The 144,179-nt window shown below is 37.1% G+C and overlaps 1 protein-coding gene across 1 annotated transcript; it reads left to right on the top strand.

Moving 5' to 3' along the window:
- Positions 1 to 52,780: 52,780 nt before the first annotated feature.
- On the top strand, positions 52,781 to 105,610 carry LOC132300849 (uncharacterized). The gene is made up of 14 exons (XM_059798104.1): positions 52,781 to 53,029; positions 53,200 to 53,327; positions 65,227 to 65,370; positions 67,280 to 67,410; positions 69,122 to 69,352; positions 69,842 to 70,020; positions 71,861 to 71,961; positions 92,950 to 93,123; positions 93,619 to 93,674; positions 93,764 to 93,821; positions 104,640 to 104,760; positions 104,840 to 104,950; positions 105,047 to 105,201; positions 105,284 to 105,610. The coding sequence occupies exons 1-13, from the start codon at positions 53,020 to 53,022 to the stop codon at positions 105,163 to 105,165; spliced, it is 1,563 nt and encodes a 520-aa protein (XP_059654087.1). The 5' UTR covers positions 52,781 to 53,019; the 3' UTR covers positions 105,166 to 105,201; positions 105,284 to 105,610.
- Positions 105,611 to 144,179: the final 38,569 nt, after the last annotated feature.

Raw genomic sequence — 144,179 nt, 5'->3', positions numbered from 1 at the left:
GGGTGTGGATGAAAAGATTCTTCAGAAACATTGATGTTTCTTGGGGTGTTTTTAATAAATATCTTTTAGAGATATTCTGATTAGGGGTTTTTAAGAAAATATCTTTTAGAAGATATTTTCATTCTAGCCAGTTTTGCAGTTACCCTTTCTTGGAGGGGCCATTGTGCAATTAACAAAAGTTATTGCAAAATGCCTCATTTTGAGCCTAGATCCTCGTACGGGATTCATTTTCACTTTTCGTCGAATCGTGTACTCTTAGAATTTCCTTCAGGACGTTTTCCCCAGTTTTAGGATTTTCGGCCTCAGTTAATGCCGAACTTGTTTGGGGCCATTGTGTAATTAACAAAAGTTATTACAAAATGCCTCATTTTGAGCCTAGATCCTCGTACGGGATTCATTTCACTTTTCATCGAGTCATGTACTCTTAGAATTTTCTTCTAGACGTTTTCCCCAGTTTTAAGGTTTTTGACTCCGATTAGCGCCGAACTTGTTCGGGGCATATATTCTTGCATGGGTCTCAATTTTTGACACCGTTTCTTCCCTTGTTCATTTTTTTTCATTTCGGTTCTCATTCGTTCATGGTGTTTTACCGTTTGAGCACATCTACGCAAATTTCACTTTTTTTGGACCCGTTCGGGACACTTTTAGGATTTTTCTATAAATAGGGGGTTAGTAAATGAAAAATCAAAATTTTCTCATCTCTTTCCCCTCTTAGCCGGCAACCATGGCAGTCCAAGGGGCTGCCACCTTCTTTCTTCTCTTTCTGGCTACTTCCCTCTTGAATTTTGCCGTAATGCCTTAGCGTTTATCATAGGTCTCGGCAAGGCAGTCATTTCCCCCTTATTAGAAATCGGTTTCGACCATTTTTGAGTTCAGGTTTTGAGTTCGGGTTTGGATTTTCATGGTGCCTCAAAGGTGATTGTTGCTTCCCTCATTATCCCCGACAAAACCCCGAAGTATCGTCGAATTCGGAACAGTTTCCTTTAGCTGGCTTTTGAGATTTTCATCTTAAATTGAGGTAGGGGATGTCTTAGGCTTATATAATTGTTGTATTGATTGTTTTATAAGCTTATACAACTTGTATGCATGCCTATGTATTTTATCTAGAATTTAATTTAATTATTTTCTTTGTATAGGATTTAATTCTCATGGTTGTATATAGCTTGGAATTAAATTGTGGCATGCTATTAAATTAGGTCTTGATATGTTTATTAACATATATTAAATTGGGAGTAATTGAATAAGTATTGAACTTTTTATTTAATCTTTCACTTGTATGAAAATTGAATTCACATGGTTGTAACTTGCATGGAATCAACTTGTAATGTTATATTAAAATAGGCCTTGGTATGTACTTTAACCTATGTTAATTTGAGAGCAATTGAAGTTGTTTTAAAATCTAGAGAAAATTAATTAATTAGATTAATTAATTTTATTTTAAGTATTCTACTCACTTAATTGGATTTTTAACATGATATTGTTGATAAGCTTGGTATGTTCTATCATATATATTAAATAGAGAATATTTGGATAAGTTTTGAGAACTTTATTTATTTATTTTCTTGGCATTGAGTTTAATTTACCTAGTTGTAATTAGAGTAGAATTAGCTTGTAATATGATTTTAAAGTAAGCCTTGATATGTTCATTAACATACCTTGAATTAAGAATATTTGAATAAGCCTTGAATACTTTATTTCATTATTTTCTTGTATAATTTTAATTCACCTAGTGATGCCTAATGTAGAATTAACTTGTAACATGAAATTAAAATAGGCCTTGATATGACCTTCGACATATATGATTTGTAAAATTTTTTGAATTACTTTGTAATCTTGAGAATTTAATTATTTAAATTAATTAAATTCTCTTTTATGCTTCCATTGAGGTAATTATGCATTGATGTTGAATTCTTGCCTAATTTATAATTTGGAACTTGTTATATGATTACATGATAGTATTCCATGAGTTGAAGTTATGAATTAACTTGTTAGTATACACATTTACTTATATGACATTTAATATGCCACTGTAACTTGAATGCCTAGAGCATCTTTAGTGTGTATTCCATGACTTGGTTATGCATGGTAATTGATTTTGTGCATTGTGTATATGTGATATACTTGTTGCACAACTTGATATTTTTTTTGGAAAGCTTGTATGGATATTGAAATGTGTTACGGCTAGGGCATGGCTCTAGTATGGGGGATGAGAGTTCCCTCTATAACATATAGTGCACCCTGGGTGGTACTTTGATGGCTAGTAATCCAAAAACACCAATATAACGGTTTTATTTCGGGTTTAGTGCGCACTAGGTAGTACCTTGCGGGCTAGTAACCCAGAATCACTTGTTTGGTCATTGAGACCTTATGTCCTTTGTCTTTCCGCCATTGGTTGCTTTCGCATTCAATTCCTAGTTATAATCGTGGATTACTTTTAACTTGTGCTTTGGTGCATGATGTCTCATTATTGCTTAGTATACTTGGATTTGTATACTTGTACGCTTTATATATCAAAAATGCTTAGTATACTTGGATTTGTATACTTGTATGCCATGTATGTCAACATTGCTTATATTGCCCAAGGATTGACTCTAGAGGGGGGGTGAATAGAGTCAATGGCCAATTTTCACAATTTATAGATTTTCAATTTCCAATCAACCACTTAAGCAATTATGTAATATTTAAGATATGAAAGTAAACAATTAATAGCACAATTGTAAAAGAGATAAGGGAAGAGAAATTGCAAACAATGACTCGGTGATTTTAGCGAGGTTCGGAAAATCCTACTCCTCAGCTTAAGAGCCCTCTTGAGACTTCCCAATCCACTATGGCTTCTCCTTACGGGTGGAGAGCAAACCTTTACATGAAGCAAGCCCTTGCTTCTCTTTCTTGCTAGAAGAACACCCTTTTTCTAGGCTTCTTTTGGGTCACACCAACCCTTACAAGTTTGTAGATAAGTTTGTAGTTGAAGTACAAGATTGAATCTCTCTCAAGATAGATATACAAATGTAAGCTCACAAGACTATAATATATATGAATATCAATGAAGCTCAAACTCTATGAATGATATGAATGAGAGAAGATGATATAAGTGAAGAATAAATGCTCTTATGAACTCAATAGGATCTCTCAAGTATAGAATAAAGCAAAAGCTCTTTGAATCTCTTAAGTATAATATATGAATGAATAAAAGAGATAAAGAGAAAAAATGAGAACAAAATCTCTCTTTGATGCCTAATGAGGTCTCTCAAGTGTTGGCTCTCTTGCATACCCAAAATATCCTTCCATTGTGTATTTATAGGCCCTTGGAAGAATATAGCAGTTTGGGGGCAATATGGTAAATTCCCATGAAGTCAGATGGTCAAAATAGCCGTTGGGAAGCTTCTGCCCATTCATCTAAACGGTTACAAGGCTTAAACTACTCGAGTAGATGAGATTCAGATCTCATCTAACCGGTTACAAATTGTTATCTAACTGGTTACTTGAATGCAAATGATTGAAGACATTATTCTGGCTTAGTTCAACTAAACGGTTACAAGCTTTGTCCTAACCGGTTACAAGATGTGATTGTTTAGGATATGCTCTCTATTTCGTTCATCTACCTAGTTAGAGGATGTTTCCTAACCGGTTAGAAGATGGTTTTCACAAGATGTGTATTCTATCCAAGTGAAGGTAAACGGTTACATAGGTTCTCATAATCGGTTATGAGTGGTCTGCATTCATCTACTCGGTTAGAGGAATTTTCCTAACCGGTTATATAGTCATCAGATTTTGGGGACAGTGTTCCAGATAGTTTAACAGGACAGTTTTTCTGCTGGACTTCTGCATACACCTTATTTTCATTGAAAACATTTAAGTTTACAATGTAAATAAGAAAGTACCCCCCATTTGGATTCAATAAAAAATATAAGAAAATTGAAATCCAACTAAATAAAAATGTAGAAATTCAGTTTTAGTACAAATTTGGATTTTTGACAGTTTTGGTAAAGATGAATCCTCATGTAGACCAATGTAGAATGGATAAAAAAATCCCATAAAATCATACTTAGCCCAAAAGACAGTTTTTCATCAGGCAGATATTGGGTCCTAAAGTCCGTTACCAAGTCATTGTAATGAAGGCTTTATAGATGAGCAAATATGTTCTAAGCCTTAGCATTTACTTCCTAGAAACCAAAGTGAATCATGTAATTGATGTGCATGGTCTTAACATTTCTAGCACAAGTGATGAGTTCTTTCAAAGCTTAAGCAAGCTTGAACTAACTCATTCTTTAGCAATGACTTCATGTGCAAATATATATGTATGAAGTGCATAGTCTATTGCAAAAGAATATAGGAACATGTGAATGATAATGATGATATGCATGATCCTATAGAGATGAGCTTCAAATAGATTTATAAATACCTTGACATTGAATCCTAAACACTCACCAACCTATCTACCCCTTTCTTCATGCTTTGTCCATGATCGTTTAAGCTTTGAGGTACTTTTGCTTTCTTCGTTTCTTTAAGTTGTTTGCTTTCTCATTATAGTCCAAGCTATCTTTGGATAGACTTTGCATTTGGCTCCTTGCAACTTCAACTCTTCTTTGTATTAATTTCTTTCATTGATGTGATCTTGAATAATGGAATACTTGGAATGATCTTTATAGCTTCATTGAGGTCATTCTTTGAATGTGAATAATCTATATAACTCTCAATGTAAACATTAGTCCTTAAACACCATTAATGGTTTGTTATCATCAAAACATCTAGATTATAATTGGATAAAATCCTTAAAGTCAACAGCTTAGTATACTTAGGAATGTATATTTGTATATATGTTGCACTTTCATTTCAATATTGCTTAGCGTACTTAATATGTACACTTGTATATTGATGATCTACTTTCTAGATAACCTGGTATACATGTGTCTCGTATACTTGTCTTAAGTGCATTTCAACATTGATTGTATACTTGTGTACGTATACTCGTATATTAAATATCTTGTTGCATGTACCGCATGCTTCTATGTTGTTTAAATTGCATGAATGATGTAGTTTATGCTAGAAATGCTTTAAGATAGCTCGATGCTCCTTGAGTCTCACCTTGTGTGATGGCCCTGGTTTTTCAAGCTAGTGTATCTAGTGATAAACCGAAGTTTAACCAGATAATGAATCTGAAATGCGGAAGTGAAAACATAAACATGGTCTTTAGGGATATACAACATCCCTAGGATGCCAAAGTGACCTTCCATGAGGCCACGGAACTCCACGAGAATTGACGCGGAATAAAAGATCAGAAAAAGACCGAAAAAAGCCCCCAAGGGAAAAATAGTCATTTTACACGGAAGCAACATCACTAGGAATGTACATCATTCCCAAGACACATCCGTGACTTCTTCATGGGAAGTCACGGAACTTAAAAGAAAGCATAGCGGAAGCAAAACAAGAAGGAAAACTGAACAAGTTTAGCCCCAAGGGCAAAATTGTAATTTTATAGAAATATCCAAGTGTAACCGAGTACACCAATCGATAGACAATGAAAATTAATCAAGTTAGACTCAAAAATCGCTTAATTCGGAATCCGGACGAAGAAGATATGGCCTAATAACGAAAAACGGACAATTAAAGTCCTAGGGGCAAACTAGTAATTTTCTAGAAAGTGTACACCGTTGGATAGACGAAGAAAAATAAGTCAAGTTGGGCACAAAACTTGCCAAAAATGGAGTCCGAATGAAGGAGATACACTCATTTGAAAATTGGATGTCAAATAGGCAAAGGGGGCACAAGGCAGCCCCCTTCATGCGCCCGCGCGCATGGGCACCGCACGCGCAAGAGAAGCCTTACACGTGCACAAGGGAAATGCGTGTGCGCCAAGACAGCGCCACAAGCACATGGACTGTGCGCGCGAGAGCAAGGGAGCGCCGCGAGCACACGCTGGGCGCACACAAGGCTGACAGCAGCCCAAAAAGCTGCTGTGTGATTTTTTTTTTTTCTGAAATTCCAAAACTGAGAGCTAATTTGGAGGCCTAAATGAATTTTTTTACAAAAACACACAGAAGAAACCCGTCTTAAAATCAAGTTTTCTACCCGACTATGTTGAAAGAAAAATTTAAAACGCGCTGTGAAATGCCCAGAATGCCCCTGGATCAGTTTAAGTTAAAAACGTTTAAAGTACAACTTTGCACCAAGTGCTCATTTGACCCTAAATGCATTTCTAGGCTAAAATGATTATGCATGCAAATGTATTTAGTGATTTTAAGTGCGCGGGAATAAGCCCGATGCAAAATTTAACCTATTAAAAATCAAAAATGCCTAAAAATGGACTTTAAAATGAAAATTTGAAACTTAAAATTACAAAATGGTTTCAAATGACCGTTTGGCCCTTGGCCACACTTCATGTATGATTGAAAAGACCCTATGGAAGTGTTAAAACTCACTTCCCACCACCCATGCAAATGTAGTGACGTTAAAGCATGGTATTTTTCTATTTTTCAACAATAAATCTTGAAAGTAAAATTACTTAGAATACAAAATAAATATCATTGGCACATGGTCTCATCTTGTACATGTCGAATACATTATAAAGGTGTACTTATGTATACATTACATATTTAGAACCAAATATACAAGTTTTGACATATAGGGCTACAAATAACATTTCATGCTAATAGTTACATGAATTACAAACTTAAGTATACAAATCACCCAAGGCAAATGCAAAGCTCCAAATCTTGAATCATATACCTGAAAAATGTCTCCACTACATGGGTGAGTAACATAAAGCTACTCGTAGGAGATGAGCATGCAAAGACCTAACGTTTTACTGTTCATTAAATTGATATAAATCAATGCATACTGTCATGCCACCTAGCGTCTATGTCAAAGGTGAGACTCAGGGAGCATCCTAAGCTACCTTAGAGCATTTCTAACATAAATCACATCATTCAAGCAATTTAACAACATAGGAGCATATAGTGTAATGCAACAAGACATAGGTATTCAAAGTTATCAACTTGGAACCTAAAATGCGAAAACAACTGAAATGGTTCATACCACCTAACGTCTATATTCCAAATGAGTCTAAGGAATCATCCTAGGCTACATTGAACAATTAAAACACAAATTACAATTTCAATGCAATTTAACAAACATTGGAACTTCCAATATAACACAACAAAATATAGATTATCAAACTTATCCATTTGAAACCTAAAGTGCGTAAAATATTATAATTTAGCATCATTAGAACATGCGGAAACAACAAGTTATCACAATTTAGTGCCGTTAACTTGTAATCAAAAACGAAATAAACAAAGGTGAATACTCAAATATTAATCAGATTAGACCAACATGGGGCTACTTTAAGGCTACTAACCCATGGGCAACCTACCCTACATGCGCACTAGAATCATAGGAGGACCTCTCATCCCCCGTACTAGAACCATGTCCTAACCGTAGCCAAACATTTTATATCCCAAGTTTCCAAAAATCAAGAAGTTGTGCAACCACATATATATATCATCATATATATACTAGATAAAAGCTATCTACCATGCACAATTCATTTTTAGAAACGCACAACACATGCTCTAAGTCCACAACTACTATGGCAAGAAAAATGTCAAATCGTTAATGTGCAATTCGTTACACGCTATGACAATATTATCTAATATTGAAAACATAATCTCATGCTTATAACACAAGCTCGGAATCATGATTTAAACATATAATTAACGTCAAATACATGATTAAATCATTAAGACAATAGAATCAGAAATTAATTAAATAAACTAATTAATTTCTTTAGATTCCAAATCTCATCCAAATAATCCCTAATTAACATATGTTAAACAACATAGCATGGTCATTACATACCGACTCAGAAACTTAATTAGGTTATTGGAACAATTAAATAAGATTTTAAAACTTATCCAAATGCTCTCAAATTAAGATATATTAAGGAACATATCAAGGCTTAGTTCAATATCACATTACAAGTTACTTCTATGCAAGATACAACCATGAGAATTAAACGTTCATTCAAGAAAATAATTAAATAAAAGTTTCAAAACCTATTCAAATATTCTCAATTTAATAATTGTGAAAGAAAATAGCATGTTTATCAACAATATCAAGTTAAAAATTCAATTACATGAATAGAACACTTAAAATAAAATTAATTAATCTAGTTAATTAATTTTCTCTAGATTTTAAAACAACTCCAAATATTCTCAAATTCACATATGTTAAAGAACATACCAAAGATAAATTTAATATCACATTACAAGTTGATTCCATGCTAGTTACAACCTTGTGAATTAAATTTTTATACAAGTGAAAGATTAAAAAAAAGTTTCAATACTTATTCTGTGACGACCCTGGTTTTTTAGGCCAGCGTGTCTTGTGATGAACCGAAGATTGACCCGATAACGGATCCAATAAGCGAAAGCAAACACAGAAAACAAGACTCTAAGAAGTCAAAGTGACCTTCCATGAGGTCGTGGAACTCAATGAAAACTGATGCGGAAGCAAAAGGTCAAAAATATGACAAATAAGTCCCAAGGGGCAAAATAGTTATTTTTTAAAAATGTGGATTCGGGTGCCACCGAGTACACCGCTGGAAAGACAGCAAAAAATTAACAAATCTAGACTCAAGAATCATTTGATTCAGAATCCGGATGAAGAAGATATGAAACTTCAAAGTTTCATAAAAACCAACTTTCGGGTTTCAAAACAGTGCGGCAAGGGTAATTGACAAGGAGTAAAATGGTCTTTTTAGATAAAATTGGATGCAACTGAGCATACCGATAGATAAACTAGGAAAAAATTAATAAATTTAGACTCAACAATCACTTAATTCGGAGTCCGGATGAAGAAGATATGAAACGTCAAAGTTTCAAAAAAACCAACCTTTGAGTTTAAAATTAGTGCGGCAAGGGTACTTTACAAAGGGTAAAATAGTCTTTTCAGATAGAATTGGATGCAACCGTGAATACTGTTTGATAGATAAGCAAAAACTAATAAACTTAGACTCAAAAATCACTTGATTTGGAGTCGGGATGAAGAAGATATGAAGACTCAAAGTTTCAAAAAAATTAGACTTATTTTCCAGGTAAGAAATCTGGGCAGGAATAGTGTTTTAACAGCAAGCACCAATTAAATTTTTTTCCAGAACCGAAGCTAAAAACGGACCCTTAAATGTGTTTTTCTGAAAAAACACGAAGAAGAAACCCCCCTTAAAATCACGTTTTCTACCCAACTATGCAAAACAAACCAAAAAAAATGCAATGTAAAGTCCCTAAAATGCCCCTTGAACAGCCTAGGTCAAGATGGACCCAAAAAGCCGCTACAAGCATTTTTTTCCAGAAACAACCAGAACAGAGAGTAAAAACGGGCTATTAGATGAATTTTTCTGGAAAAACACAAACAAGAAACCCTTATCAAAATTGAGTTTTCTACATGACTCACGAGAGAATTCAAAAAAAATGCAACGTAGAATGTCCGAAATGCCCCTCCATGAAATCTGGTCATGGAGGTCCAAAAAGCTGCTAAAAAAAAAACAGAAAGCTGAACTTTGCGATCGATTTCCGGCACCAAGACGACATTTTCTGGAAAAACACGAAAAAGAAAACCTCCCCTAAAATTATGTTTTCTATTCAACCATGTTGAAAGAAAGAAATAAAACTGAATTAAAAAGTCTAGAATGCCCCTAGATCAGAATATGCAACAAAAACGCAAAATTAAATCATAGGAGGCTCAAAACACAAACGATGAGGTTTTGCCTGGAAACGACTATGCACGCAAACGTAACTTACCTATTTAGACATGCTACAATGGTCCATGGCTTAAAAATATAGCCGATGCAAAATCCGACCCCCCAACAGGCAAAAAGGCAAAAATAGACTTGGAATGGAAAACATGGAATCCAAAAATGTAAAATGGAGTCAAATGACCGTTTGGCCCTTGGCCACACTTCATACAAGATTAATAAGACCCTATGAAAGAATGAAAATGGAATTCCCACACCCGATGCAACCATGGTGAAGCAATGACTTGCGATTTTTCAAGGTTTTCATAATATTTCATGAAGTTAAAAAGTTGTATAGAATACAATACACATGCCATTGGCCTCCGGCCTCATCTCATACATGTCAAATACATTGAAAGGAGTGCACTTATGTACACATTACATACATGGGATCAAAGAATTCAAATTTTACATATAAGTCTACAAAATGACATTTCCTGCTAACATTTGCATGAAATGGAAACTTGAAAGCTACACGACATCCAAGGAATGCTAGGCATCATGAACCAAGTCTTCGTACCTGAAATATGCCCCAGTATCGTAGGGGTGAGTAACATAAAGCTACTCATAGGAGATGAGCATGCATCGACCTAGCATTTTACAAATTTATCACCTTAAGGTGAAACATGTTAAAGGGGCTCATGCCACCTAACGTCTATGTCCAAGTGAGACTCGGGGAGCATCCTAAGCTACCTTAGAGTCTAAGCAACAAGAATCATGATATACATACGTGTATGAAACGAATCATAGTGGGGATAATCCAAAAAACACAACAAAAAGAATGCTTGAGCATAGATTAACATGAATTGCATTTTCAATACAATTGAACTAGGTCTAGAGTAATCCATACAACATGACAAAAATATATTTGAATACAAGTTAACAAGAATCACATTATCCATGCAATTCAACAACAAAAGAGCATGTTATACAATGCAACAAGGTTTAAGTTCTCAAAGCCATCAACTTAGAATCTAAAACACAAAATAACAGTAGTGGTTCATGCCACCTAACGTCTATGTTATAAATGAATCAATAGGATCAATCCTAAGCTTTATTAGAACGTCAAAACACGATTTTCAATATCGATGCAATTTAACCAACATTGGAACTTCCAATACAATGCATAAAGCACAATTTCGCAAAGTTAACATCCTGTAACTTAAAATGGAACGACAAATAAGAAACAACAAGTTACAACATCATCTAGTTATCAACTTGAAAATGAAATGCGAAATCAAACAAAGTGGATACTCGGACGTCACACCGGATCAGACCGACAACATAGTTACTTTAGGGTTACTAGCCCATGGTAGCCTCCCTATGTGCGCACTAGATTATATAGAGGGACTATCCCCCGTACTAGAAGCACGTCCTAGCCATAGTCAAACGACGACATCCCCAAATTTCCAAAATCAACAAGTTGTGCAACAATGCATATATCAACAAGAATATGCAAGATAATCAACTATCTACCCAGCACAACCAAATTTGGAAACCTATACAATACATGCTCTAAATCCACAACTAATATGCTAAGATGAATGTCGAATCTTCAGTGTGCGATTCGTTACACGCTATGCATGAATGATGTTAAATATGAAGTGTGCAAATCATTACGCAAGATAACAATATATTCAATATTGAAAACATAAGCTCATGAGTTTAAATACAACAACAAGGTAGAACTTTAATTAAATCATGCTAATTTAAATCTCAAGGTTCTAAAACAACTTCTAATAGTCCCAAATTAATATATACTAGTAAACAAGTCATGGCCAATACAAATATCAAGTTAAAACCTTAATTAAGCTAATGGGAATACAAAATAGATTTTAATTAATTCTTTTAATTAAAATCTCTTGATTTTCAAATTTAACCAAATGCTCTCAAATTAACCTATGTTGGAAAACATGCCAATAACTAATTTAATATCACATTATAAGTTTATTTCATTCAATTTAAGACCATGTGAATTAAACTTTCACTAAAGTTAAATATAAATTAAAAGTTGCAATTCTCATGCAATTAATCCCAATTTAATATATGTGAACAACTATACCTAAGCTTAATTTTCTAGCATGCCACAATACAATTCCAAGTTGTATATCACCATGAGGATTAAATCTTAAACATGGAATTTAATTAAATAAAAGGTTTCAAAACCTAACCGAATATTCTAAATCAAATATATGTGAAGCTATATGGCATGTAAATCAAGAATATCAAGTCGGAATTCAAATAGAGTGAATAGTGCACTCGGGGCAAATTAATTAATAATTATTAACTTTCAAAACACCTCCAATCACTTTCAAATTCAACTATGTTGGAGAGCATGCTAAGGCCTAATTTAATATGCTAACACATATTGATTTTAAGCTAGTTAAGGCCATGTGAATTAATCTTTCACCTAAGATAAATATTAAATAAAATCTTTAATACTTGTTCAAATTCCCTCAATTTAATATATGTCAATGACCATATTATAGAGTATTATATTACCATGCTACATGTTTAAAACAAGTCATAAGCAACCGGGAAAATCAAATCCAATACAAGAAAATTAAATAATAAAATCTCTAGATTTCATATTTAAGCATGCAATCAAGTTGTATAAGCATCAATAGCATGTTATATAACAAGAATTAAACCTATAACACCTCCTACCTCAATTTGAGATGAAAACCTCAAAGGCCCACTGAAAAAAAAGTGTTCCGAATCCGCCAAAACCGAAGGGTTTTGTCAGGGACAACACGATCTATATGAATCCCCAAGAAGCCCCATGAAAATCCAAACTTGGCCTCAAACCCAAACTCAAAACTTGGCCAAAAATGGTTTCTAATAAGGGGTAATGGTAGAGCACGACGAGGCGAACAACAAATGCTAAGGCCGAAGGATTTCTACCAAGGAAATCAAGTGGAGGAGAAGACAGAGTGACGGCAGCCCCTTGGGCTCCTATATCTGCCAGCCAAGAGGAGGAAGAAGGTCTGAAAATCTGATTTTAAAAATTAGGGCAACATATTTATAGAAATTTCAAAAAGTGCCTCGAAAGGGCCCCGCCGGGTCCGAAAAAGTGAATTTTGAGCAAACGCTCTCAAACGGCAAAACTCCATGAATAAAAAAGATTTAAAATAAGAAAATATGAATAATGGAAGAAACGGTGTCAAAAACTGAGTCCCGACCAAAAAGTTATGCCCCGAACAAGTTCGGCGGCAACCGGGTCCAAAAACTCTGAAACTGGAGAAAAATGACCAGAAGGAAATTTTATGAATTTACGAGTCAACAAAAAGTGAAAATAAATCCCGTACGAGGATCAAGGCTCCAGACAAGACATTTTTGTAATAACTTTCGTTAATTGCACAATGGCCCCTATAAAAAGAGTTAACTGCAAAATTGCCCCAGAATGAAAATGTCTTCCAAAAGATATTTTCTTAGATGCCCCTGAAATAAAATATCTTCAAAAGATATTTACGAAAAACACCACAAGAAATGAAAAAGATTCTGAAGAATTGTGCATCTATGCCCCTGTGGACACCGAGAGCAACCACAGTACTTTCTTGCAAAAGTAAAGATACGTATTTCGAGGAAACCACTCAAGATAAAGGCACGTGAAGTCAAAAACCAACTTCGAGCATGAGAAGTGAGGTTGTGCCAAAAACTGACAAACGGAGATAAGACGAAATAGGGAAAATGACAGAATAGGGAAAAGATGAAATAACGCATAGTGTCCGAAAAACGAAAAATGCGAAAATGACTCGGTACTCAAAGGAAGTTGTCAATTCACATGAAAGAGTCTCAGAGACCAATTCTGAGCACTCAAGATGACACTAAGCGACACGAAACAGAGCTTAGAAAAGAAAATTAAACGAAAAAAATTCATTCATAAAATTTTAGGAAAAAGGAAAAGAAGGCAAATGACCGGGTCGTTACATATTCAAATACTCCCCGATTCCAATCGCAATAGAACGATTTCGTGTATGATATCTCTACGTAAAGATGATGTCGAATCCACAGGGAGATGAGATTAGTATTTAGTTTTTATTTTAGTCCTAATGGTTTGTAGGTAACTGGTTGCAAAATTTGTTGGTTGTCACGATTAAAAACGAACTAAAATTAAAGCAAAATATTAAACTAGAGTAAAGTAAACAATCAGAGAGAGAGATCTTAGGGCTTTGACTTTACCATAATCATTATAATATGGTTAATTGTACTAACTCTGAGGATTTAACAATTATGTTTTTTAAATGAATTGAACTCAATAACATTCGTTCAATTCGGGTTTTAAAGAAAAATGTTTTACAAAATTCAATTAACTATAACCTATCTGCGGTTAGGGTGGACTATCCACCTACCTACTCTAACTACTTTAACTACTTTGCAAACAATCCACCTTAAGCATAGACTATGAAAGTATTCTTTTATAAAAAACATTGGAACACCATTATATGACCTCTATTCTCATGTCCGGCAGGGCTCCGCCAAATACCGTACAATAAGATAAGTTGAGAATAGAAAACAAACAATTATATCTAAGACAAGGTAATAACAGCTTGTAATCTATTAAAGCATGAAAACCAATTGAGTTGTCTAAATTGCTCATAGTCATATAATCAAGAAGACATAATATATTAAAATAATCCCAGAGTTAAAACAGTCAAACCATAAACTAGATTGGGTTACATCAGTGTCCTAAGAGAGGAATTAGTTACTCATGACGATGTCAGATATCATCTGTGTTGGAGTTGTCTCCATCGTCACGGACGACACTTGTCTTCTCAAGATCTTCACCTTCTAAGGTTGTGGAAATCTTAAAAGCCACCACAGTATCAGCCTTCTGAATCACATGGCAAAAAGGACTTGGAATTTTGGACCCCTTCTATCAAGGCTTAAGCCTTCTTTTATAGAAGAAAATAAGGATTTGGTGGGCTTTTAGGTCTTCTGGCCCATCTGGAATAAGATACGGCTTAAAAAGGAAGCAATCCCGTAACTTAATCTGACTTGTCATGGAAGGCTCAAGCTTTAGGAACAAAGGCTCAAGCTTTAAGGTTCAACGCTCAAGCTTAAGGAACAAGGCTCGAGCTTCTCTGGATTGATGCTCGAGCTTCAAGAATTGGTACTCGATCTTCACTTTGACACTTAGCCAAATTTCTTCAATTATTTTCCGAAGCATCTTTTTTTTTCAACACTTAGAATATTCTTGGGATTGAAATCTTTTAACATTGCTTGATCAAAGCTTCATGGGCTCGAGCACTAGGTACTATGCTCGAGCATATGGTTCTCAAGGCTCGAGCTTCAATGGATGGTGCTCGATCCTTGGGTTGAGGCACGAGGTCTGGGAGCTTGGAAATCAACTCTTCAAATTCTGACGCCTTGTGCTTGAGCTTAAGGATCAAGGCTCGAACACCCTGTAGTCAGACTCGAGTACCCTTTGTTTAGGCTCGAGCCTGAAGGTACAAGGCTCAAGCATTAATGCCTTATTGATTTTTGTCTTCTTTTCCTTGTAAGGCTTGAGCTTTAGGACTTAGGCTCAAGCTTTGGATATTAAACTCCTCCAAACTTCACTATTAAAGCTCTCAGCATGCTTTGGATGATCGGCAACGACTCTGCAATCTTCGATATCATCATAAAGTCCCAGTTTTAACCATTTTTCTGGGAAAGTACCTACAAACATACATTAATCATAAATCAGTTTAAAACAGGATAGATATATCACTTTAGGCTGCAACATATGTCTATTTAGGGGTGCGAATATATAAATATTCAGCGCTCATCACACCCCCAAACTTACATATTGCTAGTCCCTTAGCAATACAGAACAAATAAGCCGCTTTCATGGGAATCACGATTGCATTTAGTCTACGCAACAAGCCTTTAAACCGCTAGATTACCCCTAGCGGACGAGTTGTAGTCTCGTAAGGGTTTTCAGTGAAGATACCCACAAACTTCTCAAATCAGTGCCTTAATTACACAGTAAGCTTATTCAAGCCTGTTTTCAAATCATATTATCCCCGCAATTTATTAATAAATCAAATATAGCAAATACAACCAATCATGTAATCAGGAAAACTTTCAACTTCTAATTTCAATTTAACAACCATCATCCCCATATATCAGTTTAATCAGTCATTCAATAATCTTAATCTCCAGAACACTTTTTGAAAGTGACCCTACAATTCAACATATGGCTTACTATCCATACTTGCATTTATTCCTATCTATTCCTTAATTCACAGGCAAACTTTTCAAATTCCAACTTCCAAGGCATTTATTGTTTTTTTTTCAAGGTATGCATTTTTTTCAAAAAGGATTCTATGTAATGTTCAGGTCTATTAAGCTTTCTAAATCACCCTTGTAACAAACTTTCAGTCAATGACTCCCAGACCATATGGTCTTAGGGCATTAAGTGATAAAGCACCCCTCAGGACTTAATTGTTCAAGTAATTTAGGTAACCTAAACTCCTTATGTAACAAGCTTTCAGCCAACGACTCCCAGACCAGATGGTCTTAGGGTATTAGGTTCAGAACACACCCCAAAGGACTTAATCACTCAAGCAATCTAAGTATAAACCTGAACTTGATCCTTTTCTACTTTTTTTCTTCTTCTTTTTTTCATTTATTTAATTCACTTTGCTCAAGAATTTTTTTTTCTTTTATTACATCCATACCAAACTTTTCTATTTTTTTAGCTTTTTTTTTTATTTTTTATGCCTTGGTTATCAAAATCATCAAATCCATATGCTCATCTTAGTTTAACTCAAAACAAAACAAGATTTCTAGTATTCGCCCCACAGAATTCATGCAAGTGTGAATATGTGCAAAGTATAGTATTCCAGGGATTAATTTCATTAAACAAAGATCATCCTAACGGAGTGGACCACATGCCACCAATTAATTTCAAAATTTTCAAGAATCCCTTTTCATAATATTTTAGCATACAAACCATATCTAACCAATATCAGAAAGCAAACGGAGTATATAACAATCAACAGACTCAAACTCATGTTATTAGCATCAAATATCATATCCTTGCTATGCAATTTTCAAATTTTCAAAATTCAGTCTCAAACTACCTTACCCCCAAACTTATTTTGCACATTGTCCTTAATGTATGAGAATAAAAGAGAAATTAGAAAGATATTACCAGAAACGTAAACTAGAAAATATAAACGACACTAAAACTCAGAAGGGAAACATCACCCCCAAACTTAATCTGTAGCATCTGGCAAAATCAACCAACTCAAAACATATCAGAGTATCAAGCATAGGTAGTAATAAGAGAGAAATATCACGATTAACTCAAATATCAACACAACGAAATAATAGTCAGAAAGCATGTAGATATATATCAGCAAGATGAGTATAATACTTTTCAAAATAATAGACTTAGGGCAGATATACATCATAATGAAATAAATACATCAAAAGACTGCCCTAGTCAACAAAAGTAACTATAGAAAATTAGAAAATATAGAAAAGCCTAAAAAGCTAATCTATATGTGGAGGAGGCAAATTAGTAGAGGTAGAAGGGGCAGACGGGGTGCGGCGTATAAGCTCCTCCATAATGCTCTGCTACGCAGTCAACATTTATCTCAGTACTATCTGGCCGTCCTATAGCTCAGCCACCCTGGCCTGTGAAGCTCTAATCTCAGCCTGAAAGGAACTCTCAGGCTGAGCTACAGGAACTGGCCTCCTCCTCGGCGGGGCCTGGCTATCAGAAACATCCATCTCGTCCTCTGTAACCTTGTCATCTACCCTCCTAGCAGCAACTGCTATGTATCCCTCATCACCAAACTCTACTGCATCACAACTTGGAAGAACTTTATAAGGGATGTATGTCATTCTTGTGCTAGAGGTCGGAGTATTTAATTTCCTGATTTTAAAGACTTTCTAAACCAAAGGCTCGAGCCTAAAGGATGTAAGCTCGAGCCTGCCACCACAAATCACAGAGTTAATGATGATGAAAGGCTCAAGCTTGAGGCACTGATGCTCGAGCCTTTAGTAGCTGATGCTCAAGCACCAAAGTACAGGCTCAAACATTGAGACATATTTTTGAATTTTTATTTTCTTTTTCTATTTTATTGAAACCTAAACTAATCTAAACCTAAATGAAGACTAAAATAAACCTAAAACCTAGAAAATAAAATAATTAAATCAAAAACTAAAATAACGAAATAAAAATAAAAATAAACTACGGTACAACATACAAATGCTAATTTTAACATCGATAGCTCGACAGCATGCTAAGTTTAACGTCAATAGCTTGACAAAAACTTGACCTCTCTAGTCCAAGTAAATAAGATCATGAAGTTCTACTGACTCCACTATGCCTCTCTGCACACTACCCTCTATGTAGGGCTTTAGTCTCTGTCCATTGACCTTAGACAGTTATGCAGTCTTGCAATCTTGTATCTTAATTGCACCATAAGATGTAACAGAAATAACCATATATGGACCTTCCTAACGTAACTTCAGTTTACCAGGAAAAAGTTTCAATCGTGTGTTAAACAACCAAACTTTTTTCCCAGGCTCAAAAGTCTTACGCAAAATATGTTTGTCATGAAATGCCTTACTCTTTGATTTATAAACTTTAGCACTCTCATAAGCATCATTACGTAATTCTTCGAGCTCTGTTAGTTGAAACTTCCTGTTACATCTAGCAGAGTTCATATCAAAATTGAGTTTTTTTATGGCCTAGAAAGCTCTGTGTTCTAATTCTACAAGAAGATGACACATATCACCATAAACGAGACAGTAAGGTGACATACCAATCGGAGTCTTATAAGTTGTTCGGTAAGCCCACAAAGCATCATTCAGTCTTAAAGACCAATCTTTACGATCTGGCTTAACCGTTTTCTCAATAATTCTCTTAATTTCACGATTGGATAATTCAACTTGGCCACTTGTTTGGGAATGATAAGGAGAAGTAACTTTATAAGTGACGGAGTATCTTTATACCAAAGTACGAAAATACCTATTACAGAAGTGAGCACCTCCATCGCTAATAATAGCTCGTGGCATACCAAACCGGCTAAAAATGTTTGTTTGAATGAACTCAATCACGACTGCATGATCGGCAGTTTTAGTAGCTACTGCTTTAACCCATTTAGATACATAATCAACAACCACAAGAATGTATTCATTTTTATTGGACTGAATAAAAGGACCCATGAAATCAATACCCCAAACATCAAAAACCTTAATAATTAAGATTGGAGTTAAAAGCATCATATTTCGTCTAGAAAATTGATCTTAACTGTTGACATCTAAGGCATGACCTACAGAACAAATACCCATCTCAAAAGAGTGATGGCTAAAAGAAACCGCATTGAAGAATTTTAGGTGCAGTTTTCTTTGCACCGAAATGACCTCCGCAAGTTAAACTATGACAGAAGGTCAGAATACTATGAATTTCACTCTCAGGAACACATCTACGAATGATTTGATCAACACAATATTTGAAGAGTTGGGGATCTTCCCAATAGTATATCTTTATCTAAGAGAATAATCGATCTTTTTCCTACTTTGACGAAGACAAAGGAATTCTGCCTATTTCGAGGTAATTCACAATATCAACAAACTAAGGCAAATCCAAATGAGAAACCCCAAATAGTTGTTCATCCGGAAAGGAATCACAAACTGGAAGTGAAGTTAAGGTATTTGCAATCAAAATTCTAGAAAGATGGTCAGCTACCACATTCTCTGACCCTTTCTTATCCTGGATTTCGTAATCAAACTCTTGAAGCAAGAGGATCCATCGAATCAATTGGGGTTTGGTTTCCTTTTTGGAAAGAAGATGCTTCAAAGCAGAATGATCAGAGCAGACTATGACTTTAAAACCCAACAGATATGATCTGAATTTGTCCAAAGCAAAGATAACTGCAAGTAACTCTTTTTCAGTAGTGGTATAATTCAATTGTGCCTCTGAAAGACTTTTACTCGTAGTAGATAACATAAGGAAGCTTATCTACTCATTATCCTAAGACAGTACCCATAGCATAATTAGATGCGTCACACATAATCTCAAATGGAAGAGCCCAATTTGGAGGATTCATGATAGGAGTTGAAGAAAGAAGAGGGCGAAGCTTGTGGAAAGCTTCTAGGCAAGACTCATCAAAGACAAAAGAAACGTCCTTTGCAAGTAGATTACACAAACGATGAGAAATTTTGCTGAAATCTTTAATGAAGAGTCAATAAAACCCGGCGTGCCCAAGAAATGATCGCACTCCCCTTACGGAGGTAAGAGGAGGCAATTTAGAGATCAAATCTACTTTAGCTCTATCAACTTCAATACCTCTCTCTGAAATGATATGTCCTAAAATGATCCCTTCTTGAACCATAAAATGGCTCTTTTCCCAACTAAGAATAAGATTGGTTTCCTTAAAACGCTAGAGTACTAGGGACAGATTTTGAAGACAGTTCTCGAATATGGATCCAAAAATAGAGAAGTCATCCATAAAGACTTCGAGAAACTTTTCAACCATATCCAAAAAGATAAACATCATACACCTCTAGAATGTTGCTGGCACATTATACAATCTGAAAGGCATCCGTCTATATGCAAATGTACAGAATGGATAAGTGAAAGTAGTTTTCTCTTGATCCTTAGGATCAATGGCCACTTGATTATAGCCAGAATATCCGTCTAAAAAGAAATAATACCTCTAGCCAGCCAATCGCTCTAGAATCTGATCAATGAATGGAAGTGAAAAATGATCATTTCTAGTAGCGGAGTTGAGTTTCTGGTAATCAATACACACATGGCATCCAGTGGTGGTGCGTTGTGGAACTAATTCTCCCTCAAAATTCTCAACTACTATAATACCTGTCTTTTTGGGTACTACCTGAGTAGGACTCACCCACTTACTATCTGAGATGGGGTAGATTATTCTCGCATCTAACAACTTCACAACTTCCTTCAAAACTACATCCTTTATATTGGGATTCAATCTTCATTGGAACTCCTGAGATGTTCGGGAATCCTCCTCCAAATGAATCTGATGCATGCAAATGGTGGGACTAATCCCTTTTAAATCAGCCACACTTTACCCAATAGCCTCTTTATTTTGCTAAAGAACTTTTAAGAGACTACTTTCTTGGGAACTTGTAAGGTTGGAAACAATAATCACCGGGAGGGTGTCATTTAAACCTAACAAAGCATACTTGAGCTTATCTGGAAGTGGCTTAAGCTCAAGCTTAGGTGGAGACTCTAAAGAAAGAATAGGCGGAATACTAGAAATTAGTGGAAGAGGCTCTAATCTAGATTTCCATAGAGGAAAATCTGTGATAGGAGTAAAGTTAAGCAAAGAATTCACTTCAGCTATTGAAGATTCAATATCGAAATCTTCATAATTGAAGTGACTCTGACAAGCCTCTAAAGGATCCTTGGATAAAATAGTTGGGAGTGATTCCTCTACCAACTCATCAATAACATCAAGGAAGAAGCATTCACTATCATCGTGGGGATGATGAATAGCATTAAAGATGTTTAACTTGACTTTCATATTTCCAATAGATAAATCCATGGCTCTAGTCCTACAGTTAATGCAAGCATTTGTTCTGGCTAGAAAAGGACGTCCAAGAATAACTGGAATATACTTTTTGGAATCGTGGACCGGTTCTGTATCGAGTACTAAGAAATCAACCAAAAAGAAGAACTTGTCCACTTTTATGAGTACATCTTCAACAATACCTCGTAGTTGTCTGACAAAATAGTCAGCAAGTTGTAGAACAACCGACATAGGTTTTAACTCACCCAGACCTAACTTCTCATACACCGAGTAAAGAATAAGATTAACACTTGCTCCAAGATCAAGAAGTGCTCGCTCTATCACATTGTTTCTAATGATGCATGAAATTGTAGGAGCACCAGGATCTTTAACCTTAAGAGGAGTGTTGTACCTAAGAATTGCACTGACATGCTCAGTGAGACAAAATTTCTTAGGAAATTGGCTTTTAGATTTTCTTTTTAGAGTGCACAAGTCCTTTAAAAATTTGAAATAGGCGGGAATTTGTTTTATAGCATCAAGTAGAGGAAGATTGATTTTGACCTGTTCAAAGACCTCCATCATATCTTGAATTTTCTCCCCTTGTTTACCAAAGTGGGAGGGTTCCTTGAGACGTTTAGGATAAGGTACTTTTGGCTCATAAGCTGTCTCGGGAATAGGAGCAGATGAAGAAGTGACTCCACCTTCAACTCCTATGGTGGATTGTGGAATAGAACTTGAGGAAACATCCTTAGGATGTGGATTATGGATGATAGGAACAATGGGAATCCTAAGCCTCTCTTTTTCTTCTTATCCTTTTTTAACTTGATTGTCAACCAGTTTACCACTCCTCAATGTAGTGATAGCCTAAACTTGCTCATGATTTATACCTGAGGAATTGGTTTCATCAATTATGTAAGTCTGCCCTTTCGGGTTGGCTATTGACTGACTATGTAACTTTTCATCCTCTCTCGAGATAGAGTACTCGCTATTTACCCAACTTGTGCCTCTAACTTTGTTATGGCTTGAGAATGAGAATTAAGAAGTTGGGTATTGGCTTTAATATTAACAAAAGCATTGAGTACTTAATCCTTAAACCCAGGCGAGTACCTAGAGGGTGATGGAGGATTAGGAGTTTAAGTGGGTTGATTCCTAAACTGAAATGGATGGTAAATACCAGATTGGTTGAAAGAATTATTTTGTGGCATAGGATTGGATGAATTTTGATACTGCCCCTAAGATTGAGGAGCAGTGATTCCTTAACTTTGGTTACGCCACGACAGATTAGGATGATCTCTCCAACAAGGATTATATGTAGAAGAATATGGATTGTATGCTAGTCTAGAGAATGCAGCATTCACTTACTCCTGTGGGATCTCAAATGATTGTCTCATCATAGGGCAAGTGTCAGCAAAATGGGAAGGATTAGCACAGATTGAACAAAATTCCTATGACATGACAATTTGTGGACTAGTAACAAGAGCAAAGCCAGATGATAGAATTTGATCAAACCTACGGTTCAAGGCTTCTATTTGAGTAGCTAACCCACTAGATATGTCTACCTCAAAGACTTTTTCAACTTTATGCATTCTAGGTAAAGACCTAGACCTAGAGGAAGATGCATGTTGCGTTAAATTTTCACTTAGGGCCTCAAACAGTTCCCGAACGTCAGATGGACTCTTACGCAGAAAAGTTCCATTACTAGAAACATCAACCATGTTTCTATAAGAATCAGAGAGACTATCATAGAAAATCTGAATCAAGTGCCATTGTGCAATATCATAGTGTGGACACTTTCTTAGAAGATCATTATATCTCTCCTAAGCATCATGGAATTATTCTCCCGAGATTTGGGAAAACGCCATGATTTCTCTTCTCATTTGACAAGTTTTACCTATTGTGTAGTACTTCTTTAAGAACTCTTGTTGCAAATCTCCCATGTAGATATGGAATTTGGAGGAAGGAATTGCAACCAAGTTCTTGCTTTGTCCTTAAGAGAAAATTGGAAAAGTCGCATCCTGAATGAATCATTAGTAAAAGTGGTCAACTTGGTAGTTGAATACAATTCCAAAAATACATCCAAGTGCGTATAGGGATCCTCTATTGCATACCCATGGAAGGTAGGAAACAGTTGGATCATAGTAGGCTTGATCTCAAAATGGGTTGCATCAGCATCCGGGAATACAAAGCACGAAGGAGAAGTGTATGTGGTAGGAATAAAATGGTCCCTCAATTGTTGTTGTGGAGGGATAGGTGAAACCCGTCATCCATTACCATTACCATTACCATTGCCATTACCTGGTGCATTATGAATAACAGCCATGTTTTTAGAGGAACTTCCTATATTATTTAAATGCTTTTTAAGTTTTCTTAACTGACTAAGAGTTCTCTCTATTTCAGGATCATGCACTAAAGGTTTTGACCTAGTTTGGCGAGTTAACATGCTTTCATTACACAAATCCTAAATAGTGACAAAAATAAAATTTCTAAGCAACAAGAAAAACAATAAAAACTCACAAAAGGTTTAATAAATCGAAGCTTTTTATCACTTAGGCGTCTTTGTCCTCACTGCTACTTCTTTGTACTTGAAAAGAAAAAGAAATAAGGTGAGATATCAAAAAGTCCAAAAACTGGTAAACCAAAATAAACTAATTAAAAACTAAACTAAAACAAATCTCCCCGGCAACGGTGCCAAAAATTGATTCCAATCGCAATAGAACGATTCCGTGTAGGATAGCTCTACGTAAAGAGGATGTCAAACCCACAGGGAGATAAGATTAGTATTTAGTTTTTACTTTAGTCCTAATGGTTTATAGGTAACTGGTTGCAAAATTTGTTGGATGTCACGATTAAAAATGAACTAAAATTAAAGCAAAATATTAAACTAGAGTAAAGTAAACAATCAGAGAGAGAAATCTTAAGGCTTTGACTTCACCACAATCATCATAATATGGTTAATTGTACCAACTCTGGGGATTTAACAATTATGTTTTTCAAATGAATTGAACTCAATAACATTCATTTAATTTAGGTTTTAAAGAAAAATATTTTACAAAATTCAGTTAACTATAACCTATCTACAGTTAGCGTAGACTATCCACATACCTACTCTAACTACTTTAACTACTTTGCAAATAATCTACCTTTCCTAAGCATAGACTATGAAAACATTCTTTTATAAAAAACATTGGAACACCATTATATGACCTTTATTCTCATGTCTGGCAAAGCTCTGCCAGATACCGTACAATAAGATAGGTTGAGAATAGAAAATAAACAATTATATCTAAGACAAGGTAATAACAGTTTATAATCTATTCAAGCATGAAAACCAATTGAGTTGTCTCAATTGCTCATAGTCATATAATCAAGAAAACATAATATATTAAAATAATTTCAATCTTAAAATAGTCAAACCATAATACTAGATTGGGTTACATCAGTGCCCTAAGAGAGGAATTAGCTACTCATAATGATGTCGGATATCACCTATGTTAGAGTTGTCTCCATCGTCACGGATGGCATTTCTCTTCTCAAGATCTTCACTTTCTAAGGTTGTAATGACCCGGTCATTTTCCTTCCTTTCCTTTTTCTCAGATTTTCACAGATATTTTTTTTTCCGTTGATTTTTTCCTTTCTGAGTTCGATTTCTCGTCACTTAGTGTCGTCTTGACTGCACCGGAATGATTTCCAAGACTCATTTCCTTGGACTGACAACTTCCTTTGAGGACAGCGTCATTTCCTCATTTTCATTTTTCTGACACTATTCACTTTTCATCATTTTCCTTATTTTGTCTTTTCCCCATTTGTCACCTTGTTGGCACAACCTCACTTTTTGTGTTCGGAGTTGGTTTTTGACTTCACATGTCTTCATTCTAAGTGGTTTGCACGAAATATGTATCTTTACTTTTGCAGTAAAGTACTCTGGTTGCTCATGGTGTCCATAGGGGCATGGATGCACAGTTCTTTAGAAACATTTCCTTTTCTTGGGGTGTTTTTCATAAATATCTTTTGAAGATATTTTATTTCAGGGGTTTCTAAGAAAATATTTTGGGAAGATATTTTTATTCTGGGTCATTAGTGCAGTTTTCACTTTTTGGAGGAGCCATTGTGCAATTAATGAAAGTTATTGCAAAATGCCTTATTTTAAGCCTGGATACTCATACGGGATTCATTTTCACTTTTTGTCGAGCCGTGTACTCTTAGAATTTCCTTCTAGTCATTTTTCTCTAGTTTCTAGCATCGGTTGCCGCTGAACTTGTTCGGGGCATATCTCTCTGCTCGGGACTCAGTTTTTGACGTCGTTTCTTCCGTTGTTCATCTTTTCTCATTTTGGTTTTTTTTTCGTTCATAGTGTTCTACCTATAGTAAAAAGTCGTAGTGCCTTCACGTTTTATATTTGTCTTGACTACGCGCATCTTTCCCCCTTATTATAATCCGTTTTTGGCCATTTCTTGAGTTCGGGTTTAAGGTCAAGTTGTGATTTTGATGGGGCTTCCTTGGGATTCTTGTTCACCATATTGTCCCAGACAAAACCTAGAAGTTTCGTCGGATTCAGAGCGGTTTCATTTTGGTGGGGATTTGAGCTTTTATCTCAAATGGAGATAGGGGGTGTTATAGTTTCAATTTCTTGTTGTCTTGCATGCTATTAATACTTATACAACTTGTATACATGCTTTTGTTCATAATCTAGAAATTTAATTTAATTATTTCTTTGTATAAGATTTAATTTATATGATTGTCTATAGCTTGGAATCAAATTGTGGCATGCTATTAAATTAGGCCATGATATGTTTATTATCATATATTAAATTGAGGACATTTGAAAAAGTATTGAGACTTTTATTTAATATTTTCTTTGGTGAAAGTTTAATTCGCATGGTCGTATGTAACATGAAATTGACTTGTAATGTAATATTAAATTAGGCCTTAGTATGTTCTTTAACATATGTAAATTTGGGAATATTTTGAATTGATTTAAAATCTAGAAGAAATTTCATTTTTAAGTGTTGTAGTCACTTAATTGAATTTTTAACTTGATATTGTTGATAACCATGCTATGTCCCTTAATATATATTAAATTGAGTCTATTTGGAAATCATTCGAAATCTAGAGAATTTAATTATTTTTATTGAATTAAATTTTATCTAATTGTTCCATGGATTTAATCATGTTTTAGAAGTTGTTTCTATGTTACGATCATGGATTTGGACTTGTTGCGTATTCACTTGATTATGTTTTAAGTATTGAAGAACATTGTTATTAAATTTGTATTCATGAGAACATGCTTCTAATATGAATATGTTGTTGACTTGTGATTTCATAGCATTATGAATATGGAATACTTTTTGTGCACTATAGAAAGTTAAATTGCTAATTTGTTAGTATGTAGTGGTAATATGAGATTCTTGTGGATTATTGGTATTATTAGGCTTGTAAACTTCTTGCTACAATGTCGTAGAATTAATGTTTAAAGTTGGCCATGGAAGCATGATTTAATGTTATTAAGTAGATGATATTGTTTTGTACATTATATCATAGTAAAGACTTGACATTATATATGCCATTTTAGAATTGAAACTCTAAGGCATGGATTGTGTGGCTTCAACTTACTTGTGCATGGAAGGTGGTTTCGTGCATTAATTAAGTATGTATAAGTTTTTAACTTATTTGTTGATTTTGGAGTCACTTGGGACATTGTTACTGTGATATGGCTAGAGTTTGGCTCTAGTGCGGGAGGTATGAGTTCTCCACAATTGAGATAGTGCGCACTAGGGTGGTCTTCCCAGTGGGTTAATGCCCGAAATAACCATTTTGATCTTGGTTTAGTCCGAGACGTGATGTCCAAGTCTTTCACTATTTGATTTCACATTCAATTCCAAGTTGACAACCAATGTTTAATTGTGACTTGTGGTTTTGGTTATTGGCGATTTAATGTTGTTAAGTACATTTATGCATTATGATTTTGAATAAATCACATCATGTTTTCAATGTTGTTAAGTACATTTGTGTTCTATGATTTTTGATGAATCATTGTAAATTTTGATGTTGTCAAGTACATTATGTTGTATTATTCAAATGTAGCTTAGGAATGATCCTATAGATTCATTTGGAACATAGACGTTAGGTGGCATGACCAGCTTTTGTCGTTTTCGTATTTTAGATTTCAAGTTGATAACTTTGAGAATCTATATCTTGTTGCTTTGTATAGCATGCTTTTATATTGTTTGAATTGCATGAAGGATGTGATTTATGCTAGTAATGATCTAAGATAGCTTAGGATGCCCCCTAAGTCTCACCTTAGACATAGACGTTAGGTGGCATAACCCTTTTAAATTGTTTCAAGTAAATGTAAAAATTTGTAAGAAATCGAGTCGATACATGCTAATTCCCTACGAGTAAACTTGTTTACTCACCCCGAAGTTACTTGGGGTATTGTTCAGGTACAGGATTCAAGATTCGAAGATTTGCACTTGCCTTGGGTGGTTTGGAGATTTGAAGTTTCCGTAAATGCATTCCTGTTCACATGCAAGTGTTAGCATGTTTAAGTTTTACATTTGATGTTGAAATACTTAGTTAAGTTCAATTATGTCATTTTTGCCTTATGATATGTAAAGTGTACTTAGATACACTATTTGGAACCTATTTGATATGTATGACTTGAGGCCGAAGGCCACAAACTTTAAAGTTCAAGTGTATGCTTCTAAATTCCAAGTCTTGCCTTTAAAATGTAAATTTTCCTAACTTTGAGGTTTGATATGTGAATTGGAGTAAATGTTATGTAATGAGGCCATGGGCCATTGTAACACATTTAAGTATGTAAAGTACATTTGTTGGCATGCTTACATAGCTTAAAATCATGTTTTTAAACCAATTTCATGTTGGGGTTTGAGGCTTGGGTGAAACCTCAACATTTCTTGTGCATAACAGGTCATTTAGCAGCTTTTCTAGTCATTTCGGTCGTCCGAAATGCTAGTTTGGTCGACCGATGGCTTTAGGAAACTTCAATGAACAGTAAAACACTCATTCTAGTAGCCATTTTCACCGTTTGTGCCCAGTTCGGTCAACCGAAACAACCTCCCTTCAACAATATGTTTTTAGGAGAGTTTTCCCCCAGTTTGGTCATCCGAAACTCCAGTTTGGTCGACCAAAATAGCCCTCTTTCTGCTGCTTCTTCAGTTTTGTTTCAGCACTGTTGTTCCGACTTCAATTGGTCATAACTCCTTCATTTTTAATCCAAATAGGGTAATTCTTTAGCCTAAATTCATGGATTTTGAGTCAGCTTTCCAATGGTACCAATGCCATTCTTAGATTGAAATCACAGTGGGAGATATTCATGTTTTAGTGAGGTAGTGTCAGTTTTCGCTTTAACTAGGAAAATGGTGTTTTTGTGGGATTCTTGGCCAAAGTTCTTGGAACCTCTTGGAATGTTGTAAAATGACTAGGTTAGGTTGTATTCACCTTGTTTGACTTATTTAGAGTCAAGATTCTCTTTTTATTTGTGAATTGGCCATTTTGCCCCTTGGTTAACAGATTTTGCCCGTTTTAACCTTTATTTTCGCTTTTGCTTTCTTTGAGTCCCGTAACTTCATGGAAGGTCACATTGGTGTCTTGGGAATGATTTTTTATCTCTATAGACTTTGGTTTTACCTTTTGCTTCTGTATTTCATATCCGTTATCGGATCAAATTTCAGTTCATCACTGACGCACCAGGTTGAAAAATTTTAGCCGTCACAAGTGGTATCAGAGCGCCTAGGTTTGAATACCTTGGACGACGGCTTTTGGGTTCATTTCATGCTTTTGTTGAATTATTTTGATTTGTTCACATGCTTTTTGATAACATGTTTACGTGCCTTTTGATAACATACTTGGTGTAATGACATGTTTTCTGTACTTATGTGCTTATGTGTTTAAAAGCATCCTAGTTGATACATGCTTATGTGTTTAAGTACCTAGAAGTTTTCATTATCTATTTAGCATGTTGTATATGTTTATCTCCTTATTCATGAATGTATGTTGCGTACATTGACGTGCTATTTATTTGATGCATTCACTGAACGAGTTGCATTCGATCATAATAACTTGTGTTATTATTGATCTCATTTCCTTTTCACGCATATAGTGCCACATTCTTGACTCATGGAGAGTCTTCTTGTTAGGGCTCAGGTGAGCGTAGTGTTGTAGTCTCCGTCTGGCGAGATGAGACGTAGGCCACGGAGGCACCATTTCGTCTCATTTTCTTTTATCTTTTCGTGATGTAGTCATGGTGGTGTTGGAGGTGTCGATGTCATCTCTTAGGACTTCATGGTGGTCTTGACGTCACTGACGTCATTGAGGTCTCTGTTTCTAGCCTCATGGGACGATGAGTCTGGACTGACTCAAATCCTTCCTTAGGGAGTTGGGAAGTTACCTTTTGAGCCTCAAGGTGAGCTTCTCGTGTCTTGCCTTCTTAGGGTGATGGTTTCAGGATTTGGAGGGGTGTGTTGACCTAGGATCTTCTTGTGTTGCCTTGGACAGCTCTTACAAGCTACGGTTGGGATGTGAACGGTTTCGTGAAATTAATTATGTTGGTGCAGTTAATTACTCTTCCTTGCCTTTGGAGACTTGAGGCGTTGTGTTAGGGTTCTGGTAGAATCCTGTAGAGTTCCTATCAAACTCGTTGGCATCTTGGATTAGGGGTTTTCTTGTTGTTGTCTCGTAACGGTTAGCATTGGGGCTATCCATTTTGTTGTTGTCTTGTTTCTTGTGGTGTTGGGATTCCATTGGGGTATGAGCTGGTCTTGGGAAAGACTTGATGATATTATGTTTAGGAGACCTTGGTGGTCATTTAGGGGATGGTTCCTTTCCTCGTAATGAGAGATTGGATTCATCCAAGTTCTCGGTTGTACGTTTTCTGCGTGGTGTCTTTTGAGAGGCATTCCATTCATTTCTGTTAATTTTACGAACTTGTCATTTATATGATAACTTTTACATATTCATGAGCCCCATTGTTTTCGGGCATGCATTAGAAACATGTTTAGGATGTATGACTATGTGGTAGTTGTATGAGGATGTATATGATGCGTTTGTTATACAATATATGTTTACCATGTTTGTGCCATTGGTGGTGTATAGCTTGTCGCTATTTGTTTAACCTCTATGTGATAGGTGGTTTATTTGGTTTACCTTATGTGTATTGTGTGCTTAGTACTAAGGTATTCTTTGGTTTATGTCATTTCATTTTGTGAGTATGCACTATGTAAGTATTTGGTTTATACTGTTTCATCTTTCCTGCACTTATGTTGGGGTTTTGTGACCTTGGTTATCTGGATTGTCAGGAATGAGCTACATAATAGACTTGTGTTTCGAGACCTTAGTTGTTCACTATAGGGATTTTGACTGAGCATTTTGTCTTTTGTATGTAGCCATACGATAAGTCTACTTTAGATTTGTGCTTAGGTTTTTAGTTTTGTGGGTTCGATCCATTGGCTTGAGGGCACAGACTTGTCAGGCTGTGGATTCGGGATTGGATGTGGGGGTCATTGTTACTCCAGCGTTAGGGATCTAAGGCCTTAAGCGTAACGGTGCCAATAACATTATTGTTAAAGTTTTGGGATTAGGTACCCCAACTCTCGCAGATGCCTAGTTCCCGTAGTGCTTTTGGTAATGATCATTTTCGACATTGATGTCAGTTGTATCGAAAAGTTTCTTCCTGGTTGATCTGTTAAGGGCATGTTATGAACTAGTGCCTTATACTGTCATGCTACCTTACTGACGAGTAAGTGTGGGCGGGTTTTAGCCATTGTTCTTACTGCCATATCATTCTTAGCCATCTGTCTTGATTTGACTTATCATTATTTTGGGGATTCTCTCGGTAATTGACCTTGGGTTAATATGCCGATTCATTTAGGGAGTGTCACTCAATTCTTGATTTTTTGTGTTCCTTCAAAAAACCTTCAGGCTTTTGAAGTTGTTTTTTCGCACCTTATAGTGTGTCCTTTGGTTTGATCTTGCTTCGATCTTGTTCTGTTCTCCTTTGTCTGTTCCTGATTTCGGGGACGAAATCTCTTTACGGAGGGTAGGTTGTAATGACCCGGTCATTTTCCTTCATTTCCTTTTTCTAAGATTTTCACGAATATTTTTTTTCCGTCAATCTTTTCCTTTCTGAGTTTGGTTTCTCGTCACTTAGTGTCGTCTTGAGTGCACCGGAATGATTTCCGAGATTCTTTTCCTTGGATTAACAACTTCCTTTGAGGACCGCTTCATTTCCACATTTTCATTTTTCGGACACTATTCACTTTTCGTCCTTTTCCCTATTTTGTCTTTTCCCTATTTGTCACCTTGTTGGCACAACCTCACTTTTTGTGTTCGGACTTGGTTTTTGACTTCGCATATCTTCATTCTAAGTGGTTTGCACAAAATACGTATCTTTACTTTTGCAGTAAAGTACTTTGGTTACTCCTGGTGTCCATAGGGGCATGGATGCACAGTTCTTCAGAAACATTTCCCTTTCTTGGGGAGTTTTTCGTAAATATCTTTTGAAGATATTTTATTTCAGGGGTTTCTAAGAAAATATTTTGGGAAGATATTTTCATTTTGGGTCATTAGTGTAGTTTTCACTTTTTGGAGGGGCCATTGTGCAATTAATGAAAGTTATTACAAAATGCCTTGTTTTGAGCCTGGATCCTCGTATGGGATTCATTTTCACTTTTTGTCGAGCCGTGTACTCTTAGAATTTCCTTCTGGTCGTTTTTCTTCAGTTTCAGGGTTTCTGGCCCAGGTCGCCGCCGAACTTGTTCGAGCATATCTCTCTGCTCGGGACTCGATTTTTGATGCCGTTTCTTCCGTTGTTCATCTTTTCTCATTTTGGTTCTTTTTTGTTCACAGTGTTTTGCTGTTTGAGCGCGTCTACTCAAATTTCACTTTTCCAGACCTAGCAGGGCTCGTTTAGGACACTTTTAGGATTTTTCTATAAATAGGAGGTGAAAGAAGAAAAATCAGATTTTCTCCATCTCTTTCCCCTCTCTTGGCCAGCCAAGGGGCTGCCACCCTTCTCTCTTCTTTTTGGGCCACTCCCCTTTAGTAAAAAGTCGTAGTGCCTTCAAGTTTTATGTTTATCTTGACTATGCGCATCTTTTCCCCTTATTAGAATCCGTTTTTGGCCATTTCTTGAGTTCAGGTTTGAGGTCAAATTGTGATTTTGATGGGGCTTCCTTGGGATTCTTGTTCACCGGGTTGTCCCCGACAAAACCTAGAAGTTTCGTCGAATTCGGAGCGGTTTCATTTTGGTGGGGATTTGAGATTTCATCTCAAATAGAGGTAGGGGGTATTATAGTTTCAATTTCTTGTTGTCTTGCATGCTATTAATACTTATACAACTTGTATGCATGCTTTTGTTCATAATTTAGAAATTTAATTTAATTATTTCTTTGTATAAGATTTAATTTATATGATTGTCTATAACTTGGAATCAAATTGCGGCATGCTATTGAATTAGGTCATCATATGCTTATTATCATATATTAAATTAAGGACATTTGAATAAGTATTGAGACTTTTATTTAATATTTTTCTTTGATGAAAGTTTAATTCACATGGTCGTATCTAGCATGAAATTGACTTGTAATGTGATATTAAATTAGGCCTTAATATGTTCTTTAACATATGTAAATTTGGGAATATTTGGAATTGATTTAAAATCTAGAAGAAATTAATTAAGTAATTTCATTTTAAGTGTTGTAGTCACTTAATTGGATTTTTAACTTAATATTGTTGATAACCATGCTATGTCCCTTAATATATATTATATTGAGGCTATTTGAAAATTATTCAAAATCTATAGAATTTAATTATTTTTATTTAATTAAATTCTATCTAATTGTTTCATGAATTTAATCATATTTTAGAAGTTGTTTCTATGTTACGATCATAGATTTGGACTTGTTGCGTAGCCACTTGATTATGTTTTAAGTATTGAAGAACATTGTTGTTAAATTTGTATTCATAAGAACATGCTTCTAATATGAATATATTGTTGACTTGTGATTTCATAGCATTATGAATATGGAATGCTTATTATACACTATTGGAAGTTAAATTGCTAACTTATTACTATGTAGTGGTTATATGGGATTCTTGTGGATTATTGGTATCATTAGCCTTGTAAACTTCTTGCTACAATGTCATAGAATTAATGTTTAAAGTTGGCCATGGAAGCATGATTTAATGTTGTTAAGTAGGTGATATTGTTTTGTACATTGTATCATAGTAAAAACTTGATATTATATATGTCATTTTAGAATTGAAACTCTAAGGTATGGATTATGTGGTTTCAACTTACTTGTGCATGGAAGGTGGTTTCGTGCATTAATTAAGTATGTATAAGTTTTGAACTTATTTGTTGATTTGGAGTCACTTGGGATATTGTTACTGTGACATGGCTAGAGTTTGGCTCTAGTGCGGGAGGTATGAGTTCTCCCCAATTGAGATAGAGCGCACTAGGGTGGTCTTCCTAGCGGGTTAATGCCCAGAATAACCATTTTGATCTTGGTTTAGTCCAAGACGTGAATAAGTTTTCTACTATTTGATTTCGCATTCAATTCCAAGTTGACAACCAATGTTTAATTGTGGCTTATGGTTTTGGTTATTGGTGATTTAATGTTGTTAAGTACATTTATGCACTATGATTTTGAATGAATCACATCATGCTTTTAATGTTGTTCAGTACATTCGTGCTCTATGATTTTTGATGAATCATTGTAAACTTTGATGTTGTCAAGTACATTATGTTGTATTATTCAAATGTAGCTTAGGAATGATCTTATAGATTCATTTGGAACATAGACGTTAGGTGGCATGACCCACTTTTGTCGTTTTCGTATTTTAGATTTCAAGTTGATAACTTTGAAAATGTATATCTTGTTGCTTTGTATAGCATGTTTTTATGTTGTTTGAATTGAATGAAGGATGTGATTTATGCTAGTAATGATCTAAGATAGCTTAAAATGCTCCCTAAGTCTCACCTTAGACATAGACTTTAAATGGCATGACCCTTTTGAATTATTTCAAGTAAATGTAAAAATTTGTAAGAAATCGAGTCGATGCATGCTCATTCCCTACAAGTAAACTTATTTACTCACCCCGAAGTTACTTGGGGTATTGTTCAAGTACATGATTCAAGATTCGGAGATTTGCACTTGCCTTGGGTGGTTTGGAGATTTGAAGTTTCCGTAAATGCATTCTTGTTCACATACAAGTGTTAGCATGTTTAAGTTTTACATTTGATGTTGAAACACTTAGTTAGGTTCAATTATGTCATTTTTGCCTTATGATATGTAAAGTGTACTTGGATACACTATTTGGAACCTATTTTATATGTATGACTTGAGGTCGAAGGCCACAAACTTTAAAGTTCAAGTGTATGCTTCTAAATTCCAAGTCTTGCCTTTGAAATGTAAATTTTCCTAACTTTGAGGTTTGGTATGTGAATTGGAGTAAATGTTATGTAATGAGGCCATGGGCCATTGTAACACATTTAAGTATGTATAGTACATTTGTTGGCAAGCTTACATAGCTTAAAATCATGTTTTTGGACCAATTTCATGTTAGGGTTTGAGGCTTGGGTGAAGCCTCAACATTTCTTGTGCATAACAGGTCATTTAGCAGATTTTTTAGTCATTTCGATCGTCCGAAATGCTAGTTCGGTCGACCGATGGCTTTAGGAAACTTCAATGAACAGTAAAACACTCATTCCAGTAACCATTTTCATCGTTTGTGACCAGTTTGGTCGACTGAAACTCTATTTTGGTCTACCGAAAGAACCTCCCTTCAAAAATATGCTTTCAGGAGGGTTTTTGCCCAGTTTGGTTGTCCAAAACTCGAGTTTGGTTGACTAAAATAGCCCTCTTTCAGCTACTTCTTTAGTTTTGTTTAAGCACTATTATTCTGACTTCAATCAATCATAACTCCTTCATTTTTAATCCAAATGGGGTGATTCTTAAGCCTAAATTCATGGATTTTGAATCCGCTTTCCAATGGTACCAATTCCATTCTCAGATTCATATCATAATGGGAGTTATTCATGTTTCAGTTTTGTAGTGTCGGTTTTCGCTTTAACCGAGAAAGGGCATTTTTGTGGGATTCTTGGTCACTGTTCTTGGAACCTCTTGGAATGTTGTAAAATGACTAGGTTAGGTTGTATTCACCTTGTTTGACTTGTTTAGAGTCAAGATTCTCTTTTTAGTTGTGAATTGACCATTTTGCCCCTGGGTTAACAGATTTTGCCCGTTTTGACCTTTGTTTTTGTTTTTGCTTTCTTTGAGTTCCGTGACTTCATGGAAGGTCACATTGGTGTCTTAGGGATGATTTTTATCTCTATAAACTTTGGTTTTATCTTTTGCTTCCGCATTTCGGATCCATTATCAGATCAACTTTCGGTTCATCACTAACGCACCAGGTTGAAACTTGGGCTGTCACAAAGGTTGTGGAAACCCTAAAAGCCGCCACAGTATTAGCCTTCTGAATCACATGACAAAAGGACTTGGAATTTTGGATCCCTTCTTTCAAGGCTTAAGCCTTCTTTTATAGAAGAAAATAAGGATTTGGTGGGCTTTTAGGTCTTCTGACCCATCTGGAATGAGATATGGCTTGAAAAGGAAGCAATCCTATAACTTAATCTGACATGTCATGGAAGGCTTAAGCTTTAGGAACAAAGGCTCGAGCTTTAAAGTTCAAGGCTCGAGCTTAAAGAACAAGGCTCGAGCTTCTCTGGATTGATGCTCGAGCTTCAAGAATTGGTACTCAATCTTCACTTTGACACTTAGCCAAATTTCTTCAATTACTTTCTGAAGCGTCTTTTTCTTCAACACTTAGAATATTCTTAGGATTGAAATCTTTTAACATTGATCGATCAAAGCTTCATAGGCTCGAGCATTAGGTACCATGCTCGAGCATTTGGTTTTCAAGGCTCGAGATTCAATAAATGGTGCTCGATCCTTGGGTTGAGGCCCGAGGTCTGGGAGCTTGGAAATCAACTCTTAAAATTCCAACACCTTGTGATCGAGCTTAAGGGTCAAAGCTCGATCACCCTATGGTCAGGCTCGAGCACCCTTTGTTCAAGCTCGAGCCTGAAAGTACAAGGCTCAAGCATTAATGCCTTGTTGATTTCTATCTTCTTTGGTTTGTAAGGCTCAAGTTTCATGGCTTGAGCTTTGGATATTAAACTCCTCCAAACTTCACCATTAAAGCTCTCAGCTTGCTCTGAATGACCAGCAATGACTTTCTAAGCTTCGATATCATCATAAAGTCCCAGTTTTAACCATTTTTCTGGGAAAATGCCTACAAACACACATTAGTCATAAATCAGTCTAAAATAGAATAGATATATCACTTTAGGCTGCAACATATGTCTATTTAGGGTCTCGAATATGCAAATATTCAGCGCTCATCACTCCTAATTTAATATATATTAATGAATATATCAAGGCCTAATTCAATAGCACACCATAATTTAATTCCAAGCTATATACAATTATGAGAATTAAATCTTATACAAAGAAAATAATTAAATTAAATTCTAGATAAAATACTTAGGCATGTATACAAGTTGTACAAGCTTAGAAAACCATCAATACAACAATTATATAGACCTAAAACATCCCCTACCTCCATTTGAGATGAAATCTCAAATCCCACCGAAAGGAAACCGCTTCGAATCCAACGATACTTCAAAGTTATGTCGGGGACTACGAGGGAAGCAACTATCACCTTTGAGGTACCACCAAAATCCAAACCCGAATTCAAAAATGGTCGAAACCGGTTTCTAATAAGGGGGAAAGTACCCCCTTGCCAAGGCCTACGATAAATGCTAAGGCACTACGGCAAAATTCAAAAGGGAAGTAGTCAAAGAAAGAAGAAAGAATGTGGCAGCCCCTTGGACTGCCATGGTAACTAGCCAAGAGGGGAAAGAGATGAGAAATGTTGACTTTTCATTTTAAGTCCCCCTATTTATAGAAAAACCCTAAAAGTGCCCCGAATGGGCCCCACCAGGTCCGAAAAAATGGAAACTGCATAGATGCGCTCAAACGGTAAAACACCGTGAATGAAAAAGAACTTAAATGAGTGAAAAAAAAAAAAGAAAAAAAAAAAAAGAAAGAAAGAACAACTGAAGAAACGGCGTCAAAAACTAGGTCCCGTGCAAAAAGATATACCCCGAACAAGTTCAGCGGCAACCGGGGCCGAAAATCCTAAAACTGGGGAAAATGACCGGGAGAAAATTCTAAGAGTTTACAACTCGACAAAATGCGAAACTGAATTCCGTACGAGGATCCACGCTTAAAATGAGGCACTTTGCAATAACTTTCGTTAATTACACAATGGCCCTCCAAGAAAGGATAACTGCGAAACTGGCCCAGAATGCTTAAAAACCCCTAATCAAAATATCTCCAAAAGATATTTATAAAAAACACCCCAAAAAACATCAATGTTTCTGAAGAATCCTTTCATCCATGCCCCTGCGGGAAAAAGGAACAACCGGCGGGCTTTTCTCCAAAAGTAAAGCTACGCGTTTCGAGGAAATCAACTGGAATGAAAACTTATGAAGTCAAAACTCAACTCCAAACACGGAAAGTGAGGATATGCCATCAAAGTGAAAAATGGAGAAAAGACAAAAAGTGAATAGTGTTCAAAAAAATGAAAATGTGAAAATGACTCGGTCCATAAAGGAAGTTGTTAATCTAAAGGAAAGAGTCTCGAAAACCATTCTCAAGCACTTAAGACGACACTAAGCGATGAGAAACCAAACTTGGAAAAGAAAATTCAATGGAAAAAAAAATTATCCGTAAAATTTCAGAAAAAGGAAAGGAAAGAAAATGACAAGGTCATTACAACCTTCCCTCCTTAACGAAATTTCGTCCCCGAAATTAGGAACATCACTGGAAGAACCGAACACGGACCGAACACAAGGTCACACTGAGGAAGGGATCATAAAACACTAAAGGACAACTCTAGAAGCCTCAAGATCCAACTAAAGGAATGCAAAACAACGAACCAAAGGACAACATCTCATACTAATCAGCATGTCAACTCAATGCCAACCACCAAGAGAATCCCAAGATAACGAAATGTCAAAACATGACAAAAGAAAAGAGCGACATAGCTAGGGGTGCACAAAAGAACCGGAACCCTTTTTTCCGATTCTCACGGTTCCGGTTCCGGTTCCAGTTCTGAATTTAGGAACCATTGAAATACGATTCCAGTCTGTGGGAACCGATAAGAACCAGAACCGTATATATATATATATATATATTATATTTAATTATAGAAAGTAACTATACTAACTTAATAGGCTAAAAACGTAACCAAATAGTACTCTAAGTCTCTAAACACAGTAAACACTGATCAGGCAGCCACATGGTCCTAAGCTAACCACAAAAGAAAAAGTGAAAAACTTAAATAAAACATTACTTTTTCAGTTTTTGCCCTAAGCTTCAGACTTCAGTCATAGCCTCTAGCCTCCTCTCATCACCTAAACCCTCGCCGCCTCTAAGTCCTCTCATTAGCCATCACCCTCGCCTCCTCTCATCAGCCCTCGCCCTTGCCATCCCCTTCTCTTCAAATCTTCAGATCAAGTCTCATCTCAAGCTTCAGACTTCAGATCAAGCTTGATATATATTTTTCTTTTTATAAGTCTTTCTTGTACACCTAGAGTAACTTCTGCGGCTAGCTACACATCACTGTTTGGTGTGTGTTTGGATCATATAAAAACCAAACATATTTCAACCACTACATGAATAGTTTTCCCAATGAGATTGAGGAAAAAATCTTAAGCTTGATATAAGTCTCATCTCAAGCTTCAGACTTTAGTCCTCGCCTACATCTTCAAATCTTCATCCTCACTAGTCACTCCCCATCTTCTCTTCAGATCTTCATTAACAGTCGGTTCCATGGAACCAAACCGGTATTCATGATTCGGTTCCGGTTCGGTTCTAGTTCGGTTCCACCCTATACAGTTCTGGTTCTGGTTCCGATTCCATTTTTAAGGAACCGTTGTGAACGGTTCCGGTTCCTACCGGAACCATGTGCACCCCTAGACATAGTAATACTAATAGCAACTAGAACCCACCCACGACATACTCAAATGTGTGGTAGCAATGACAGTGCTTAGTGCCCGCCCACACTTACTCGTCAGTAAGGTAGCATTGACGACAACTAGCACTCGCCTACAACACATAACTTTATATGGTAGCATGACAGTATAAGGCACTAGTTCATAACCTACCCTGGACCAGGTCAACCGTGAAAAACTTATCGATATAAATGACATTAATGTTAAAAATGATCATTACTAAAACTACTACGGGAACCAAGCATTTTGTGAGAGTTGGGGTAGCTAATCCCAAAACTCTGACAACAATGTCCTAAGCATTGCAACGCTTAAGGCCTTAAATCCTTAGTGTAAGTAGAGCCAGCAACTAATACATTAGAAAACATCCTTATCAACAACCTCCAGTCACGAATCCAAAGCCTGACAAGTCTATACCCTCAAGCCAATGGATTGGACTCCACGAAACCGAAAAACACTATCTCAAACCAGACCTATCCTAGGGTTACAAATGGAAACAAAGTGCTAGATCAAAATCCCTATCATGGATAACTAAGTCCTCAAAATAGAAGTCAACCACGTACCTCACTCATGACAATCCCGACAACCAAGGTCACAAAACCCCAACATAAGTGCAGAAAAATGAAACAGTACAACCGGCTACTCACATAGCACATACTCGTAAAATTAAATTGCATAAATTAAATAATACCTTAGTACTAAGCATACAGTACACATAAGGTAAATGAAACATGCCACCTATCACATAAGGGTCAAATAAATAGCGACACGCTATACACCACCAACGGCATCAGTATGCAAAACGGATACAGTAAATGAAAATGCACCATCTACATCCTCATACAACTACCACATAGTCATATATCCTAAACATGTTTCTAAGGCATGCCCGAAAACAATGGGCTCATAAACATGAAAAAGGGATCATACAGATGGCAAGTTTGTAAAATCAAAAGAAATTAAATGGAATGCCTCTCAAAAGACACCTCGCAGAAAACATATAACCGAACCTGGATGAGTATAACCTCTCACTACGAGGAAAGGAATCATTCTCCAAATGACCACTAAGGTCCTTGAAACATAGGGTCAGCAAGTCCTTCCGAAGACCAACTCATACCCAAATGGAATCCTGACACCAGACGAAACAAGACAATAACATAATGGATAACCCCAATGCCAACCATTATGAGATGACAACAAGAAGAACACCCCTTAAGGTGCCAATGAGTTCTATAGGAACTCTAAAGGATTCTACCGGAACCCTAACACAAAGCCACAAGTCTCCAAAGATAAGGGAGAGTAATTAATTACACGAACGCAATTAATTACATGAAACCATTCACATCCCAACAGTAGCTCGTAAAAGCTGTCCGAGGCAACACTAGAAGGATCCTAGGTCAACATACCTATCCAAATCCTAAAACCATCGCCCTAAAAAGGCAAGACACGAGAACCTCGCCACTGAGCCTCACAAGGCAACTTCCCAATTCCCATAGGAAGGACTTGAGTTTGTCCTAACTTATCGTCCTATGATGCTAGAAACAAAGACCTCAATGATGTCATCACATCAAGGTCACCACAAAACCCCAAGAGATGGTACCAACACCTCAGATGCCTCATGGCCATGTCATGAAGCTACGGAAGAAGGAAGGGATGAAATGGTGCCCCCACAGCCCACGTCTCATTCCACCAGACAAAAACTGCAACTCAATGCTTACCCTATCCCTGACAAGAAGATTCTCCACAAGTCAAGACCATGACGCTATACGCGTGAAAGGATGAAACGACGTCGATAATAACATGAGTTATCATAATCAAAAGCAACTCACTTAGTGAATGCATAAAACAGGTACCATATCAATGTATGCAACATATAGTCATCCTAAAGCAGGTAAACATATACAACATGCTAAAATAACCAAGCATATATAACATGCTAATGTAAACAAGCATATACCATATGCTAAGGTAAACAAGCATATATCATATGCTAAAACGGTTAAAGTAAGCTTCCAAACAAATTGCCACATAAGCAAACAGATATGTTATCAAATCAAAACATTTTATCAAGAAGCATCTGTCATATCAAAGCAAGTAGCAAAAACATGATATGTACCCAAAACCTGTCATCCAAGGTATTTGAACCAAGGAGCTCTGATACCACCTGTGACGACCCTGATTTTTCAAGCCAGTGCGTCTTGTGATGAACCGAAGTTTGACCCGATAACGGTTCCAAAATACAAAAGCGAAAACATAAATAAGGTATTTATGGATATACAACATCCCTAGGACACCAAAGTGACCTTCCATGAGGCCACGAAACTCCACGAGAACCGACGCAGAATAAAAGATTAGAAAAAAGACCGAAAGAAGCCCCTAAGGGAAAAATAGTCATTTTACATGGAAGCAACATCACTAGGAATGTACATTATTCCCAAGACACATCCGTGACTTCCTATGAAGTCACGGAACTCAAAAGAAAGCATAGCGGAAGCAAAACAAGAAGGAAAATCGGACAAGTTTAGCCCAAGGGAAAACTGGTAATATTCCAAAAATATCCAAGTGTAACCGAGTACACCAATGGATAGACAATGAAAAATTAATCAAGTTAGACTCAAAAATTGCTTGATTCGGAATTCGGACGAAGAAAATATGGCCTAACGACGAAAAACAGACAATTAAAGCCCTAGGGGGAAACTGGTAATTTTCCAGAAAGATTCAAGTGTAACCAAGTACACCGTTACATAGACGACGAAAAATCAGTCAAGTTAGGCTCAAAATCGCCAAAAACAGAGTCCAGATGAAGGAGAAACACTCATTTGAAAATTGGATGTCGAAAAGGCAAAGGGGGCACAAGGCAGCCCCCTTCATGCGCGCGTGCGCATAGGCACCGTGCGCGCGAGGGAAACACGCGCACGCCAAGATAGCGCTGATATGGATACTTAGATATCGATTAGATCAGACTGACACGGGGCTATTTTAGGACTACTAACCCATGGGCATCCTACCCTACGTGCGTATTAGATTCATAGGAGGAACTCTCATCCCCCGTACTAGAACCATGTCCTAACCATAGTCAAACATTTGATATCCCAAGTTTCCAAAAATCAAGAAGTTGTGCAACCACATATATATATCATCATATATATACTAGATAAAAGCTATCTACCATGCACAATTCATTTTTGGAAACATACAACACATACTCTAAGTCCACAACTACTATAACATGAAAAATGTCGAATCTTCAGTATGCGATTTGTTACACGCTATGACAATATTATCTAATATTGAAAACGTAATCTTATGCTTATAACACAAGCTCGGAATCATGATTTAAATATATAATTAACGTTAAATACATGATTAAATCATTAATACAATAGAATTGGAAATTAATTAAATAAACTAATTAATTTCTTTAGATTTCAAATCTCATCCAAATAATCCCTAATTAACATATGTTAAACAACATAACATGGTCATTACATATACCGACTCAAAAACTTAATTAGGTCATTGGAACAATTAAATTAATTTTAATTTATTTAATTAAAATCTCTAGATTTTAAAACTTATCCAAATGCTCTCAAATTAAGATACATAAAGGAACATATAAAGGCTTAGTTCAATATCACATTACAAGTTACTTCTATGCAAGATACAACCATGAGAATTAAACTTTTATTCAAGAAAAAAATTAAATAAAAGTTTTAAAACCTATTCAAATGTTCTCAATTTAATAATTGTGAAAGAAAATATCATGCTCATCAACAATATCAAGTTAGAAATTCAATTACATGAATAAAACACTTAAAATAAAATTAATTAATCTAATTAATTAATTTTCTCTAGATTTTAAAACAATTCCAAATATTCTCAAATTCACATATGTTAAAGAGCATACCAAGGCCTAATTTAATATCACATTACAAGTTGATTTCATACTAGTTACAACCTTGTGAATTAAATTTTCATACAAATGAAAGATTAAATAAAAGTTTCAATACTTATTCAAGTACTCCCAATTTAATATATGTTAATGAACATATCAAGGACTAATTTAATAGCATGCCACAATTTAATTCCAAGCTATATACAACCATGAGAATTAAATCTTATACAAGAAAATAATTAAATTAAATTCTAGATAAAATACTTAGGCATGCATACAAGTTGTATAAGCTTAGAAAACCATCAATATAACAATTATATAAACCTAAAGCATCCCCTACCTCCATTTGAGATGAAATGTCAAATCCTACCAAAAGGAAACCGCTCCAAATTTGATGATACTTCAAGGTTATGTCGAGGACTACGAGGGAAGCAACTATCACCTTTGAGGTACCACCAAAATCCAAACCCGAACTCAAAATCTGAACTAAAAAATGGTCAAAACCGATTTCTAATAAGGGGGAAAGGACCGTCTCATCAAGGCCTATAATAAACGCTAAGGTACTATGGGCAAAATTCAAGAAGGAAGTAGCCGAAAAAAGAAGAAAGAATGTGGCAGTCCCTTGGGCTACCATGGCTGCCGGCCAAGAGGGGAAAGAGATGAGAAGTGTTGACTTTTCATTTTAAGTGTCTCTATTTATAGAAAAACCCTAAAAGTGCCGCGAGCGGGACTTGCCGGGTTTGAAAAAGTGAAAACTGCGCAGACGCGCTCAAACGGTAAAATACCATGAACGAAAAAGAACCAAAATAAGAAAAAAAGAACAATAGAAGAAATGACGTTGAAAACCTAGTCCTGTGCAAAAAGATATGCCCCGAACAAGTTCGACGGCAACCGGGGCCGAAAACCCAAAAAATGGAGAAAATGACCGGGAGGAAATTCTAAGAGTTCACAACTTGATGAAATGTGAAAATGAATCCCATACGAGGATCCAGGCTCAAAATTAGGTACTTTGCAATAACTTTTGTTAATTGCACAATGGCCCCTCCAAGAAAGGATAACAGCTAAACTGACCCAGAATGAAATATCTTCCAAAAGATATTTTCTTAAAAATCCCTAATCAAAATATCTCCAAAAGATATTTACGAAAAGCACCCCAAGAAACATCAATGTTTTTGAAGAATCCTTTCATCCACGCCTTGTGGGAAAAAGGAACAACGAACGAGCTTCTCTCCAAAAGTAAAACTGCGCGTTTCGAGAAAATCAACTGGAATGAAAACTTGTGAAGTCAAAACTTAACTCTGAACATGGAAAGTAAGGTTATGCCATCAAAATGACAAACGGAGAAAAGACAAAAAGTGAATAGTGTCCAAAAAATGAAAATGTGGAAATGATTCGGTTCTTAAAGGAAGTTGTCAATCCAAATGAAAGAGTCTCAAAAACCATTCCCGAGCATTCGAGACGATACTAAGCGATGAGAAACTAAACTCGGAAAAGAAAATTCAATGCAAAAAAATTTATCCGTAAAATTTCAAAAAAAGGAAAGGAAGGAAAATAACAGAGTCATTACACCTTGGACATAGACGCTAGGTGGCATGGACCATATGTATTGATTTATATCAATTTAATGAACTTGTAAAAAGTTAGGTCTATGCATGCTCATTCTCTATAAGTAATACTGGTTACTCACCCCTCGCTGAATGCGACCTATTTTAGGCAAGAAGACGTGGTTTCGGGATGCACAATATCCCTTGGATGCTTTGTAGACGTGAAGTATTTAATTCATACAAATGTTAGCATGAAATGTAATTTTTGATTCAAAATGTCAAAACTTGTATATTTGGTTCTAAATATGTAATGAGCACTTAGGTGTGCCATTTGGGATATATTTGACATGTATGTAATGAAGGCATGGGCTAAAGACATTTTATTTGCATTCTAAGTACTTTTATTTATAAGTGATTTTATTGAAAAATAGAAAAAAATGGCATGTATTAACTTCACTACATTTGCATGGGTGGTGGGAAGTGAGTTTTAGCACTTCCATAGGGTCTCTTCATTTATGTTTGAAGTGTGGAAAAGGGCCAAATGGTCTTTTGAAACCATTTTATAATTTTAAATTTCAAAATTTCTTTTAAAAGTCCATTTTAGGCAAAATTGAGTCTTGATAGGTCGAATTTTGCATTAGGCATTTATGGGGCCCACAGACCATTCCCGTATGCTTAAAATCATTAAATATGTTTGCATGTATAATCGTTTTAACCTAGAATAGCATTTAGGGTCAAATGAGCATTTTGTGTAAAGTTGTATTTTCATTGTTTTTGACCTAAACTGATCTAGGGGCATACTGGGTATTTCACAGCGTATTTTAAAATTTTCTTTTGACATGGTCAGGTAGAAAACTTAATTTTAAGGGGGGTTTCTTCTTTGTATTTTTGTAAAAAAATTCGTTTAAGGGTCCAAATTTAGCCTCATTTTTGGAAAATCAGAAAAAAATGGGCTTCAGCACTTTTGCTGTCAAGCCATGTGCCGCGCGCACAGCGCGCTCACGCGCATCACATGCGCACGCGACACAATTCAGCCACATGCGCGGCGTGCATCTTGCGCGCGCACGCACGGCAAGCTCCACTTTGCGTGCACGGTGCGCATCACATGCGCACGCGCCACACACCAACGTGCATGCATGGGCATGCTGGCCTGATGCCTTTAGCCGACGTGACGCCGTTTCTTCTTCGAGTCCGTTCTCCCTCGTTCGGACTCCGAATGAGATGAATTTTTTTTTTTTAAATTTATTAATTTTTCACCATCGATCCAATAGTGTGCTCGGTAGCACCCAAATCTTTCTGAAAAATTACCAATTTTCCCTTGGGTTTAAACTTGTTTGGTTTTCTTCCTAAATTGCTTTCCGCTATGCTTTCTTTTAAGTTCCATGACTTCATGGGGAGTCACGGATGTATCTTGGGAATGACGTACATTTCTAGAGACGTTGCTTCCGTGTGAAAAGACTATTTTGCCCTTGGGGGCTTCTTTGGTCTTTTTCTGACCTTTTTCTTCTGCGTTGGTTCTCGTGGAGTTCCATGGCCTCATGGAAGGTCATTTTGGCGTCTTAGAGATGCGTTGCATCTCTAGGGACTTGGTTTCTATTTTCTCTTTCACATTCGGATTCGTTATCGGGTTAAACTTCGGTTCATCACAGGATGCGCTGGCTTGAAAACCAGGACCTTCACAGATGACCTAGCACACCACAATCCAATGTTAGGTAACGATTTCATAAATCAATAGGCCCTATCCATAAAATTAGGCCTAGCCTTTGTCACATTAAGTTCACATCTTTCCTTTAAGTGATTTCATATAGTCAACTTAGAGTTCCTGCATTCATCGGAGGTAGTGTTTAGAAACATGTGAGAGAAGGTGCAAAACCCCAGGCGCGACAACTGCAAAATTACAACTTTGCCCATTTCTTGATCATTGCTAAAAGTTGTGCTATGAACTTGGCTCCAGGTGTACCCCAAGGTTTTGGAATGTTTCGAACACAATGGTGATGTCAATTTTATAATCCTACCATTCGATTTTTTTATTTTCTTAATTTGCCAAAACTAGTGTTATTTAGAGAATATGTTAAAAAATAAAGTGTATCAGCGTTAGTAGGACTTTCTCAGAATGCCCCTAAAAATGGGTAGGGACAAAATGGAATGACTGCAATGACTTCGTACAAACCCTTATTAGCTAAGATTTAGAATAATGACATTGTGCGACTTTTAATCAAATTAGACACATCGCTAACGACTTGTCCTCCCCGAAAAAATTTATTATTTAAACATTGTTGAATCAACATAATGTGCCAAAGACTAAAATTGATCATATATATTTGTTCATTTAGAATCGGGTTCTTCTACTTCATTTTTATTTACTTATTTTATTTATTTATCTCATTTTTTATTCCCTTCCATCATTTCTTAAGGCCCGTAGGTTTGATTACGTAGAATTTGACTCATTTTCTCATTAAGCCAAAGGTATGAAATAAATCAGGTTGATTTTACCATGTGAAATCATTCCTTTTTCCTCTTTATCTATCCCTATCTCATAGATACACTGTTTGAATCAATAGAGAACAATTTTTTTTGTATGAATACTTCATCGGCATTTAAAGAATACTCTAACTTTATCGTTGGTGTGATCCTCACGGATTTATGCATACTCTCTCATATTTTTTTGGATTGAATTTAATACCATCAGTCAAGACCTCGCTCATGCTGTGTAAGACCATCTGCACTAGCCTTTCCAGATTTTGGCTCTCTAAAAATTCCACTTCAACTGTAACGGCCCAAGTTTTTCAACCCGGTGCGCCAGTGATGAACCGAAAGATGACCCGATAATGGATCCGAAGTGTGGAAGCAAAAGACAAAACAACGGTCTCTAGAGATACAACATGGCTTTAAGACACCATTATGACCCTTAACGAGGTCACGGAACCCAAAGGAATCAAATAGGGAAGCAACGTTTCAAAAACGAACAAGAATGAATCTAGGGGAAAAATCATCATTTCCAGCTTAAAAGTGGGTGCCACCGAGCACACCATTGGAAAGACAACGAAAAATCAGTGAACTTAGACTCAAAAATTGCTTGATTTGGAGTCCGGATGAAGAAGATATGGCTAACGGAAGAGGAAAAGGCAAAACGGTCAAAAAATGTCAACCCAAGAACATCTAACCGGTTAGGAGACCTTCCTAACCGGTTAGGAGGCCAAAAATCTTGCCAAAAACACTGCCCATGCACATGTAACCGGTTACGAAACCCCTCGTAACCGTTTACATGTGAAGAGGGCAGTAAAGTGCAACCCAAAAATCTGGCAGCAAGGGTTTTTCCGGGAAAAATGAAAATTTGAGGGTCTAGATGACATTTTCTGGAAAAACTCAAAGAAGAAACCCTCCTCAAAATTGAGTTTTCTACATGATTCTTGAGGAAAATCGAAAAATATGCAATGTGAAATGCCCAAAATGCCCTCCCAAGAAAACTGGTCCAGAGGGTCCAAAAAGCTGCTAAATTTAAAAACTGAAAGCTGAACTTCAGATGTGATTTCCGATGCCAAGATGGCATTTTCTGGAAAAACACAAAAAAGAAATCCCCCCTAAAATCATATTTTCTATTCAACCATGTGAAGAACGGAATTTATTTCCCAAAAAAAATTTCCAAAATACCCTTAGGTCAGAAAATGCAACAAAAGTGTAAAATGAGTCCGTAGGAGGCTCATTTCACCAAAGAAGAAGCTTTGCCCGGAAACGACCATGCACGTAAACGTAACTTACCTAGTAAGATGTGCTACAATGGTCCATGGCCCAAAAATATGGCCGATACAAAATATGACCCCCCAACGGCCAAAATGCCAAAAATGTAATTTGGAATGAAAACTTGGAATTCAAAATTATGAAATGGTTTCAAAATACCATTTGACCCTTGGCCACACTTCATACATGATTAATGAGACCCTATGGAAGAATCAAAATAGAATTCCCACACCCAATGCAAACATGGTGAAGCAAAAACTCAATATTTTTCAATACTTTCTTAATATTCCATGAAGTCAAAATTTACATAGGATACAAATTACATGTCATTGGCCTCCGGCCTCATCTCATACATATCAAATACATTGTAAGGAGTGTACTCATGTATACATTACATATAAGGAATCAAATGTACATATGTTGACATATAAGACTACAATTGGCATTCCAAGCCAACCTTCACCAAAAATGGAAGTCTCCAAGTCCGCAAACCATCCAAGCATAATGAAGACCTCAACTTTAATTTTTGTACCTAAAATATGCCCCAGTATCGTAGGGGTGAGTAACATAAAGCTACTCGTAGGAAATGAGCATACATCGACCTACGTTTTACAAGTTTGTATGATTTAATTATAGTGGTTCATTCCACCTAACGTCTATGTCAAAGGTGAAACTCAAGGAGTATCCTAGCTACCTAAGATCATTTCTAGCATCAATCACTTCATCCATGCAATTTTAGCAACATAGGTTCATGCTTACACAAAGCAACAACATAGGAGTATGCTTACACAAAGCAACAACATAGGAGCATGCTTCCACAAGCAACAACATATAGATTCTCAAGGTTAACAACTTAAAGTCTAAAATGCAACATCAACTAAATATAACAATTTAGCATAATTAGAATATCTAATACCACACATCAAGACATAGATTCTCTAGGTTATCAACTAGAAATCTAAAAGTGTGAAATCAACTAAATATATCAATTTAGTATGGATGTACTTAACAACATCAAAATCGCAAATAGCCAAAATCACAAGTTAACAAGGTAAACATGATTGTCAACTTGGAATTGAATGCGAAAACAAACAGTAGAAAACTTGGACATCACGCTCGGAATTCTGCCGAGACCTCAATGGTTATTCCGGGCACTAATCCGCAGGGAAGATCACCCTAAGTGTGTACTATCTCGATGACTTAGAGGACTCACGTCCCCGTACTAGAGCCAAACCTTAGCCATCTCAACTCAACAATGTTCCAAGATTCCAAAATAAGCCAAATAAGTTCATAACTTATGTATATTACTACTACATAGTAATAAGTTAGCAATATAACTCTCAATTGTGCATAATAAGCATTTCATATCCATAATGCTACGAAATCACAAACCAACAATATATTCATATTAGAAACATACCCTTATGAATATAAACTTAATAACAATGCTCTTCAATGCATATAACACAATCTAGTGAATACATCATGAGTCTAAATCCATGCTCTTAAAATGAGAAACAATTTCTAAAACATGATTAGATCCATAGATAAACAAAATAGAATTTAATTACATCAAAATAATTAAACTCTCTAGATTTCAAATCATTTCCAATTGGCGCCAATTTAATATATGTTAATAAACATATCATGGTCATTGCATATATTCACACACAAGCTTAATTAGGCCCATAAAACCACCAAAATAAATTTTAATTAATTCCCTTAATTAAAGTCTCTAGATTTCCAAACTCAACCAAATGCTCTCAAATTAAAGTATGTTAACAAACATGCCAAAACTTAATTTAGAAGCATAATACAACTCAATTCCATGCAAGGTATGACCATGAACTTAAATATTTCACAAAAGATAAATCTTAATTAAAAAGAGTAATTCTTATTTAATTAATTCCAATTTAATATATGTTAACCAACATATTAAAACAAGAGTTTCTACCATGCCACAATTCAAAACCAAGTTTCTCATCATCATGAAAATTAAATCTTATACAAAGAATTAAATATTTTAAATTTCCTAGATTTGATACAAGGCATACATTTAGGTTGTATAAACATGGAAAACACACAATACAACACATATAAAATCCTAAAACATTCCCTACCCCATTTGAGATGAAATCTCAAATCCCCACCAAAATAAATCGGCTCCGAATCCGATGAAACTCCTAGGTTTTATCGGGGACAACGCCACGAACATGAATCCCAAGGAAGCCCCATCAAAAACACAACTTGACTTCAAACCCGAACTCAAGAAATGGCCAAAACGAGATTCCAATCAGTTGGAATCGTAGGCCTCGCCGAGGAGAACAATAAACACAAAGGTATCACCACTTTTTAATAAAGGGAAGAAGTCCAAAAGAGGAGAGAGAAGATGGCAGCCATGGATGGAGCTTGGGCCAGCCATGAGAGAGGAGAGAGAGAAAATCTTATTTTTCTTTCTAAGACCTCATATTTATAGAAAAACTCAAAAAGTGCCTCGAATAGGCCCCACCAGGTTCGGAAAAGCGGAATTTGAGCAGACGCGCTCAAATGGCAAAACTCTGTGAACAAAAAAGATTCCAAATGAGAAAATATGAATAACGGAAGAAACGACGTCGAAAACCGAGTCCCGAGCAGAGAGTTATGCCCAAAACAAATTTGGCGCAAACCGGGGCCAGAAATCCTGAAACTGGAAAACATCATGCAGGAGGAAATTCTAAGAGTCCATGACTCGACGAAATGTGAAAATGAATCCCGTACGAGGATCCAGGCTCAAAATAAGGCATTGAGCAATAACTTTCATTAATTGTACAATGACCCCTCTAAAAAGTGAAAACTGCGAAACTGTCCCAGAATGAAAATATCTTCCAAAAGATATTTTCTTAGATACCCCTGAAATAAAATATCTTCAAAAGATATTTATGAAAAACACCTCAAGAAAAGAAAAAGTTTCCAAAGAACTTTGCATTTATGCCCCTATAGACACCGGGAGGAACCAGAGTACTTTTTCATGAAAGTAAAGATACGTATCTCATAGAAATCATTGAGAATGAAGATACGCGAAGTCAGAAACCAACTCCGAACACAAGAAGAGTGGTTACGCAAACAGAGTGATAAACGAGGAAAAGACGAAATAGGGAAAAAGACAAAATAGGGAAAAGACAAAAAGTGAATAGTGTCGAAAAACGAAAAGTGCGGAACTGACTCGGTTCTCAAAGGAAGTTGTTAATCCACAGAAAAGAGTCTCGGAAATCACTCCAGAGCACTCAAGACGACACTAATCGACAAGAAACCAAACTCAGAAGGGAAAAGATAACGGAAAAAATTTATCCGAAAAATCCGGGTCATTACATCAGCTTTTCCAAGAGTCACGTCAACAATTCCAAGAGCTACGTCAGCAGTTTTCGCTCTCCAGAAACATGCACTCCATCAGGCTCTCCGAATTTTCGCTCTTCAAAAAAAAAAAAAAAAAAAAAAATTAAATTAAATTTTAAGATTAAAAATAATGAATTAGAATAAGAAAATAAGAATTACAAAATCCTATGGGAATAAGAAAATGAAATTTTAATTTTAATTATTTTTTTTAAAAAAAAGTTTTACAAAATTGAATTTTTTTAAAAAAATTTACAATATTATAATCTTTAAGGCACTGTTTGTGTCAGCCAAACAGTGCCTTAACGGTCAAATGCACTATTTATGACAGTAATTTTAAATTTAACGCAAAATTTAAAAAAAAAAATCAAATTTTAAGGAAAAAAAACAAAAAAAAAAGGTTTTTAAATTTATTTTTGGCACAAATAATTTATTTTGGACAAACAGTGTCTAAACAATATATTTTTTAATTTACTGAATTTTATTTTATTTTATTTTTTAAAAAATAAGCTCAAAATAACATATTTTGGGTTTTTTCAAAAAAAAAACTAGGCTGCCAAAAAGTGCCTTAAGGCACTGTTGGCACTGTTGCAGCCTGAAGTAAAAAAAAAAAGAAAAATCGCTTCAGGCAAAATGTCGTCTCTTTGCTAAGGAAAAAAACAAAAAAAAATTTTCGCGATCGGGCTTGGGCTCGCGGAATACCGTGAGCCGGATAGCGAGCCGTTGTGCCCAATTCCGCGAGGCTGCTTTGTTTGGTTTGCGGAAAGGGCCTTTCGCAAGCCCACTGCGAATGCTCTAAATACTATCTATTTTGCATTTTCTTGATGCCGCCGGTTTTTAAAACCCGTCTACACCATAACACAGACACAGCTTGTTGTTTTATGGGTCGGACCAACTCACTCGCTAGGTGGGTAGGCCCGTTACGTGACCGCTTTCTCAGAATCCGCTCTCTTTTCATCCACCGCCTTGCCTAGATTCAGTTGGTTCCTTCATCTCTGTTTTATTCTCGGATCGGTAGTGGTGCGTAGGCTACAAAAGCGTCTTACAGACTGGGTTCAGTTGTTGTATGTCTCTATCTACCAACCATCTACCCTCCCAATATGCCACAAGGTTCTCTCTTCCTCTCTCCTTAGTTTGTCGTACAATTTTTTATTTTTTATTTTTATTATTAGTATTATTTTTTATGTCCGTCTACTATTACGATTATTGTTATGATTGTTTTGTATTTGATTTGATTTGTTACTAATACTACTACTAAATAACGCATGGCTTCCCGGCAGATCTTCCGGGTTTCTATTATGATGCGGAGAAGAACAGGTATTTCCCCATCAAAGGGCCAATCCCTGGCTCTTCTCGCAACTCTGCTTCTTTGCCTACTGCTCAAGATACAATTTCAAAACAAAACCAGGTAATTCCCTCTGTTACCGTATATTATACCCAGAAGTGAAAGGGAATAATAACAACGAAATTATGGAAGCATTCAGTTATACTCTTTTGCTCTGTTCAGACTTTGTTTTTAGTTTGCCAAGGTCGTCTGATGTGTTCTCCTAGGGGCGGGGCCAGAATTTTGATTAGGGGGCGAATAGTGTTATTAAATTAAAATTTGAAAATTTACAAATCAATTGTAATATAATTTTCTTTATGATATTAGTCTTCGGGTGTGTATATTTGGTTATTGAAAAAATGTAATCCAAAAAATGAGAGAAATGCGACCTAAATAAATAGATGGAAAATTTATATAAAAAAAAGAAAATCAATTTTCCTTCAATTGTTTCAATCTGCAAAAATCAATTTTTGGAAAAAAGTTTTTGAGTAATTTGATTCTAGCTTGGCTTAGACATATCATTACTACCTTGATAAGTGTTGTCGCACTAGGCTCGAGGCTCAGCCTTAGCGCTTGTTGCCCTAGCACTTGTTGTCATTCCAGGCACACTGATGTGACAACTTAATAAACAAATAAGAAAGCTTAAGTGTATAAGAGAGAGAATGAACTTTGTTCAAAAGAATAAACAAATAAGGAAGTCCATGAGTCAAAGTGTCAACCAAACATAAAAAGAGGGAGACGAACGACGAAATCCTAGTGGCAAAGATGAACGACGAAGCCATGTCAGTTCTTTCTTTTTCTTCTTCTCTCTCTCTTCTCCTCTACTTCTCTCTCCTCTCTTCTATTCTACTCTCTACTCATCCTTTTTTTTTTTTTTTTTTTTTTTTTTTTGTTAATAGATTAATTTCTTTTTGTTTTTTTCCTTTCAAAAAAGCAAATTATGTTTTGCCTTTCAAGAAAACAAATTTGTGCTCTGTTTTATAGTTCTTGAATGCTTATATAGTTGATTGATTTACTTTTTTATATTTGTTATTAATTTTTAGAATATTGATATGACTTATGAGATATGAATGTTTTTATGGTAGTTTAAAATTTCAATTGTGTGCCTCACTTCACTTAGGCTCTCTGAAGCAAACAGAAAAAAGAAACAAGTCTTCCTCACAACTGTAAGAGAGAGACTAGGAATACTGCAATCACCGTCGGAGCCTAGATTTCTAAAGGGAAATCTGGGAAAAGCCTTAAGAACTATCTAAATTCTAAAATATGATACCACGATCAAATAAGAACCCGAGTAAATCCTTCCATCCTTTCTTTCTTCTTTTCCTTACTCGAACAAAACACACTAATCTGCTGTTAATGATAAAGAATCTGATTTTCAGACCTCTCTTAAGAAATTTAGTAGATTTCCAACACCTGCTTAAACACAAATCAGTAGCCAAGACCAGAGCTAATCTTATTTTTGAATTGAAACAACTCTTAGCTATGTATCGTGCCAAGAACCCACCCCAAATCAGGTCATGTATATGAAATCTATTATTTATCAAATCCATGAATGAAGAAGCTTCAGTTCTGACCAAAATATTCAGGAAACTTAAATCTGATGTAATGCATACTGCACCACATACAGCTGGAGGTTCAATATATTTATCTTCAAAGTCTCCACCTATTTGTCTGTCAACAAGCGTAAAGTCTGAAATTTCTGCGACTTTGGAATCAACTTGAAATATTTGCTTCAATTTCTTCAGTAGTTCCCACCTTCTCACCACAAATCCATGGTATGCAGATTGAATAATGACAGCTGCTTTAGCTTCTGAGATGTTATTGGCTGCTTCTTAAGACTTCTCCCCTTCTGCCTTATTTTTTTCTTCATATTGCTCTTCATTGTTTTCAAATTCTGGAAGCGAGAAAGTTGTAGTTTCCTCCAGCCTTTCACATTCTTTATCTTCCCATCCGACAAATTCATCCCAAGCTGATGTGGCATCCACAAAATCAACATAATTTCCAACGTTGCAATTATCAGAAACTAGTGAACTCTTGGCAGTCTTGTATCCTGAATCTTCACATGTGCAGGACCAAAATTCGGATTCTTGGGCATGTTTCACCATTGATGTCCATGTACGTTGTGATCTGGTAGCACTCTGCTTTGGACTTCTAGACTGCATATGGCACTGAAATCTCTCTCGAACAGGCTGTCTTACCCAATCTTCACATTCATATGCATCCACTTGCTGATCCATTTCTCTCCTACCCTCCAGATTCAGAGGAGAAATGATTCCATATTGTACTAATAGAGTGCTCATTTTTTTGCAGATTTTGAAATTTCTGAAAGTCTTCTTTTGTGGCTTTCTTGCTTCCTTGCCTAGCCATAGATCCAAAGTAATCACAGATCTTAAAACCTGGCTCTGATACCACTTGAAGCAAACAGAAAAAGAAACAAGTCTTCTTCACAACTATAAGGGAGACTAGGAATACTCCAATCACCGTCGGAGCCTAAATTTCTAAAGGGAAATATGGGAAAAGCCTTAAGAACTGTCTAAAATCTGATAATAACTCAAAATGTATTGATAAAGACTTGATTACAGCAGATATAGAGGGCTGTCCCTTTTATAATAATGATAAAATAGATTATTCTGCACCTTCAAAGGTATACTCCAACTCTTAATTAAGGCTGAAGTCAAACGAACAGATGAACCACAGGAGTCTGACTAGATGTCTCAATCAAGGGATTGTTTTCAAGAGCATTCCTTCGGTTGTTAGATACAGTCTTTTAGAGCCATCATAGATGAGCTGCTGCAACAAGAACAGCTAGCTAGCTAGCTAGTAGGTATCAATCGAGAGGTTCAGAAGGCAAGATTTTAAAGGCTGCAGTTAGAATAACAAGTCTGGGTGCAAGCTTAAGCATTCCGTCCTGATTAACAGAACAAGCCATGATGCTTCTACTATTAATGACACTTGACTTTTCCTAGAATGACTCTTAGAATTCTCACACAACATTAATAACTTTATCACTTTCCTAAGTATACTTAATAATTCCAAGGCTTAGTAAAACAAGGACTCTTTGACTTTTCTTCAAGGCACTTTCTAAGGCACCATTGACTGCCTCAATCATGACTAAAGTACCCTTAATGATTTGCATCACTTGCAAGGCTCCTTGTGCCTAGGCTCCAAATGACCTCGAGCTTCTTGGTGCTCCTTGAGCCTTTAATAACACTGACCTTGATGAAAAAAAATAGAAATTTTAAATTACAATTAAAAATATTAGCTTATATAATATCAATCCTTATTGTTGTTGGCATTCTTGCCATCTTGCTCCCACAATACTTTAGTTTTCCTTCCTTTCCAATGCTCCCGAGAGTTGGTGATAGACATTATCTTGTGAAAATTTATAATTCTAGATATTTATCTTGTAAACACCATCTTGCGAAAATGTTTGAGAAGAAGATTCATGCATTTTTATTAAACACGAGGGGACATTAGTATAATTTTTATTTTTAGTTTGCCAAGGTCGTCTGATGTGTTCTCATTAAGGGTGGGGCCAGAATTTTGACTGGGGGCCGAACTAGTGTTATTAAATAAAAATAGAAAATTTACAAATCAATTGTGTATATATATATATATATATTTTATTTTTTTTTATTTTTTTTTATGGTCTTAGCAGATTGATCATGGTTTTGTCTTTGGTTCAAGTTTAGGTCCGATTAGTGCGTCTGAGAGTTTGATCTCTAGATCTTTTGCATCAAGTAGGTTTCTTTGTAAAAGGCTTCATTACAAGCTTTGTTTTCTTTTTGTTATTTCTGTTTCTTTTTCGGTTGTTCCCCTCTTTGAGAGGTGCCAGATAATGCTGTAGTTGTTTTCTACTTGGCTTTGTAAGCTTTGTTATACACTTGTTTTTCCTTAATAAAATTCCAATTTACCAACACACACACACACACACACAAAAAAAAAAAAAAAAAAACGAGAGAGAGAGAGATAGAGAAAAGAGAAGAAAAAGATGTTCAACAAGTTCGATAAGATAAGAAGTTCTGCTGAATGTTAGGAAACACTGGAAAAGCTCTGTTAATTAATTCTAAAGCCACTTATGGAACTTGGTTTTTGTTGAGAGAGAGAGAGATAGAGAAAAGAGAAGAAAAAGATGTTCAACAAGTTCGATAAGATAAGAAGTTCTGCTGAATGTTAGGAAACACTGGAAAAGCTCTGTTAATTAATTCTAAAGCCACTTATGGAACTTGGTTTTTGTTGAAAGCTAAAGCTAAATCTTAGAGAGAAGAGAGAGAGGAGAATGGACTGTATCTCTTATTTCATATCACAAAAGGATGATTACAATAGTTGTATATAATATCTTTCAAAACACAAAATAAGGGAGGTGGTAGGTGAGTGTAGAGCAAGGAATGTATCTAGACATATTGTGTGTAGGTAAATACATCATGTGTAAAATATGAAAGCTGGAATCATATCCCTAAATAAGGTATAGTTGACTACGAGTTGTATTCACGACACTCCCACTCAAGTTGGAGAGATGTCAATGTGACTCCAAGCTTGCTGCAGATAGAATCGATTGCATGCTTGGGTAGAGCCTTAGTAAAGATATCTGCTAACTGATTACCAGACGATACGAATGGAGTCACAATTTATTTGGAAGTCACCTTAGAACGAATGAAATGACAATCAACCTCAATATGTTTGGTTCTCTCATGGAAAACCGGAATACTGGCAATGTAAATAGCTGTCTGATTATCGCAATAGAGAAGAGAGGAGTCTTGAACAGAAAGCCTGAACTCCTATAACAGAGTTCTCAACCAAGTTAGCTCACAGGAAGTATGAGCCATTGCACGATACTCAACTTCAACACTTGATCACTCCGCAACCGACTGCTTCTTACTTTTCCAAGTGACTAAATTGCTTCCTATGAATGTACAGTAACCAGTCGTTGATTGTCTGTCTAAAGGAGAACCTGCCCAATCAGAATCACTTTAACCCTCGACACGCAAATGTCCGGATGACTGATAGCGAAGACCACGACCCGGAGCTCCTTTGAGATACTTAAGAATCTGTATAACTGCTTCCATGTGGGGGACTCGTGGGCTGGACATAAACTGACTCACAACACTGACTACATAGGCAATATCTGGTCGAGTAATTGTTAGATAAATCAGCTTACCTACAAGTCGCGTTTGTACATCTTTGAATCATCAACCAAGTCACCAACATCAGGGAATAGCTTCAGATTAGTCTCCATTGGTGTTGCTGCGAATTTGGAGCCAAGATAACCCGTGTCCTTTAAGATATCAAAATTATATTTTGTCTAGATAAACAAATGCCTTTCTTTGATCTTGCAACCTCAATACCAAGAAAATGGCGGAGCTTGCCTAAGTCTTTAGTGAGAAAATTCAAACCCAAATGATGAATCAAGGTATGAGTCCTCTTCTTGTCACTCCCAGTAATGACGATATCATCTACATAAACCACCAAAATCACAATGCCACACTTTGTCTTTTTAAAGAAAACTGAATGATCAGCTTGACTTCTAGTCATCCCATGAGCAACTACTACCTTGCTAAATTTATCAAACCATTCCCGAGTGACTGTTTGAGTCCATAAATAGACTTCTTGAGGTGACAAACACACTCCCCCTTGGACTCAAACCCAGGAGGTTGAGCCATGTATATTGTGTCAGTAAGATCGCCGTGAAGAAAAACATTTTTGACATTTAGTTGATGGAGAGGCCAGTTAAGATTGACAGCGAGAGAGATAATTATGTGAATGGAGTTCAACTTAGCCACAGGAGAGAGAGTCTCGGTATAGTCAATGCCATAGGTCTGAGTGAAACCCTTGGCAACAAGGCGAGCCTTTAAACGATCCATAGTGCCATCAGGATTCTGTTTCACTATGAAAACCCAACGACAACCAACAACATGAGCACTTGCAGGCTTTAGAAGTAGATCACAAGTATGATTCAATTGTAAGCCATGCATCTCTTCTTCCATAGCTTTTCGCCATCCAGGATGGGAAAAAGCCTTCTTATATAACTTAGGAATAGCAACAGATGACAAGGATAAAGAAAAAAGCCTTAAAGGAAGGTGACAAATGGTTATAAGACACAAAATGAGATATAGGATGATTGGTACAAACCCTTTTACCTTTGCGAAGCGCAATTGGAAGATCAAGGTCAGACTCAAAAGGATGATTAGTCAGAGCTGTAGGCGCCGAGAAAGATGGTGGATGATGCAAGGAAGGCTCTGCCTATTCAACCGCTGGAGCAAGTGGCACAAGAGTTTCATCCTGGCAGTGGTAGGAGTAGGAGAGGTATTCCTGCGACATCGCCGGGTATTAACCCGAGTAATGGGAGGAATATCAAGAGGATAGAACAATATCTGGAGATGGTAGAACAATGTCTTGTAAAATAGGTTCCTCCACTTGGTTACTCGCCTTAGAATAAAATGGAACATGTTCAAAGAATGTGACATTGGCATACACAAAATGTTTTCTCAAAGAAGGGTTGTAGCACCTATATCCTTTATGAGTGCGAGAATAACCTAAAAATATACATTTATGAGCTCGAGGGTCAAGGTTGTTCCGTCTTGGATTTAAATTACGTACAAAACAAATGCACCCAAACACTTTTGGAGGAATTGGAAAGAGGTCTTTACCAGGAAACATCATCTGAAAAGTTGATTTTCCTTTAAGGACCCGAGACGGCATTCTAAACAATAGATATGCTGCAGTAAGAACCGCGTCTCCCAAAAAATGTTTAGGTACATTCATTTGAATCATTAGAGCTCGAGCAATGGCAAGAATTGGTCCATTCTTTCTTTCAGCAATCTCATTTTGTTGGGGAGTATTAACACGAAGTTTGATGGGTAACACCTCTATACTTAAAAAATTACTGAAAGAGAGAGTTTGTATATTCAAGAGCATTATTAGTTCGAAGAATATGTAACTTAATATCCAACTGATTAGTTATTTCAGCATAAAAAGATTTAAACACATCAAATACTTGCGATCGATTTTTGAGAACATATAACCAAGTTAAACGAGAATAGTAATCAATAAAAGAGACAAAATAACGAGCACCAGCTAACCCAGTAGTTCGGGCGGGACCCCAAACATCAGAGTGAGTAAGTTCAAAAGGGCGTAAACAAGGTCCGTCAGTCCTAAGTTTAAAAGAAGCCCCATGTTTGCTAAGGTAACAAGTTTCACAATTAAAATTAGAAAAACTAGGTAGGGAAGGACAAATGCCAAAGACTGTCAAACGAAGGATGCCCAAGTCGACAATGCCATTGGTACAGAGAAGTCGAGGTATAGAGTGCAGATGAAATAGGTGAACAAGACGTCTGAAAGTAGTAGAGCCCATCCTTTTCAAAGCCCCCACTAATCATCCTCTTCGTCTTTAGATCCTGAAAGACACAGTGAGTAAGATAAAATGTTACTGAGCAATTTAGGGCAGAAGTAAGTTTACGAACCGATAACAAATTAAAGGGAAATTGGGGTAGATACAAGACATAAGAGAATGCTAAACTAGAGGTACTAACAGTGCCAATTCCTTGGACTTGAGAGTTGGTACCATTAGCTATTCTGACGAATGACGAACTCATACGAGAACTATTAGACAGAAGAGGGGTTACCTGTCATATGATCCTCCCAGAATCAATTATCCAAGGTGTACTTAGTGAAGAATGGAGGCAAGTATTACCTGAATCAACAAAAGTGATTGCAGAAGTGGATGGAGGATTAACACGCTTGACAATTGAATCATACTCAGCTTTGGAGATAAGAACCCGTTCCTTAGTAGTAGGATTTGTGTTCTCCCCCTCAACCACAGCCTGATTTGCCCATGCAGGCTTGCCATGAAGTTCCCAACAGAAATCAACAGAATGGTTGGTACAGCCACAATGTGTACATGTCCTCCGACCATGACCACCTCGGCCGCTACGACCACCTCGGCTACCACGGCCACCTCTGCTAGTGTGTGAAGGACCACGTCCTCCTCAGCCACCACTAGAAGTATCGGATTGCTCAGCTGGAACTGCAAGGGCGGAACGATCCTCCTTTTTTATGGTAGAAGAGTGGATGGAGGCACGTCAAACCCGAGCAAAGGTCTCACTAGCAGTTGGGAAGTCTTTGCCCGAGAGAATTTGAAAACTAATAGGAGCAAGTTTTGGCTGAAGTCCAGAGAGAAATTTTGCTACCCGAAATTCCTGTGTGTGTTGTTTCTGTGTCTCTAAATCTGTAGTCAAAGGCTGATAAACATTAAGTTCTTCCCACATACCATTCAGTTCTGAGTAATATTCTTCAACCGAACGATCACCCTGTTGAAGTGAAAAGATACCTTGGTACAATTGGTAGATCCGAGAAATATATATATATATTTTTCTGACAAGTACATTTCTTTAAGAGCACCCCAAATCTCCTTAGCAGACTCTAGAAATGAGACACTATTGAACACCTCTGGTTCCATACTGTTCCACAACCAAGTCATAATCTGGGCATCCTCTTGTTCCCATTCATTAGTCTGTTTTCCCTCCTTAGGCTTGGATGACTGGATATAGTAAAATTTCCCACGAGCTTTTAGAAAAACTTGGACTACTTGAGACCATTGAAGGTCATTGGGAACCTTCAATTTGGTAGCAGTTCTATTACCGAAAACGAGAGAGTCCTTGTTTTTCGATTTGTCACCCATGATAGTAGAGACGAGATAATCCGAGTACAAATGCTAAAGAAAGGAAAGCTATTGAACTTTGAGCATGAGATCAATAAGAAAGAATGTTGAACATGAAATCAAGAAAGGGCTCTTTTTTTTTTTTAGGATATCTCTGTCAGACTGTCATAGAAAGACACATTTTTGTTTTTTGATGACCTAGGGTTCTAGGTCATCTCTGTCCAATTGACAGAGAGAAAATAATAAAAAAAAAAAAAAAACAGTAGAGAAGTTGACGATACAATAAAAGAAAGAAAGAACTGAGATGAAGGGGGGAAAAAAAAAAAAAAAAAAAAAAGGAAGACAAAGCTTGGGTTAGGTCTCCAACTTTAACCTTGGAGCTCTGATACCATGTTGAAAGCTAAAGCTAAATCTTAGAGTGAAGAGAGAGAGAGAGAGGAGAATGGAGTGTATCTCTTATTTTATATCACAAAAGGATGATTACAATAGGTATATGTAAATCTTCCAGAACACAAAATAAGGGAGGTGGTAGGTGAGTGCAGAGCAAGGAATGTATCTAGACATATTGTGTGTCTAGGTAAATACTTCATGTGTAAAATATGAAAGCTGTAATCATATCCCTAAATAAGGAATAGTTGACTACGAGTAGTGTTCACGACAGTTTTTAAGATTGATTTCTTGTATTTTCTTTTTGGGCTTTACAAAAGAAGCAATAGGTTTGTTTTGGAAGCAAAGAAGGTTTCAGGTTTAAAGTAGCCATCAGCAACATATTCCAATTAGCTGAGGTAAGACTTTAGGGCCAAGTCTGGAGTCATGTAGCGGTTGAGGTAAGTTTCTGGCTAGTTGAAGTGATACCAACACATGGTATTAAGGCAGTGATCAATTGGTTGAACTCTCTCTAGTAAATTTCGAACCAATCATAGGCTCTGTTCAACTGGTTGATTTCGTTTGAGGCAGAGATCTTGTTTCCAATTCCTAAGTGTCCTTTGGTTATAAAAACCCTTGCGAAGCGTTGTTTTTTGGAATATATGGGAAGAGAGATATGAGAGAATTGAGGAATTAGAGATCAGTGACTTGAGTGATTGATTATCTTGTTACACCTTTTGAGTGTTGATAGTGAATTTTTGGTCCTTTCTCCTCCATGGAAGTAGGGGCACTGCTAAATCACATTAAATTTTGTGTTCTTTGTTTGTTTATGTGGTTGATTCTTTACAGCTTTTGTATGATTATGCACTTCTTGTTACCCATGCGGCCCTTGACAAAACGTGATTTGTAAAAAAGCAAGCATGGAACAATGTATATAATTAGGTCTGCCTCTTGTTGTGGAGGCTAAATAAGGTGGGTATTTTTCATGCAACTAATGAAGAAGAGAAGAAGTTGGACCTCTTTTTGATGTTATCAGCTAAAATGTAAATTTGATAGGATTTAGGATTTAAAAAGAATTTGTTATGTTCATTTTAGGATGTGACTCGTAGATTTATAAAGCATAGACATGGGGCATGGAGCAAAAATGAGTAGGCAGAGGACAAAACTAAAAAATTATCAAAAGGTCATTGTATCATACTCTCTGTTCATCTTGTTTCCAATAGTGGCGGACAAGGATCATATTAAGGTGTATTTTGTCCTATGTAACATTTGTTGGGAGTCCCTGAGACGAGGATCTTATTAAGGTGTGTTTTGTGCTATGTAACATTTGTTGGGAGTGCCTGAGATGTCAAGCCTTTGAAATAATGGAATTTATTGAATCTTGGACTCATTAACAAGACATGACCAGTGTAGAAGTGTCACAAAGTGTCTGCATCTGACGTGTTTGACTCATACATGACACCTTCCTAGAAGTGACCATGCTTCCCAGATTAATTGACATGATGAAGGGCCTGAAGGACAAGGAGGCATTTATGACTTGGATATGCAACTGAGGTTTCAACTTTCAAGCTTAAATGGTTTACATCGAGGGTTGTCATTGTGCCCTTTTATTATTTTAAAAAAAAATTATTCTGGTTTTAACTACTTTAGATCTCCACTCAAGTGGTTGCATACCTGTGTATCAAGTGACAGGTGGTCACATGCTTGTGTATCAAGAGTAGGTTGTTTAGCTAAAGGATTTGGTTATTGTTGGAGAATAATTATATGAGTGATTTAAGCCCTAAAATCACTCCTTGACAGAATGTTAAGTTGCTATACTTGGGCAACAAGTTGTTGCCATATTTGTATTTGACTTTCTGTGTAATTCCTTTATTATAGCTACAAGTCTTCCCCAATTCACCTATAAATAGAGGTGGTTATTGTAAACAAAATTAAGAGAGAATGGAATGAAAGAGATGTAGCCCTTTGGGCTTTGTGTGTTGTGGATTTAAGCCCTAGTGGCTGAACCACGTTATATTCTTGTGTCCTTCATTTTTTAATGTCTCTCTTCAACTTTTATTTTTCTTTCAACAGTTATCATATGATGAACTGGTATTCATTTGACAAATGAATGAGTTTTTCATCTTGATCTGACAGGGAGTCGTACTTGCTTTGTTGATTTCTTTAAAGCTCTAGAATGTCATAAAATCTATCAAACTTTTGATTTTTTCATATCATTTGCATTTATGAAGTCCTGAGTTGGCGACGCTTTTGCAAGAAGCAATTGCTTTCTACTTGTTATATTTATATACACAGCAAGTGTAGGTGCTTTACAACTACTTCGGGGGGAAAAAGGTTATATAAGGAATCAGTTTCTGATATGAAAAGTTTATAAATTGTTTATCTTAGATCTGATGGGAGTTATCCTTGTTATTTGATCTTTTTAAAGCACTAAAACATTTGTAACATTTGTAAAATGTTTTACTACTCCTTTGTAATGTGGGCCAAGCTGTTGTTCATAAGAAAAATTGACGAGTTGGTTCTTTGATTTGTGGAAATTGTCATTGTTTTGTTGATTTCTTTCAACCAATTACATTGTAAACTCTAATAGATCTTACATTGGCACATGCAGCTTCTGCATGAAGCCTCCACTTCTTAATTTTGAGTATTGTTTATGTTATGATCTCAAATGAATTACTACTACTTTCAAGGAAAACTAAAAGAGCAGAAGAAAGGAAAATGATGCACTTCCTTTCATGATTATGAGCCATTAATTTGACCACTTTGTATCATATTAACATGATTATTTCAATTTCATTAGAGGTATTATTGTTTCTCTCATTTCTGAAAATTAATATTGCAAATTTCTGAAATTGATATCATGGAGAACATTATACATTTTTGTTATGCAAATTGTAAATGAATTTTAATTTCTTTTTGTATTTACCTATATCGTGGTTGGTTACACTTATTGTATTGCAGGCAAACAACCCAAATAGGAGAATGGTTATCAAAACTGCGAAGCTGCTTCAGATGAGGGAGTTGTATGGTAATGTGATTACTTCCAGAAAAGGGAAGTGCAACTTTCAGGAGGAATACCAAAAGATACAAGCATCTCACCCAATGGTATGTTGTTGTAGATAAGAGTTGCAATCTTAATCTGCCATTTCTCATATTTTTTTGTCTCTATCCTTATTGTACCCAGTTATAGCTACTTGTGCAACGTGCAATAATGGCACTAGTCCAGGTTCTGGCAAGTTCTCTGTTTAAAATAAAGTTTTCATGATTTCTTGAAGTCCAAAAGCTAAAAGTTCATGCGAAACATTTGCATGCGTACTCATGGTTTATGTTCCCCGGACTTGGGCACGTGTTTAGGGAGCATGTATGTATCCAAGTGTCGGATGTATCAAATCCCCAAACAAAAGGACACTGTTAAATATTCATATTATTTGATGTTTCTCTCTTACTTTTTAGAGTAAAATAATATTTTTATGTAACAGAGTGTTCAACTCGTTTTGAAGCAATAATGTAATAAAGTTTCTTTACTGGATATCTCTTGAAGTTGCATGTCCAACCAAATGTGTGGGACATGTATCCCATCCCTTGGTTTGAGTGTCACATGGATACTTGATGTACTTTTGAAGAGTCCATGTATAATAGCTCATGGTATTTTATTTGGCACGGACACTCTAAAGAATATGAGAGGCTGATACTACTCGATTGAAGTTGATTTTATGATCTCTTGAATGGCTCCCGCTTCCCAGGAGCTAAAGATATTTATATTTATAATTAGATCAGGTATTCAGGTTGCATTGAAACTGCGATGTGTTAATTAGATCTTTTATGCATCTTTCTTTTATTCTTGGGGACGATACTTTGTTGAAGATAAGTAAAATATGATCCAATTTCAGCCTTCAAACTCTGTGATGTCATAACAATATATATGGTCTTGCAGCAGCAAGATGTATACATTCAATTTAATTTTGAGTCAGGGTTGATGTTTTTGCTTGCAAAAAGAAAAAATAAACAGGATTGACGTAATTGACCCCAAACAGGAGAGAGAGTTTGGAGGTAAAAGGAAACCAGAGAGGAAAAGGTATATCTCAAATTGTTTTTGTGGGGGTCCACTTTCTTTCACACAACATTAGGCCTGACGGGATTAGTGCCTAGTTGGCCATCATTAAACACGTGACCAATTCTCATAGGCAACCTATATGACCTACACAGATTGAAAACTTGATGTGGGATGACGCCTTAAAGCAGATTGTTACCGCTGCTATATGATCAAACAATGGTGGGCTAGGGTTTTGAATTTGTGGGTTTATGCTTAAGAAGAGAGAGTAGGGTTCAGAGGTGGATTTGGACTTCAACTGATTGATGTTTAAAGATAAATTTTAGTGTGAAATTGAAATGATAACCTTGCTGAAGTTTTTGAACAGCAAGCAACAACCAACAGGTTTAAGGGCAATAGTGGAGGGTGCGAACAGGGTTAGGTTTTAGGATCTAAGATTAAGGGTTTTGGGGATAAAAAGGGCTGATCGAATGGCGGTTTTTAACCATGCATGGACAGTTGAAAAATAAAAGAAGAAGAATAATTTGGATCTTAGGGTCCTTCTGAGGCCTTCTGTGCACAGATTTATCCTTTTGTTTTATTTACACGAAGTGACTGTCATTGGACTCAAACCTAATTGTCATGCCTGGCAGCATGACTTTTTACAACTGCAGCTTTGAGGAAACTAGCGAAACGATGTTAACATGTAATTTTTTGTTTTCTGGATGTCATCATCCTTCCATTTTCTTGATTTCACATGGAAGGTGTCCTTTCCCTAGTGCCATTTGTACAAATTTTAATTTTAAGGTCTTAGTAGTTTATTTAAATAAATTTGACTTAATTTATTTACCATTCATTATTTTATTACAAGTTGCTCATTTTGTATAATTCTTACTTAAATTTATTTACTATTTGCATTGTTAGTTTGCAACTTATGAGATGTCATAATTGTTACTTTATGTAACTGTATTTTATGCATCACAGATTTGGAAGTATCATGAAACAGAGAGGATTGGCGATGGTGCTTTGGAACAGATACATGTTGATGTAGACATGCCAAATGGTCAAATTGGAACAGATATCCTATTAGCAGGCGGTGTAAGTGGCTCATTGAGGTATGTTTAAGGATGCAGATTTGAATCATTTATGTTCATCGTCCTCTTCTAAACATATGGACCCTTAAACAGTTATCTGTAGCTGACTGCATGCAACAAATTACAGTTAGTTAAGAATTATGCTGCACTGCATTTAATACTCAAGGGAATCGGAATATTTGTGAATTCTTTGCAGAATCTATATATTATGTTTACATGACTGTTGCATCACTGAAAGGGACAAATGAAGTTGGATGGTATATGTATTATTATGTTGATGTTCACAGGATATCACTATAACAAATTGTAATGAACCATATGATATGAGTGAGATGGGTGTAGCATCACATGTAAATCAGTTTCCCCCAAATATAAACAGGAAGCTATTTTCCTTCATATTGGTGAAATGTGATACCATACTGGTTGAGCAAGGCATTCGTTTTTCTGCACTCCACTATTGAACTAGATGTTTCTTTGGAATTCTTATCTTGAGTTTGTGATTATATAAATGCACTCTTAATTTCAATCTTGCAAGTAGTTCTGCAAAATTGTCTGCATGTGACATTCATATCTTGCTGCTTGGTATTCATTAGCAAGGAACTTCTTTTTATAAGGTTTTGGGTGTTTGCTTTTCTGTTTACTTTGACTTGCACTTGTGCTAGTACTTGACAGAATATTTGAGTTGTCTGGATTAATATTGTAAACTGGCTCTCTTACTAAATCATGCTTGCAGTGATTATTTTGGAGATTGGTTCAGGTCTTAACGCTGTGCCAAGAAACAAAATTTTATCTTATTGACATGCATAGTGCTTATGAAATTAAAAATAAAAAATCTTATTGACATGCATAGTGTTAGTGTCTCTTGTGGAATCATGTTTAGGATGACTTTTTTTGCAAATTAGTTCCAGTCTTGTTGACATGCTAGGAAACAATATTAAGAACCTTATATGATCTCTTTAGCACATATGAGTCATGTAACAATTTAATTACATATCCTTAATTGATGTAATTCTCTTTCAAGGTTCAGTTGAAACGTTGAGTCCTTCATGCTTTTCATTGCTGTTAATCATGTCTGATTATGATGGAGTTTCTAAGCTTTGTCTAGTTATATGTGACATTTTCCATCATTGGCCTCTTGGTTCAATTTTGTTTTCATTGCTCAATTTTGTAGGAGAATGTTGGATCAAGTCATCTCAGATTTTTTTATTGCAACTAATTTCACCTTGTTTTGGGGTCATTGCCAATTGCAAACGTCAAAGCTTGGACTAATAACCATGACGTATCATGTTTGAGTCTGGAAGCAGCCACTTTGTGTAAAATAATGTTAAAGGTTAGGCTTGTCTCCACTCTCCAGTCTTCCCTCCTTAGTCGTAGCATCCCTGTGTAGGTGAGATATATACCGGGTAATACACTTTTGAAGTTCACCTTAACTCGGTGTGTTTTTTGCTGCCTAGGGAGACATATTCTTCTTAGTAAATATTGTTTCTTCTACCATTACATTTCTATGTTATATTTGTATTATTGGCCAGTTTCTAATTGTTTTTATGATGATAATATTGTTGCTATTAATAGTCCTATACAAATGTTTTAATCAAATATCTTGTACTTGGTACTTTTATAAATATATATATATTTTTTCTTCTTGTGATACTGTGAAGCTCATAGATCACATTATATACTGATTCTTAATCCATTAGAAGTCATTGGTTTTTGAGGTCTGGTGCTTTTGCAGTCTTTACGAAGTTGGAAACGTGGGACAACAATTTTATTACGGGGTAAACTGCACGCCAGATCGTATATGGTCTCTTAATATTGATAACCAAGGGCGGTCCATGGAAGCAGCTAGTCATCTTTGGAGACCTACAGGAGCTTCGATGCAAATGCCATCAAATATATCTTGTGTAAAGATGTTTGGGAAACATTCTACTCATTTTGTTGATGCTTCATCCATGCAGCGTATTTTGTATCCTCACGACATTTTAGATATTCATGAGCACTTGTTTCATTATTTGTTACGGAAAATGTCTTATTGTTGTTTGAAATTCGATTTTATTTTTTGTCCTATTGCTTACTTGATGAGTAAGTAGTAAGTAGAACTTCTTTACCATTTTATCTGTTGATTATTCCATTTCCAGTGTTTGAATGATCCCCAACCCAGTGTTATTTGCAAGAAAGATAGAGAATTGGTCAACCCCTTCTTGTTTCTTTACTTCAACAGTTCTCTTCTTCTTCTATTATTATTATTTTTTTCCTTTTCCATATTGTATAAGGGAATCCCTTGTGCTTTTGTATTTTAGGCCTTGCATTGGATTTTCTTAAGTTTTAATGTTTTATATGATTCTTGATGTACCCTCCATACATATTGTGTTTTATGTTTATAATTAGACAAGTTTTATTACTTATCTAATTTATATTTTGTTGTCAGATATGAAAGACCTTAATGTAAGAACAGGATAACTACGCTGGGATCAGAAACATCTGGTGGATCTGTTAATGTTCTGAACCTTAGTGAACCATTAGATTATAATCCAAGTATTCCCATAATAAGTAGAAGAATGAATGAAGTTGCTTCGTTCAGTTGTACAGTTTGGACTGCGGATTGCAACTCTAATAGGAGTCAAGCAGTGATAGGCAAGTTGTTTTTCAATGTTTTATCTGATTATTTATTGTAACTTTGTACTAGTAATTCCTTCTATTAGTTTGAAATTTGCTAATTCTCTAAAGCCCATACGAATTTTCTATATCTAGGATATTATGTTGACATTAGGATACATAAACCTGCTGGACAGAGGTTCCAAGTCAATGTAACGTGGGGATTTTCTATTAGCCAATTTTGTTATGTTGCGTTTGGTGTGCAGGAATGGAATGGAATGCAAGTAGGAATGGAATGAGAATGGGAATGGCCATTCTCATTCTATTATTTGGTTGTAAATATGAAATGTGTAGGAATGGAATGATAATAATCATTCTAGTGTTTGGTTGGACCAATTTTAAAATTAGAATGAAATAAATTTCAAATTGAGTTCTCCAAAATATCCCTGTTAGTAAAAAATAAATTAAATTAACAAAATGACATTTTTCTATAATTTTTTAAAAATAAATGGTGGTAGTGGCGGTGGTGGAGATGGAAAGCAGTAGTGGTGTAGGTGGTGGTGTTGGAAGGCGGCGGTGTTGGTGAAAGGCAGTATTGATGGAAGGCGGTGGCAAGAGTGTTTGTGGTAGGTGGCGGTGGTGGAAGCCAATGGAGGTGACTGTGGCTGTAGTGGAAGGTAGTGGAGGTGGCGGTGGTGGTGATGGAAGGTAGTGGAAGGCGATGGCTGTGGTGGTGGTGGAAGGTGGTGGCAGTGGTGGAAGGTGGTGAAAAGCGGTGGTGGTGGCGGTGGTGGTGATGAAAGGCAGTGGTGGTACAAGGTGGTGGAAGGCGATGGCGGCGGTGGCAGAAGGCAGTGGCAATGGTGAAAGGCGGTGGCGGCAATGGTGGTGGAAGGCGGTGGCTGTGGTGGTGGTGGAAGGCGGTGGCTATGGTGGAAGGTGGTGAAAGGCGGTGGCGGTGGTAGAAGGTGGCGGAAGGTGGTGGTGGTGGAAGGTGGTGGTGGCGGCGGCAGTGGTGAAAGGTGGTGGCGATAGTGGTGGTGGAAGGCGGTTGCTGTGGTGAAAGATGGTGGTGGCGGCGGCGGTGGTGGTGGAAGGCGGTGGAAGGTGATGGCGTGGAAGGCGGTGGCGAAAGGCAATGGTGAAAGGTGATGGCGGTGGCGAAAGGCGGTAGGGGTGGTGGTGGAAGGCGGTGGCGGTGGCGGTGGTGACAACGATGGTTGGGGCAAAGGAAGGCGGTGTTGGTGGTAAAAGGCGGTGTCGGTGGTGAAAGGCGGTGGGTGGTGGTGAAAGTTGGTGGTGGTGGGTGGTGGTGATAGTGGTGGTGGTGGTGAAAGGTGGATGTGGTTGTGGTGGAAGACGGTGTGATTTTTGGACTTAGAACATGATGATTTTTTTAGGAAGTTGATTTTTTTTTAAAAATTACTTGGGAATGGAATGGCCATTCCATAGGTTTTGTTGTGGAATGGATTTTCATTACTAGGAATGCATTCCATAGGTTTTGTTGTGGAATGGATTTTCATTCCCAGGAATGGATTTTCATTCCAATGGAATGGCCATTACCACTTCAAAATGTATACCAAACAAAGGAATGGTTGGAATTGGCCTTCCATTTCATTCCTGCACACCAAACGCAACATTAGTGTTTGGTCCTATATTATTGAGAGCATCACAACGAATAACACTTTGCTTAAATGAAGTCTCATGATTCTAATTTTATTTTTATTCTTTTAAACTCAATTTCTGCGAACATTATCATGTCTATGTCATGAGCTGTCATACTTATCTGCAAACTTTGCGCTAAAGTGCCTAAAAAAAACTGTATTAATATATATATTTTTTCCTCAGGCACTTGTCTTAGTACTTTTTCTTGGTATAGGCACTAATCTTGGAGCTGCCTTAGTAAATTTGGAAACTGGAAGGTCGTCATGGGTGTGTCATTGTAAAAGCGACATTTTGTCCGTACAACTTGATCATTCGGTAATCGTTAACATTATTGGAGGTTCCTAGAGATATTTCTGAATTTCTTTTTCAATCATTTTTATCTTCTCATCATATTGGATAAATTAGTAGATAATTTATTTTGTTGCATATTGTAAATTATTGTGAAAAACAAAATGACATTTTTAAGGATACAAGTCCATAACGAAGTGTTAACTTTTCCTTCTAATTTATGAGCAAACCCGCCTCCTCATGAAACAATATATAACTTTTGTGGTTCATGATGCAATTAATGTAATGCTTGCATGAGCTTTGATTGTAAATTGTTGATTTGTTAAACTATGATAAATTAGTAATATCATGAAGGGGTTCATTTTCGTGGTTTGAGTTAGCAATTTTTTGAGCAAAAAAACTTTATGTTGGAAGAGAGAGAGAGAGAGTATATGAAAACTTATATCTTATTGAGTGAGTAATACAATAATATAATGGTGTTTATATAGGAGAAGCTACGGGAGTAGGTGAGTGGAGAGCAATTAATTCTATATATGGTAATGAAGGGTAGGTAACATCTCATACAATACTAACTGTGCACGTGTGACAACTCATATAATATTGTACAACGTGAAAACTTGTACAATACTGTATAACACTCCCCCTCAAGTTAGAGAGTAAATGTCAATAACTCCCAGCTTGCTATTTATGGAATAGATAGAGTTCTTGCGAAGCGCCTTAATGAAGACGCCTGCTAGCTATCTACCGGAAGGAACAAAAGGTGTAACAATCTCATTCGGGTCAACTTTCGATCGAATTAAATGGCAATCTACTTCAATGTGTTTAGTCCTCTCATGGTAAACTAGATTGCCAGCAATATGAATAGCTGCCTGTTTGTCATAATGGAGAGGAATTGGGTACTAGACTGAAATCCCAAGTTCCTGTAAAAGAGTTTTCAACCGAGTAAGTTCATAGGCAGTGTGTGCTATGGCACGATACTCTACTTCAGCACTGGAACGAGCCACAACTGATTGTTTCTTACTCCTCCAAGTTACTAGATTTCCTCTTATGAAGGTGCAGTAACCCGTGGTGGACCGTCGATCAGTAGGAGAACCGGCCCAATCTGCATCTATGTATCCCTCAATCCGAAGATGTCCAGAAGATCGATAAAGCAGACCACGTCCCGGAGCACCCTTAAGATACTTCAAGATGCGTACAACTGCCTCCATGTGAGGTACCCAAGGACTGGTCATGAACTGGCTCACAACACTGACTGATAGGAGATATCTAGACGAGTGATTGTGAGGTAAATTAGTTTACCTATTGACAAATTTAGGAGAAAAGATTCAAATTGTATATTAATTGAGAAAGCCAATGCACGGCTTATATACACAAATTACAGCCTGTACAGAGCTAATCACAGGGAGATAAAATAGGAAACTAATCTTCCTAACTTTCCTAAAAATGAATTAGAATGAATTTCTATATTAGTGGGATTCTCTAACTTATTATCCCATGATTCTAGGAAAGTCAATGATACACATAAAATACATTCCTAACGAATCCACCTATGGAGGGAATAAATCTTCTACTTTCCAACACTCCTCCTGAAGCTGGGGAATATGCATCTTTCATTCCCAGCTTGGAAATAGATTCTTAAAACGCTGCACTTCCTAGTCCTTTTGTAAGCACATCAGCAAGTTAACCATTGGTTGAGATGTACGGAGTACAAATTAAGCCACTATCCAACTTCTCCTTTATGAAATGTCTATCTACTTCCACGTGCTTTGTTCTTTCATGTTGAACAGGATTGTGAGTAATGCTAATGGCAGACTTCTTGTCGCAAAATGACCTCATTGGTCCTTCCCATTTGATTCTTAAATCTTCCAGAATTATCTTGAGCCATAGTAACTCGCATACTCCTTGAGCCATTGCTCTAAACTCTGCCTCCGCACTTGATCTAGTTACCACATTCTGCTTCTTACTTCTCCACGTTACAAGGTTGCCTCCAAGGAAAGCACAATAACCCGTGGTGGAACGTTTATCAATTAGTGAGCCTGCATAATTTGCATTAGTGTATGCCTCTAAGACTAATCCAGTGTTTTTTTTAAAATAAAATTCCCTTGCTAGGACTAGTTTTTAGATAATGTAGTACTCTGTAGACTGCCTGTAGGTGAACTTCTCTTGGGTTGTGCGTAAATTGGCTAACCACACTCACGGTATATGCAATGTCTGGCCTTATGTGAGCAAGGTATATACGCTTCCCTACTAATCTCTAGTACCTTTCCTTGTCAACGGCTGGATCTTTACTTGCTTCCCCGAGTTTGTGATTTGGATCGATCGGTGTGGAGCTTGGTTTATATGCTAGCTTCCCTGTCTCCCTTTGAAGATCAGTTACATATTTCTGTTGTGAAATGAAAATGCCTTCTCTGGAATGGGCTACTTCAATTCCTAGGAAGTACTTCAATCTTCCTAGTTCTTTTATCTCGAATTCTCTGATTAGGCATTTTCTCAAGGCTTCCTTCTCCTTCTCATCATTTCCTGTCACAATTATGTCATCGACATATACCAAAAGAGCCGTGACTCCCCCTGCATCCGAGTGTTTAATAAAGAGAGTATGATCCCCTTGACTCTGTTTATATCTAGTGGCAAGCATTACTTTGGCAAATCTTCCAAACCAGGCCCTTGGTGATTGCTTCAGGCCATACAACGCTTTCTTCAGTTTGTAAACCCTGTAGCTGCTCAGATTTCCCTTGAAGCCTGAAGGGATATCCATGTATATTTCCTCCTCCAAATTACTGTGAAGAAAAGCATTTTTTACATCAAATTGTTCCAAGTACCAATTGAAGTTGGCTGCTACTCATTTTAGCCACCGGAGTAAATGTCTCTTGATAGTCAACTCCATAGGTTTGCGTGTATACCTTTGCCACGAGCCTGGCTTTGTATCTCTCCAAAGATCCATCTGACCTGTACTTCACTGTAAACATCTACTTGCATCCTATAGTCTTCTTTCCTGGTGGTAGGTCGACAATTTCCCACATTTGATTCTTCTCTAGTGCCTGCATCTTTTCTCTCATAGCATATTTCCATTTCTCATCAGATAATGTATCAGGAATATGAATAGTGTTTAGGCTGACTAGGAAGCTCCTATGTGCTTGTGAGAGTTTTTTAAATGACACAAAATTGGCTAAAGGGTACAATGGGTGTTTAGTGCATTCTCTTGTGCCTTTCCTAATGGCAATGGGAATATCATGATCATGTGGAGTTTCTGGAGCTGTATTTACCTCATTTTCAGGATTAGGCGTTGAATCTTGGACTTGCACAAGATTAGGACCCTAGTCTCTTTGTCTTGAATACACTTGCGAAAACCTCATAGAGTCACGAAGTTCATTATTACCTGTCATTGGACTTTGAATAGGAGTAGTATTTGACACAGAAACGGGCTGTGATGATGGTTCAGGAGGTATAGGTTGAATTGGCACAAAAACTGGGTTGGAGTCCAATGGAACAGAGGTGGAAAGTCTCTGTCTTGGGTTGCAGTCCAACGGAACAAGTGGAAAGTCTCTGTCCTTATCTTCAATGAATGCCAGAGACTCCCCCTGAAGATAAGGTTGAGTGTAGTGTGGTATTTTTTCTTCAAAAGTGACATCAATAGAGACAAAGAATTTCCTGGTAGGTGGATGGTAACACTTGTAACCCTTTTGAGTAGATGAATAGCCCACAAAAATACACTTGGTGGCTCTTGGATCTAGCTTCCCTCTATTATGGCTATGGACATGAACAAAAGTAGTGCATCCAAAGATTCTTGGAATGAGGTTGTTTGTTGTTCTTAGATCTGGATAAAAACGGGCAAGTGTCTCCATTGGTGTTTGAAACCCCAGCACCCTCAAACATATTGGATTGGGTTTAAGAAAAGAATAAACTCAGAGAAAAATGGCAATGAAGGCCAGGGCGTTTCCAGAAAAAGATAAGAAGAAAAAAAGCAATATCTCTTTGGCAATTAAGGCTGAAGAGACTGTGATTCCCAGAAAAGAGCCAAGTGCTCTGATACCATGACAAATTTAGGAGAAAAGATTAAAATTGTATATTAATTGAGAAAGCCAATAAACGGCTTATATACACAAATTACAGCCTGTACAGAGCTAATCACAGTGAGATAAAATAGGAAACTAATCTTCCTAACTTTCCTAAAAATGAATTAGAATGAATTTCTATATTAGTGGAATTCTCCAACTTATTATCCCATGATTCTAGGAAAGTCAATGATACACATAAAATACATTCCTAACGAATCCACCTATAGAGGGAATAAATCTTCTACTTTCCAACACCTACAAGTCTCCGATACATCTCTGGATCATCGAGTGGGTCACCATTATCCACCTTAAGTTTTACATTAGTCTCCATGGGTGTAGCTACAGGTTTCGAACCAAGATAACCAGTATGCTGTGAGAGATGAAGAGTATATTGCCAATGAGAAAGACTAATGCCTTGCTTCAACTGTGCCACCTTAATTCCTAGAAAATACCGGAGTTTGCCCAAATCCTTAATAAGGAAGCTAGAACTCAAGTGATGGATTAGAACTTGTGTCCAATCTTTGTCACTGCCAGTGATAACAATATCATCTACATCACAATAATCACAATACCACGTTTCGTTTTCTTAAAAAAGAGAGTGGTCAGCCTAACTTCTAGTCATACCAGAAGCTACCACTGCTTTACTGAACTTATCAAACCATGCACGAGGGGATTGTTTGAGGCCATAGATAGACTTTTTGAGATGAAACACACACTCCCCCTTATACTCAAACCCAGGTGGTTGAGTCATATAGACTGTCTCAATAAGGTCACTGTGCATAAAAGTTACTTATCAAAACAAAAAAGGTCACTGTGCATAAAGGCATTTTTAACACAAGTAGATGAAGTGGTCAGTCTAGATTAGCTACAAGAGAGATTATCACATGAACATAATCCAGTTTGGCCGCAGGAGAGAACGTCTCAATATAATCAAGGCCATAAGTCTGAGTGTAGCCTTTAGCAACAAGTCGAGCTTTGAGACGATCAACAGTACCATCAGGCTTCTGTTTAATATTAAAAACCCAATGACAACCAACAACCTGAGTATCAGCAGGCTTAGGAATAAGGTCCCAAGTATGATTCAATTTTAAAGCGTTTATTTCTTCTTCCATAGCTTTTCTCCACCCTGGATGAGAAAGTGCCTCCCTGTAGGACTTAGGAAGAGCAATAGAGGATAATGACAAAGAAAAAGCTTGAAAGGAGGATGACAATTTATTATACGATACAAAATTGGAGATAGGGTGATTGGTATAAGACCGTTTTACCTTTCTGAACAGTAATAGGTTGATCTCTCCAAACGATTGCCTTCCTGGAAATAATAAGGAACATCCTCAAAGAAAGTTACATCTGCACACATAAATTGTTTACGAAGAGTTGGACTATAACATTTATATCCCTTTTGAGTGCGGGAATAACCTAAGAAAATACATTTGTGAGCATGAGGATCAAGTTTGTCTCGTCCTGGACTTAGATTATGAACAAAACAGAGACACCCAAACACCTTTAGAGGAATTGGAAAAAGGGTTTTTATCAGGAAACATCATTTGGAAGGGTGATTTTCATTGAAGGACCCTAGAAGGCATGCGGTTTAAAAGATAAACAGCAACCAGAAGTGCATCTACCCAAAAATGTTTCGGAACATGCATTTGAATTATTAAGGCACAAGCGATAGCTAGGAGTGGGCCATTCTTCCATTCAGCAACTCTATTTTGTTGAGGGCTATAAACGCAAGGTGTTTGATGGATAATGCCCCTCGACTCAAGAAACTTTTGAAAAACATTAAGTTTATATTCAAGGGCATTGTCAGTTATAAGAACAAGTTATTTTGCATCAAACTAATTTTGAATTTCGGCGTAAAAGGATTAAAAAACCCAAGTTAAACGTGAATAATCATCAATAAATGACACAAAATAACGAGCTGGTCTCCAAACATCCAAATGTACTAACTCAAAAGGTTTTAAACTTTTATTATCAAAACGAGACTTAAAAGTAGCTGGACGATGTTTACTAAGTTCACAAGTTGTACAATTAAACTTAGCAAAATCAACAAAAGAAGGGACCAAGGCTCGAAGTCTATTTGAAGAGGGATGTCCAAGGCGGCAATGCCACTGGTAAGCTAAAAAGGAGGTGGAATGTAGAGCTGTCGGAGCAGTAGTTGGCTGGAAGTAGTAAAGACCATCTTGAAAGACAACGGGAAGGAGAAAAAGTAACTGAGCAATTTAAATCTGATATGATTTTGCGAACTGACAATAAATTGAATGAAAATTGAGGGATATATAAAACTGATGAAAAAGTGAGATCCGAAGTGCGGAAGGTACCAATTCCATGAACAGGTGATTTGGCACCATTTGCTATAGTAACGACCAATGGTGAGAAAACATGAGAAATATCAGAAAGAAGAGATGGGTTCCCTGTCATGTGATCGGATGCCCCTGAATCAATAATCCAAGGTGTAAAAGAGGAAGCATGGAGACACGTATTACCTGAAGTAACGATAGTAGCAATGGAGGAGGGATGATTTGCACGCTCACGCTTTACCAGAGAATCATATTCGGCTTTGTGGAGAACGACTTGTTTATTCACAGGAGTGGGAGTAGTCTCCTTCGAAACCGAAGCTTGATTAGCCCAAGCTGGCTTGCCATGAAGAGCCCAATAGAAGTCAACATAGTGATTGATTCGGCCACAATGAGTTCACTTCTTGTTGCCGCGACCCCCTTTGCCGCCACGAGTACCTCGACCTGGGTTGGAAGGACCTCTGCCCCCTCGTCCTCCACGAAAAGTTTCATGTCGCTTAGTAGGAACAACAAGAGCAGAGTGGTTGTCCTTCTCAATCACAGGGGCATGAATAGATGCTCTTCGAACTCAAGCAAAAGTCTCACTTGCTGTGGGTATCTACTTGCCTGACAAAATCTGCGAATTGATCGGAGCTAGTTTGGGTTCAAGTCTAGATAAAAATTTTGCCACCCGAAACTCCTCCCTGTGCCGTTTTTGTTGTGCTGTGTTTGTAGTCAATGGTTGGTAGACATTCAATTCTTCCCATATGCCCTATAATTCTGAGTAATAATCTTCAACAGAACGATCTCCTTGTTGGAGATTAAAAATATCCTGGTATAACTAATAAATACGAGAAATATTATTCTTTGAAGAATACATGTCCTTAAGATTTTCCCAGATATCTTTGGTAGATTCTAGGAATGACACGTTGTTGAAGATCTCAGGCTCCAAGCTGTTCCATAACCAAGTCATAATCTGATCATCTTCTTTCTCCCAAGCCTCAATAACCTTTTCGTCACTGGTGGGTTTGATTGATTTAAGATATGATAGTTTTCCTCGAGCTCGTAAAAACACCTCTACGGCTTGAGACCATTGAAGGTAGTTTGAACCTTTCAGTTTGGTGCTGGTGATTGACCAAGTAGATGGGATTTCTTAGTATCCATCGCAAGGGTTGCCTAACAAATGAGATATGGTAGTGAGAGGGAGCCGAGATAAGGGAACCAAGATCTACCCGAGAGAAATTATCGAGGAGAGAGCCGAGGAGGGATTCGAGAGAGATTGTCGAGACGAGAACTGAGATCACTGAGAAGAGATTGCTGAGAGAAAGCCGAGGAGGGATCCGAGAGAGATCGCCAAGACAAGAACTGAGATCACCGAGGAGAGATCGCCGAAGAGATTGCTGAGAGAAAGCCGAGATGGAATCGAGATCGGAGTCTGAATAAGACTAAAAATATATATATATTAAAGAGAGATCGATTTCCGCTCTGATACCATGTTGGAAAAGAGAGAGAGAGAGAATATATGAAACCGTATATCTTATTGAGTGGGTAATACAATAATACAATGGTGATTATATAGGAGAAGCTACGGGAGTCGGTGAGTGGAGAACAAGTAAACCCTATACATGGTAATTCTATATATGGTAATGAAGGGTATGTAACAACTTATACGATACTAACTGTTCACATGTGACAACTCATACAATACTGTACAACACTTTACAATTATGGCTTTGGGGGAAAAAAATGTGTCACGTGGAGAAAAAAATTGTATTAAAGGGAGGAGGTTGGTTTGAAGAAGAATGTAGATCTAGGAAGCATGGAAGCCTAAAAAGTAAAAGAATCCTCGTCGGACACCGACGCACATCGGATGCGGCCCGACATGGCAAAAGATGTGTTTGAATTTTTTGGTTATTTTGAGACATGATGCGGACACGGCACAGACATGCCATAGACATGTTTCCGACACACGTGCCGCATTGTTAGGGAGTTTAGTTTTAAAAAGAAAGATAAGTTAAAGCGTAAATATGCTTCTTTGAATATTTGTAATAATATTGCAGTCATAACATAAAATATTTGATTTAAGTTCAATTATTATTGGTTGTTGTGGAGTTGATTCAATTGTGTCGTTTCTTAAATGATAAGCAAATTATTTTTATAACACATTAATTATTATGATTCTTGAATTTTTTATTGTTAGGTTGATGAAAATAATATTACTCTTATTATATATGATCATATATAAATTAGTCGCCATATCCTCGCGGTGTCCTGACATAATTTTTTATGATCTTTTGTGTTTCTGTTGTTGACTTTAAGATATAATTAAATCAAGAGTAAGTAATAAAGAAGAAGAGAGAAAGAAGAAAGCGAATGAGAGAAAGAGAGAGAGAGATGGGGAAAGAGAGAAAGAAGGAAAAAATACTTTCATCCTTCCACCACATTTTATTTATAATAACAAGTTTTAGAAATTACACATAAGCCCCAACATTATATAAGTAATAACAAATAAGTCCCTGACAACACTCCCCCTCAAGCTGGTGTAAAGATATCTATCATGCCCAGCTCGACTAACATATTTTGAAAGCAAGTTTAACCCACACCCTTAGTCAAAACATCTTGATCATATGTGTTGACGTATGGAGCACAAATCAGCCCAAGACAGCTTTTCCTTGATGAAGTGTCGATTGACTTCAATGTGCTTTGTCCTGTCATGTTGAACTGGATTGTGGGCAATGCTAATAGCCGCCTTGTTGTCACAATACAACTTCATTGACTCGCAAACAGGATAACCCAACTCACCCAACATCATACGTAGCCATAACAACTCAAACTCCATGTGCCATGGATCTGAACTCAGCCTCTGCACTAGATTTAGCCATTACAGACTATTTCTTGTTTAGCCATGAAACAAGATTACCTCCAACAAATGTGCAATATCTTGAAGTAGATCATCCATCTATTATAGACCCTGCCCAATTAGCATCGGTATAGGCTTTAACACGCAAGTGGCAATAACTGCCAAACAATATCCCCTTAGTAGGTGAACCCTTGAGGTAGCGAAGAACATGATGAGCTGCCTCAATTTGAAGTGTACGTGGAGCATGCATAAACTGACTAATCACACTAATAGCGTAGGCAATATCCGAGCACGTGAGAGATTAGTAAATCAGTCTCCCAACCAATCAGTGAAATCTTCCCACATCATCTAATGGGTCTCCATCTACATCAATAAGCCTATGGTTCTGCTCAATGGGAATATTAATAGGTGTAGCTCCAAGCCTGTCTGTTTCAGCCAACAAATCTAACACATTCTTCTGTTAAGAAATGAACGCCCCTTTCTTTGATCTACACGCCTCAATGCCAAGAAAGTATCTCAATGATCCGAGGTCTTTAACCTCAAACTCTGTCCCCAAGAATGACTTCATTCGACGAATCTCTTCTGGATCATTTCCAGTGATAACAATATCATCAACATATACAATAAGGGCAGTGGTGTAACCCTGGTTCTTCTTGATGAAGAGAGTATGATCTGTCTGACTCTGTATGTACCCTACTCTTTTCACAGCAGTGCTGAACCTTTCAAACTAAGCACGTGGCGACTGCTTTAACCCATATAAGGCTTTATTTAGCTTGCATACTAAACTCTGACCATTGGCAAGCTTAAACCTTGGTGGCATAGTTTTATACTCCTCTTCCCCAGCTGATGCAAGGATCAATTCAAATTAGCTGCCAAAGAAAGAACAACACGTATAGAGTCAATCTTTGCAACTGGAGCAAATGTTTCCAGATAATCAATTCCATAGGTCTGAGTGAAGCCCTTTGCAACTAACTGAGCTTTATATCTCTCAATTGTTCCATCTGCATGATACTTTATTGTGTAGACCCATTTGCAGCCTACTGGTTTATTACCCCTAGGTAATGGATCAATATCCCAAGTACCATTCTTCTCAAGGGCCTTTATTTCTTCGAGCATAGCTTTCTTCCATGGAGTTTGATTAAGCATCTGAAACACTAGAAGGAACAAAAATAGAGGAGATACATGAAGTGAAAGCACGATATGTTAGAGATAAGGCATCATTTGATACAAACTGAGATATGGGATGTTTTGTACAACTACGAACACCCTTACGATAGGCAATAGGGACATCAAGATCAACAGGAATGCTATTGGGAAAAGAATCAGGAGTATCAATGTCAACTGAGGAATTACCTAGATCGAGGGAGACTTCTTGGTCCTGAGGTGAGTCAATAACTTCTTTGCCCTCCTAGTGTAAACAACTAGTTGTTTTCCCTGCTGCAAATCATTAGTGTTAGGAGGACTATACACAGGCACCTCAGTAAGAAGCTCCCCCTACTTCCCTTTGAATGGACAACGAATTCTCTACTTGTATAGTAGTATCCCCTAGCAGTGGAAAAAAAAGGAACAGACTCAAAGAATGTAACATACATGGAGACAAAGCGACGACGAGTGGTAGGGTTATAACACCGATACCCTTTCTAAGTGGCGGAGTATCCAACAAAGACACATCGGATTGCCTTAGGGTGCATTTTGTCCTTGCGATGATGAATGTGAATATAACAAACACAAACAAAACTTTCGGAGGGACAGTAAACAAGGCAGTGTCATGGTGTAAGACAAAGAAAGGGGATTGATAGCCAAGAACCTTAGAAGGCATGCGATTGATAAGGTATGTAGCTGTTAAGGTTGCATCAGCCCAATAACTTTTAGGCACTCCTAGTCACTATTACGAGAGGCGTTGGTGTGTGGAAATTCATTCGGAAGGGCTGGGATGTTTTCTCCTCACACATTAGATTCAAAGTTCGTGATGGCAAACATGTCCGTTTTTGGGAGGACCTTTGGTGCGGAGATCAGCTGCTGTCTCACTCCTTTCCTAGACTTTACAGTATTGCAGCCAATAAGCATGTCTACATAATTGATTGTTATCAACTTGATAACAATGGAGTTACGTGGGATGTGCGTTTTAGGTGCCCATTTCAGGATTGGGAAATGGAGGAAGCTTGTGTTTTTTTGGATACGTTGTATAGGCAGAAGGATGTGGGCAGAGGGGGTGATGATATTTTGTGGGTTCCTTTAGCTCATGGTAGGAAAAGTAACTTGGTAAAATTGGCGTACTCAATTTGAGAGCCTGACTATCATTATATACAAGCGGAAAATTACAAATATGGAAAAGAGAATAAAATAAAATCAAAATAAAGAGAATAAAATCAAATCAAATCAAATCAAATCAGAATAAAAAATAAAATCCCTAAAAATTAGCCTATATTGAAGACCCAATAAATCTGCCATAATCGTTGAGTCAATTTATAGATAAGATTTCCAACACTCCCCCTCAAGCTGGAGCAAATATGTTGACTAAGCCCAGCTTGACGATGGAAGACTGGAGAAGAGAAGGCCTAACAGACTTTGTGAACACATCTGCAGTCTGTTCTGAAGAAGGAACAAAAATAGGATTAATGATACCCGATCGAACCTTCTCTCGAATAAAGTGAATGTCTACCTCAATATGTTTCGACCTTTCATGTAAAACAGAATCAGAAGCAAGCATAATGGCTGATTTATTGTCACAAAACAGCCTTGAAGAACCTTTCTGTACAAAACCCAACTCTCCCAAAATTGATTGAAGCCAAAGGAGCTCACAAGTACCTTGAGCCATAGCTCGGTATTCAGCTTCAGCAGAGGATCTAGAAACAACAGCCTGCTTCTTACTCTTCCATGATATGAGATGATTACCATAGAAAGTACAAAAGCCAGAGGTAGAACGTTTATTTGTCTTACATCCAGCATAGTCTGCATCAGTAAAGCATGAGAGTCCAGACCGATTTCCTGAGGCATAGAACAGACCAAGACCAGGGCACGACTTAAGGTACCTCAAAATATGGTAGATTGCATCCATATGAGCTGAGCGAGGGGTATGCATGAATTGACTAATCACACTGACAGCAAATGTCAAATCGGGCCTTGTGTTAGTCAAGTAGATAAGACGACCTACTAAACGTTGATACACGGATGGATCTGGAAGTAATTCCTCTGACTCAACAGAGAGTTTAAGATTGGGGTCCATAGGAGTGGAAGCGGGTCGACACCTAAGCATGCCAGTATCTTGAAGAAGATCCAAAATATATTTTCTTTGAGATAAAGAAATTCCACGACGGGATCTAGCAACCTCAATTCCAAGAAAATATCGAAAAGGACCTAAGTCCTTCACATCAAAGGACTTTTGAAGATGAAGTTTCGCCTGAGCAATCCCTGAAGCATCATCACCTGTGATAATGATATCATCCACATATACCAATAACATAATGCAATAACCATCAGGGCGACGTTGAATAAAACAAGTATGGTCTGAGTGGCAGTGCACAAAGCCCATGGATAAAACAACATTGCTGAAACGACTAAACCAAGCTCTAGGAGATTGATTCAGACCATAAAGAGACTTCCGTAGCCTACAGACTTTCCCAGCATACTCCCCCTAAGCCCGAAATCCAGGGGCTGGATCCATATATATAGTCTCAAGTAAGTCTCAATTAAGAAATGCATTCTTGACATCTAACTGATGCAGAGGCCAAGAATGGGCAGCAGACAAAGAGACAAGCAGTCGCACAGACGTCAACTTAGCCACAGGAGTAAAGGTAGCATTAAAGTCTTTGCCCGGAATCTGGGTAAAGCCTTTTGCCACCAATCGAGCCTTATCCCGATCAATAGAACCATCGGCTAAGTACTTCACATTAAAGACCCACTTGCAGCTAACCGTTTTCTCCCCAGAAGGTAAAGCAACAAGTTCCCATGTATTATTATGGTGTAAAGCATCCATTTCTGTTGTCATGGCAGACACCCAATTGGGATCTTGGAGGGCTTCTGACACAGATCGAGGAATAGAAATGGTCCCAATCTTGTCCAGGAAGGATTTATATGCACCTGAAAGACCTTCATAGGAGACATACTGGGAAATAGGGTGGTTAGTGCTACTAGAAAAACCATACCAATTAGGAGGATGACGATCACGGGTAGGATAATGGGAGGTATGCTCAGGAATTGTAGGAGCAATAGGAGAAGGAGAGTTACCTGGACGTGGTTCTGAAGATGATTCTGGCAGGGGAGGTTGAGTGCGATGGCGACGAGAGTAGACCTGCAAAGGTGGAGGGGAACCCTGCATGGATGGAGAAGGAGATTCCAGGACAGTGTGATTTTCAAAGAGAGAAACAGGACGGGCAATAGGAGAAATCTCCTTCTCCAGATCACAAGAGAGAGAATCCTGTACCACAGAATTAGTACTATAAAAAGGAACAGTTTCATGAAATGTCACATCAAGAGAATGATACATATGTTTGGTTGCAGGATCATAACAACGATAGCCCTTTGACATAGCAGAATACCCCAAGAAAATATACCTAATAGATTTATCATCAAGTTTATGACGAGAAGGACTACGGTTATGAATAAAACAAGTACAGCCAAAAACACGAGGCAGAAGGTGAAACAATGTATAATCAGGCTGGAGAATCTGAAGTGGTGCCTTACCACCCAAAACTCGACTGGGAGTACGATTAATCAGAAAAGCAGCTGTAAGAACAGCCATGTGCCAATAGAATTTAGGCACATGCATACCACTTAGAAGACATCGGACCAGAGACATAAGATGACGGTTTTTACGTTCAGCCACGCCATTTTGCTCAGGAGTATAGGGGCAAGTGAGTTGATGTAAAATCCCCTTTTTATTAAGTTCAGACCGAAACTCATTCGAAACATATTCTTGTCCATTATCAGAATGAATATTACGGACAACAGTGTTATACTGGATTTTGATCATTTGAAGAAACTGGGTAAATAAAAGAAACACATCAGATTTCTTTTTCAATAAATAAACCCAAGTACAACGAGAATAATCATCAATAAATGTCACATAATATCGATGTCCAGAGAAAGCAGTAATTGGGGAAGGGCCCCAGACATCAGAATGAATAAGATCAAACATACTAGGAGCACGACTCATATGAGAAATATAGCTAGTTCTAGTATGTTTAGAAAGCTCACAAACTTCACATTGAAACTTATGGTCCTTACATGGTTTATTTAACGAAGGAAACAATAGATATAGATATTGAAAGTTTACATGCCCCAAATGTGCATGCCACAGACTAAAAGTGCGAAAAGAAACATCATAAACACTAGAAGTAGGTAGGACAGAAGCTTGAAGACTCGTTCCTGGTGGTTCCCCAAAGTAGTAAAGCCCATCACGCTCGTAACCCCTGCCAAAAATCCTCTTCGAACAAAAGTCCTGCAACAAACAGTGATCTGGTAAGAATATAACTGCACATTGGAGGTTTTTTGCAAGCCGGCTAACAGATAAAAGGTTAAAGGCAAATTTAGGTACATGAAGGACAGATGAAAGAGTAATATCAGGAGACAGACAAACATCACCCTTACTGTGAATGTAAGATGTAGAGCCATCCGCAAGATACACAGATTGGGTAACAGGTATGACATTAGAAGAAAAAACTGATAACTCACCAGTCATGTGATCATTGGCCCCAGAATCCAGAACCCAAGTGGGCTGCTTGGCCTTAACATGAAATGCAGTAGGAGTACCTATAGCAATAGTTGTAGTGGGAGCAGTTGAAGGAGCACTAACTCTAGAAGCAAGGGAGCCAAGCTGGTCTTGGATAATGCCCAATCTGAGACTGAAGTTGGCTTAGTCCAGGAAATACAGTAGATCCACCGGTAGTAACAGGAGTTTCTGCAACAGTCGCAGTACGAGAAGAACCAGTTCCAGATAAACGGTTCCTAGAAAATTTTTGCTTCAGTTCAGGATGAAGTTTGAAGCAACGAGCCTTAACATGTCTAACCCCTCCACAATGGTGACAAATAATCTGACCTCTAGAAGCTCGTGATCCAAAGTTGGCTGCAAAAGCCATACTATCTCCAGCAGGCTCAGACACTGGTACAGGAACAATTGAGGGCTGAATTAAACGGTGCCTGCGTGCTTCACCATCAACAGTAGCAAAGGCTTCCAATAGGGATGGCATTGGTGATGCATTCAAGATCTGAGACTTTAGTGGTTCAAATTTTGGGCGTAATCCCATCAAAAACTGATAGGTATGCTGACGATCAAGACGTTTGACAAGAAGAGAGGCTGCCTCAGAAGGAAATTCACTGAGAGGCTCATATTGAGCTAGTTCCTCCCAACGAGATCTCAAATACCCAAAATAATCAGTTACAGACAAATTCAGGCCTTCCTGCGAGGCCTTAGCAATATCTTGATATAAATACGAGCATCATTCCTAGAATGAGCATACATTTGATTCAAAGTAGTCCATAAGTCATTAACAGAGTCATAAAACATGAATATATTATAAATGCGTTCCTCCATAGAATTAAACATCCATCCTAAAATGGTGCAATTGTCCATATCCCACTGAGCATATTTAGGATCTTTAATATCTGGCCTATTTTCAGTATCCAAAATCCACCCTGATTTGCCTTTTCCACCAACATAGAGGCGGAGGGAACGAGCCCAGGATGCAAAATTACGGCCATTCAACAGCACACTAGTAACTCGTTGAGCCGGTGTGTGTTGCGCCGAAAAAAGAGTTTCTTTATTATTACTTGATTCAGCCATAATATTAAATAGATCAATTCAACAGATTACCAATAATTTCAAATAAAGGAGGAATAAACCTGATTTTGATCAAACCAAGAAGCTGGAGACACAGCGGTCTGATCAGAAAATGCTGCCGAATATCCCGGCAGCCCCAAAAAATTACAAACACGTCTTCTGACCCTTAGTGCATGAAAAAGACTAAGGGAATACCCCTACAGGGGTCGAACCTAGAGGAGATTGACTCCCCCTAGGACTGTCGCAACAGCGACCTGAAAAAGAGAGAAGGTCTGTGAAAAAAAAAAATAGGGAAGGGGTTGTAACGAGATAGAGAGAGATATTAAAAGAGGCGGTGAAAGAGAGAGAGATGGGGGAGGCGTAGGTTTGAGGCCCTGATACCAAAAAGTAATTTGGTAAAATTGGCGTACTCAATTTGAGAGCCTGACTATCATTATATACAAGCGGAAAATTACAAATATGGAAAAGAGAATAAAATAAAATCAAAATAAAGAGAATAAAATCAAATCAGAATAAAAAATAAAATCCCTAAAAATTAGCCTATATTGAAGACCCAATAAATCTGCCATAATCGTTGAGTCAACTTATAGATAAGATTTCCAATAGTAGGTATGGTGTCCGATCCATGTTCTTGTGTTTGTCCAACTTCGTTGGTCACGAGTTCCCTTGGAAGTCTGTTTGGCGTTCTAAAGCTCCTCTTAGAATTGCATTCTTCGTTTGGACTGCCACTTTGGGAAAGATTTTGACATTGGACAACTTGAGAAAGAGAGGCAACATCATTGTTAATTGGTGTTGTTTATGTAAAGCTGATAGTGAATATGTGGATCATATTCTTTTGCATTGTCCTGTGGCGTATGATTGTTCGAATTTTATTTTTTGCATGTTTGGCGTTTTTTGGGTAATGCCTAAGCACTCCTCACAATTGATTAACGCTTGGAGAAGATGTCTGTTGAAGAACAAGCTCGTGATTATTGGAGGATTGTTCCACATTGTGTCTGGTGGTGTTTATGGCGTGAGAGGAATAACAGAACCTTTGAAGGAAAATAATCGTCTTTAGCTAATTTAAAAATTCATATTCTTCGTTCTCTGTTCTGTTATGTAAGAGGAAGCACATGCTCCTCGATTGATGATTTCTTTGATCTTTTGGATGTTATTGGTCCTTAGATCTTTTTTCTTCTTGTATTAGGGACGTGTTCCCATTTTGAACGTTTTTCTAATATATTTTTACTTATAAAAAAAAAAAAAAAAAAAAAAAAAAAAAAAAAAAACTTTTAGGCACTCCCATTCCAATTATAAGAGAACGGGTCACCTCCGTAATATGACGGTGTTTTCTTTCAGCTACACTATTCTGTTGTGGTGTATCGACACAAAAGGTTTGATGGACAATCCCGTTATCAGCAAAAAAAGGAGGCAAGACCACCATACTTAAACTCTCCTCTATTTTCAGATTGAAGGATTTTGAGGGGACAACCAAACTGAGTACATACCATCCTATGAAAGGTTTTAAAAATGGAATGAACTTCATCTTTGGTTTTCATAAGATAAAGCCAAGTGATATCGACTAAAGTCATTAACAAACACAACAAAGTAAGGAAAACCAAGTAACGAAGTAGTAGATTCAGGACCCCACACATCAGAATGAAGAAGCTGCAAAGATGTTGTACTTTTATTAATACTAGTGGGATAAGAAACACGACATTGTTTGGCAAGAACGCAAGTTTCACAATTTAACTCAAAAGATTCAACAGAAGCAAACTGGGGAAGCATTTGCTTCAAAACAAGAAGAGGTAAATGACATAGTCTATTATGCCATCGCATTAACAGATCTTTATTGACATTACTATCTTAACACTAGATTGATTTACAACATAATAAGAAGTTGGTCTCGCGTTCAGCAAATATAAGCCATTGTCCTTATGTCCACTTCCAATCGTCTTCCCGTGTCCAAGTCCTGAAACACACAGACACAGTGAAATGGAAAAAAGGTTACACTACAATTCAAGCCTTTTGTAATATGACTGACAAAAAGGAGGTTATTGGTAAACTTTGGGACATGAAGAACATAGGATAAGGTAAGATTAGGAGAGGCATATTCAATGCCCTTCCCCTTAATGGAGGTGAAGGTGCCATCAGCCACTTTAACCTTATCCTTACCAATATAGATTGTATGAAGAAAAATCAGATGTCATACCAGTCATGTGATCAGTGGCTTTTGAATCAATGATTCAGGGTAGCCCACCAGATAATGTGGGAACCTAATGTGCCGAATGAGAGGTACCTGTCTGAGCGAAGTTAGAGGTGGAAATGGAGGAATGTTGTGCTAGTAGATGTCAAAGAGCATCAAGTTCAGCCCCGGGCAAAGACTCGGTGGCCCTGAGGAGGCATGACCAGTAGAAGCAGTCTCACGCTCTGTAATATGTGCCGTACATAACCCCCTAAATGGACCAAACCTTGGCCTAGCATTCGCATGAGCAGGAGCTAGAGTAGGGCGACTGTGTAGATTCCAGCATGTTTCCCTAGTGTGGCACGTACGCCCATAGTGATCACACCTCAACTTGGTCTTGTCATCCTGCTTCCCTCCTTTTGGAGGATTGGCCTTGTTCCATTGTTGTGTGGCAAGAGCAGACCTCTCCAACAATGGTACTTCTGGCTCAGGCTTAGTGTATATAGGTGCAGACATGGCCTTCATTCTACTCTCCTTAGCCTGGATATACAAAAACACATCTCTAATAGAAGTAGGGGCTAGATACCTGCCTAACACTTGTACCCTTGCATGCTCGTATCTCGGTTGTAGACCACCCAAGAACTCATGCTGTGTTTGATTTGCAGGAATGGAATGGAATGCAAGTGGGAATGGGAAATGAATGGAATGCAAGTGGGAATGGAATGAAAATGCTCGTATCTCGGTTGTACCCTTGCATGCTCGTATCTTGGTTGTAGACCACCCAAGAACTCATGCTGTGTTTGGTTTGCAGGAATGGAATGGCCATTCTCATTCTATTGTTTAGTTGTAACTATGAAATGTGTAGGAATGGAATGATAATAACCATTCTAGTGTTTGGTTGGACCAATTTTAAATTTAGAATGGAATAAAATTCAAATTGAGTTATCCAAAATATCCCTGTTAGTAAAAACTAAATTAAATTAACAAAATGACATTCTTCTATAATTTTTAAAAAATAAATGGTGGTAGTGGCAGTGGTGGATGGTAGTGGAGGTGGAAAGCGGTAGTGGTGTTGGAAGGCGGCGGCGGCGGCAATGGTGGAAGGCGGCGGTGTTGGTAATGGTGGAAGGCGGCATTGGTGGAAGGAGATAGTGGTGTAGGTGGCGGTGGTGGAAGCAAATTGAGGTGATTATGGTGGTGGTGGAAGGCAGTGGAAATGTGGTAGTGAAAGGTAATGGCGGTGGTGCTGGTGAAAGACGGTGGCGGCAATGGTGGTGGAAGGCGGTGGCGGCGGTGGTGGAAAGTGGAGGCGGCAGCGGTGAAAGGTGGAGGCGGCAATGGTGGTGGAAGGCGGTGGCGGTGGTGAAAGGAGGTGGTGCTGGTGGAAGGCGGTAGCGGTGGTGGTAGAAGGTAGTGATGGTGGTGAAAGGTGGCGGCGGTGGTGAAAGGTAGTGGCGGCAGTGGTGGTGGGAGGTGGTGGCTGTGGTGAAAGGCGATGGTGGTGGAAGGTGGTGAAAGGTGATGGCGGTGGTGGTGGTGGCGGTGGAAGGCGGTAGTGGTGGTGGTGGAAGGTGGCGGCAGTAGCGGTGGTGAAAGGTAGCGGCGGTGGCAATGGTTGGGGCAAAGGAAGGCGGTGCCAGTGGTGAAAGGTGGTGGCGGTGGTGGAAGGCGTTGGTAGTGGTGGTGGTGGTGGTGGTGAAAGGTGGAGGTGGTTATGGTGGAAGATGGTGGTGATTTATGGACTTGGAACATAAGGGTTTTTTTGGCAAGTTGATTTTAAAAAAAATTTACATGGGAATGGAATGGCCATTCCATAGGTTTAGTTATGAAATGGATTTTCATTCTCTGGAATGGATTTTCATTCTAATGAAATGGCCATTCCCACTTTAAATTGCGTACCAAACAAATGAATGATTGGAATGGGCATTCTATTCCATTCGTGCACACCAAACACAGCATCATAGATTTGATTCCTTTCTACCATAGCATGAAATGCTTTAACAATAGCTGCACACACAGGTATGTAGTCTTGGTAGTGATCTAACTCTTCCCATTTACTATGTAGAGTGTGGTAATATGTAGCAAGAGTTTGGTCTTCCTACTTGAATCCAAGGAATACATCTCTTCTACAGCCGTCTATAGCTCTTTAGCTGTTTTCACAAACAGAAATCCTTTGCTGATCTGTGGTTGCATTGACTACAACAACCGTGTCATAACTAGTGCATTATTTGCACTCCATTCTTTGAATTCAGGATCTTTCTTGGAGGGATACGTGACAATCCCTTCGATATGGTCAATCATCCTATGACCAGTGATATGCGTATGAGCAGATTGAGCCCACTCCATATAGTTCATCTCGTCCAGCCTAACAGTTGTAATGCAAGGGCCTGGATGGTGATCACTACTACCTCCCAATACTGGAGTCAGACTAGGAGAAGACCCAACTTCTTTTGAAGTCACCTCTGAGCCAAACATTTTATCAAGTAGTTTCTGGGTATACAATCCTCATAAACAAAAGCATCAACAAAATACGTAGAGAACCATCTCTCTAACACAATCTTCAACTAAAAAGATTACCGTCTTCTGAGATGCATAAAAAAACAACCACACAGTCACCACACAAACCCTAGAAAGCAACAAAGTAGACCATACCAGAATCGCGAATGACGAAGTTGCAGAATTCCGCGAACACAAAAAAAAAAAAAAAAAAAAAAAAAAAAAACCACCAATCGAGACTGCAATAGATAAAAAACAAGTCCAAATTTTTTTTTTCAAAACCCTTCACACCCACTAGTTGGATCTGCGATACGTGTGGATGTGATTAACACTCCTTCCTTGCAAACAAATCCCACCTTGCAACTCAATAAATTAATTTCTTGTTTCAGGGTAACATTGTTTTATGTGGTCTAAGAAATGGAGCAATTGTGACGGTTGATGCTCGCCAGAAACCAGAAGATTTTTCTGCTAGACTTACAAGACATCGAATTTCTTACCCTTCTTGTGGAATCAGTGAGCCTTCAAGCAGAAGTGATCGAAAATTTTCTAGACAGTGGTTTGAGGTATGTTTTTCTGGTGTTATTTGTTTTTCTTTTTATTTTTCTTCATATCTGGGAAAAGATTTATTTATTTATTTTAAACTAAAACGTGATTTTGCAACAATAGTTTGATCTAAGTGATTTTTTTGCTATGAACCCTTAAATATGTGTTTGTCCTAGAATCAATTACAACCCTTGGCCCTTGAATTGTTATTTATTTATTTTTTTTTGTCCATCCTTGAATTGTATTACAATAGTTATAATTTTGAAATTGAAACAGCACTCTTCTTCTGCTTAGTTAGTTCTCTCTTTAGCTTCGTGAGCTGTTGATGAGCTAACTCTTGGAACTTCTGGACACAACAGTTTACATTTACATCAAAGTTCTAATAAAATTTGCACAAAACCATGTTATTTCGTGAATATTATGTACTCCTGAATTTTCCAAAGGCACTTACTTAGAATTGCTCTGTGCAATGAAAGTCTGCTTATTGCTGATGGATCAGTGTCTCATTTGTGCAGCTGAAAGGGAACATATATCACACTCATAACATTTTTATGCCTTCATCTATTTCCTGGTTAGTAAGCCTTTATAACATTTATTAAGCTAGTTTTTTATTCATTTATTTTACTTATTGCAGCTCTTACTTTGGTTCTGAAATTGTAGTTTAGTCTCACTTCAGTTGTATGACCAGTACTTCCTTGCAAGCTCCATGGATGGATCGGTTAGTTTTCATACATCATGAAAATTTAGATACTAAAACATGTTCCTGTGCAGTAGAATCTAATTATCTGAGCTCTAGCATGGTGGCACTTGCCACTTTTTCTTTCATAAGTTTATTGTGAACAATTTATGTAAAATTCTGGAAGTCATTCTATAGGGTTTCTTGAAGGTTTGGCATGAGTCATAAGGTTTGGTAAAATTTCTTTCCAGTGAGGAGCTGTCTTAGGATATTTTACACTAGTTGGAGGGGCCTGTTGGAACCAATCAGAATTCAGAAGTTATAGTGGGTACTATAGAGTTACGGATTTTAGTTAGGCTGTGTTTGGTTTGCAAGGATGGAGGTCCGAGTCAGAATTCTGTCTCTGTTCTGCTTCACTTTTATGTTGTGGATGCATTATTGTTATTGACAATTCAGTTAGATTTGGGAAAAGGCAAAAGGTCTTCACGTAGATTTGAGATGAGCCACAAAGATTGAGTGCATTAGCCCCACCAAGATGCTGGTAATCCACTCCCTACCTCTACGTGATTCAAACTACAAATAGGAGACATCTAATGGCCACGTTTTTCAAGCCCATTATCCTTTTTTTAAAACCCTATACTAAGGCCACAAACTATAAGTAAATTACAAATCTGCCCAACGTATATATATATATACATAAATGTTCCAACACTCCCCCTCAAGCTCGAGAATATATATCAAATAATCCTAGCTTAGAACAGATAGTCCTTAACCGATTATGATCCATTGCTTTGGTAAACATATCAGCTAATTGATCTTCAAAGACTTCAGAAATGGAGTAGAGATGCTCCCACTTAATATTTTTTCTCGAATGAAGTGACAATCAACTTCAATATGTTTGGTCCTCTCATGGAACACAGGATTTGATGCAATGTGAACAGCTGCTTGATTGTCACAAAATAAAGGAATAGGAGCTTCAACTATCAACCCAAGTTCCTTTAGAAAATGTTGTATCCATGTCAAGTCACTAGTGGTATGGGCTATTGCCCTGTACTCAGCTTCAATACTAGATCGAGCTACTATTGTTTGCTTTTTACTTCTCCATGTAACAAGATTTCCTCCTACAAATGTGCAGTAGCTTGTAGTAGATCTCCTATCTGAAGGAGAACTAACCCAGTTAGCATCTGAAAAACCTTCCACCCTGAGATGACCATTTGATTTATATAGCAACCCAAAACCTGGAACTTGCTTGAGATATCGGATAATCCGAAGAACAACATTCCAATGTGGCATTCTAGGAGCTCCCATGAACTGACTTACGACACTAATTGCATATGAAATATCAGGTCGAGTGGTAATGAGATAAATTAATTTCCTAACAAGGTGACGATATCTGCCTAGGTCATTAAATAGATCACCCTCATCAGACACGAGTTTTGTATTTGGATCCATAGGAGTATCAACTCGACGACCACCTAACATACCCGTTTCTTCTAATAAGTCCAACACATATTTTCATTGAGATAAACTTATACCTTCCTTGGAACTAGCAACTTCAATACCCAAGAAATACCTAAGTTTACCCAAGTCTTTAGCGTGGAACTAATTTTGTAAAAACAACTTTAACTTAGCAATGCCTTCAGAACCATCACCTGTGATCACAATATCATTTACATACACCACAAGAAAAATGAAGCCAGCTTTAGTGCGCTAGTGAAATACCGAATGATCCGTCTGGCATCTGCTAAGACCAAATTCTAATGCCGCCTCAGAGAATTTTCCAAACCAAGGTTATTGTTTCAATCCATACAGAGCCTTTTTAAGGCGACAAACAGTGTGACGATACTCCCCCTGACCAACAAACCTAGGTGGTTGCTCCATATAAACTTCTTCAACACCATGTAAGAAGGCATTTTCCACTTTTAATTGAAACAACGGCCAGTGATAATTGGTAGCAATGGAAATAAGTACCCGAATAGAAGAAATCTTAGCAACAGGGGAAAAAGTCTCATCATAATCAACACCATAGGTCTGGGTGTACCCCTTTGCAACAAGTCGAGCTTTCAAATGCTCAATAGAACCATCGTGGAGATATTTGACAGTGTAGACCCACTTACAACTAACCGGTTTGGAACCGGGAGGTAAGGGAACAAGATCCCATGTCCCATTATGATGAAGGGTATACATTTCATTTATCTTTGCTTGTCGCCAATCTGGATTAGAAAGAGCATCCTGCAAATTCTTAGGATCAACAGTGATAGACAATTGGGATAAAAAGCAAGAGAGATGGTGATCCATGATTATAAGAGACGAAGTTAGAAATGGGATGTGGAGTAACACAGGATCGAGTACCTTTGCGTACGGCAATAAGGAGATCCTCAGTAGGAGGAGGGACCTCACGAGAAGTAGGCAATTGGTGGGAAGCTTCCTGCAGTCGTCAACTATACACTTGAAGGGGTTGTGGTGTGACATACTCAGTTGAAGTAGACACAATAGGCAATGGAAGCAACAAATCAGTATTTAAGGACGAACCACATGAAGAGAAGTAAGAAGTGTCCTCAAAAAAGGTACCATCTATACACACAAAAGCACTATAAGTGCTAGGATCCCAACATTTATAACTTTTTTGAGTTCGAGAGTTACCAATAAAGACACATTTAATGGCACGGGGAGACAATTTATCGGTGCCAGGACGTAATACATGAGCAAAGCACACACAGCCAAAAACACGAGGCATAAATGCAAATAATGGACGGGTAGGAAAAACAATGGAAAAAGGACTCTTCCAGTTAAGAATGGAAGATGGCATACGATTAATTAAATAGCAAGTAGTTAAAACGGCATCTCCCCAAAATGCATTGGGAAGATGCATATGGATCATTAATGTTCGAGCTATTTCAATTAAATGCCTATTTTTTCGTTCTGCAACACCATTTTGTTGAGGAGTATAAGAACAAGACGTTTGGTGCAAAATGCCATGAGAGTCACAGAATTGAGAAATAGCACCTTTGACATATTCCATGGCATTATCAGATTGTAAAGTTCGTATAACACATCCAAACTGGACCTCAATTTCTTTAAAAAATAATTGAAAGATAGGAAAAAGCTCAGAACAATCTTTCATTAAAAACATCCAAGTCATCCTTGAATAGTCATCAACAAAGGTAACAAAATATGAAAAACCTGACCGACTAACATGCCGAGCAGGACCTATATGTCTGTATGTAACAATTCAAACAAAGAAGACCAATGATTATCAACTCAGGGAGGAAATGAGACTCTATGGTGCTTGCCTAATGGACACGACTCACATTCTAAAGTAGGCACTGACCCAAGAGAAGGAAGGGCAAACTTCAAGTACCTCAAGGACGGATGACCCAATCGATAATGCCATTGTTGGGCAGTGGCAGAGACCTGTGAATGGAGAGCAATACCACGAGTAGGCGACTCACAATTCAAGTAATATAGACCATTTTTCGCAATGCTGCCACCAATTGTCATCTTCGTTTTGAGATCCTGAAAGCTATGTTACATGGACTCAGGTACGGGTGTCGGACACAGGTATGTATCTAGAGGTCGGATCCATCTATGTATCAAATTATAGGACACGGGTACACGGATTAAAAGTAACATGAACAACTCTTCAATTTCGTAGCCGATCTCGATTTTGAATTTTAAACTTGAAAATACAACTCGATTGGACTTGTTTTGACACTGAAATTAGCCAATTACAAAATATATATCTCACAATCTCCCCCTTTGCCAATTTCGTGACAAACCCTAAAAACAAATATAATCTACTCAAGCAGAAAAAGCAGATTACAACTTGAATTTAATCACGGAAATTTTTTCCTATTCTCTTCTCTTATCCGGATAAAAGTTAACCTAATTTCCTGCACATTCATCAAGCAAAACTACCAGTGAAAGTTTAATAGAATAAAATTATATAAATCCCCCCTGAATTACTTATCCATCTTTCTCCCCTTTTTTCGAACAAATTGACTAAGTGAGGCAATTATAGAGAAGAAGAGAAAAACCAGTCATTAAGAATTGTTGAAAGAGAGAGAGAGAGAGAGAGAGAGAGAGAGAGTATATGAAAACATATATCTTATTGAGTGAGTAATACAATAATACAATGGTGTTTATATAGGAGAAGCTACGGGAGTAGGCAAGTGGAGAACAAGTAAACCCTATACATGGTAATTCTATATACGGTAATGAAGGGTAGGTGACAACTCATACAATACTAACTGTACACGTGTGACAACTCTTACAATACTGTACAATGTGACAACTCATACAATACTGTACAACACTCCCCCTCAAGCTGGAGAGTAAATGTCAATAACTCCCAGCTTGCTACATATGGAATCAATAGAGTTCTTGGGAAGCGTCTTAGTGAAGATGTCTACCAGCTACCCTACCAGAAGGAACAAAAGGTGTAACAATCTCATTCGAGTCAACTTTAGATCGAATAAAATGGCAATCTACTTCAATGTGTTTAGTCCTCTCATGGTAGACTGGATTGCTAGTAATATGAATAGCTGCCTAATTATCACAATGGAGAGTGTTAGAAATTGTGTCCTAAATTCCTATTCTAATTAGGATTCTATTTTAGAGTTATATTCTATTAGATAATTTCTTATTTGACAAGTCTTGGCCTCTAAGGAATTGTAATCCTTGTCCAACAAGGAATTATGTTTGTAACTCTATAATTAGGTACATATGTTGTGGGTTGAGACTGAAGAGATTGAGGGAGAGAGACTCTGGAAGTCATATAGAAACAGAGTGAGAGGCTGAAATCTTGTAATATCTGATTTTACACATAGTGAAAACTTTCACCGGATTCCGACCGTGGACATAGGCTGTTGCCGAACCACGTACAAATCTTTGTGTGGTGTGTTTACTTTTCTATCGTGATTCTTGATTTAACTTGGATTCGTTGCGTTTGTCATAACAAACTGGTACCAGAGCTTTTGGTTCGAAGCAGGGATGTCGTCTAAGTTTCTGTAAATCGAGAAGTTTAACGACATAAACGATTTCAACCTGTTGCGGGTTAGGATGTAGGCTTTGTTGGTTCAACAAGGGTTATCTAAGGCGCTGAAGGGGAAGGATGCATTGTTAGAAAAGATCAAGGACAAAGATGAGGTTATGGAGAAAGCACACAGTATGATTTTGTTGTGCTTGAGTAACGAGGTTCTGCGAGAGGTTGCTGGAGAGACTACGGCAGATGGGCTGTAGCAGAAGTTCCCGGTATATGACGAAATCTTCTTGCAAATCGCTTATATCTAAAGAAGCAGTTGTTCACTCTTTAGATGCATGAAGGTTCGTCTTTGAAAGACCATCTTGACGAGGTAAATAGTATCATCATGGACTTGAATAATATTGATGTCAAGTTAGAGGATGAAGATCAGGCTATTATTCTGTTGCGTTCTCTACCACCCTCGTATGAGAACTTTGTCGATACAATGATGTATGGTAGAACTGCCTTGTCCATGGAAGACGTGAAGGCATCTCTAAATTCTAAGGAGTTGCAGAAAAGGGCGTTTGAGGGCAATACAGAAAGTTTGGCAGAGGGGTTATTTGTTAGAGGGAGAACGAATCAGAAGGGAGGGTCTGGCAGCAAAGGTCGTTCTAAGTCTAAGAACAAAATGAAGGTGTTAAGATGCTTCATCTGTCATAAGGAAGGGCACTTCAAAAAGGATTGTCCGTTGCGTAAGAAGGGAAAGGTAAAATCCTCTGAAATTGAAAATGTGGCTATTGCACAGGGTAATGATTCAGATGGTGGTAATGTTCTCATAATTTCAGTCGGTAGCTCTTGCGATGAGTGGATTCTTGATTCGGGTTGCTTGTTTCATGCTTGTCTAAACAGGGACTGGTTTACCTCTTATCGATCTATTGATGGAGGGGAAGTTCTGATGGGGAATGATGCAGCGTGCAAGGTTGTAGGTATCGGTACAATTCGAATCAAGATGTATGATGACATAGTGAGAACACTGACTGATGTCAGGCATGTACCAGAACTGAGAAAGAATTTGATTTACCTTGGTATGCTGAATTCCATCGGGTGCACTTATAAGGCTGGAGGTGGAGTCATTCGGGTTTCCAAGGGTGCTCTTGTGGTGATGAAGGGACTGAAGAAGCATGATTTATATGCTCTGCAGGGTAGCATAATCACGGGTTTAGTTGTTGTATCGTTCTCGGATCCGGATTCAGATACTACCAGATTGTGGCATATGCGGATTGGGCATATGAGTGAGGGGGATGGATGTTCTGAGTGTTCAGGGTTTGCTTGGTGGTCAGAAAACTGGGAAACTAGATTTATGTGAGCATTGTGTCTTTGGGAAGTAGTGCAGAGTGAAGTTCAGTACAGGAATTCACAGGACCAAAGGTACGGTGGATTATATTCATTCTGATCTTTGGGGTCCCTCTTAGGTTACTTCACATGGTGGTGGTAGATATATAATGATGCTGATTGATGGCTTTTCTCGGAAAGTTTGGATTTAAATTCTGAAGCACAAGAATGAGGCTTTTGTTACATTCAAGCAGTGGAAAACCTTGATTGAGAAGCAGACAGGAAAACAGATTAAGCGCTTGAGGACAGACAATGGCTTGGAATTTTGTGATGGAGAATTTAATGAGTTCTACAAGACTCATGGGATTGTGAGACACCACACAGTGAGGAAGACTCCGCAGCAGAGTGGAGTTGCAGAACGGATGAACAAAATGCTATTGGAGAGGGCACGGTGTATGTTGTCTAATGCAGGGTTAGACAAAGCGTTTTGGGCTGAAGTTGTTTCTACAGCTAGTTACTTGGTGAACCGATCTCCATCGACTGCTATCAATTGTAAGACTCCAGAGACGGTATGGTCTGGTTCTCCTGCTAGTTACAATAATATGAGAATATTTGGGTGTCCAACGTATGCTCATGTGAATGAGGGGAAGCTTGAACCGAGGGCTAAGAAATGCATATTTCTTGGTTATTAGCTTGGGGTCAAGGGAGACAGATTATGGTGCCCAGTGGCTTCAGGAAAGAAGATACTTGTTAGCAGGGGTGTGACCTTTCATGAATCTGTAATGCTTACTCCGCAGAGGGAGGTAGTTGATTCAGGGAAAGCTCGGGGTGTCAGTGAGCAGGTGGAGCATGTAGAGGTTCAGTTAGAGGATAGTCCTGTTCGGTCGACTCACAAGCAGGTGCAATTTCGAGCTGTGAGGGAGATGCACAGTTGCAACAGTATAGTGTGGCTAGAGATAGGCCTAGGAGGGATTTTAGGCCACCTGAGAAGTATGGGTTTTCACATGCTGATTCGGTTGTTTATGCACTTAGTGTGGCAGAGTAGAGGATATTAATGAGCCGTGTACTTATCATAAGGCCATATCAACCTAGATGTAAAAAACGTATCAACCTAGATGTAAATCAAGGTTTATATAGATTTTCAAAGTCCTAGATATGCATAGGAAAGAGGTAAATTTCGTGCATAGGTCTTTTGGAAATAAACCCATACCAAATAGGAAATTTAGACAGAACAAGAAACTGATACCTAATCTGCAGAAGCATTCTGAACCGGTAGCCACTTCTGGAACCGATTAAGAGTGTCCAGAATAAAAAGGATTCAAAGTAGTGTTCTTGAACCGGTAAGATATGTTGGTACCGATTCCCAAATGACAGATTCAGATAAGAAGGTTTAAACAGTTGGAAAAATCTTTGTTTTGGAAACTCTAAAAAACTACCATATATGTAAAGTGTCCTAACCTTTAACTCAACTTCCTAAAGTATTGTTCATACCTTTTTTCGTAGGTCTCAGTTTATAAAACATGAACAACTTTTCAATTCCGTAGCCAATCTCGATCTTGAATTTGAAACTTGAAAATACAACTCGATCAGACTTGTTTTGACACCGAAATTAGCCAATTACAAAATATATATCTCACAAAAACATGTATCTGTATAAGGTGATGCCGATACCTTGGCCATCGAGTATTGCCGCTCCACCATCCCGGCCGCTGCCGACAGTGGAATCTCCTCACTGCCACCTTTTATCCCCTATCTCCAATGAACCCAGTGTTACGAGCATGTGTATATGAGGAGCAGTGAAGCAAACGAGAGAGCGAGAGGGAGGGTGTTTTAGAGAACGAGTAAAAATCATGTGTAGTTGTGTGTGTATATATATCTATGTGCATGCAATATATATTTATATATGCTCAAGGGGCATATATATATTTAAATACAAGCATGTGTATGCAATATATATTTAAATACAATATTGATTTATATACACAATATAAACTAATAAGGGTGTTATGTGCACAAAATGTGAACCATGGGGGTATTTTTTGTTCTTTCCCCTAGTTCAAATATAGTTACAGATTCACACTTATGAAACTTTGAATCTATATTGATATTATATTTTATGATTTTAAATCTAAATTAATTGAGTATTCTTGGTATTTAATGAAGTTTAGTATCATACAAACATTATATATATGCAAATGAAATATATAAATTCTTAACTACATATGTATAACATTTAATCATTTATTGGCAAAAAAAAAAAAAAAAAAAAAAACATTTAATCAACTTTGAATGCTTATCTGATCAAATCTGCTTAAATTCAAATATAGTCCAATTTGTGATCTTATAATTCGAATTTAAATTATTCCAAGCGAGGAATGTAGGCCAATTTTTGGAATTGGATCTTAATAAGTAAAAAATTCACCTTTGCTCATTGTAGTATAAGTCCTTTACATCTTTTTTAAATAATTTTTTTTTTTTTTTTTGTTACTTTTCTTTTGAACTTTTTGTGGCTTGAGTGACCTAGCTACCTGAATTGTTTTTCATTAATATATAGTACACCAAAATAGAATGAATATAAACATTGGAGATTGAATGACATTAGGAATCTCATTACTAGGTAACCCCTCCCTGGTAATAGAATTTCATTTCTGAGCTTCTATTCCTATCATCCAACTAACATCTTACTTAGGGTGGAATGTTGGAGAATGATTCTTCTTGTTAACCCCAAATGGCAATTGTTCTGGTGGCATTGACAAGGTGATGGTGATGGTGATGGTGAAGGGTCAAAGGGTAATTTGTTAAATCCATATGATTTAACAAATTGGATATTCATTATGAATTAAAGTAGAAATTCCTTTTTATTATTCTATTTTAAACCTTTTGGGTCGTCTTATCGTAATCCGTAAATCTAGGCATTGTTTGGGGTGGTGATAAAATTTTGGATGAATAGTGCAAAAATGATGTCAAGAACTAGGTCCGTCCCTGGTCTTCTCCTCTCAACACCTTTTCTAAGCACCCTGATTGTAATCTTTATGTATTGGGCAAACTACAATGACCTCCCCAGGTTTGGACTATATGCAGCTAAACCTGAGGTTTGCTATTTTTTTGCAAACACCTCCCCAAGTCAGATTTTGTTGTAAATTTACTTATCTACCCTCATTATTATATTACTAAAAATGTCAAAATATTTAAGTAAGTCAAATGACAATTTTGCCCTCTACACTTGCAACCCCACAATTTTCTCTCTTTTAAGTCAGATTTTGTTCTCTTTCCACCCACTCCATGGCCGCTGCAGCAACCACCACACCACCATCTCTCTTCTTCTCTCTACCTCCACAAATTGCTGCCAAATGCTGATCAACAATTATAGACTCCAAAAGAAACTTACTTGCAACGATGAATGCAACGAAATCACCCAATTCGATGAGGAGATACGAGAAAGACCCATATGTGATGGGAATGTAGATCGCAAATTCGGCGTAGCAAAATACAAATAGCACAGCGCAGAGAGGCAGAGGCGGCGTACGAGAGCAGCACAGAGAGGGTCCGACAGTTGTGAGCTTATTTTCCGGTGAGGTTGAAGATGCCGGAGCCAACGACGGAGGCGAAGCAAAGCCAGATTAGGCCCCACCAAGTAGTTGGCGCGTCATCTCTGTTTACCAGCCTGATCTATGATGTTCTTACATACAGGTGATGTAGAGGCCTTTAATTTTCAAGGGTGGAGGAACAAAAAAAATTCATATCTTCAGATTCAAATGCCTTAAAACTGACAGATTTGAATCAAGCTTAGAATTAAAAAAAGAAAGAAATTAATGGTGGTGGTGGCAGTGATTGTGGAGGAGGCAGTAGAGGTGATGCTGCTTGGTGGTGGTGGTAATGGTTATGGTGCTTAGTGGGTTTCAAACTTCATTAAGGTTTGTTTAATTTCCTACAAGTGGGGTTCCTTCAACTTCCTACCAGTGCGTATATATGTATATCTAAAGTTATATATATATATATATATATAGTTTAGGGAAAGTAATCTATTAAATTTGGGGTTACCACCAATACACTTGCCACCACCAACACCAACTCATTTTGAGATGAACATTGAATTTTCATACAATTGTAAAAGCTTAATTGAATCTTGTAAGGGTCCGGGTTTGGAAATGGCAATGGAGTTAGTGGTGGTGGTGGTGGGTGAATGGAGAGAGAAAGGAAAGGGAGAGAGAAAAGGTCAACTTTGTCTCTTAGAATATTTTTTTTTTGTAATTTAATAACATAATAAGGGTATTAGGGTCTTTTCTATTTATTTGAAGGGCATTTTGGTCCGTTCAACTAAATTTTCTGACAAAGAGTATCAATTTTTGTACGGAGGGGAAGTCTTTGCAAAATGAGGCAAACTTCAGGGGGACGCATTGCAAAAAATATGCAAACCTCAGGTTTACTTGCATTATGCCAAACCTCAGGGGAGGTCATTGTAGTTTGTCCTGTATTTTATACTTTGTCGTAAACTTGTCTGGGACTTCATTTCATTTTTGCCCGAAGTCCCCGATTAAAACAGTAAAGCATTCACGTTGATGCAGATTAAGCTTTATGACCATCGTCTCATCCAGAGAGGGGCTGTACAATCTTATGATGGGAATGTGAATTCCCATTCTCGTATACAGCTTGGTGTTGACCCATCCGAGAAATATTTTATGTCAGGTGCATACCTTTATAACATATTAATTTCTAAGTAATTTCTTAGATTTTTTAGCTTATGTACCAAAATATTTGCCCCTAGGTGGAGAAGACTGCTATATACGGCTTTGGAGTATCAAGTCTGGCAAACTTCTCTTTGAGGATAAATTTATGAACTCTGTCCCCTCAATTGTGTGCTGGCCAAGGACTGAAGGTAATGTCTACCACTTGCACTTTCATTCTATTGAATAAAATGCTTTTGATTTAAGTTCCTTTTTCCATTTAAAAGTTTTTATTCTTAACATGACAGGGCTTCTTGGAGTGCAAGATGAAAGGCAAGACTACAGAGATTATTTATATGGTCGAAACCATAGCTCGGGGGCATGGCTTGGATCTCTAGAAGGACTATTTTACATGTGTTGGACATGACTTAAGATTGATTACAAAGTATAAAATTAGTGTGAGGTATGTGATTGGTTGAGCACTTTCTCTAAATCAACTAGATATTCTCTGCACATGTCGTGAAGTGCATTGTTTGCTGTGTTAGGAGTACTGAAATGCTTCAGAGACTCCATAGTGGAAAGGACTTTGGTGGTGCATCTTCTTCGGTTCGTTGTAATGTGACAGAATGGTTTATGGAAGTTGGCTTCAAATTGAAGTGGGATAGAGGGATAGAGTGATAGACGCTGATGATTTTGACCTTGTTCAGGAGCTAGGATTCTGGACTGAAGCAGAGCTGCCAGTTGCTGTATTTGGGGTCTGTAGCTGGCTTTTAACTTCATGAGGTTTTTGTTCCTAGTTGATTGTATTTATCCTTTTAATGGTGTAAGAAATTTTCCAATTGAGTTAAAAAAAGTTTATGAGTTAAAAGTTATTTTGTGTTTTTCTAAGTTTTAAAAAGAAATGGCCTTATTTGCTTGAGTCTTTTCCATATGGAGAGAGAGAAATGGAAAGATATTATAAAAATACCTCTTCTCCTCATTTCCTTAGCTTCCCTCGTAGTTTAATAGAGTCGACCCCTCTTTTAGAAATGAACAATGGGTGTTAGTCCCATCTGGTTTATGCATTTAGGGAGCATACTATTCTTAATTAGTTAGTTTAACGTTACAAGTTAGAAATAGAATTTAGAATGGTATGGGTTGTTAACACCTTATTATTCTAGCGTTGTTCGGGTTAGAAATGACTTAAACGTGTATTTCGTGTCGTATCAAGTCTGGACTCATTTATTAAACAGGTTACGCATGTCGTGTCGTGTTATCTATGTAATAATTGTGTCGTGTTCGTATTAAGATTTATTAACACGATTAATAATCGTGTCGATCCATTTAACAAGATACCCATGTCCTGACACGAATTGCCACAACTACCTTAGGAGATGTACATATAAAAGGTCGAGGGTTGAAGCCCTCGGGACTATAGCATAATTCATCAAATTAATGCATGGCCATCATTAAATACAATTATAAAAGGTACTCAATGTTAGGATCAATAAACTATCAACTACATGTAGTCAATTTGAAGATTAATTAGAATAATATAGCAATACAAAGCTTGGTACAACCAAGTATGAATCCACAAGACTAAGCAACTTATACAACTTATAAATCCCCAAAAATGAAAGACAAGGGATGCAATTACACAAGCTTAGGGCTCATCCAAGCCCTAAGTGAAGATTTAGCCGGTCTTCAATTGCCATCCCTATGCTCAACTTCACTTTCTTCTTCAACCTTGAGAGCAAACCCTAGAGAGATAAAGTAGAGAGCTTTTCCCAATTTGATCCCCAAAGTGTAATCTAATTTCAATCCCGTTCTAAAAATGATTTGATCTTCTATTTATACTTCACCCATAGGCTGCCAAAGTGGTCAGAAATTGTACACAAGGCTAATCATTTGAGTGCACCACGGACGGACAGCCTTTTAAGAAGACTTTATTATGAGAATTGAAGAATTTTCCTCCCGTACTCGATCGATCGAGATGATCAGCAACTCGCAATTCAGCTCCCTTTCTGCTCTTCCCTCTTCTCCAAAGACTTCATAAATGCTTTAAAGTCAATGTGAAAATTGCAGCACCAAGCACAAACATTCAAATAAAAGGAAACAATATTTTTCCTCCCAGGTACAAGGAACAAGTAACGGGTTGTGAGCCAGCAAAGCCCATTTACAGATGAAAAAAATCCGCGTTGTTGATGATTGAACCTGCTCCCTTTTCCTAACAGTTTGTACTTTAAACCATCACCATAATCCACAAGAATCGAAATATGGCCAAAACTAAATAGGGTTCTCCCCTTCTTTAATTAATGGTTGATCTTGGTCTATTTGTAATTAAAGATGTTTTCTAGTGTCCCAGTTGTTTTATGAAAAAATCTAAGAACCTAATGGATGGAACTCATCCGCTATGGAAGATATTTGCCTTGCCTTGCGGAAGGAACCTTCTGTATTCAGTATGTAATTGAAATGTCAACACTGCTTATGGGCTTCCTGTTTTCCAACGCCATCGCAGTCGCCTTTTAGGACCATGCATTTTTTATTTATTTTTACCCTTTCAAACAGAAAACAACCACAAAGCAAACATTAACAACAATCCTTGGCCGCAAAGTGAAGAATATCGGCAAGAATAAAACCAAGAACAATATCCATATGAATGTGAGAATGAGAGAGCTTCGCCAGAGCGTTAGCAACCTCATTGCTATTTCTATGGACATGGCTAAGATAAGAGAAAGAGAATCACTAAAACGCCATCTGAATATCAAAGCAAATTGGATGAGTATCAATTGCCTAGGAGCAACTCCCGTGACAGCATGAACCACACTCAAAGAATAGCATTCAAACCAAACTTGAACAAGTGAAGATGATAGAGCCCAAAGAACAGCTTTGCGAAGACATATAGCTTCAGCAACGGTTGCACTTGCAGCAGAAAAGGAGAAAAAATCACCGCCTGCAAAATATGGCCCAAAAAATTGCGAAAGACAGCGCCGCCACCCCCCTTTTGGGATGAAGAGAGAAAAGATGCATCAACAGAGCATGCATGGGCGAAGCTAGAAACAAAAATTTGAACTTTAAATTTTTGTATTATTGGACTCATTTTTATCTTTTACTCTTTTCTTCTTTTATCTTGCTCTTGGTGGCTTTATATGGATTCTATCAGCTGAAATATATGATATATATGTGAGTTGTGCAACGAAATATATTGTGAAAAGTTTAAGTTTTTATTTAGAGAAGATTTATTCAGTGTTTCTCTATTCAATTAACTCTACTAAAATTACCTAAAATTATTACTAGATAACAATCACTTCCCCACTGATCAACATAAAGCCCTCCAGCTAGAAAGAGAACAAGCAACCTAATTCAACAATTAGAAAAAGGGAAAGAAAATACGGATTTTAAATAAATCTCCCAAAATCAGCGAAATTAGAGAATCCCTACCAAATATGGATTCCACTACATAGCTCTTACATATTCCAAAGCCCTGCCCCTACAAAACTAAGTAAATCACATAAGTGCCCCAACTAAAGTTCCCACATTTCTATCTATTGACAAAATATCCCACATAATTAAATAGACCAATTATATAAACAAGGACAAAACCCACCTAAGCATAATTAAATAAAGAGAAAAATATAGGATATCACATGGTAATCTTGCAAAAGCAGTTAACCAAATGAAAATTCAAGGTGTTACAGACATTTTCCCCCGGGGGGTAGGGGGGGGTGTTAAATTGCAAAATTCAGGGCGCTCGAGATATTCTTGACTTTTGGGGTTTTAGTATAATTATGTAAAATAATTATTTTTAGTCTTAGGGACCATTTTGCAATTTAATTTGGAAGATATTTTGGAAAATGACCTTTTTGCAATTTTCAGAAAATGTGACAAGTGTCACACTCTTATGGTTCCACTTGTTGATCTTGTGGTGGAACCACTTAGAGGCTTAATCTTGTGACATATGGAGGGTAGGGATTCACCCATTTGTTAGCCTAGGATTGGACCACTTATTGGCTTCGATGAATGACAAGTGTAGGCTTAGGATTAAACATAGGAAGGAGCCTTAGATGAATGACAAGTGTATGCACTATATTTAGTCTTGCAATTGTATGTGTATGAGAGGTAGTGCAAGAGCACATAGTGAGTGGAGAATCCAACCACATTTAGCTTAGGGTTTACACCTAGATTTCATTCCATCTCTTTCCTCTCAAACCCTAACTTAGCCACCATTAGAGCAAAGCTTGATTTAAGGCTTTTGACTTCATTTTTGGCCACCTTCCACTCACCCTAGACCTTTGAGCTTGGAATACTTTAACTTCCTCCCACTCTCCTCTACATAACCCTAGTTTTGTTTTCCATTTTAAGTTTGGTTACTTTGGATTATAGAGCTTCAATTCTCTATTGAGGTAGGGGTGGTTGTATGTTTATCATCTTTGGGTTTTATATATATTGGAGCTTTATATATATTGATTACATGCCTTTTAAATTCTTGTACTTGCATGTAAATAGAGATTTTATATGCTTGACCTAGGATTTGTGGATTAAAACATGTATATGACTATTAAAATATATAGGTAGGTTATTGTTTAATGATTTGCCTAATACTTGTGATTTCATTGAGGGTCGATTATGAATATCTTGAAATTGCACTTATGTTGTTAAGTAATGGAAATTTTATTGAAAGTCTAGTATGAAAATCTTGTATGTAGCACTTGTAATTACTTGTAAGTAAATTACTATATTGCATGGTTAGTAATTGTGGCCTACATTAATATTAAATTTATATAGCATAATGTGTAGTATTATTAGCTTGCCACTCTAGACATGCAACCTTAGGGCATGGTTTGTGTGGTTTCACCCTACTTGTGTTTGGTAGGTAGTTTCATGCATTGAGATTATATAAATGTCATGAACTTGTTGATTTTTGGAAGCTTGTGAGGATATGAAATGTTGATGGCTAGGGTTTGGCTCTAGTACAGAGGATAAGAATTCTCCTAAATCATAGTGCGCATTAGGTTGTACCTTGTGGGTCGTAATTACCCGAAATAACTTGTATGGTTTCGTGGCCACATATCCTAGTCTTTCCATTATTTGATTTCGCATTATATTCCAAGTTGTAAATCATGGATTTCTTGTAACTTGTGATTTGGTGATTTTAGTTTCAATGCGGTTAGTGTACTTGTTCACGTATACTTAGATGCTATGTGGTTATCATTTTAAATATTTGTATAGCTTGAGATGATCCCTTAGAGTACCTTGAGAACATAAACGTTAGGTGGAATGTACTCTTGCGATGATCTATGTTTGGTATACTTGAAACTATATGGTATACGCATGCACCACATCCTACGAGTAACTTGATTATTCACCCTAGTTGTTTGGGTTATTTTGCAGCTAAAGAACCTTTCTTTTGGGATGCATCACATCCCTAAGTTGCTGTGATGCCTTGGAGTATTTTTGTTGTGTTAGAATATGCACTTGTTAGCATATCATGCTCCATTTTGGTTTATTTTGACAAAACATGTATTTAATGTTCAATCCATGTAATGTGTACTTAAGTGCACCTTTTGACACTCTTTGGATGTATATGTAATGAGGCCAAGGGCCAAAGACACTTATATGACATGTATGCTAGTTTAACTTCATTGTTGCCTATGGAAGATATGTGATTTAATGCATTAAAGAGTCATATTTTGCATATGACATGCCATGAGACCGTAGGCCATTGTAGCGCATCTACTACATCATATTAAGCATGCGTACATGTTTATTTTGGCACACAATACCATTCTTGATGGAATAAAAACTTAAAGTTGCATTTTCTTGAGTTTTTATCCCTTTTTGATCAAGGGGCATTTTGGGTATTTCACAGTGTGTTTTTTCATTTTCGTTCACACTGCTAGGTAGAAAACTCAATTTTGAGGGGGGTTTCTTCTTTGTGTTTTTTCAGAAAATGTCATCTTGGCCCTCAAAAACCCTGCTGCCAGGTTTTTTGTTGATTTTAGTACAAGTGTGCGAGTAGTAGACTTCTCGTAATCGGTTACGTGTGCTTGGGCAGAATGCGTGACCTCTATTTTTGCCTCCTAACCGGTTAGATGTTCATGGGTTGACTATTTTGACCATTTTTCTTCCGTTAGCCATATCGTTTTCGTCTGGACTCCGAATCAAGTGATTCTTGAGTCTCAGTTTATTATTTTTTTATTGTCTTTCCAATGGTATGATCGGTAGTACCCACTTTCACTTTTAAAATGACCATTTTGCCCCTAGGTTCATTCTTGTCCCTTTTTGAAACATCGCTTTCGCATTCATTTTGTTTGAGTTACGTGACCTCATTGAGGGTCACATTGGTGTCCTAGGGATGTGTTGTATCCCCAGAGACCTTGGTTCATCTTTTGCTTTCGCATTTCAGATCTGTTACCGGGTTAACTTTCAGGTCATCACTGACGTGCCGGGTTGAATAAAAACTCAGGTCATTACAAGTGGTATCAGAGCTCCTAGGTTTGAAAACCTTTGGACGACGGGTTTTGGGTGTATATCATGCTTTCGTTGATTTGCTTTGATATGTTTATACGCTACTTGTTAACCTATTTTGGTATTATAATATGTTTACGTGCTTGGTTTGATAACATGTCTACGTACTTATGTGGCAGTATGTTTAGGAGTCTACCTTAACTGTTTTAGCATGTTGTATGTGCTTATATACCTTAGCATGTGTATATGTTTGTCGAGCGTTAACGTGTTGTATATGCTTGTATATGATAGCATGACTGTATGTTGCATACATTTCTTGCTTCTATTATGTGATACTTGTTTCGTGCATTCATGGCATAGTTGCATTAGGTCTTAACGACTTGCGTTGTTGTTGACCTTATCCCTTATATGTGTAGCACCATAGTTTTGACTCGCGGAGTGTCTTTTCGACACGTCGGAGTGGATGAACAGGTTAAGGAGTAGGTTAAGGAGCAGGTTGCAGACACCGGGTTCGCATGGGGTCCAGGGAGGCCCAGGGCTCGACCTCGTGGCATGGATCCTAATCCACCACGAGCGCCGACTTATGAGGAGCAGATCCCATAGGGAGTGGCTCTGGGGATGTCAGAGTCCATTCAGCAGATATTTCATCAGCATATTGCAGGGATGCACATTCCGGTACCAGCACCAGCACTGGCACTAGTTGCTAATGAAGCATTGGACTATTTCATGAAGTTATGACGCGTTAAAATCAACCAATTTGTAGGGAGCATGGATCCGCTTGCTTCAGAGACATGGCTTGATCTCATGGTACGCAAGCTCGATAGCATGGTAGTACCTACAGACTGATTGAGGATCTCCTTAACTATCTCTATGTTCATGGGAGATGCCGATATCTAGTGGAGGTCCATGAACAATATCCACGATGTGGAGGTGATGACTTGAGAGGAGTCCAGGACATTGTTCTTCAACCGCTTCTTTCTGAGGGCTATGAGGCAGGACATGAGAGTGCAGTTCACAGGTCTCTATCAGGGTAGGATGAGTGTCATTGAGTATAAGACACGCTTCACTTCTCTTTCCCGTTATGCACCAGAGATGGTAGCTACCAATGAGCTCAGGGCAAGGAAGTTTTAAGATGGGTTGCATCTTGATATTAGGCTATGGATTTCAGTGTTGGATTTGAGGACCTACGGGGAGGTAGTGCAGAAAGCAGTGTTAGTTAAGGCAGAGGACCGAGATCAGCTCAGGATCAAGGGTTTATATGTAATGACCCGGTCATTTCCTTCCTTTTCTTTTTCCTCATAATTTCACGGATGAATTTTTTTCTTTAAAATTTCTTTTCTGAGTTCAGTTTCTCGTCGTTTAGTGTCGTCTCGAGCGCTCGGAAATGGTTTCTAAGACTCTTTTCTTTGGATTGACAAGTTCGTTTGAGGACCGAGTCATTTCCACATTTTTCGTTTTTCGACACTGTTCACTTTTCGTCCTTTTCCCTGTTTTGTCCTCTTCTCTATTTTGTCTTTTCCCTGTTTGTCACTTGGTTGGAGTAACCTCACTCTTTATGTTTGGAGTTGGTTTTTGACTTCACGTATCTTCATTCTAATTGGTTTCCACGAAACACGTATCTTTACTTTTGCAGAACAGTACTCTGGTTGCTCCCGGTGTCTATAGGGGCATGGATGCACAATTCTTTAGAATCTTTTTCTTTTCTTGAGGTGTTTTTCATAAATATCTTTTGAGGATATTTTATTTCAGGGGTATCTAAGAAAATATCTTTTGGAAGATATTTTAATTCAGGGGCAGTTTTGTAGTTAACCCCTTTTGTAGGGGCCATTGTGCAATTAACGAAAGTTATTGTAAAATATCTCGTCCGAAGCCTGGATCCTCGTACGGGATTCATTTTCACATTTCTCTAGTTTCGTACACTCTTAGAATTCCGTTCTGGTCATTTTTCTCTAGTTTCAGGGTTTCTGGACCTGGTTGCCGCCAAACTTGTTTGGGGCATATCTCTCTGCTCGGGACTCATTTTTCGACGCTGTTTCTTCCGTTGTTCATATTTTCTCATTTTGAATCTTTTTTTTTTACGGAGTTTTGCCGTTTGAGCACGTCTGCTAAAATTTCACTTTTCCGGACCTGACGGGGCCCTTTCAAGGCACTTTTAGGGTTTTTCTATAAATAGGGTGAGAGACAAGACAAATTAGATATTTTGCTTTCTCTCTCCTCTCTTCTGGCCAGAAACCATGGCAGCCATGGCTGCCATCTTCTCTCTCCTCTTTTGGTCCACTTTTCCTTGATGAAAAGTCTTTGGCCTTAACGTTTGTTGCTCCCCTTGACGACGCGCATCTTTTGCCCTTATTAGAACCCGTTTTTGGCCAAATTTTGAGTTTGGTTTTGAGGTCAGGTTGTGATTTTCATGGGGCTTCTTAGGGATTCTTGTTCACGGCATTGTCCCCGACAAAACCTAAGAGTATCGTCGGATTCGGAGCACTTTTCTTTTGGTGGGGATTTGAGTTTTCATCTCAAATTGAGGTAGGGGATGTCTTAGGTTTATATTAATGTTGTATTGAATGTTTTATGAGCATATACAACTTGTTAGCATGCCTTGTTCAAGTTTTAGAGATTTAATCTAATTATTTCTTTGTATAAGATTTAATTCACATGGATGCATGTTGTTTAGAATTAAATTGTGGCATGCTAGTAAATTAGGCCTTGGTATGATAGTTAACATATATTAAATTTGGAGCATTTGAATAAGAATTGCAAAACTTATTTAATATTTATCTTTGGTGAAAGATTAATTCACATAGTCGTATCAAGCATGAAATCAACTTGTACTATGATATTAAAGTAGGCCTTAATGAGTTCTTTAACATATATTAAATTGAGGACATTTGGATATGTTTGGAAATCTAGAGGAAAATTAATTAATTAATTTAATTAATTTTATTTTAAGTGTTGTAGTCACTTAAATTGATTTTGGGTATAAAATATGTAAAGACTATGTTATAAACTTTAACATATGTTAATTTGAGCCTACTTGGAATTGAATTGAAATCTAGGGACTTTCATGTTAAGGTGATAATTTCATGAAATGTAGTTTAATTAATTACCTTATGAGCATGCTACTAACTTGTTGTAGAATTAGTACTTGTGGTCTCTAAAGATGGTAATTTGACTTAGCATGACATGTGATATCTTTGTCTTGAATAGCTTGTTAAATATATCTTGTGTAGGTATATAGCATGTTAGAATATTACAATTGTTTACCTTGAAAGCTTGATACTAAATTGTGACCTATATAGTACTTGTGGCTTAGGATGCTAATGTAGCTCAATTATTGTAAAATATTCTTGCTTTGTGTATAAATTGCATATTGAAGGCATGACTTGTCATATGCTATTTAGACTTGAATTCTAGGACATGAGTTGTGTGAATTCAATCTTACTTGTGCATGGAATGTGGTAACTTGCATTTGATTTTGTATAAGTTTTGAACTTATTGGTTTTAGAAAGCTTGTGAGGACATACTTTATGTGATGGCTAGGGTTTAGCTCTAGTACGAAGACTAGAGTCTTCTAAGTCATAAGTGCGCACTAGGTGGTACCTTATGGGTCATAATTACCCGAAAATACTTGCTTAGTCTAGCGATCACATGTCCTAGTCTTTCCACTATTTGTTTTTTTGCATTTAATTTCAAGTTGTTAATCATGGATTATTTGTATCTTGAGAATTGATGCTTGCTTTGGATATTTGAACCCTATTTAGTATGCTTGAATTAGTATACTTGCTCCGTGAGTTAAACTTCATTTAGTATACTTGTACTATGTATACTTGTCATATGCGAAATCCTATTAGTTTCGTATACTTGTGTTGTGTACTTGATTCATAAGTTTTTCCATGTTAAATGCATACTTATGTAGAGATGCCTAGATATTGCATGACTTATCTCAATATGGTTTAGTATACTTGGAAATGTATGCTTGTATGTCGTGTAACATGTTTTAACATTGTTTAGTATACTTAAGCATGTATACTTGTATGCCATTGTTCAATTGAATTGCATGAGTAGCTTATGATGCTCCCTGAGTTTCATTGTGACATAGACGTTAGGTGGCATGAGCCTCTTTGACATGTTTCACCTTAAGGTGATATAATTGTAAAATGCTAGGTCGATGCATACTCATCTCCTACGAGTAGCTTTATGTTACTCACCCACGTTGTGGGGACATTTTTCAGGTTTAAAGACTTGGTTCGTGGTGGTCATTGCTCTTTGGATGGCTTATAGCTTTTAAGTTTCCATTTCATGCAAGTGTTAGCATGAAATGCCTTTTTTTGTAACCTTATGTATCAAGATTTGTATTCTTTGATTCCATGTATGTAAAGTGTATCTAAGTACACTCCTTTTAATGTATTTGACATATATGAGTTAAGGCTATGGGCCAATAACATGTAACTTGAATTTTTTACACTTTTGTTTTCAAGGCTTGTTATGAAAATGTTAAAAATGCTAAGTCATTGTTTCATAACTTTTGCATCGGGTGTGGGAGATTCATTCTGTTTCTTTCATAGGGTTTCTATGATCATTCTTGAGGTGTGGCCAAGGGCCAAACACCATTTCATTTTAAGTCTCACATTTTAGTTCCATTTTATGAAATTTTAGGCATTTTTGGCCATAGAGAGGTCATATTTTGCATTTGGGATCTTTTGAGGTTGCGGACCATTGGAACTCGTCTTAAATGTCATTTTACGTTTGCGTGCATACTCATATCTCACAAAACTCTTAAGCTTTAACTTTTGAACTATCTATGGATAAATTATGAGTTTTTATAAAGAAATTCATGCATTAAAGCATGTTTTAAGTTTTCATTTGTTTAGCATGTTGTGGATGCTCTTTTGAGGCTAAAGAATGTTTTTAAGCATGCATGGATCATGTGGGATGCTTGCACCACTTTAGAAAGGGACCTAGGACCCTTTTTCAAGCTTGGTAGTAGCTTTTTGAGTCATTTCGGTCATCCGAAACTTCATTTCGGTCGACTGATGGCTTTTGGTATTTGAGTGAGTATCAAAAACTCACTTTCCAGTGGCCATTTTCAGCTTTCAGGGTCATTTCGGTCGACCGATGGCTCATTTTGGTCTTTTGAACCAACCAAGCCTTAAAAACATGTTTTTAGCTGAAATTTTGTCCATTTTGGTCGTTCGATGGGTCATTTCAGTCATCCGATGGGTCATTTCGGTCGACCGAAATAGCTAGATCCCGAGATTTGCTTCTGTTGAGTTTCAGCACTGTTGTTCCAACTTCAAACGGCCATAACTTCTTCATTTCTAACCCAAATAGGATGATTCTTGAGCCTAAATTCATGGTTTTTGAGTCATCTTTCCAATGGTACTAAATACATTCTCAGATTCAAATCACAATGGGAGTTATTCAGGTTTTAGTGAGAGGGTGTCAGTTTTCGCTTAAACTGAGAAAAGGCATTTTGTGGGATTCATGTCCAAAAGTCTTAGAACCTCTTGGAATGTTGTGAAATTATTAGATTAGGTTGTATTCACCTTATTTGACTTATTTAGAGTCAAGTTTCTCCTTTTTCTTATGACTTGACCGTTTTGCCCCTTAATTCACGAATTTTGTCCGTTTTGACTCTCGTTTGTTCTTTTGTTTACTTTAATTCACGAATTTTGTCCGTTTCGTGACCTCATGGAAGGTCACATTGGTGTCTTAGAGATGTTTTATATTTCTAAAGACTTTGGTTTATCATTTGCTTCTGCATTTCGGACCCGTTACCGGGTCAATTTTTAGTTCATCACTAACGCACCAAGTTAAAAAATTCGGGTCGTCACATCATATAAGCAGTCTCGTGGAGAGGCTTCATCAGTATCTGTTGGGGCCAGTGGAAGAAGGCTAAGGCCGGGGACAGTTCACGTACTCAAGGACAGTCACAACAGGCTCGGTCTGCACCTACAGTTCCAGTATTTTCGGGGTCAGCCCAGGGAGTGATTTGTCACCATTGTCAGCAGCCGGGGCATATCAAGCCTCGTTGTCCACAGCTTCAGCCATAGGCCAGTCAGTCCCAGGCTAGCAAGCCTACAGCTTCGACAAAGGGGGTTCGCGGAGCTTGTCATTATTACAAGTAACCAGGTCACTTTAGGAGGGAGTGTCCAAAATTACAAGGCGGGACACAGAGTGGCATAGGGTCACAAGCCACTCCGGCACAATCTGCAGTGGTTCAGTCTGGTTTCAGAGTTCCTCAGGCACCATAGCCAGTGGCGCCAGTTGGCACTTATCTAGTTAGGGGCTCTACACCTACTGCTTCTTCATATCAGTTAGGCTATCATGGCAGTTCACAGCAGGGCTCAGAGGCTCAGGGGCGAGCCTATGCTCTTCCATAGGCAGATGCTTCCGCAGGGACCTCTTTAATTCGAGGTATCTTTCCAGTTTTCAGTTCTTGGGCACGGGTTCTTGTTGACACTGGTGCATCACATTCTTTCATTTCTGCGTCATTTGCATATTCATTGGGGCTGGAAGTCACACTGCGGAATAGTTTCCTTTGTGTTGACATACCAGTAAGGGGTCCAATATTTTTGAACCGTGTTTTTCGGGGTTATGCTATCGAGATAGCTGGGCGGACATTAGAGTTCGATTTTGTTGTTTTCGACATGACGAGTTTTGACGTCATTCTCGGGATGCATTGGTTATCCTTCTTTTGTGCTACAATCGATTGCTTCCGCGGGAGAGTGACTTTTTGTACTCCTGAGGGAGACTGTTTTCACTTCGTGGGAGATCGGAGTAATTCCCACCCGGTGATTGTTTTTAGTATTGGTGACTGGAGTCGCCATAGGTCTTACTTGGCTAGCCTACTAGCTGAGGAGGACAACAGCTTGGGCCGTGTTTTTCTAGTAGTTGTAGACGAGTTTTTTACTGTCTTTCCAGAGGAGTTAACGGAGCTTCCTCCTCTTTGGGAAGTTGTTTTTGCCATTGATGTCATTCTTGGTACAACACCTATCTCTATGGCACCGTACCATATGGCACCGGCAGAGCTTGATGAGCTGAAGGGTCAGTTGGATGATTTGAAAGATAAGGGCTTTATTTGTCCAAGTGCTTCACCATGGAGAGCACCGGTTCTTTTTGCGAAGAAGAAGGATGGGTCTTTGAGACTTTGCATCGATTATCATAAGCTGAACCATGTCACGATCAAGAACAGGTATCCTTTGCCTAGGATTGATGACTTGTTTAATCAGTTGAAGGGAATCACTTATTTTTTAAAGATTGATTTGAGATCGGGTTACTATCAGTTGATGGTTAAGGATGAGGATATATCCAAGATCGTTTTTCACACACAGTATGGCCATTATAAGTTTCTGGTGATGCCATTTGGTTTGACCAATGCTCCAGCAGCTTTTATGGACTTAATGAACCGTGTATTTAGTGACCATCTTGATTAGTTTGTTGTGGTTTTTGTTGACGACATTCTTATATACTCAGCTTCGGTAGAGGAACACGAGTATCATTTGAGGACAGTGTTATAGATCCTTAAGGACAATCAGTTATATGCCTAGTTCGAGAAATGCAAATTTTGGCTATCGAAAGCGAAGTTACTGGGACATATTATGTCAGAGGGCGGTGTTGTAGTGGATCCATCAAAGATTGAATCAGTGATGGATTAGGAACATCCGAAGATAGTGTTTGAGATTTGGAGTTTTCTTGGCTTAGCTGGCTACTGCCGAAGATTTGTTCAGGATTTCTCTCATTTAGCGGCACCTATGACTCTACTTACCTGCAAGGGGGTCAAGTTCGTATGGAACGAGGCATGTGAGTTTGCCTTTCAGGAGTTGAAGGTCAGGTTGACATCTGCTCCAGTTTCGATCATTCCTGAACGTGGTTTAGGTTATGTGATCTTTTGTGATACTTTGCGGGAAGGTTTAGGTTGTGTCTTGATGCGGACAGAGCGGGTGGTTGCTTATGGGTCTCAACAGTTGAAGACTCACGAGTTGAACTATCTGATACATGATTTAGAGTTGGCAACAGTTATCTTTGCCCTGAAAGGGTGGAAACACTATTTGTATGGGAAAAAGTTTGAGGTTTTCTCTAACCACAAGAGTCTCAAGTATCTCTTCTCTCAGAAGGATTTGAACTTGAGACAACAAAGATGGGTCGAGTTTATGGAGGACTACGACTTTGAGTTACAGTATCATCCGGGAAAGGCCAACGTAGTGGCCGATGCATTGAGTAGGAAGTCACGGGGAACTCTTGCTAGCATTTCCATTCATAGATGGAATATGTTAGAAGAGCTTGCAGATCTTAGTTTACAGTCTTATGAGGATGTTTCACGGGCTATTTTGTTTAGCCTTGTGGCCCAACCGGCTCTGGTTAGCAGAGTTATTGAGGCGTAGCTAGAGGATGGGGAGATGAAGGCCATCTATGTTCAGATTTCAGGCGGCGAGAATATAGAAGGTTTGACCTTATATTCAGATGGCGGTCTCAGGTACAAGAGGATGATGTTTATTCCTTTGTCTTATCGTGGAGACGTTCTTCGAGATTTTCACTACTCTCGGCTCGCAATTCATCCTAGTGGTACGAAGATGTATCACAATCTGCGGCGACAGTTTTGGTGGTAGGGTATGAAACGGGATGTTTCACAATTTGTGGCTCGATGCCTTACTTGTCAACAAGTGAAGGCAAAGCATCAGCGACCGGCAGGATTGTTGCAACCATTACCAGTAGCTGAATGGAAATGGGAGCATATCACTATGGATTTTGTAACGGGACTTCCGAGGTCTCAGGCAGGAAATGACGCCATTTGGGTCCTAGTTGACAGGTTGACTAAGACAGCCCACTTCTTGCCCATGGCAGTGACAGACAGTGCAAAGAGACTGAGTGGATTGTATGTAAGGCAGATTGTTAGGCTTCACGGGGTTCCTGTATCCATTGTTTCGGATAGGGATCCACGGTTCACATCTTACTTTTGGCAGAGTTTTAAGGAGGCTCTTGATACGAGGCTTCATTTCAGCATGACATTCCATCCTCAGACTGATAGTCAGTCGGAGTGCACTATTCAGATATTAGAGGATATGCTACAGGCTTGTATCTTAGATTTCGAAGGTAGTTGGGAGGACTACTTACCTTTGGTTGAATTTGCCTACAACAACAGTTACCAGACCAATATTGGCATGGCACTTTTTAAGGCGTTGAATGACAGACCATACAGATCTCCAGTTTGTTGGACCGAGGTCGGTGATACGGTTACCTTGGGCCCCAACATTGTCATTGAGACTACAGAGAAAATCAAGTTGATTCGGTAGCGGTTGGCTACCTCACAGAGCAGATAGAAAAGTTACGCTGACAAGAGGAAACGATCCTTGTTTTTTGAGGTAGGGGACCATGTCTTTCTTAAGATTTCTCCGCGTAAGGGACTTCTGAGATTTTGACAGACAGGCAAATTGTCTCCTAGGTTTATTGGACCATTTGAGATCTTGGAGCGCATCAATGAAGTTGCTTATCATTTGGCGTCGCCGTTAGACCTGAATAAGGTTCACGACGTCTTTCATGTCTCTATGCTGAGGAAGTACGAGCTGGACCCATCGCATGTTTTACGGTGGACTGATGTGGTTGTTGATGAGGACGTGACCTACGAGGAAGGTTCGGTCCAGATTTTTGATTCACGGGAGCAGGTTTTGCAGACCAAGACCATTCCATTGGCCAAGGTCTTGTGGAGACACCACGGCATTGAGAAGGCTACCTGGGAACTCGAGCAGGAGGTTCGCTCTCGGTATCCCCATTTGTTCTCTCTTTCAGGTACGACTTTATTTCAGGGATGAAATCCTTTTAAGGAGGGTAGGTTGTAACGACCCGGTCATTTTCCTTCTTTTCATTTTTTTTGGTATTTCTTTTTTTTTTCGTTTTTTTCCCTATTTCGTCCTTTTCTCGTTTGCTATTTTTCCTTGCATAACCTCGCTTTTTGTGCTCTGATTTGATTCCAGCTTTGTATATATCTATGTTACTTAATTTACATGATACCTACATTTTTACTTTTGTAGAAAAGCATGCTAAATGTTTACTTTTCTTGTAAAGGGCATGGATGCATAACTTCTTAGAAATATTCTTAACTTTTGGGGTTTTAGTGTAATTACGTAAAATAATTATTTTTCGTCTTAAGGACCATTTTGCAATTTAATTTGGAAGATATTTTGGAAAATGACTTTTTTGCAATTTTAAAAAAATGTGACAAATGTCACACTCTCATGGTGCCACTTGTTGATCTTGTGGTGGAACCACTTGGAGGCTTAATCTTGTGACATATGGAGGGTAGGGATTCACCCATTTATTGGCCTAGGATTGAACCACTTGTTGGCTTGGACGAATGACAAGTGTAGGCTTAGGATTAAGCATAGGAATGAGCCTCAGATGAATGACAAGTGTAGGCACCAAATTTGGTCTTGCAATTGTGTGTATGAAAGAGGTAGTGCAAGAGCACATAGTGAGTGGAGAATCCCACCACATTTAGCATAAGGTTCTCAAACCCTAACTTGGCCACCATTGGAGTAAAGCTTGATTTAAGGCTTTTGACTTCATTTTTGGCCTCCTCCCACTCACCCTTGACATTTGAGTTTGGAATACTTTAGCTTCCTCCCACTTTCCTCTACATAACCCTAGTTTGGTTTTCCATTTTAAGTTTGGTTGCTTTGGAATATATAGATTCAATTCTCTATTGAGGTAGGGGTGGTTGTATGTTTATCCTCTTTGGGTTTTATATATATTGGACCTTTATATATATTGATTACACGCCTTTTAAATTCTTGTACTTGCATGCAAATAGAGTTTTGGGCTTGACTTAGGATTTGTGGATTAAAGCATGTATATGACTATTAAATTGTATAGGTAGGTTATTATTTAATGATTTGCCTAATACTTGTGATTTCATTGAGGGTTGATTATGAATATCTTGAAATTGCACTTATGTTGTTAAGTAATGGAAATTTCATTGAAGGTCTAGTACAAAAATCTTGTATGTAGCACTTATAATTACTTATAGGTAAATTACTATATTGCATGATTAGTAATTGTGGCCTACATTAATATTAAATTCATATAGCATAATGTGTAGTATCATTAGCTTGCCACTTTAGACATGTAACCTTAGGGCATAGTTTGTGTGGTTTCACCCTACTTGTGCTTGGTAGGTAGTTTCATGCATTGAGATTATATGAGATTATATAAATGTCATGAACTTGTTGATTTTTGGAAGCTTGTAAGGATATGAAATGTTGATAGCTAGGGTTTGGCTCTAGTACGGAGGATAAGAATTCTCTTAAGTCATAGTGTGCACTAGGTTATACCTTGTGAGTCGTAATTATCTAAATTAACTTGTATGGTCTCGTGACCACATATCCTAGTCTTTCCATTATTTGATTTCACATTATATTCCAAGTTGTAAATCATGGATTTCTTGTAACTTGTGATTTGGTGATTTTAGTTTCAATGCAGTTAGTGTACTTGTTCACGTATACTTAGATGCTATGTGGTTATCATTTCAAATATTTGCATAGCTTGAGATGATCCCTTAAAGTACCTTGAGAACATAGACGTTAGGTGGAATGCACCCTTGTGATAATCTATGTTTGGTATTCTTGAAACTATAGGGTATGCGCATGCACCACATCCTACGAGTAACTTAATTACTCACCCTAGTTGTTTAGGTTATTTTGCGGGTAAAGAAACTTTATTTTGTGATGCATCACATCCCTAAGTTGCTATGATGCCTTGGAGTATTTTTGTTATGTTAAAATATGCACTTGTTAGTATATTATGCTCCATTTTGGTTTATTTTGACAAAACATGTATTTAATGTTCAATCCATGAAATGTGCACTTAAGTGCACCTTTTGACACTCTTTGGGTGTATATGTAATGAGGCCAAGGGCCAAAGACACTTTTATGACGTGTATGCTAGTTTAACTTCATTGTTGCCTATGGAAGATATGTGATTTAATGCATTAAAGAGTCATATTTTGCATATGACATGCCATGAGACCGTAGGCCATTGTAGCGCATCTACTACATCATATTAAGCATGCGTACATGTTTATTTTGGCACACAATACCATTCTTGATGGAATAAAAACTTAAAGTTGCATTTTCTTGAGTTTTTATCCCTTTCTGATCAAGGGGCATTTTGGGTATTTCACAGTGTGTTTTTTCATTTTCGTTCACACTGCTAGGTAGAAAACTCAATTTTGAGGGGGGTTTCTTCTTTGTGTTTTTTCAGAAAATGTTATCTTGGCCCTCAAAAACCCAATTTTTATCGAAAAACCCCTACTGCCAGGTTTTTTGTTGATTTTAGTACAAGTATGCGAGTAGTAGACTTCTCGTAACAAGTTACGTGTGCTTGGGCAGAATGCGTGACCTCTGTTTTTGCCTCCTAACCGGTTAGATGTTCATGGGTTGACTATTTTGACCTTTTTGACCATTTTTCTTCCATTAGCCATATCTTCTTCGTCCAAACTCCGAATCAAGTGATTCTTAGTCTAAGTTTATTATTTTTTTCGTTGTCTTTCCAATGATGTGCTCGGTAGTACCCACTTTCACTTTTAAAATGACCATTTTGCCCCTAGGTTCATTCTTGTCCATTTTTTAAACGTCACTTCCGCATTCGTTTTCTTTGGGCTCCGTGACCTCATTGAGGGTCACATTGGTGTCCTAGGGATGTGTTGTATCCCCAGAGACCTTGGTTCATCTTTTGCTTCAGCATTTTAGATCCGTTATCGGGTCAACTTTCGGGTCATCACTGGCGCACCGGGTTGAATAAAAACTCGGGTCATTACAAATATTTTCATTTGGGCAGTTTTGTAGTTATCCATTTTTGTAGGGACCATTGTGTAATTAACGAAAGTTATTATAAAATACCTCGTTTTGAGCCTGAATCCTCGTACGGGATTCATTTTCACTTTTCGTCGAGTCGTGAACTCTTAGAATATCCTCCTGGTCGTTTTTCCCAGTTTTAGGGATTTCTGACCTTGGATGCCGCCGAACTTGTTCGGGGCATATCTCTCTGTTCAGGACTCAATTTTTGACGCCATTTCTTCTGTTGTTCATCTTTTCTCATTTCGGTTCTTTTTTGTTCACAGAGTTTCACCGTTGAGTGCGTCTGCTCAAATTCCTCTTTTCTGGACCCGGCGGGGCCCTTTTAGGGCACTTTTAGGGTTTTCCTATAAAAAGGGGGTGAGACATTTCATTTTTGACCTTCTCCTCTCTTCATGGACGACTAGCAGCTGCCATGGCAGCCCAAGGGATTCTGCCATTCTCTTCTCTTATTTTAACCTTCTTCCCTTAGGTATTTTACCGTCGTGCCTTAACATTTATCGAAGACCTTGATTAGGCCTTCCTTTCCCCCTTATTAGAATCTATTTTTGACCACTTTTGAGTTCAGGTTTCGAGTTCGGGTTTGAATTTTCATGGTGCCTCAAAAGTTAAAGTTGTTCCTCTCGTTGTCCCCGATATAACCCCGCGATATTGTCGGATTTGGAGCATTTTTCTTTCGGTGGGGATTTGAGATTTCATCTCAAATTGAGGTAGGTAGGGGATGTCTTAGGTTTCTATCTTGGTTATATTGAATGTTTTCTATGCTTATACAACTTAATCAGATGCCTTTGTATTAAATCTAGAAACTTTATTTATTTATTTTCTTGTATGAGATTTAATTCTCCTGGTTGGTAATAGCTTAGTTTAAACTTGTGGCATGCTATTAAATTACACCTTGGTGTGTTCATTGACATATATTAAATTGAGAGCATTTGGACAAGTATTGAAGTTTTTATTTAATATTTTTCTTGAATGAAAATTTAATTTATGTGGCCTTATCTAGCTTGAAATCAATATGTGATGTCATATTATATTAGGCCCTAGCATACTCTTCAACATATGTGAATTTGAGAATATTTGGAATTGTTTTAAAATCTAGAGATAATTAATTAATTTATTCCAAGTGCATTATTCACTCCATTGGATTTCTGACTTGATATTGTTGATGTGCATGCCATATACTTTCATATATATTAAATCGGGAATATTCGGTTAAGTTTTGAAACCTTTCATTTTATTATTTTCTTGTATGAAAATTTAATTATCATGGTTGTAGCTTGCATGGAAATTTCTTGTAATATGCTATTAAATCAAGTCTTGGCATGTTTTATAACATACATTAATTTGAGAGCATTTGGATGAGTTTTAAAATCTAGAGATTATAATTAAAAAAATTAATTAAAATCTATTCAACGGTTCCATGGACTTGATTAAGTTTCTAGCTTGGTATTCATGAGTTCTTTGACAAATTCCTTAACGTGTATTAAATCGAGAATAATCGGATAAGTTTTGAGACTTAAATTTATTTACTTCCTTTGTATGGAATTTAATTCACATGGTTATATCTTGTATGGAATGGACTTGTAGAAGGATATTAAACTTGCCCTTGACATTATCCTTGACATGCCTCGTTCGTGGAATATTTAGAGTTACCTTGTAGTCTTGAGAATTTAATCCTCATAGTTGATTAAATTCCATTTTATGCTTCCATTAAAGTAGTTAGGTATTGAAGGTGTTTTCATGCTTAACTTGTAAATTTGGAACTTGTTGTATGATTACATTATTGAATTCCATGAGTAGAAGTTATAGTTTAACTTACTTATATACACATTATATATTTAACATGTCATATGTCATTGTAGCTTGAAGACATAGGATGAATATTATGTGTTTTACTTGACTTGTTTGTGCATGGTAGTTGACTAATATATTGTGTATATATATTATACCTTGATGCACGACTTGATGATTTTAGGAAAGCTTATAAGGACATTGTAATATATTACAGCTAGGGCATGGCTCTAGAACGGGGGTTAAGAGCTCCCCCTACAACATATAGTGAGCACCGGGTGGTTCCCTGAGGGTTAGTAACCCTAAAACACCAATATACGGTTTAATTTCGGGTTTAGTGCGCACTGGATGGTTCCCAGAGGGCTAGTAACCCGAGATCAGCTTGCTTGGTCATTGAGACCATATGCTCTTATCTTTTCGCCTCTACTTGATTTCGCATTCAATTTCTAGTTGTTTAATATGGATTATTTATAACTTGCAATGTGATGTTTGACATTTCAATTAGGTGTAATACACATGTGCTTAGTATACTTGCATGCCTTGTTTTTCAATACAAGTTAATAGCACTAAATTGTCATAACTTGTTATTTCCGTATTTTAGATTTCAAGTTGTTAATTTTGATGATATATGCCTTGAAGTGTTATATTAGAAGTCCTAATGTTGGTTAAAATTGTATTGATATTGTAATTTGGGTATTAATTATTTAATATAGCCTATAATGATTCCTTAGACTCATTTGGAACATAGATGTTAGGTGGCATGAACCGTTTCGGTTGTTTTCACATTATAGGTGGCAAGTTGATAACTTTGAATACCTATATCTTGTTGCGTTATACTATATGCTCCTATGTTGTTAAAGTGTATGAATGATGTGGTTTATGCTAACAATACTCTAAGGTAGCTTATGATGCTCCCTGAGTCTCATTTTGACATAGACGTTAGTTGGCATGAGCCCCTTTAACATTTTTCACCTTAAGGTGATAAATTTGTAAAATGTTAGGTCTATACATGCTCATCTTCTACGAGTAGCTTTATGTTAATCACCCCAAAGTTACCGGGGACATTTTTCAGGTACGAAGACTTGGTTCGTGATGCTCATCATTCCTTGGATGACTTGTAGCTTTTAAGTTTCCATTTCATGCAAATGTTAGCATGAGATGTCATTTTGTAGCCTTATATGTCAAAACTTGTATAATTGATTCCATATATGTAATGTGTATATAAGTGCACCTTTTGTAATGTATTTGACATGTATAAGATGAGGCCGGAGGCCAATGACATGTATCTTGTATCCTATGTAACTTTTAACTTCATAAAATATTATGAAAATATTGAAAAATCACAAGTCATTGTCTCACCATAGTTACATTGGGTGTGGGAATTCTAATTTTATTCTTCCATAGAGTTTCATTAATCATGTATGAAGTGTGACCAAGGGCCAAATGGTAATTTGACTCCATTTTATATTTTTGGATTTCAAATTTTCCATTTCAAGTCCATTTTTCTCATATTTGGCCGTCGGGGGGTCGGATTTTAAGTCGAGGCTTCTCGAAAGGCGCGGACCATTCTCGCACACTTAGAATCATTTATTACACTTACGTGCACATTCGTTTCAACCTAGAAATGCATTTAGGGTCAAATGCATACTTGGTGCAAAGTTGCATTTTTTTTTTAGTTTTTTAGCCTTAACTGATCTAGGGGCATTTTGGCTATTTCACAGTGTGTTTTTTTCACTTTCTCACGTGCAGCCGGGTAGAAAATTTGATTTTGGGAGGGGTTTCTTCTTCATGATTTTCCAGAAAAATTAGTTTAATAGCCCGTTTTTACTCTCAGATGTGGACAGATCCTATAGTAGCTTTTTGCCCTCTTGACCTCTTCTGATCTAGGGGCATTTTGGAGATTTTGTAGTCTGTTTTTTTCATTTTCTTCCACATAGTCGGGTAGAAAACTCGATTTTAGGGGGGGTTTCTTCTTCGTGTGTTTCCAGAAAAATTCGTTTCGGACCTCGTTTCGGCTCTTAGTTCTAACTGAATCTTTTTTTCCCTAGCATGTCATGATGCTTGTCAAGATACTCGTGGGATGCTCATGGGGTGCTCGTGGTGCCCCGTCTAGATGTCATGACGTCGATTTTTGTTTTCGCTCGTTCTTCTTCGTCCGAACTCCAAATCCAGTGAGTTATTTTTTTAACTTGACTAATTTTTTGTTGTTTTTCCAACGGTGCGGTCGGTTGCACCGGGATCTTCCTGGATAGTTACCAGTTTACCATTTTAGCCTTAAGTGCTCGTTTTTCTTCGTCATGCCTTTTCTCCTTCGTCCGGACTCCGAATCATGCGATTCTTGAGTCCATCTTGATTAGTTTTTTGTTATCTTTCCAGCGGTATACTCGGTGGCACCTGAATCCATATTTTCAAAAATGATTATTTTGCCTTTGGGGCTATTTTTGTCCAGTTTTTCTTGCTTTCCGCTTCCGCTACTTTCTTTTGAGTTCCGTGATTTCATGGGAAGTCACAGATGTGTTTCGGGAATGATAAACATTCTAGTGACGTCATTTTCTATATAATAGGGCTTAATAAAAGCATCCCTTCTCTTCCCTCCAACCAAAAACAAAGGAATTATTTAATCCCTCCTCTCATTCATCCCTCCCCAATCCTTCCCACCAACCAATCATACGATTAATATTTCGTTATCCATTCCATCAACCTATTATATCATGTCATATAAAGAAAAGTGTTTTCTTTTAGTGAGTCACATCAGTATGTGTTAGTATTTAATAAGCTGGTGATACCATGTCATTACTATAACTGGAGTAATTAATTTTTTCTTGTCGAGCGACTCTGATTCTGGTATTGTGTGCTGAGAAGTGAGACCTACCAAATGAGAAAAACTTAATTGCACCGATTGTATTAGTGACGTGGTATTACCAATTGATTAGATACTTACACGTAGTGATAGGACTTACTAAAATAAAGTACTTTTACTTATGTGACACAATACAATTGATTGATGGGCACATATAACAAAATATTAAAGTTGCATAAAAGTTTTGCTCTTACCAAACATTGAATTTTGGAATGCTATGGGCATGCTTGCTTTGTAACCTAAGTCACACAATCATTCTTAATGGGTGTCGCTCTCACGCTCCAAGCGTGTTCCCGCTCTTATGTTCTATGTGCGCTCTAACTTAAATTCTCATTATTTATTACTTAATTTTGCCACTTTCACGCTCCCACTTTATATGACTTAGTTTGTAATTCTGAGAATAGTTTTCTATCTTCAAAAAACTAAAAATTGTACAAAAATAAAATCTGTTTAGTTTAGTATTTTGAAAACTATTTTCTGAAAACTCACTTATAAAAAAATATGTTTTTAGATAAACTGTTGTTTTATAGTTATCTAAAAATAATTATCTAAATTATATAAAATTGTTACAAATCGACCTGTATAATATAATTTTCTTTATAGTTTATGAATTATTTTTCAGTTATTTGATGTAATATCCGTGACTTTTATCTGTTGGATCGGCAAATATTAAATGCCGGAAAGCAGTTAAGGTAGTTGATCTAAGCGATGAACCAACCCGTCAGCCATGGATGCACGAAGCTGGTGTCCACCGCACTGCACTCTCCGTAGACGCAAAAAGACGAGAAAGGCCCCACTCAAAGGCTAAAATGACTTGTGTCCGATGTGTAAAGTGCTCGTTTAGAGACAACCATCACATGGGAGAGTATCTCCTCCCAAGTCTCACTGTCCACTACCTCCTTGCCATCAGAGTTCATTCACACACAATTAGTGGCAATCTAACCTTGAGATAATTATGCTACATATATATATATATATATATATATATATATATATATACACATATATATTCTTGGTGAAACGAAACCATACATATATATATTCATGGTGAAACGAAACCATGTCATTGAATTAAAAATAAAAAATAAAAAATTAAAGCTTAGTAAATGGTGTCCTCATGTATTATTATTATTATTATTTATGAAGTGTCATATAAATTAATTCCTTTTGTATTTATTAGAACCAACCATGTGCTAGTTGTTACGATAACAAATCTCGGGTTATTACTATCTCCGTCCCATATTACTTCTTCACTCAAAAATTTTGACTCATAATTTTTGTTAGTCAAAATTATTGAAGCAGACATCTAATATGGGATATAGGTAGTATATAAGTATATAAAAGAAATATGACTAAAAATAATTTTAAATGATTAAAAAATAAAATGTGATAGTGAGTCAAAGTTTTTGAAATAGACAACCAATATAAGACGAAAATAGTACTAGACTGGTGTGTTATCGAATTATTTGAAATTGGAGGATGGTGGATACAAATACATTTATCTCCTGACAAAGTGGGTATGTATTGTGAAATTTAAGTCAATCACAACTATAGATTTTGAAATTTAAATTCGTTACGGATATGAATTTATTCATAATTAAATGAAACAGGTATGAATTTAGACAAACTCACACCATACCCGCTCATTACCATCCCAATATGGACATGATTGTTTCACCAAGAATATATATATATATATCTGTCCATTGAATTAAAAGAAATGAAACCATAGTAAATGGTGTCCTCATGTATTATTATTAATGAAGTGTCATATAAATTAATTCCTTTTGTATTTATTAGAACCAAGTTAACCAACCATATGCTATCCGTTATGATAACAAACCTCATGTTACTGGAGTGGCATGTTATTAACTCTATTGCTACCATTATGGAATTATTTGAAATTGGAGGGATAGACTGGCTTTGCATTTGAATAATTAGGTGGGGAAAAAATTATGATAATAATAAAAAAAAAAAAAAAAAAAAAATAGAACTACGAAAGAAGGAATATCATTTACTTATACTCATGTTAGGATATTTTAAGGAATAAAAAATTAAAAAATAATCAATTAAAGTTGTAGTCTAGTAATATTTTTGTATCTTTCATAAAATAAAAATAAAAATAAAAAATAAAAATAAAAACTAGTGTTCAAATTGTGTGTGAGTTTCAAATTGGAAAAAGAAGGAAACACGGTAATAACGTTCCATCATTTTTTTTAATAAAAAAACCATAGTAACAATAAGAGCCCGTTAAGGATTGCTATTAGAATAAAATAAAAAAATACTTTTATCAATAGAATTGTCAAAAAAATTGCAGTTATTAAAAAGCATGTTAAGTATTTAATGGCACATTATAATAAGTACTTTTCAAAATTAAATTATTATTATTATTAATACTAATTCAAAAGCATTTCTGCGTTGTTTCCATCACTTTTCACATCAAAACCAAAGAAGCACTTTCCGGAAAAAAAAATAATAATAAATTATTATTTTTATTTGTTGGTAATAATATTTGTTTAAACACTTTTATTACCAATTTTACAATAATATCATTTAATATGATGTTATCATATTTGATAATAGCAATTTTATTAAGGAATGAGTATAAATGTCTTTAGAAAAAATAAAAAGGATAAAATTGTTAAAAAAAAAACATTTTTATCAGTAAAGCTGTCAAAAAATTATATTTTGGTTAACAAATATATTTAATTAAATTATTATTATTATTTTTTGTAACGATTTTTTTTAAGCACTTCTATTGCTAATTTTACAATAATATCATTTAATATGATATTACCATATTTGATAATACCAACTTTATTATGGAAGGGGTGTAATTGTCTTTATAAAAAAATTAAAAGGATAAAAATGTCTAACGAAAAAGAGTTACCTAAAATATTTAACCTCTAATCATAACGCAATTTTAAAAGCTCCAAGTTCTAGCTTAATTCAAATTCTCTACTAAGCTAAATTTGGTAATCATTCAAAGCACTTATAAAGTTTATCAAACATATTTAAACGCAATTTAAAAAAAATAAAAACAACAACAAGAAAAAACAATCCCAAACGGACTCTAAATTTGGTAACAACTAAAAACGCTTTTAATTATTACTAAACACATCTACCTCCATCCCTTCTCTCTATATACACAGAGTACCGAGCCTTCCTAAAATTTCCTAGATTCTTCAATTTGTGCAAGTAGGATGAATATTCAATTTGGGGATAATGCAATAATGAAATAACTAAAGTACCTTTACTTTATAATAAATAAACAAAATTGAAAAATTACAAAATTACCCTTAAGCTAATAAATCCCATTTTCATTACAGATGTATCTCACGTTTCATATGCTCCATAGGCTTATGTTGAGAGAGAGAGTGGATAGAGATTGTAGCCCATCCAAACAAGGCCTTGTGTGCTCAAATATATAGAAAACTGAAAGGGCATTTTTGTCACTCAAAAAGGTCATTTTGGGTTAAGAAATAGCTATATTCCATTGGATATATGTAATAGGGGGTAATTTGCTCCAAAAACATGTGTTTATTAAAAAAATTCTCTTGAAAAGTGAGATATCCTGTCATATAAACAAAATTATCAAATATATATATAATATCAAAATACAGTAACTTGACAGCTATATATATATATATATATATATATATATATATATATATATATATATATATGTAAAGGTGTCAATAACCTAGTCTAGTGGTTGGGAAGCAGATTATGGGACCTATGACAGCTTAAATTAATTTTTTTTTTTTTTTTTTTTTTTTTTTCAAAAGTAAATCAATTAATCAGATGTTTGGCATTTTATTTAGAACAGACAAATTAAGCTACTTCTAAAGACAAAGCTGTTTTCGCCTCACATGATCAGATCAATTTTTGTAAGAATATTCCCATTTTGTTCTTGAAACATGAATATTTTGTCTTCTTCTTGTGTGTGATTTTTTTTCTTTGTGATTGTTTATGATTATTTCTCAAACGCTGTTATTTACGTTTCGACCACAATAACTGGTATTAAATTCGGTTATTGGTGCAAAGCAACTCCAACAAGTACCACTGAATTTCTGATTTGTAGATGTATATCTCTATTCACTGATATCAAAGACCAATGTTTTTGTTATTTCTTTTATGGATTCCTTATATTGCACTTTATAGGGTTGAGTAACTATAAATATTGAAATTGTTTGGAAATGTTTCTGAAATAGAAAGCACATAAATTCAACAATCTGGCCTTACAAGCCCCGGATGGGTTTGGCACATAATTCTCTCCTCTAATCTTTCCTATTGCATGTCATTTCACTTATAATGTTTAACTTTTAAAAGTCATTTTTTATCACTTCATCGCATGTTATTTTTGGCCGTTCTCTCCATCTCTTACCCCTTATTACATGTAGTTTTCCTCATTTAACCGAGGCATCACTAGGTCTCCAATGTAAGTGTCCAAACCATGTAAGTCTACTTGTCTACGATATAAGTGTCCAAATCATTTAAGATAAGAATGAAATATATCAATACAGAATATCTACTTTCTAACTGAAATTGAAGTGGCTTAGACATCTCCTGTTTTTCTATTTGCTCTCATTTCGACCTTCTGCCCTCACACCACCACCTTTTCCAATTAGATAATTTTCTGTGAATTTTAATTATCTTAATTTAATTTTTTTTGTTAAGTATTTATTCAATTTTGATAGAAAATGCCTAGAGATTTTGTGATGCACTAATATATCTTTCATTAATTCTGTATGCATTTTGCTGAGTGATTTATTTGGGAGGGCAACTCTAACTCTACAAGATCTTAATCTTTAATTTGAAGATCATGTTATTAGAACATTCTAATTTAATTCAGTTCTACCTTGATATAGCATTTTGTTCCAATTCACTAAGTAGCTTACGTGGGATTTCATAATAATATGCACAATAGCTATTCTTCATGTTCATGTTAATTGGCCTTCAGACATGCACAATACAGTTTGATTTGAGAGTGGTTTCTAGTGTTGGGAAATGTGTAAGTTTTAAAAACTTTTTGACGGATTTTCATACATAGATCTTAATTCATCACATAAAGACAAGTTTTATGCAAAAATAAAATATGATGTATCATTCAATTAATAAATTGAATACATACATCAAAGGTTTGAGTAAACCTTTAAATCTTTCCTCTAAAGTGAATGTTCTCACTTATTGTAGATCCCTTAACAAGATCATTTCTCCTTCTTCTTGATAATAATCTTCCCTTTAGGAATCACCAATATACCTCAATGAATGACCTTCGAGGCAAGGCTTGTGGTAGCCTCCTTTAGAAGAGAGAACAAACCCTAAAAACTAGAGAGAAAAAATATACTCTTTTTTCTTTCAAAAGTCTACCCTAAAATATACATAGACCCATGTATATAGGTAAAATAAAGATAAGGAAAGTAAACAATATATCCTTCTCAATCTCTAATTCACATATCTCAATTCTAATAGGACTCCAATATCAATTTGGGCTATGGGTGAGAATCCTTTGGGCTTACTATTTTCTTGGCTACTATAAATTAATAATTGGTCTGGTCCATTAAACCATGGACCCAATTCAATTAATTCATAAATTAATTTCTAGTTCAATAAAAGAAATCAATTGCACTCCAATTAAATAGTAAATAACCTCTAAGTCAATGTTGCACTTTGATCCCTCTATGCATAATTATTTATCGGATTATAAAACCATCAATTCGACAACATAATTAATATAATTATTTTGTTACCTTTGATTATTTCCAGCTTGATTACAATAAAATATTTGTTTAACAAAAATAATAATTTACTAAATAAATATATAGAAAACATTTTGTCTAAAACATACAAATGCCTTCGAATTTAATTTATGATCAACCATAATCAATACAAAATAAATACAAGTAGCATTGATGCAAATATTGAGAATATAACCCTCTAACTATTAATTACATAACTACCCAAAGTGTCGATCTAAGGATCCTGAAGTATCCGCTGAACAAATCAAAGTAATTATTAATTAATAAAAGAGTTTATACTTCTCTCATGCTTAAGAGTCAAAAGTCATGACTGTGATAGAAAACAATTGCGTACGACGGCTCTCGCAATATATCTCAACCTATTGTGAACTCGGTTCAAGTCTTAGTTAATTAAATGTCCATCCATAATTACCAACTTTGAACCATTTATGATCACTAATTTATAACTTAGTATTAATTGTCATTACATATATATATAAATATATCTTATAATCAAGTGGACACAATCAATTCCATAATGAATCGAAAAAAACAATACATTCCATTCACCAATTATATAATGCCTTAATAATAATATTCAGATAAGGAACCATGACTTTTACAATCCAAATAAGAATTTGTAATGCTAGGGCACACATATCCCAACAAATCCCACTTGCCCTTATAGCCAATTCGAATCACATCTAACTCCCATGTTTTCCATATGATGATCAAACATCTTGATCGGTAAAGCCTTTGTGAATGGATTAGCAAGGTTGTGTCCTAATGCAATCTTGGCCACAAGTATATCTCCTCGTTTTACTATATCACGAACCACATGATGTTTCCTCTGAATGTGTCTTGCACCTTTATGAAATTTTGGGTCCTTGGTTTAGGCTATAGCCGCACTATTATCGCAATGAAGCGTCATAGGCCGATCTATATGCTTCACAACCTCCAGTTCAATTAGAAAGTTTCTCAACCAAACAGCTTCTTTTGTTGCCTCAAAGGCTGCAATATATTTTGCTTCCACGGTTGAGTTAACAGTGCAACCCTGTTTTACACTCTTCCAATTAACTGCCCCTCCATTTAGTTTGAACACATATCTAGATGTAGATCTCCTAGTAACTGGGTTCGATTGGAAATCAGAATCCGTATATCCGACTGGAACCAGATCATCACCTCCATAAATGAGCATGAGACTCTTAATTCTTCTAAGATATTTTAAGATATTATTCATAGTTGACCAATGATCAAGTCCAAGATTGGACTGATATCTACTGACAATCCCTACGGAGTAGCAGATGTCCGGTCTGGTACAGACCATGGAATACATGAGACTGCCAATTGCCGAAGCATATGGTATCCACCTCATTTGCTCAATTTCCTTATCAATCTTGGGAGACTAGTTATTGGAAAGAGCCAATCTATGTCTAAATGGTAAAAACCATTTCTTAGAGTTTTCCATTCCAAACCTGGTCAGAATTTTGTCAATGTAAGTCTCTTGAGACAAGCCTATTTTCTTTTTAACCTGATCTCGTAAAAGCTTGATCCCAAGAATATAGTTTGCTTCTCCAAGATCTTTCATCTCAAATTTATTGAACAAGCACCTTTTAACTGATGACAAAGCCTCTACATCATTACCAATGAGTAAAATGTCATCAACATATAAAACGAGAATCATGATGACATTACCCTATTTTTTCTTGTAAACGCAAGGTTCAAACACGTTTTGTTCAAAGCCAAATAATCTGACTACCTGATCAAAACAAATGTTCCATGTGCGTGAAGCTTGCTTAAGTCCATAAATAGACCTATTCAACTTACACACATAATCCTCAGGACCTTTTTCCACGAAACCGTCTGGTTGCCTCATGTAGATGTCTTGTTCAAGATGTCCATTTAAAAATGCCATCTTAACATCCATATGTCATATCTCCTAGTCATAATGAGCATTAATGGCCAAAAGAATGCGAATAGATTTAAGCATTGCAATTGGTGAAAATGTATCCTCATAATCAATACCTTCACATTGAGTGAAGCCTTTAGCAACCAGTCTAGCTTTGAATGTCTTAACATTCTCATCCATTCCTCTCTTTCTTTTGTTGATCCACTTACAACCAATGGGCTGAATCCCACTAGGAAGTTCTATAATTTCCCAGACTTTGTTAGAATACATAGATTCCAACTCTGATTTCATCGCATCTTTCCAACGATTCGTATCTATATCGGTTAACGTGAATAATCATCAATGAAAGTGATGAAGTACTCAAAACCTCCTCTCGCTTGGGTGTTCATAGGACCACACACGTCTGTGTGCACCAACTCTAATTATTTTTTGGCTCTATATCCTTTTGCTAAGAAAGCCCTTCGAGTCATCTTTCCTTCAATACAGGATTCACACGTTAGCATAGGCTCCTCTGTCTAACAAGATAATAAACCTTCTTTAACCAACCTTTGAATCTTATTTTAATTGATGTGACCCAATCGTAGATGCCAATGATACAATGAGTTTGGAGAAACTGCCTTTCTTTTAACATTCAATCTAGAAGAAGTTACATTTAATTCATAATTATACATTTGATATGAGTTAGGAGTTAAAATGTATAGACTATCTTTCAATGCACCAGAAGTTATAACACAGCCATTCAATTTAATTAAAACAGTTTTCCCAAAAGTAAAAATATAGTTTTTACAAACCAACGAAGAAACTGAAATTAAATTGCGCCTAACATTTGGCACATAAAGACAATCTTCTAAAATAAGACTCTTCCCACTATCAAAGTGCATATGAACCACTCCCACTGCTTTAGCTTCCACCTTGGCGTTAGATCCCATATGCAAGTATATATCTCCTTCATTGAGGCTTCTGGATTCCTGGAATTCCTGCAAAGAATTGCATACATGATTAGTGGCTCTAGAATCTATGCACCAAGAATCTATAGATTCAACCACATAGCATGCCTCAACACCGAATATACCTTTTCCTTTGCCTTGCGTGCGAAGTGTTGGGAAGTTAGGTTTCCAGTGACCCAGTTAACCGCAATGGAAGCAGTTTTCTTCGCCTTCAACCCACACTTTCTTCTTTCCCTTATCCTTTTGATCACTTTGTTTGGCACAACCACAGTTTGGGCACCATCATTTTTCTTCTTTTTGACCCTCCCTTTAGGCCTAGAAGTGGATGGTCCAGCAGACTGAGTGTAGTTAATAGATGCATGCTTACTTTTGATTATCCCTTCAAAGGTTACCAACTCATTCAGAAGTTCAGCGAGTGAGTACTCAAGCTTATTCATAGAATAATTAACCCTAAAAGAGTTGAATGAGTTTGGCAATGAAGCGATAATCATGTCAACTTGAAGTTCACCATCCAAGTTGCATCCAAGGATCTCAAGTTCATTTAGAAAACCAATCATTTTTCAAGCATGATCCCGAAGTGGAGTACCTTGGACCATCTTAGTGGTCATCAAGTTTGTCATAGCAGTTTGGTATGCACTCTTACCAACTTGCCCAAACATTTCCTGTGACGGCCCAAGTTTTTCAACTCGGTGCGTCAGTGATGAACCGAAAATGATCCGATAACGAATCCGAATTGCGGAAGCTAATGATAAACCAAGGTCTTAAGAGATAAGAGTCACTCCTAAGACACAAATGTGACCCTCCATGAGGTCACAGAACTTAAAGAGGACAAAAACGGAAACAAAGGTAAAAAAGGACAAAATTTGTTATCCAAGGGGCAAAAAGGTCAATTCACTATTAAAAGGAGAAAATTGACTCTAAATAAATCAAACAAGGTTAATAAAACCTAATCTAATCATTTTGAAACATTCCAAGAGGTTCCATAGACTTTGGCTAAGAGTCCCACAAAATGCCCCATCCCGGTTGAATTGAAAACTGACACTACTTTACTAAAACATACATAACTCCCACTGTGTTTGGAATTTGAAAATGATAATGGTATCATTGGAAAGATGACTCAAAATCCTTGAGTTTAGGCTCAAGAATCACCCCATTTGGATTAGAAACGAAGAAGTTATGACCCGTTGAAGTCGGATGATCAGTGCTGAAACTCAACAGAGGCAAGGCTCGGGTTCTAGCTATTTCGGTCGACCAAAATGAAGTTTCGGATGACTGAAATGAAGATGCTGAGACCTAAAATCATGAAGAAAAGGTTCCAATTACTTCGGTAGACCGAAATAAAGGTTCGGTCGACCGAAATGACCCTTGAACAGTATTTTTGGCTACTGGAATGTGATGTTACTATGCAAACAGAAAACCATTTGACATCGGTCGACCGAAATGGAGTTTTGGTCCACCAAAACACCATGAAATGCTGCTGAAAAAGCTGCTAACAGCCTAAGGTGCTAAGGTCTAAACTCTACTTTGAATCCCTTCATGAATTGGTTCAAAATGCATGTGTAAAACTAATTTTTCATGAAGTTTGAGTGTGTGAACATACTAACATCTTTGATATGGATCCTTGAATGCAAATTAATGGCCCATGCCCTCATACATAACACTTACAAGATTTTCACATGTCAAACCTTAAAATTTGATTAAGAGATATTTGAAGCAAAACTTTGTTACCAAAGGTGTCTAAGTACAAAAGTAGGCATGCTTGGCCTTTGGCCTCTTTACATACATACTTAAAATGTGAAAAGCAAATATTTGAGTGTTATTACATATCAAGAAAGCTACTAAAGCTCCAAAAGTACCATACACCCATGGCATTCAAAATATGATATCAAAAGTCAAGTCATGCTAAACACTTGCATGTTAATATACAAAAATGCTTCAAATAGCTCAAAAGTTTCTAAGGATGATGAGCATCCACGAACATGGTCTCCTTACCTGAAAAATAACCCAAACCACTAAGGTGAGTAATCAAGTTACTCGTAGGAGAAACATATGTGTATACCCTAAAGTTTCAATATCATTACAAGATCAATATAGATGAATACAAGGGATCATTCCACTTAACGTCTATGTTTAAGGTGTGCTAAGGGATCATTTTAAGCTAACTTGAATGATTCTTTAGCAATACAAATAAATATCAATGTACTTAACAACATCAATTCGCCAATAACAAGAATTTCAAGCTACAATTAAGCATTGGTTGTCAACTTGAAATTTAATGCGAAAACAAGTAATGGAAGACTTGGACATCACGTCTCGGACTTAACCAAGATCAATACGGTTATTCCAGGCATTAACCCGCTGGGAAGACCACCCTAGTACGCACTATCTCAATTGGGGAGAACTCATACCTTTCGCACTAAAGCCAAACTTTAGTCATGTCACATGTAACAATGTCCCAAGAGATTCCAAAATATATATCAAGTTTAAAACTTATATATATATATAATAAGGCATACAACCCACCTTCCATGCACAAGTATTTTGAAACCATACAAACCATGTCTTAGGGTTCCAAATCTAGAATGGCAAGCCAAATGACAAATTCACATCATGATATTATGCACAATACAATATCATAAATTTATCAATTTTTGTCATCCCTCAATAACAAGCTCTATATACTAATTATCAACATCATAGCAATAAGCTCATAAATAATTACAATTAGTAATTCACAAGGGCATAGAATTATTGTAACAACAAATATAGCAATTCATATCAATAGAGATTTTATACAACATCAATAATTCTACAAGTGTCCCACATCACTAACACATGTGAAATTTCTAGAATTTAGCATGCTACTAAATTATATAATCCTCCTACACATGGTTTACACATATCATACATGCTTAAATCAATAAACCCTAAGTCAAGAAGTGAGGGTTTCCTATAATATGCAATACTATCATATCAAAAACATATACACAATATATATTAAACCACAAGGACTATAAAACACTTAGAATATAAACATACTACCACCCCTACCTCAATAGAGAATTGAATCTCTATAATCCAAGCTACCAAGCACAAAATGGAGAATAAGGTTAGGATTCTTGAAGAGGAGAGTGAAAGGAATCCTTTCTCTCCCAAGGTCAAAGGTCTAGGGTGAGTGGAAGAGTGCCAAATGTGAAGTTAAAGTTCTATACTAAGCTTTCCTCTAATGGAGTCTTTGCTAGGGTTGTGAAGAACAAGTGTAAAAGATGAAGGAGAAGGAGAAAATGGTGAGTGGAGTATCTAGAGAACCTGCACTCACTATGTGCTCTTGCACCACCTCTCTCACACACACAATGCAAGACTAAATGGTGAACCTACACTTGTCACTAATCCAATGCCCCTTCCAAGACTTAATCCTAGACCCACACTTGCCAACAATCAATGGTTACATGTGCATCAATCTAAGGCCAACACATGGATGAATCTCCACCCACCAAATGTCAAGAAGTCATGGTGCTAAGTTTCTTCACCTAAATGCCAACAAATGGCTCCATGAGAGTGTGTCACTTATTACACTTTCCAAAAATTGCAAAATGGTCCTTTTTCAAAATATCTTCTAAAATAAATTATAAAAAGGTCCCTAAAACGAAAAATAATTATTTTACATAATTACATTAAAACCCCAAAAGTTATAAATAATTACTCTAAAGTATGCATTCATGCCCTTTACAAGAAAAGTACCAATCTAGCATGCTTTTCAAGAAAAGTAAAGATACCAATGTCATGGAAATCAAATATCATGAATGCATGCAAAATCGGAATCAAATCTGAGCACAACAAGTGAGGTTATGCGAGGAAAAATGAAAAACGACTAAAAGATGAAATAAGGAAAAGACAAAATAGGAAAAAGATGAAAAAAGAAAATCGCTGAAAATGGAAAAGGAGGAAAAAGACTGGTTCATTACAACCTACCCTCCTTAAAAGGATTTAGTCCCCGAAATCGAGTCGTACCTGAAAGAGAGAACAAATGGGGATACCGAGAGCGAACCTCCTGTTTGAGCTCCCAGGTAGCCTCCTCAACGCCATGATGTCTCCACAAGACCATAACCAATGGAATGGTCTTGGTCCGCAAAACCTACTTCCGTGAATCAAGAATCTGGACCGGACCCTCCTCGTAGGTAACGTCCTCATCAACAACAACATCTGTCCACCATAAAACATGTGATGGATCTGGCTCGTACTTCCTCAACATAGATACATGAAAGATGTACTGAACCCTATCCAGGTCTGGCGGTAACGCCAAACGATAAGCAACTTCACCGACGCGCTTCAAAATCTGAAATGGTCTAATGAACCTAGGAGACAACTTGCCTGTTTGACTAAATCTCAGAAGTCCCTCCGTGGAGAAATCTTGAGAAAGACATGGTCCCCTACCTCAAAGAACAAGGATCTCCTCCTATTGTCAACGTAACTCTTCTGCCTGCTCTGAGCTGTAGCCAACCGCTGCCGAATCAACTTGATCTTCTCTGTAGTCTCAAGGACAATATTAGGACCTAAGGCGACTGTATCACCTACCTCGGTCCAATAAACTGGAGATCTACAAGGTCTTCCTTACAACACCTCAAAAGGTGCCATGCCGATACTGGTCTGGTAACTGTTGTTGTAGGCAAACTCAACCAAGGGTAAGTAGTCTTCCCAACTACCCCAAAAATCCAAAATGCAAGCCCGTAGCATATCCTCCAATATCTGAATGGTACGTTCTGACTGACCATCAGTTTGAGGATGGAAAGCAGTGCTGAAATGAAGCCCCGTGTCAAGAGCCTCCTGAAAACTCTACCAAAAGTGAGATGTGAACCTGGGATTCCTATCCGAAACAATGGATACTGGAACCCCATGAAGCCTGAAAATCTGCCCCACATACAGTCCACTAAGTCTCTCTGCGTCATCTGTCACTGTCATAGGCAAAAAGTGAGCCGTCTTAGTCAATCTATCAACAATGACCCAAACGGCATCATTCCCTACCTTGGATCTCGGGAGTCCCGTTACGAAATCCATAGTGATGTGCTCCCACTTCCACTCTGCCACTGGTAGTGGTTGCAACAAACCTACTGGTCTCTGATGCTCTATCTTGAATTAGTTGTTCGTAATCCTAGAGGAAGGGGTAATTCTAGTAACTCTATTCCATTAATGGAGGAATATAATGAAGACCATGTGGAGGACCTTGGTCACAACAACCAATAAGATATTCTTCACCCTAATGTGCATCATAACAACATTCAAGTACCATTAGGTATGCCAAGACCTTTCATTCCACAACAACAAGGCCAAGTTCCATTAGGAATGCCTCGGCCAATTTTTGTTCCATCCCCACCTCCCGTTGCTCAAGTTAATCATGGGGCTTATGTCGAGCCACCAATTGTGAATCTTCCTCTTGCTTTAAGAGATTATTATGTGCCAAATGAGTATAATGCACTAACATGCATTCAATTACCTCCATTTAGAGCATACCATTATGAGATTAAACCACAAACAATTCAAATGTTTCCCAATTACCATAGGCTACCAAGTGAAGAACCTTACAAGCATTTGGATGAGTTTCTTGAAGTGTGTTCCACCGTGAAATACACGGACATGCTGGAAGAGGTTTTAAGACTCAAACTCTTCCCTTTCACCCTTAAAGAAAAGCAAAATACTGGTTTAATAATTTGAGGTCTTTTTCAATAATTTCTTGGGCAAAGATGCAACAAGAGTTTTTAAAAAAGTACTATCCGGTATCAAAGACCAATTCAATAAGAAAGTCAATTTGTGAATTCTCACAAGGGGATAGGGAATTGTTTCATGAGGCATAGGAGAGATTGAACGACTTGTTTAGGAAGTGTCCACACCATGACATTCCTAAATGGCAATTGGTTCAATTTTTCTTTGAAAGTTTGTTGGATAATTTTAAAGGAATGATTGTTGCTTCTATGGGTGGTTCTTATCTAGATAGGCATGATGATGATGTAGGGCGCTTATATGAGAGCATGAGTGAGAATTCAATAAATCAATCTTTGTTATCTAAAAATGGTAGAAATTTAGGTGGAAGGAAGAATGTCGGCTTGTGTCAAGTTGATAATTCTAGTGCTATAGCCGCCGAAGTGAAGTCTTTATCTCAAAGGTTTGATCAATTTTTGATCAACCAAAATTCGATGAATCAAGTGTCTTCCTCCCCTAATCATGTTCATCATCCATCTAATGAATCATGCATGACTTGTTCTAGTGTTTTAAATTCTACTTCCAATTATTCTCACGGGCATGTGCAAAGTGAACACCATGAACAAGTAAATGCCACTTTTCCTAACCAAGGGAATAATCCCTATGGCACTCATTATAATGCCAGGTGGAGGAACCATCCGAACTTCTTTTGGAAAAGCCAAAAGGAAGGCTCAAACCCTCCCCAAAGTGGTTTTCAAGGCAAGTATGTTCCACCCCCAATGCAAGGCCAAGGTTCCCAAGGTTACCGTTCATCTTATTAAGCATCACATGGAAACCAATTTTCTAACTCTCATTTTCCAAACCAATCTTCATATTCTCAAGGGAATTCAAGGAGTCCCGCATTTGAAGAGAAAGTCTTAACCGCTTTGGGTACTTTGGAGGCAAATACCCAATTGCTTCATTCTCATTATCAATCGATTGCAAAGCTAGAAACCCAAGTTGGGTAAATAATTAGTACATTAAATGCTAGAAAGAAAGGGAAAATGCCTTTAAATCCACCGCCAAAGCAACAATTTGTTGTGGAGACCAATTCCTCTTTGGAAGGTCCTACTCTTGAACATGTGAATGTGGTGACCACTTTGAGAAGTGGAAGAGTGATTAATAATCAAATTGGTGTTCAAAATGAAGAGAGTGAACTGGTGCAACC

This window comes from Cornus florida, unplaced genomic scaffold (genome assembly GCF_030987335.1).
Source record: "Cornus florida cultivar Cherokee Brave unplaced genomic scaffold, ASM3098733v1 CherokeeBrave_3.0.0_Hap2_Chr03, whole genome shotgun sequence".
NCBI classification, from domain to species: Eukaryota; Viridiplantae; Streptophyta; class Magnoliopsida; order Cornales; family Cornaceae; genus Cornus; species Cornus florida.
Note: the sequence above shows the minus strand (reverse complement) of the source record. Positions and strands in the feature narration are given on the sequence as shown.

Excerpts from the sequence above, each read along its gene's own strand:
- LOC132300849 (XM_059798104.1), top strand. Across the intron at positions 53,328-65,226 it reads CAATTTCAAAACAAAACCAG|GCAAACAACCCAAATAGGAG; the intron begins GTAATTCCCTCT and ends ATTGTATTGCAG. Across the intron at positions 71,962-92,949 it reads CCGTACAACTTGATCATTCG|GGTAACATTGTTTTATGTGG; the intron begins GTAATCGTTAAC and ends TTCTTGTTTCAG.